General features: G+C 46.0%; 1 protein-coding gene across 1 annotated transcript; it reads left to right on the top strand.

Moving 5' to 3' along the window:
- The first annotated feature begins 29,022 nt into the window (after positions 1-29,022).
- KCTD1 (potassium channel tetramerization domain containing 1) lies at positions 29,023-131,191 on the top strand. The gene is made up of 5 exons (XM_038766615.1): positions 29,023-29,101; positions 84,578-84,756; positions 122,778-122,922; positions 126,741-127,046; positions 130,260-131,191. The coding sequence occupies exons 2-5, from the start codon at positions 84,593-84,595 to the stop codon at positions 130,416-130,418; spliced, it is 774 nt and encodes a 257-aa protein (XP_038622543.1). The 5' UTR covers positions 29,023-29,101; positions 84,578-84,592; the 3' UTR covers positions 130,419-131,191.
- Positions 131,192-144,179: the final 12,988 nt, after the last annotated feature.

Raw genomic sequence — 144,179 nt, 5'->3', positions numbered from 1 at the left:
CTGTTGGGTAGGGACTGTCTCTATATGTTGCCAACTTGTACTTCCCAAGTGCTTAGCAGAGTGCTCTGCACACAATAAGTGCTCAATAAATACGATTGATTGATTGATTGACAGGGCAGGGGCCTGGGAGTCAGAAGGTTTGCTGCCATTTGTCTGCTGCATGGGGTTAGGGCACGGGCCTGGGAGTCACAAGGTTTGCTGCCATTTGTCTGCTGCATAGGGACAGCTGTATATATATATATATATATATGTTTGTACATATTTATTACTCTATTTTACTTGTACATATCTATTCTATTTATTTCATTTTGTTAGTATGTTTGGTTTTGTTCTCTGACTTACCCCTTTTAGACTGTGAGCCCACTGTTGGGTAGTGACTGTCTCTATATGTTGCCAACTTGTACTTCCCAAGCGCTTAGCACAGTGCTCTGCACACACTAAGCACTCAATAAATACGATTGATTGATTGATTGATTCACAGGGCATGGGCCTGGGAGTCACAAGGTTTACTGCCATTTGTCTGCTGCATGGGATTAGGGCACGGGCCTGGGAGTCACAGGGTTTGCTGCCATTTGTCTGCTTCATAGGGACAGCTGTGTATATATATATATATATATATATATATATATATATATATATATATATATATATATACATATATATATATGTTTGTACATATTTATTACTCTATTTTACTTGTACATATCTATTCTATTTATTTCATTTTGTTAGTATGTTTGGTTTTGTTCTCTGACTTACCCCTTTTAGACTGTGAGCCCACTGTTGGGTAGGGACTGTCTCTATATGTTGCCAACTTGTACTTCCCAAGCGCTTAGCACTGTGCTCTGCACACACTAAGCACTCAATAAATACGATTGATTGATTGATTGATTCACAGGGCATGGGCCTGGGAGTCACAAGGTTTGCTGCCATTTGTCTGCTGCATGGGGTTAGGGCACGGGCCTGGGAGTCACCAGGTTTGCTGCCATTTGTCTGCTTCATAGGGTTAGGGCACGGGCTTGGGAATCACAAGGTTTGCTGCCATTTGTCTGCTGCATCGGGACAGCTGTATATATGTATATATGTTTGTACATATTCATTACTCTATTTATTTTACTTGTACCTATCTATTCTATTTATTTTATTATTATGTTTGGTTTCGTTCTCTGTCTCCCCCTTTTAGACTGTGAGCCCACTGTTGGGTAGGGACTGTCTCTATATGTTGCCAACTTGTACTTCTCAAGCGCTTAGTACAGTGTTCTGCACACAGTAAGCACTCAATAAATTCGATTGATTGATTGATTTTTTCTTAAAAAGTTCAGGCCTTGTTTCCCCACTCCTTGAGAACCTTCAGTGGTTGCTCATCCAACTCTGCATGAAACAGAATCTCCTTACCATCGGCTTTAAAGCACTCCATCACCTTTTCTCCTCCTACCTCATCTTGCTGATTTTTTTTCCTACTACAGCCCAGCCCACACACTTTGTTCCTCTAAAGCCTTCCTACTCATTATACCTCCAACTCATCTGTCCCCCCGCTGACCCCTGGCCCATGTCCATCCTCTGGCCTGGAGCTCCCTCCCGCTTCACATACAAAAGATGGGGAGATAACTGGAGGTTGCTGTGGATTGAAGGGAGGGTGTTTTTAGGATAGGGGACACATGGACACATTTGAAAAGAGTGGGGTAGAAGCCATTGGAAAGTGAACAGTTGAAGATGGCAGTTAAGGTGGGAGGAAGCAAGTGTTTTGATAAGGTGTGAAGGAATGGGATCAGAGGGTCAGGTGGAGGGGGTGGATGTTGAGAGGAAGCAGGAGATCTCCTCTAGAGATACTGCTGGGAAAGGGGAGAGAGTTGAAGGAGGAGCAGGGAAAATTTTAGGGAGATCATGCCCGATAATGTCAATCTTCTTAATAAAGTAGGTGGCCAGGTTGTTAGGGGCAAGGGATGGGGGAAGTGGGGAGGACAGGGAGTTTGAGGAACAAAGTTAAATATCTGGAACAAAAGCACATCTCCTCCAAGATGCCTTCTCCAAATAAGCCCTCATTTCCTTTTCAACCATTCCCATTTGCGTCACTTTAGCACTTGGATTTGCACCCTTTATTCACCTCTCCCTCAGCCCCATAGCACTTATGTCCCTATCCATCATTTATTTCTTTATATTAATGTTTGTGTCCCAGTCTAGACCATAAGATCGATGTGGGCAGGAAAAGTGTTTACCAACTCTGTTCTAGTGTACTCTCCCAAACACTTAGTGCAGTGCTCTGCATACTGTAGGTGCTCAATAAATATGATAGATGGATTAAAAAAAGTTGGCACCAGTGGAATTTATTGAGCACTGTACTCAATGTTTGGGAGAGTGTAGTACAGTTGGTAAAAATGATCCATGTCCTGTACAGAAGTACTGTTCAGGGCTTGTAGTTGTTTGTTTCAGATTCCTTAAAATTATTTTTGTTTAAACCCTATTAGAAGTGAGGTTGCTTCCTGCTTATGTTCCCAGGATATTTATAGGTACTGTAAGTTGAAACAAACAACATGTTTCTTGTTTCTGCTGTACATTCCTAAGTTCTTATTATCCAGTGGGTTCCCAATAAATACCATTTCTACTACTTGGATCTTTCCCCTCTTCACCCAGGAAGCAAGTATTACATTTGGGGGGGGGGGGGGGGGATTAAATGTAGAGCCCCTATTTTGCAATCTAGTCATTTTATTCAATTGTATTTATTGAGCGCTTACTGTGCCCAGAGCACTGTATTAAGTGCTTGGGAGAGCTTGAGTCAACAATAAACAGTCACATTCCCTGGCCACAACGAGTTTACAATCTAGAGGGGGGAGATAGACATCAATACAAATAAGGGTTAGGAGGAAAGAGTTTATAGAATATAGGAAGCAGTTAATAAATGCCATTATTTTTAGTAATTAATAATGAGATGCAGTTCCTGCTCTCCTCTCCCTGGATTCTAATCTCGGCTCTGTCACTTATCTGCTCTGCGACCTTGAGCAAATCACTTCGTTTCTCTGTACCCTCAGTTCCCTCATCTGCAAAATAGGGATTTAATACCTTTTCATCCTCCTTCTTAGACTATGAACCCATGTGGAACCTTGTTTTTACTTTGGACTGCTTGTTATGGACAGGGAACCCATCTCGTAATTCTATTGAATTGTACTCTCCCAAGAACTTACTACAGTGCTGTGCATATAAATACTCAAAAAATGCCACTGATTTATTGATATACTCCAGTGCTTGGTCATAGTAAGTGCTTATCAAACACCACCATTATCACTAGTATTATCGTGTGCCTCCAATCTGTGTTTTGGAAGTAAATATTTATGTCCATTCATTCATTCATTCTTTCATTCAATTGTATTTATTGAGCGCTTACTGTGTGCAGAGCACTGTACTAAGCACTTGGGAAGTACAAGTTGGCAACATATAGAGACGGTCCCTACCCAACAGCGGACTCACAGTCTAGAAGGGGGAGACAGACAACAAAACAAAACATATTAACAAAATAAAGTAAATAGAATAGTACATATGTACACATAAAATAGAGACTTCCAGGAAGCAGTCTTTTGAGTGAAGAAAATGGTCCCATTTTCAAAACTTTTCCAATAAATACGTAACGAATAGTTCCTTTAGTGGATAGCCTGATTTATTTTCAGAGGTCCACAGAGCACTTTAAGGGGTTGCCTTTCAATTACAGGGTATACTAATACCATCAAAGTAAATGACAGTATATTGGTGATACTTTGTAACATGTGGACAAACTGGCCACAGAAAAATGAATACTGCCAATTATATTTTGGAATTAGCCACAACCTAAACTAGATTATAAAATCCTTAAGGGCACAGACTGAACCCAACAACCGTGTTGTACTCTTGCAAATGCATAGTACATTGCTCTAAACAGAGTAAGCACTCAATAAATCTCCCTGTATGGATATAAGCTTTCTGTAAGCAGGAAATTCTAGTGTATTTTCTCAAGTGCTTTATATATTGCATTGCATTCAGTGCAATACCATTACCACTATTTTAATTCCTACAACTATTCCTAGTAGTACTCTTACTCCTACTCCTCCTCCCACCCCAACTACTCCCCCCACAGCTCATACAACTATTACTGTTACTCCCACTACTATTACTGCTACTACTCTACTACTTCTCCAACCATTGCTGCTATTACAACTCCCACTCCTCCTCCTACTGCTCATAAAACTACTACTTTTACTCCCACTACTATTACTCCTCCTGTTACTCCTATTATTACTCCTACCGTTGCTCCTATTACTACTCCCACTCCTACTCCCAGTATTAGTCCTCCTACTATTCCTACAACTAATCATAATTGTGATATTTAAGTGCTTACGATGTGCCAGGCAGCACTGTACTAAGCCCTGGAGTAGATACAAAATAATTAGGTCCCACATGGTGCTCACAGTTTAAAAAATGGGAGCAAGTAGGATTTAATCTCCATTACGAAGAAACTGAGGTACAGAGGAGTAAAGTGCCTTGTCCAAGGTCCCATGGCAAGCAAGTGGTAATACGTTCCTCTGACACTCCTAGGCTCGTGCTCTAGGCACTAGGTTATGTTGCTTCTCAATACAACCACGCCTATTCCTACTCTTGCAATTACTCCTACTTGTAATAATAATAATAATGGCATTTGTTAAGTGCTTATTATGTGCCAAGCACTGTTCTAAGCACTGGGGAGGATACAAGGTGATCAGATTGTCCCACGTGGGGCTCACAGTCTTCATCTCCATTTTACAGATGAGGTAACTGAGGCACAGAGAAGTTAAGTGACTTGCCCCAAGTCACACAGCTGACAATTGGCAGAGCTGGGATTTGAACCCATGACCTCTGACTCTGAAGCCCATGCTCTTCCCATTGAGCTACGCTGCTTCTCACTTGTACTACTACTACTATTCCTGCAACTACTACAACTATTCTTACTACAAATTCTACAAGTGGAAAGAGCTTGGGAGTCAGAGGTCATGAGTTCTAATCCCACCTCCACCACTTGTCAGCTGCGTGACTTTGGGCAAGTCACTTCACTTCCCTGTGCCTCAATTGCCTCATCTGGAAAGTGGGGATTAAGACTGTGAGCCCCATGTGGGACAATCTGATTACCTTGTACCCCCCGGATGCTTAGAACAGTGCTTGGCACAAAGTAAGTGCTTAACAAATGCCATTATTATTATTGTTACTGTAACTTTGCCTAGTACTATTACAACTACTAATCCTCTTACTACTACTACTCCACTACTCTTAATCCTACTTCTCCCACTCCTGCTCCTCCTCCTCCTGCTCTTATTCCTCCTAATAGTACTCCTCTCACTAGCACTATGACTCCTTCTTAGTACATTCCATTACACCCAGTGTGCCCTCAGTGGTTTCCTACTACTACTTTTCCAGTTCCAACTGCTACTATGGCACCTCCTCTTCCTCCTCCAACTATAGCTTTAGAAAGATGATATGTATTGCTGAATGTAGAATGCTTCCATAAAGCAAACAATGATTTTATTCCTCCCAGTTTGTTCTGGTGGCAGATACTCAAGCTTAAAAAAAAAAAAGACTTCCCTAGTGATTCTTGAATCAAGGAATGATTCATTCAGGCGGGATAGGTCTGTGACATCAATTTCAAAAGCAAAGCCTGATTCAACAGAATCAACTGAACTACTCAAACCGTACATAAATAAGAATGTAAGGTTTCTGTAAGCAGGAATTTCTGGTGTATTTCCCCAAGTGCTTTATACATTTCATTGCATTCAGTGTAATACCATTACCACCATTACTACTTCTGCAACTACTCCTACTATGAGCAGTGTGGCTTAATGGAAAGAGCCCGGACTTGGGAGTCAGAGGTCATGGGTTCTAATCCCGGCTCTGCCACTTGTCAGCTGTGTGACCTTTGACAAGTCACTTCACTTCTCTGGGCCTCAGTTACCTCATCTGGAAAATGGGGATGAAGACTGTGAGCCCCCCGTGGGACAACCTGATCACCTTGTACCTACCCCAGTGCTTAGAACAGTGCTTGGCATGTAGTAAATGCTTAACAAATACCAATATTATTTATTAGTACTACTCCTCTTCCTCCTCCTACAACTACTACACCTTCTCTTCCTACTATTCTCACTACTACTACCTCTATAACTTGGAGGTAAGGGAAGGGGGAAAGAATCAGCTAATGGGTATTTCAGGCAGCAAATTTTGACACCCAAATTTTGAAGGGCAAAGGAATTTCCAGCAAAGGCAAATCTTAAAAGAACCTTTTGCCCCCTATTGCTTCTAGAAGTGGTGGTGCATCAGGTAACACCATTAACCTCCTGAGGGATGAGGTTTGAGCAGAATGGGCAAAAGCAGACGGCCTCACATGCCATATGTTTAATTTGCTGAGCCTGGAGATGAACCACCACGTAGAATTGAACAGTTCATGTTCTTTTTACCTCCCTGTACGTTGGAGACTGTCAGATCAGGGTTTGGCGTGGTCTGTCCCATTAACAGTGGCATAGTTTTCATTGGGTGGATTTGGCTCCATCTTCAATTCATCCCAAATCAGAAGCGGGGGAGACTCTTTACTGAGAAGCAGTGTTGCCTAGTGGAAAGATTGTGGACCTGTGGGATGGGAACTGTATATTTTCTATGGTATTTAAGCACTCAGTTCCACCCACTGTACTAAGTGCTGGGGTAGATACACGGTAATCAGGGTGGACACTGTTCATGTATGCCCCACATTATCTTAATCCCCACTTTACAGATGAGTTAACTGAGGCACAGAAAAGTTAAGTGACTGATCCAAGGTCATGCAGCAGAAATGTGGCGGAAGTGGGATTAGAATACGGGTCCTCTGACTCTTGAGCCTGTGCTCTTCCCAAAAGTCCACACTGCTTCCTGGCCCGATTATTCTGTAGTACAGTGCTTGGCATATAGTAAGGTTTGAATATTTACCACTGATTGAGTCTCTGGAGGAGACGAGTCAGAGCTGAGAATCCAGAGAGATCTCTAGGCTTGGGCACAGGCCGAGGAAAGGACTGTCCAGATTAGACACAGTCTCGTCATTGGATACTCAGGCCTGGGATCAAATCCCTAAACTCTTCCCTTTCCCTCCCAATAAACCAGGGGACATCCATTCCCCATCCTCATTCCTCAGAGCTGTGGGTAACTAATTAATGTGCGCAGCCTGGTTTGAGCTCAGTCCACATTCAGTAATGTTGTCGCAATTGTTATGCAAATGATTAACTTTGCCCTCTAAAACAGTAGCTCGAGGCTGCCCCAAATCAGTGATGAGATCAAATCTTTTTTCCCACCTTGTGCTCACCTAATTTCCTTTCTGAAAGACAAAAGACTCACTGGGTTCCAGTCAAAACAGTGTGGGGTGGAACAGGGCTCTTGGGTGCATCTGAGACAATGTATGAGAGAAATATAAAAGTGTGAGCGAGGCCTAGTCGATAGAAAACCCAAACCTAGTCTAATCCCAGCTCTGCCACTGGCCTGCTGTGACCTTTCTCTCCCCCCTGTCATTGGCATTTAAGTGCTTACTCTGTGAGAGGCATTGTTCTAAGCACTGGGGTAGATACAAGCTCATCAGAATGGACACAGTCCATGGGGCTCACATGGGACTCACTGTCCTAATCCCCATTTCACCGATGAGGAAACCAAGGCACAGATAAATTAAGTGACTTGCCCAAGGTCCCACAGTAGACAAGTGGTGGAGTTGGGTTAGACTCCCAGGTTAGGCGAGTCTCCTAGCTTCTCTGTGTGAGAAGCAGCATGGCTCAGTGGAAAGAGCACAGGCTTTGGAGTCAGAGGTCATGGGTTCAAATCCTGGCTCCACCAATTGTCAGCTATGTGACTTTGGGCAAGTCACTTCACTTCTCTGCGCCTCAGTTACCTCATCTGTAAAATGAGGAGTAAGACTGTGAGCCCCCGGTAGGACAACCTGATCACCTTGTAACCTCCCAGTGCTTAGAACAGTGCTTTACACATAGTAAGTGCTTAACAAATACTATTATTATTGTTATTATCTGTAAAATGGGGATTACTATGTGCCAAGCACCATTCTAAGTGCTAGGGTAGATACAAGTTAATTTGGTTGGACACAGTCCCTGTCCCACATGGGACTCTCACTCTTATCCCTATTTTACAAATGAGGTAATTGAGGCACTGGAAAGTGCCCTGAAAAGTGCAGTGACTTGCCCAAGGTGACACAGCAGAGAAGCAGTGTGGCTCAGTGGAAAGAGCACGGGCTTGGGAGTCAGAGGTCACGGGTTCAAATCCCAGCCCTGCCACTTGTCAGCTGTGTGACCTTGGGCAAGCCACTTAACTTCTCTGTGCCTCAGTTACCTCATCTGTAAAATGGGGATTGACTGTGAGCCTCACGAGGGACAAACCTGATCACCTTCTATCCCCCCAGCACTTAGAACAGTGTTTCACACATAGTAAGCGCTTAGCAAATACCATCATTATTGTTATTATTATTATTATGTAGTAAAGTTGGGATTAGAACCCAGGTCCTTCCAACTCCCAGGACCTTGCTGTACCCATTAGGCCACACTGCTTTCAACAGTAAGCCCTCAATGAACAGTAAGCACTCAAATACAATCGATTGATTTAAAGAATAAGCGGTTGCAGAATCCTCACCTGTAAAATGGAGATAAGATACACTCTTGCCTTTCCTCTTAGGGTGTATCTTGTATCTCCCACAGGGCATCTGCACACAGAAGAAGTGTGGCTTAGTGGAAAGAGTCTGAGCCCGGGGATCAGAGGACCTGGGTTCTAATCCTGCCTCCACCACCTTAGGACAGGTCACTTTAACTTCTTTCTGCCTTAGTTCCCTCAATTGTAAGATGGGGATCCAATCCTCCCTCTCAGGCTGTGAGCCCCATGTCTGACAGGGACTGATTGCTTTGCATTTTCCCTAGCCTTTAGTACAGTGCTTGGCATAAGTTCATTCATTCTTATTTGAGTACTTACTGTGTACAGAGCACTGTGCTAAAGCACTTGGGAGAGTACAATATAAAAATAAACAGAACATTCCCCGCCCACAATGAACTTAGTCTAGAGCGAGAGCTTCACAAATAGCACAGGTATTTGTCATTTGCTATTAAAAATGTGAAATAAAAAAATCTCCCAGAAAAAGAGAAGAAAATCCTTTCTATTCAGAAATGGGAGGAAAAAGCCAGCTGAAGATAACTGACCAAAATGAACATGTAAATTAAGTCCGGAAATGCAGGAAGAAAAGAATGATATTTGCATATTTTAAGACGCTTTAAAATATTTTTTGCACTTATTTTCTGCTTAAGAAGAAAGATCACTAAAAGTCTGGGAGCCAAAATAAGCTAATATATGCAAATTTGCTTTGAGCTCTTTGAGAGAGAACTACATAAATGCATCATTGGCATTGTCTTTTGAACAACTCTCCGAAACAGTGAACACCTCACCCACTGGGAAGCCAGTGCACACGAAGCCAAAAACATCCAAATAGGAAAACGAGTGTTTGATCTTAAGCTATGTAGAGGAAGAATCCGACTGCAAATATAGTGTACATATAGGCCCCGACTATGTTAAGCAATGCATATCTCATTCCTTCAGTACCAAATGTTATTTTAATGTCTATATGTCTTGTAGGCATACAGAGAGTTGGCAAATATGTTTGTGGGATGGAACATATTTTGAATCAACTTGAAAAGCCACCTTAAAGTCTTTCGAAATAGATGCAGCCATGCCTGCAGCCAAGGTATTTAGAGGACATTATTATTGGCAGATCTTTGGGAAACAGAAACCCTAAATAGCTTTCATGTCCAACTTATTTTCTACTGTGTGACTCTCTCCTCCATGGTCACCAACCTTCCCCAGAACTGGGGACAGCCAACCCCCCACGAATATCTGAATCACCCTGAGATAACCTCCTAGGGCTTCACACAGTTTCTCCCTCACATACCAGAGCCCCAAGCTGTCCTTTCTGGGTCCTGGACTCCAAGAGGATGAGGCCCTTGAGTGCAGACAGAAATGCAGGAAGAGACTTCACCCAGGTCCATTAATCTCTCTGAATCGCACAACAATGCGACAGATCTTGGAATCCATCTCCCTGGACAGGGTTGGGTGATGTTTCCCTGATTTAGCAGCCAATGAGGTGCTGAGAAACAGCGTGACTTTAATGGGTAGGGCACAGGCCCGGGAGTCCAGAGACTCAGGTTCTAATCCCAGCTCCACCACTTGGCTTGGGACAAGTCACAGCTTCTGTGTGCCTTGGTTTCTTCATTTGTGAAATGAGGATTCATACCTGTCTTCCCTCCGGCTTAGACCGTGAGGCCCCTTGTGGGATAGAGGCTGAAACTGAGTCTTCTGAGGCCGAGGCCCGGGCTCTACCCACTAGACCACCCTGCTTCTGTGGTCAAGCTGTTCTGTGGCCAGGTGTGACAGGGCTGAAAAATATCTCCTCCCCAGGCTCAGGGCGGAGACCCCGTTTTCCAAGAGAAAGGCAGGTAATCATCTGGCTGGATGCCTTACTTGGCCAATAAATTTTATGACTTTTATTCTCCGGCTTATCTAAGAGCGTATCTGGGAAGCAGCGTGGCTCAGTGGAAAGAGCCCGGGCTTGGGAGTCAGAGGTCATGGGTTCGAATCCCGGCTCTGCCATTTGTCAGCTGTGTGACCTTGGGCAAGCCACTTAACTTCTCCGTGCCTCAGTTACCTCATCTGTAAAATGGGGATAAAGACTGTGAGCCCCAAGTGGAACAACCTGATCACCTTGTATCCCCCCCAGCGCTTAGAACAGTGCTTTGCTCATAGTAAGTGCTTAACAAATACCACCATTATTATTAGTGCACCTCGGCTCCTCAAACATTCAGTGATCCTTACTCAGGGGGTATTTGTCCCCATCCTACCTCTTGGGAGGATGCATGCGTGTGTGGGTATATGTATTTATGCATATTGCTCTTCCCCTGTTAGTACTTTCAATTGACTCCCTGAAAATAGTGTGATGCAAAAGAGAGTTAAATGAAATATAGTTTTTCCCCAGTAATGTCAAGGACATTATTGGGAAGCAGCATGGCCTTGTGGGAAGAGCCTGAGCCTGGGAGTCAAAGGACCTGGGTTCTAATCCGGCTCTGCCACTTATCTGCTGTGAGACCCTGGGCAAGTCACTTCTCTGAGCCTCATCTGGAAAATGGGGATTAAATCCTACTCCCCTCTACTTATACTGTGAGCTTCTTGCAGGACTGGGACTGTGTCCAACCTGATAAACTTGTATTCACCCTCACATTTAGAACAGTGCTTGGCGTGTAGTAAGTGCTTAACAAGTACCATTATTATTAATGTATCCATAAGATCCAAAAAATGGATCAAAACATATTTAAACTCAGGGATTTAAAAGCTTAATATAGCTGCATGATCATATGGCAATGTAAATACCTACCAGTAACGAAAAGCTTTGAATTCAATTTGTAAATACAGTACTGGACCACCCCACAGTAGAGTGGGGTTCTGTTGCTTGAAAATGTGGCTGTCTCATGAATGGCTGAATCGTGGGGTGTTTTTTTCCGGTAGAACTACGTTAGAAATTGAGATCCATTCCAGATCTTCTGGAAAAAGTAATACAAGTGACTAGCTGGAAAGAGCACAGACCTGGAAGTTAGAGGACCTCGGTTCTAATCCAAACTCTGCCGTTTGCCTGCATGTGACTTAGGGCAAGTCTCTTCACTTTTCCAGGCCTCAGTTTTTTCATATGTAAAATGGGGATTCCATTCCTTTTCTCCTTCCTACTTGGACTGACGAGAGACAGGGACTGTGTCTGACCTGATGATCTTCGATCTACCCGATGCTTAGTACGGTGCTTGGCACAGAGTAAGCGGCCTAACAAATTGCACCACACTTTTTGCTACTATTATTATTGTTTTGGGTGCAGAACACTGCTATATTAAACATTAGCATCGCTTAATCTTTGTTAAAGTAATTCAAAGCAAACCGTCACAACGTTAACGAAGTGAGGAGTTAGCATTGGATTGAAAGACTTTGATGGAAGAGATTGAATAGCCTTCTTCTTGTTTGCTTTATGGTATATGTTAGGTGCTTACTATGTGCCAGGCACTGTTCTAAGCACTGGAGTAGATACAAGCTAATCAGGTTGGACACAGCCCATATCCCACATGGGGCTCAGTCTTAACCCCCATTTTACAGATGAGAGAACTGAGGCACAGAGAAATGAAGTGATTTGCCCAAGGTCACACAGCAGATAAGTGGCAGAGCTGAGATTAGAACTCATGACCTTCTGACCCCCATGCCTGTGTTCTATCCACTATGCCACACTGCTTCTCGCTGTGAGAAATGTGAGAATGTGACGCAGAGTTCAGATTTTCTGATCCACGGCCTACTAGGCCCTAAGGTCCTTCTGAAGCCAGCTAGGGTGGGGAGGGCTCTGGAAAATATCTTCCCTGCTCGGAATGTGACATCCGGCATTAACAAGCTGTGTTTTCCTGCTCTCTGTGTTCTCACCCCGTGTCCTCCAGCTCGTCAGTTAAAAGATTCCGTGTGTAGTTTCTGAGGAACATACCCTTTGGCACGAGGAACCTTTTCAAGTCTGCACGTGTGTCCGAGTTGCCCGACTCGGTGATTTTTTTTTTTTTCTGGCAGAGTGCTTCTGCCCTGCGAAACGTTTTGATCGGTTTGGACAGTCTTTTATAGCCGTAACAAAAGTGACAGACCCTTGATTTCAGACATTGGCAAGGCTCTAGTGTGATGCCCCGGTTTGGCACCCACACTCCTGCTTCTCTCTTTCAATTGGAGGATCACCCTATGGCCAGATGAAGTCAGATAGCACAAAGGCAGAGGAAATTGTGGGTTTGTGTCTCCAGGTGGGCTAATTTCCAAATTACGCTACAGAAAATTACTTTGAGTAATTTTGCAGATTTCCTCCAAGGTTTGTGGTGGCAGGATTGTTGCACCTGCAAAATTTAATTACATGTTCATTTTTTTTTCCAAAGCAGAGATATCAGTATAATTGGTAGTTGCTTGTCTTAGCAAAGCTTGTTAGTCGTAAGAACCTTTGGAGTTTGCCATCTTGTAATTCTATAACAATTTTAGCTTGGGAATGTGAAGTGATGACATGAGGCTGACATAATTATTCTGCACGTCTTGGATTGCTTTACCTTAGCTACAGATGAACCTGGGCAGGAATAACCTATATTAGGAATTTTAATCTTCATGAGGTGTCATTTCTTGATTACAAACTTGTAAGAGCATGACGTTTCTGAAAATGAAATACCAACAGAGTATTTTCAGATCACATATCTATTCCATCTAATGTGCAAATTAACTGAGGTACAGAAAAGAAAACCTTTTTAGCTGTGTACCTACTAAAGTGCTTAAGAAAAAGTAAGATTACATGCTTTCCCCAATTTTCCTTGTTTATCTCATTTTCTGTGGTATTGTTTTTAGAGACAGTGGACCTAACTGTTCAATCTATACATGCCAGAGAATTTCTACATTCTGTGGGTCAATTCATTTGCATGGTTCCAGAGAAACCCAGGAAACTGATCTGGAAGATGGTGGTTTTAGCAAACCTGAAAAATAGGTTTATCTGCATCACCAATTTCCTTATATACTCAGAAAGACACGTCTTCCATTCTTCGGTTGAGTGTTGGTCTATCAATCACTCAATCAATGGTATTTACTGTGTGCAGAGTACAGTACTAAGTGCCTGGGAGAGTACAATACAACAGAATTGGTAGACACATTCCTTGCTTCATTGCCACGATGTGAAACTGTGATTCCATGATCTCTCCTGGTGACAATATCCATTTACTCAATAGCGTTTACTGAGTGCCTGCTGTGTGCAGAGGACTGTACTGAGTGCTGTGGAAAAGTTCAAGGATGGTGTTTGAGGCATGGTCCCAAGGAAGCACACAATCTAAGAAAAAGGCAGAGTGTAGGAACTGGAGATGGACATGCCAGGAGTGACTGAAATGATTAAAGCAGCAAGATGAGAAACAAAGGACAACAGTGATTAGTACAATTTTTAAGCATCTACTGTGCATACAGCACTGTACTAAGCACTGGGAAAGAAATACCAAGATGAGGTATTTGAAAGAGAATGAGTGGCAGAACATTGTGGCTTAAAAGAGTAGATTTTTGAGCTTAATGCTACCCAGAGACTGACAGTCACTAAACCTGTACATATCTGTAATTTATCACTTAACTCACTTAAGCCACAGGTAAGTCACTTAACTTCTCAGTGCCTCAGTTCTCCTGTTTCCCTACTTAGATTGTAAGCCCCATGTGGGACATCGACTGTGTCCAACCTGATTAGCTTCCATCTCCCCAGTGCTTAGTACAGTGCCTGATACATAGTAAGAGATTAACAAATACCATGGAAAAAAAAGGACTGGGGATTTACTTATTCAGTCATATTAAGTGCTTACTGTGTGCTAAGCACTGGATTAAGCGATTGGGAGAGTACAATACAACTGGGTAGGGACTGTCTCTATATGTTGCCAACTTGTACTTCCCAAGCACTTAGTACAGTGCTCTGCACACAGTAAGCGCTCAATAAATACGATTGATGATGATGATAATAAAAAGACACACTCCCTGCCCACAAAGAGCTTAGAGTCTAGAGAGGGAGACAGACCGTAAAATAAATAAATAACTTACAGATATGTATGTAAATGCTGTGGGGCTGAGGGCGGACTAAAGAGTGCAAATCCAAGATGCAGAAGGGAGTGGGAGAAGGGAGGAAATGAGGGCTTAGTCAGGTAAGGCTTCTTGGAGGAGGTGTGCTGTGAGTAGGGGGAAGGAATGCTGCCCTTATTTAATCACTTCCAAAACGCTTGACGAAAGGCCGGCTGAAGAATGTTTTAAAAAAAAAAAAAACCCAACATCAACAACCAACAAAAACCATCCATTTCCATGCCACAAATAACCTCCTTATCCTACCCACCAGCAGTGGTGAATGAGTGGCAGATCTCAAATTTCCAAGAGCAGGGTGTTTGTGCTGGGGACAGGGGCAGGAAGTTCTGCCTCTTTGAGAAGGGACATGTGATCTCCAAACCTGTAAATAATCCTTGAGGTTAATCCTCCTTTCTCTTTTTTTATGGTATTAACACTTACTATGTGCTAGGCACTGTACTATGCGCTGGGGTATGTACAAACGAAACAGGTTGGACACAATACCTGTCTGACATTGCGCTCACAGTCTTAATCCCCAGTTTACAGATGAGGTAATTGAGGTACAGAGAAGTGTAGTGATTTTCCCAAGGTTACCCAGCAGGCAATTGGCAGATTTGAAATTAGAACTCAGGTCCTTTGACTCCCAGACAGGTATTTTTCCACAGGGCCATGCTGCTTCCTAAATAATAAATCTCTCTCACCTATTCCATTGGAGGCAACTTGAGACACTAAGGTAATTAATAAAGTACTGTAGAGAAGCAGCGTGGTTCAGTGGAAAGAGCATGGGCTTTGGAGTCAGAAGTCATGGGTTCAAATTCCGACTCCACCAATTGTCAGCTGTGTGACTTTTGGCAAGTCACTTCACTTCTCTGGGCCTCAGTTACCTCTTCTGTAAAATGGGGATTAAGACTGTGAGCCCCACATGGGACAACCTGATCACCTTGTAACCTCCCCAGTGCATAGAACAATGCTTGGCGCATAGTAAGTGCTTAATAAATGCTATCATTATTATTATTATTACTGATTATGTGATTAGGATGGGGGTGTATATAAGACAGAAGAGGCAGAATCTTGGACCCAGGCCAGGCTCACAGGAGGGTGAATGGATGTCTCATCCACCTCTAGACTGTAAGCTTGTTGTGGACAGGGAACATGTCTCCCAACTCTGTTATATTGTACTCTTTCATTCATTCAATCAATTGTATTTACTGAGTGCTTACTGTGTGCAGAGCACCGTACTAAGTGCTTGGAAAGTACAATTCGGCAACAGATAGAGACAATCCCTACCCAACAGTGGGAAGTGCTTAGTGCGGTGCTGTGCACACAGTAAGCACTTAATAAATATGATTTTTTTTATGGCTGTGGTTCAGATGCACAGACAGGTTAAATGACTTGCCCAAGGTCACTCATTAGGCCAGTGGCAGAACTGGGGCTAGAATATGGGTGGGTTTTTTTTCCACCAGACCATGCTGCTTGTCTTGCATGAAAATTCCAGAAAGATGTGGGTGTCTGCTACAGAGCAATGCCACACGTGATTAGAACAAGAAATATCAAAACCCACATGAGTAAATAAAAGAAATTTGCTCCTTGAGGTAAAAAGTTGGGAATCTGGATAATCAAATTATTATTCTTATTATGGTATGTAAGTGCTTACTATGTATCAAGCACTGCTGTAAGCACTGGGGTAGATACACATTTATCAGAATGGACAAAGTCCCTGTCCCACATGGGGCTCACAGTGTAAGGAGGAGGGAGAACAGCTTTTTAATCCCCATTTTACAGCTGAGGAAACTGAGTGACAGAGTAGTCAGATGAATTGCCCAAGGTCACAGGCAACTGGCAGAGCCAGTATTAGACCCAAAATCAAATCTGGATTTACGCCACCAGAAGTGACTCTGTTCTCCAGTCTGAGATTGACCTCAATGCAGTAGACTATGAAAAATACAATATCTTAGAGTACAAAGAACCAATATGACCTAGTGGAGGAAGAATGGGCCTGAGAGTCAGAGGATCTGGCTTCTAATCCCAGCTCTGACACAAGTCTGTGTGTGACTTTGGGGAAATTGCATCCCTTCTTTGTGCCTCAGTTTCCTCATCTGTAAAATAGGGATAAAGAAGGTGAGCCCCACGTGGGACATTGAGTGTGTCAAACTTGATTATCTTGTATCTACCCTAGTGCTTAGTATGGTGCCTGGCACATAGCACTTGACAAATAACTCTTTTTTTATTGTCATTATTTTTTAAAAAGGATCATTAAGGAATTAGAGACGCAGGTTGGAGCTTTGAGAGTCTCTTAAGAAGAATCTAAACTGCACTTTCTCCAAGTCTCTCCCCATGTAGATTTTAAATTCATCATGAACAGGGCACCACCCTTGTTGTACTATCCTCTTCCAAGCGCTTAGTAGAGTGTTCTGCTTACAGTAACCGCTCAATAAATGCCACTGATTGATTGTTTTCCTTGGCCAAATCAGCTGGGTATTCTTCCCAAACAGTGTTGAAAATACATCATGAATGACAGTGTTTCTTACTAGGTCAGAAGGTATGAGTCTGATGAGGGAAGACACAAAGGCAGCCAAAGGAGAATCCTGGTCTGTTGCCATGAAGTGGGTAATTTCAGTCTTAGGAAGAGAAAAGTTGAAAAGGCAAGCATTCATTTCATCTGACAGAATAAAATGGGTCTGGGCCAGAGATGGAAACGATCTGGACGTGAAAAGCTCAGGAATTCTATCACCAGCATCAGAATGCTGAGTGGGAAGGGACCTACCGCTTCTATCTTCAAAGGGCTTTGCAAATATTAACAATTTCTTTCTCCAAAACCTGCCTTCCCAGCTGCCTTCCCCTTTAAGAAAGGTAAGGATCTGTAGCTCCTCTAAAGAAAGCATTTTTCTTCTCTTAAAGAGATATCTTTTTTAAGGGAGTGGTTTTGCTAGGATCGTGGTGATGGGCACCCGGAGAAGCAATGTTAATGTACACTCAGAGCCTCCTGTGCGCTAAGTACTGTACTAAGCACGAGGGAACAAATACCTGAATGAGGATTAGACATGGGCCCTGGCCTCTCCAAGGGGCTCATAATCAAAGAATAAGAAGGGAAGATGAATCAATTAATCAGTCACATTTGTTGAGTGCTTACTGTGTGCTGTGCTGTACTAAATGCTTGGGAGAGTACAATATATAACAGAGTTGGAAGGTATGTTCCCTGACCACAAGGAACTTGAGTCTAGAAGTAAAAGGCCAAGAAACAATAAAAAAAAACAAAGAATACTATAAAAGACAAGAACAGGTACAGTAGGAACAATGGAGTATTGAGTCTACAGGAGGAATATGTTAATCAGTGAATTCATCAGTGGTATAATACAAATTTTTTTATGGTATTTGCCAAGTGTTTACTATGAGTCAGGCACTATACTAAACACTGGGGTAGGTACAGTTTAATCAGGTTGGACACAGCCCATGTCCCACATGGTGTTCACAGTCTTAATCCCCATTTTATAGATGAGGGAACTGAGGCCCAGAGAAGTGAGATGACTTGCCCAAGGTCACACAGCAGACAAGTGGCAGAGCTGGGATTAGAACCTAGGTCTTTCTAACTCGCAGGTCTGTGCTCTATTCACTAGGCCACACTGCTTCAATAAGGTTGGTAGACATGAGGTCTGCCCATAATCGCTCAGATTCAACAACCGTCCCAGTCCCAACCCTAACAGTTGTGAACTCTGAGGGACAGAGACTGTGTCCACTTTAATCTGTATCTACCCCAGTGCTTAGAACAGTGTTTGACACATACTGAGTGCTTAACAAGTACCCAGAAAACCCCAAAACACTAAAAGTTGGGAAGACCTGTGCTTAGTATGGTGCTCTGCACACAGTAAGTGCTCAATAAATATGATTGATGGGTTGCCATTGCTTGCAGGGCTAGCAACCAAGTTCGGGGAAGCAGACAGGGCTTCTACAAAAATTACCCAACTGTCATTCCCTTTTAAGTAACACTCCTTGGGGTAGTGTTGACTAAAAATTAAGTTCTCGATAGTAGTAATAATAAACATGATATTTGTTACCCTTTAAGAGCTTGATATTCCCCCTACCTTCAGCTCCACAGCACCTATGGTCATATCCATAATTTATCCATATTAATGTCTACCTCTCCCTCTAGACTGTAAACTCTGTGGGCAGGGAATATGCTTACCAACTGGGGGGGTGGGGGTGTTGTTTTTTTAATGGCTTACTATGTGCCAGGCACTGTGCTAAGCACTGGGGAGGATGTAAGCTAATCAGGTTGGACATAATCCCTGCCCCACAGAGGGCCCACAGTCTTAATCCCCGTTTTACAGATGAGATAACTGAGACATAGGGAAGTAAAGTGACTTGCCCAAGGTCACACAGCAAGTAGTGGAGCTGGGGATAGGAATCAATCAACATTATTGAGCACTTACTATGTGCTGAGCACTGTAGCTGTTAGTGCTTTGCACATAGTAAGTGCTTAACAAATACCATCATTATTATTAAGTGCTTAGTAGAGTACAACAGAATTAGCAGACATAATCCCTGCCCATAATGAGCTTTATCTTAGAGAGGAGACAGACATGAATAGAAAAAAACACAATATAAATAATGTATTAGAACACCGGCCCTTCCGACTCAGGCCTGTGCTCTATCCACTAGGTCACGCTGCTGTTCTTTGCCTTAGCATCAAGTTCATCAAATTAAAGGTTTACAAGACAGTAGTATTTGTGAGAGACAAGAATTTGCCGTGGTCATTACATCCACATTCTTCAACTGGAATCATTCTTAAAATCCAGCAATCAGGAGTACTGCAAGCAGAGCATGGTAATAAGTGCTTCAGAGAGTCCAGCAGAATTAATAGGCAGCAGGTGAAGCAGCATGGCCTTGTGGAAAGAGCACAGGATTGGAAGTTCAGGAGACCTGGGTTGTAATCCCAGCTCCACCACTTGCCTGCTGTGTGACTTGGAGCTAGTTACTTAACTCGTCTGTGTCTGTTTTCTTATCTGTAAAATGGGCAATTAATGCCTGTTCTCCTTCCTACTCAGACTGTGAGGCCCATGTGGGACAGGGACTGTGTCTTATTTGACCTAGCACATAGTAAGTTCTAGAATGGTGACAGCGCTCAGAACAGTGATTGGCACATAGTAGGTGCTTAACAAATATCATTATTATTAATATTATTAATAAATTCCACAATTAGCAGTAGTAGACATGATCCCTGCCTCCTAGGAACTTACAATCTAGCAAGGAGCTTGTTGGGAGGGAATGTGTCTGTTTTACTGTTGTACTCTCGTAAGTGCTTAGTTTAGTGCTCTGCACACAGTAAGTGCTCAAATACAATTGACTGTCTGACAACAATGACGTTGTAACCAATAGCCAATGTATCAGTGTGGGAGCTAATCGGGTTGGACACGGTCCGTGTCTCACATAGAGCTTACAGCTTTACTCCCCATTTTACAGATGAGGTAACTGAGGTCCAGAGAAGTGAGGTGATTTGCCCAAGATCCTACAGCAGACAAATGGCGGAGGCAGGATTAGAACCCAGGTCCTTCTGAATCCCAGGCCCATGGACCTTTCCACTGGGCCATGCTGCCTCTTCAGCTCAAATCCTCTTTCTGGGATGATAAAATGAGGCAGCTGCAAGGAGGAGGCATAAAATACAATTTGAAAGGTGTGTTGAAGGACAGTGTTAGATTGATTAACTGCCAACTCCGGGTGTGGGGGTGGTAGCGGCAGATAGAGCATCCTGGCGTGTGGTCATCAGTGCTGCCCAAGAGAGCAGAATCGGAAGTGCTAAAAAAAAAAAAAAAAAAAAAAAAGATGGGGGAGAGGGAAAAGGGAAGAGAGAGGGAAGAGGAGGAGGATGGAGAAGATGAAGCAGGGGATAAGACGGGGGTGAGTAGGAAGGAGTGGCACAGAGAATGATGAAAAGGAAAAAGGAGAACAGAAAGAAAAAGGAAGGTGAGGAGACAGGTGGCAAGAACTAAAGAAGAAAGAGGGGGGGCAGAGAGAATACAGGAAAAGCGGGGCTGGTATTGAGAAGGGGGTTGGCAGGTAGGACAGTAGCCCAAGACCCCAAACACTACACTGATCTCCATTTCACCTGTCCAGAATGCCACCTGAGAAAAGTCATGTGCCAGTCTCCCATTAATATGAGGCTTGGCTGTGCCATTTAATTCTCTAGACTGTAAACTCTTTTTATATATATATAGTATTTGTTAAGCACTGACTATGTGCCAGACACTGTACTGAATGCTGGGGTAGATACAAGCTAAAAATAATAACAATAATTGTGGTATTTGTTAAGCACTTACTGTGTACCAAGTACTGAGGTAGATAACGGGTAATCAGGTGGGACCCTGTCCTACATGGAGGACCCAGTCTTAATCCCCATTTTAAAGATGAGGTAACTGAGGCGCAGATAAGTGAAATGACTTGCCCAAAGTCACCCAGCAGACAAATTGGCAGAGCCAGAATTAGAACCCAGGTTGTTTTGATTCCCAGGCCCATGCTCTATCCACATGCTGCTTCCCCTTGAGGGCTGAGAATATGCCTACCAACTCTGCTGTATTGTATCATCATCATCATCAATCGTATTTATTGAGCGCTTACTATGTGCAGAGCACTGTACTAAGCGCTTGGGAAGTACAAATTGGCAACATATGGAGACAGTCCCTACCCAACAGTGGGCTCACAGTCTAAAAGGGGGAGACAGAACAAAACCAAACATACTAACAAAATAAAATAAATAGAATAGATATGTACAAATAAATTAGAGTTAAAAAAATATGTACAAACATATATACATATATACAGGTGCTGTGGGGAAGGGAGGGAGGTAAGATGGGGGGATGGAGAGGGGGACGAGGGGGAGAGGAAGGAAGGGGCTCAGTCTGGGAAGGCCTCCTGGAGGAGGTGAGCTCTCAGCAGGGCCTTGAAGGGAGGAAGAGAGCTAGCTTGGCGGATGGGCAGAGGGAGGGCATTCCAGGCCCGGGGGATGACGTGGGCCGGGGTCGATGGCGGGACAGGAGAGAGCGAGGTACGGTGAGGAGATCAGCGGTGGAGGAGCGGAGGCTGCGGACTGGGCTGTAGAAGGACAGAAAGGAGGTGAGGTAGGAGGGGGCGAGGTGATGGAGAGCCTTGAAGCCGAGGGTGAGGAGTTTCTGCCTGATGCGCAGATTGATTGGTAGCCACTGAAGATTTTATTCTTTATTGTATTCTTTCAAGCACTCAGTACAGACCTCTGCATATAGTAAGTACTCAATAAATACCATTGATTGATTGAATAATGGTGCTATTTTTAAAAACTTACCTATGTTAAGCCCCAGTGTAGTTACAGGATAAGTAGGTCAGACAATTCCTGTGCCACATAGGACATTTAATGATCAAAACTGCTGTCCTGGCAACTTATCTAGACTGTAAGCACATTGTATATATGTATATATGTTTTTACGTATTTATTAGTCTGTTTTACTTGTACATATTCTATTTATTTTATTTTGTTTATATGTTTTGTTTTGTTCTCTGTCTCCCCCTTCTAGATTGTGAGCCCACTGTTGGGTAGGGACCGTCTCTCTATGTTGCCAACTTGTACTTCCCAAGCGCTTAGTACAGTGTTCTGCACACAGTAAGTGCTCAATAAATACGATTGAATGAATGAATGAATTGTGGACAAGGAATGTGTCCATCGCCTCTCTTATTTTGTACTCTCCCAAGCCCTTAGGACAGTGCTCTGCATATAATAAGTGCTCAGTAAATACCATTGATTAATTCAGTTCCTCCGACCACCCCCAATCAGGATCTATCCTGGGAGCCCCTTGACTTCTGCTGGTCCAGAGGGAGGAGAAAAGAAGTAGCATGGCCTAGTGGATAGAGTGAGCCTGGGAGACAGAAGGGCCTGGATTCTAATCCTGACTCCACTGCTTAGCTGCTGTGTGACCTTGGGCAAGTCATTTCACTGCTCTGTGCCTCGGTTACCGCACGTGTAAAATGGGGATGAAGACCGTGAGTCCTATAAGGGGCAGGGACTGTGTCCAATCCAATTAGCTTGTATCCACCCCAGCGGATACAAGTGCCTGGAATATAATATGGTGCCTGGTACATAGTGAATGCTTAACAAATGCTGTTATTATTAGTCAAGGGAGGAGAAACACACTGCAACGCTTTACCTCACGCTGACCACAAATTCCATGGAATCAGACGTTGCTATTTGCTTTTAAAAAACAGTTCAGAGACGCCATTGGGCAGCTATATGGTAAAATCGCCTTCAAAGTTAAAATAGTTTTCTTAACAAAAAGTAAGTCAATTAGTTCAAAATGTGGGTTAGTGCTTCTGGGTATTTGAAAGGGGGATATTTTTTTCTTTAGTTCATTTAGAAATACAGCCGCAGGGCAAGAAAATATCTAATTTTCAGCAAATCTGCAGAACTGGTGCAATATTGTGTGATGAGTTGGTGTGCTGTGCCACCTATATCTTCAGACCGGTTGAGAAATTTCCCCAAGCTTGCCAGAAGTTTCCACTTTAACTTCTAGCTCTCTTTCTTTTCTTTTCTTCTTTCTTTCTTATCTTCTTTCTTTCTTTTTCTTCCTTTTTTCTTCCTTTCTTTTCTTCCTTTCCTTCCTTTCTTCCTTCTTGTCCTCTTTCTTTCTGTCTTTCTGTCTTTCTTGTCTTCTGTCTTTATTGTGGTCTTTCTTTCTGTCTTTCTCTCTCTCTCGGGTTGATACAAGCAGATCGGGTTGGACAGAGTCCCTGTCCCACCTGGGCCTCACAGTCTCAATCCCCATACAGGTGGGGTAACCGAGGCTCAGGGAAGTGAAGTGACTTGCCCAAGGTCACACTGCAGACAAGTAACTGGATATCAATCAATCCATCAGTGGTCTTTATTGGGCGCTTAGCGTGGGCCGAGCACTGTACTTAGCTCTTGGGAGAGGACAATGCAACAGAATTAGCAGATCCGTTTCCTTCCCATAACAATATACAGTGGAAACATGCGTAAGTGCTGAGGATGGGAATAAAGCGTCTAAGTGCTAGAGGTGATTGATGGGTTTAGATGACTTGGGATGCTGGGAATTAATTGGGGAAAGCACTTTGGAAGAGCGGGCCTTTCAGGAGGAATGTGAATCTGACGAGAACTATGCCCTACTGGGTTGAGGGAGGGAGGAGGGGAAATAACGCGAATCTGAGGGCGGGAGGGTCGAGAGCAACCTAGAGTCAGAAAGTTCACTTGGGAGGAATGAAGAGAGGGGGTTGGGAAATAGCGGATGAGAAGAGCAGATATGTAAAGTATATGAGTGGCCTTGAGGCCAACTGGGAGGCGTTTTCTGCTTGATAAAGAGGGAAACTGGGCCTTAGCGGAGGGATTTGAGGACCAGAAAGTTTGGCCAAGCAGTAAAATGATCCCTGCGGCAAGCGATGGGCAGCATTAGAGGGGAGAGGCTGGAGGCAGGGAGAGATAGTGCCAAGGGGATATTAGGGTTAATTTAAATGCTTCGACGACAAAATCCCCTACTTACGAAAACCTATCACCAGGCTCATTCATTCAATTGTATTTATTGGGCTCTTACTGTGTGCAGAGCACTGCACTAAGTGCTTGGGAAAGTACAATCCAGCAATAGACAATCCCGGCCCAAAACGAGCTCACAGTCTGGAGGTGGGGGGAGAGATAGGCATCAATACAAGTAAATAGGCATCGATATAAATAAAATGACAGATGATATATACAAAAATGCTATGGGGTGGGGAGGGGGGGAAAGCACAGGGAGCGAGTTAGTGATGTGGCAGGGAGTGGGAGGTGAGGAAAAGGGGTTTTAGTCTGGGAAGGCCTCTTGGAGGAGATGTGCCTTCAGAAAGGGTTTCAGGGAGGGTGGGGGGCAATTGGGGAGAGGCTCCTGTAGAGTGCAGAATTCAAAAGTATAAAGATAAACAGGTCTTTGAAAACTGTTTAATAATAATAATGTTAGTATTTAAGTGCTTACTATGTGCCAAGCACTGTTCTAAGCGCTGGGGGGGGGGGGATACAAGGTCATCAGGGTTGTCCCACGTGGGGCTCACAGTCTTCATCCCCATTTTCCAGATGAGGTAACTGAGACACAGAGAAGTGAAATGACTTGCACAAAATCACCCAGCTGACAAGCGGCGGAGCCTGGATGGATCCAGAGAAGCAGCGTGCCTCAGTGGAAAGAGCACGGGCTTTGGAGTCAGTGGTCATGGGTTCAAATCCCGGCTCTGCCAATTGTCAGCTATGTGATTTTGGGCAAGTCACTTCACTTCTCTGCGCCTCAGTTACCTCATCTGTAAAATGGGGATTGACTGTGAGCCCCCTGTGGGACAAGCTGATCACCTTGTAACCTCCCCAGCGCTTAGAACAGTGCCGTGCACATAGTAAGAGCTTAATAAATGCCATTATTATTATTATTATCATTTGGTCCTAAAGAAGCAGTCCAATCCACCTCGAAAATAAAGCCCAGAGCCACAAGAACTGACTTGAATCGCTGCCGCGGCATGCATGGCCTAATGGGCAGAGCCCGGGTTTGGGAGTCAGAGGTCGTGGGTTCAAATGCCGACTCCGTCACATGTCTGTGTGTGTGTGTGTGTGTGTGTGTGTGTGTGTGTGTGTGTGAGAGAGAGAGAGAGAGAGAGACAGACAGACAGACAGACCTTGGGCAAGTCAAAACGAGGAGGGCAAAAAATGACATAACTCTGGGCCTCGGTTACCTCATCTGTAAAATGGGGATTGAGACTGTGGGCCCCACGTTGGACAACCTGATTACCTTGTGTCTGCCCCAGCGCTTAGAACAGTGCATGAGAGCCGTGGGTGAGAGTGACACTGCGCGATGAATATATTTTTTCTTTTTAAATTGTGCATCGGGATGGTATTTTTGCCTTGCGGTTAGTAAACTATCTTCCAGTACAGTACCTTTCCAATAAAGATCATTTGGCAGAGTTCTGGGAGGGCGGTGTTTACATCTTGGAAGCCTCTGAAGGAAGAGATTCCTACAGGTGTCCGTTGTCCTCCCCCCGCCAGTCATAAAATAGCATCTTTTTCTAGACGTTCAAGGACGGCATAAGTACCCTTGGAAGCCCCCCTTTTCCTCTGCTCCTCCTCCCCTCCCCATCGCCTCTACTCCCTCACTCTCCTCTACCCCCTTCCCCGCCCCACAGCACTTGTGTATATTTGTACGTATTTATTATTCTGTTTTGTTAATGATGTGTATATATCTATAATTATATTTATCTATTTTGATGCTATTGATGCCTGTCTACTGGTTTTGTTTTGTGGTCTGTCTCCCCCTTCTAGATTGTGGGCCTGTTGTTGGGTAGGGATTGTCTCTGTTGCCGAATTGTACTTTCCAAGCGCGTAGTACAGTGCTCTGCACATAGTAAGCGCTCAATAAATACGATTGAATGAATGAATGAATGTTTGGCACGTAGTAAGCGCTTAACAAATACCATCATCATCATCAGTCGCTGCCGCAGCTTACTAGGAGCAGAGCGCTTGGGAGAGTAAAACAGCGCTTAGTACAGTCCTGAGTACGTTTTCTGTTTACAACCAGCCGGCAGGCGTCGTATACAGCACCGACACGAATAACGTAGGCCAACTTCAGCACGTAGTCACAGTGAAAGCCGAGAACGAGACAATAAACTAGCACAAAGCCAGCTCAATTGACATTCCTCATTCGGGATTAAAGAGGGGCCGTCCTATAGGATGCCTTTGAGAGATGATTGCTTTGGAAATGTGCGAACTTAAAAAGAACTTAGATGTGGTAGTAAAAAAAAAATCACATTTTTCTGATGTCAGCAAAAAAAAAGTCATCGCTGCTTGGCTTCTCTGAGCGTCCAAACAGGTGCATTCCCTCGGGCGAAAGGTGCGGCAAGGTGATGTCGTTCTGTCCACGGTGCAAACAGTTTTTAAAGGATTCTTGCTTCTTCGTGGTAGCATTTTAGGAAATGTTGGGGAAAAGGCGACCTCGAGCAGCCTCTTGGGCACGGGGAGGGCATTTCTCACTTGCCATTTAAGGGGAGCCCTGGTGGGTGGATCCGAGCACCCGCTTTTCCCGATGAAGAGCCCGGAGAGGTTTTCCTAATCCTAATTAGAGCCCCCGAGGCTTTTTAAAAAAAAAAAAATTTGCCTGCGTAGACTCGCCTCGGGGGTGTTTGCGTCCGGGAAAGCACATAAAAAAAAATACTTTGAGCTCGTGGGCGGAGGCTTGTCTCTCTTGTTGCTGAACTGTACTTTCCAAGCGCTTAGTACAGTGCTCCGCACCCAGTAAACGCTCAATAAATACGATTGAATGAATGTGTGTGTGTGTGTGTGTATTTGACGTCAGCAGGGAGCTGTTTTGGATTAGGCTGGTTCCCTGGGCGCCCCCTCGGGTGGAGGAATTCTTGGGCTGTTTGCCAAGTGGGGGAGACGCCTCTTGGGGGGCGGGGCTGTTCCAACCTGTCCTCGGTGCTGCCCGTGGGTGGGTGGAAGAGAGTGTGAGAGAGAGAGAGAGAGAGATATCATTCTGCAGTGCTCTTGGGGAGCTAAAATGTTTCTCCTAGTTTGGGGTCCTGGAGGCTGGGATGGGGAATAATAAAAATAATAATGATAATAATGGTATTTGTTAAGCGCTTACCATGCAGCGTGGCTCAGTGGAAAGAGCCCGGGCTTGGGAGTCAGAGGTCATGGGTTGTAATCCCGGCCCCGCCAATTGTCAGCTGTGTGACTTTGGGCAAGTCACTTAATTTATCTGGGCCTCAGTTACCTCATTTGTAAAATGGGGATTGAGTTTGAGTCCCACGTGGGACAACCTGATCACCATGTATTCCCCCCCCCAGCGCTTAGAACAGTGCTTCTCACATAGAAAGCGCTTAACAAATGTTATCATTATTATTATGTGGTCACTATGCAGCGTGGCTCAGTGGAAAGAGCCCGGGTTTGGGAGTCAGAGGTCATGGGTTCTAATCCCGGCTCCGCCATTTGTCGGCTGTGTGACTTTGGGCAAGTCACTTCACTTCTCTGGGCCTCAATTACCTCATTTGTAAAATGGGGATTAAGACTGTAAACCCCACGTGGGACAAGCTGATCACTATGTATCCCCCAGCGCTTAGCACATAGTAAGTGCTTAACAAATGCCATCATTATTATTATGTTCTAAACTCTGGGGTAGATACAAGATAATCAGGTTGTCCCCCGTGGGGCTCGCAGTCTTAATCCCCATTTGACAGACGAGGTAACTGAGGCCCAGAGAAGTGAAGCGATTTGCCCAGAGTCCCACAGTTGACAAGGGGTGGTGGCGGGATTAGAACCCACGACCTCTGACTCCCAAACCCGGGTTCTTTCCACTAAACCACGCTGTTTCTCTTCCAGAAGCAGGAAGGGGCAGGTCCTGGCTTTCGGCCCGGACACCTGGTTTCCCCCGCTGCCCCGGGGGGGTGGCGGAGGCCCGGGCGGGGATCCAACCCTGCCTGTTGAGAGAAGCACTGTGGCGCAGTGGGAAGAGCCCGGGTTTGGGAGTGAGTCAGGGGTCGTGGGTTCTAATCCCGATACCGCCACTTGTCAGGTGTGTGACTCTGGGCAAGTCACTTGTTTCTCTGTGCCTCAGTTCCCTCTTCGGTCAAATGGGGATGAAGAGTGTGAGCCCCACGGGGAACAACCTGATTTCCTTGTATCCCCCCCGCACCCGCAATGCTTTGCACATAGTAAACGCTGACCGTCCCTATAGCTGCCGACTTGTACTTCCCAAGCGCTTAGTACAGCGTGGCTCAGTGGAAAGAGCCCAGGCTTTGGAGACAGAGGTCATGCGTTCAAACACCGGCTCCGCCAATTGTCAGCAGTGTGACCTTGGGCAAGTCACTTAATTTCTCTGGGCCCCAGTTCCCTCATCTGTCAAATGGGGATGACGACCGTGAGCCCCACGTGGGACAACCCGATCACCTTGTATCCTCCCCCGGCGCTTAGAACAGTGCTTTGCACATAGTAAGCTCTTCACAAATGTCATTATTATTCCTATTCATTCAATCGTATTTATTGAGCGCTTACCGTGTGCAGAGCACTCTATTAAGCGCTTGGGAAGTACAAGTTGGTAACATAACCATTAGTCCAGTGCTCTGCACACAGGAAGCGCTCAATAAATACGATGGAGTGAATGAACTCCCACCTCTCCCCCATTATTGTTAGTATTATTATGATGATTATGAATGATTGCCCGGCTCTCTCGGCTCCCGGGGCGGCGCCCTGGCCCGGGGCGTCCCGGGGTTGTCCGTCCCGCCCCCGCCCTGCTCAGTTCCCCTCCGTCCCTCCGCGCTCCGGCCGGGGACGCTCCCGGGAGCCAGGACCCCCGGCCCCCTCCCGGCCCCCCCGGACCCCCGGCCTCCCGGGGGGCGATGACGGGGCGGGGCGAGGGCAGCCGCGCCTCGGGCATCACCTAGCCCGCCCAGGACCCCGCCCCACCAACGCCGGGTAAGTCAGGTGGGCTTCCCTGCCCGCCTCGGGCATCACTTAAACCGCCCAGGACCCTCCTCTCGCCCACCCACCAACGCCGAGTAAATTGGGTGGGCTTCCGTGCCTCCTCCAACCCCCGGGCATCACTTAGGCTGCCCAGGATCCTCCCTCGCCGCCCCCCCCTCCAACGCCGGGGAAGTTGGGTGGGCTTCCTTGCCGCCCCAACCCCCCTCTGGCATTACTTAAACCGCCCAGGACCCTCCCCCTCCCTCCCCCACCAACACCTAGGATGAAGTCGGGTGGGCTTCCCTGCCCCCCCAACCCCCCTGGCATTACTTAAACCGCCCAGAACCCTCCCCCTCCCCCTCCACCAACGCCTGGGAAGAAGTCGGGTGGGCTTACCCGGCCCCCCCCCCCCCACCTCCGCCTCGGGCGTCACTTAGACCGCCCCAGGACCCTTCCCCTCGCCCACGCACCAACGCCGGCTAAATTGGGTGGGCTTCCCTGCCCCTCCCGCGTCCCCCCCCCCCCCCGGGCATCACTTAGGCCGCCCAGGACCCTCTTTCGCCCCCCGTCCCCCACCAACGCCGGGTAAGTTGGGTGGGCTTCCCTGCCCCCTCCCTGGCACCACTTGGGTGGCCCAGGACCCTTCCCCTCTCCCACCCACCAACGCCGAGTGAATTGGGTGGGTTTCCCTGCCCCTTCCCTGGCACCACTTGGGTCGCCCAGGACCCTTCCCCTCGCCCACCCACCCAGGCCGGGTGAATTGGGTGGGCTTCCCTGCCCCCTCCCTGGCACCACTTGGGTGACCCAGGACCCTTCCCCTCGCCCACCCACCAAAGCCGGGCGAATTGCCCTCTCCCCCCCGCCCACCCAAGTTTTAGGGTGGCCGAAACTTTGGTAAGTGGGGGGTTGGAGGGGGATGAGGGGGTCGCGGGTCGGGGCGCGTCCCCTTTAAGAGCCCCCTCCCTCCCTCCCTGGGTCCTTCGGTCCCTCCCTCCCTCCCGGTAGCTGAAGGTCATTAAGCACAAAAGCGCTGCGGTCCAATATAGCGCATGCGCCCGGGACTGGCAGAGAGAGAGAGACGGCAATATGGCGAGAAGGCCCGGCAGCGGGGACTGCCCGCCCAACGGGACCCCCGAGGGCAGGGGGCACGGGCGGCATCGCCATGGCGACGGCGCCCAGGAGGAGGAGATGGAGGAGGAGGCGGCGCGGGGCGGCGGCGATGGGGGGGGCGCCCGCGGAGGAGGACAGCGAGGAGGAGGAGGAGGAGGAGGAGGAGGAGGAGGGGGGGCCGGTGCCCGGCATCCGCATGGACCCGGGGTCGGAGCCGGAGCTGCCCCCGTCCTCCTCCTCCTCCTCCACCACCACCACCACCACCTCGTCGTCGTCGTCGTCCTCCTCCGGGCAGCCCTCCTCGCTGCCCCGGGAGCCGGTCCGCGCGGAGCGGGGCCGGCTGAGCGAGAACACGCGGCTGGCGACGCGGTACGCGGTGCGCATCTTCCGCGAGTACCTGAGCGAGAAGGCGCACAGCCCGGACTTCGAGGCCATGGACAAGGGCGCGCTGTGCCTGGCGCTGCGCTCCTTCTACGCGGAGGCGCGCTCCAAGAGCGGCCAGCTGTACAGCAAGTCGTCGCTCATCAGCATCCGCAGCTCCCTGAACCGCTACCTCAACGAGCCGCCCTTCTGCCGCACGCTGGACCTCACCAAGGACCCCGAGCTGCGCGGGGCCAACCTGGCGCTGGCCGCCGTGCTGCGGCGGCTGGAGGAGCAGGGGGCCGGGCCCGTGGTGCAGAAGCAGGCCATCACCCGCGCCGACCTGCGCCGCCTCTACGCGTCCAGCGCCCTGGGCACCGCCACCCCCTTCGGCCTGCTCAACAAGGTCTGGTTCGAGACCTGCATGTACTTCTGCACCCGGGGCCGGGAGAACCAGCGGGAGCTGCAGGAGGGCTCCTTCGGGCTGGCCGTCGACGAGGACGGCCGCCGCTTCGTCTACTTCAAGGCCCCGGGCCCCGCCCGCCAGGCCCGCGCCCGGCGGGACGAGGACGGCCTGCCCCGCATGTACGAGACGGGCACCGACCTGTGCCCCTACGCCAGCTTCGTCAAGTACCTGGCCAAGCGCAACCCGCTGTGCCGCGCCTTCTTCCAGCGCCCGAGGGACCACTGCGCCCGGGCCGACGGCACGTGGTACGAGAACAAAGCCATCGGCAAGAACCTGCTGGGCACCAGGATGCAGATGCTGTCCAAGGCCGCCAAGCTGTCCAAGACCTACACCAACCACTGCATCGGCGCCGTCTCCGTCGCCGCCCTCCACGGGGTCGCCGGCTTCGGCGGACCCCGCCCCGCGGCCCCGGCCCCCGCCCCCGCCCCCGACGGGACCCCGGCACCCAAGCGACCCCGCTGCCACCCGGACGCGGCCCCTCCATCCTCCTCCTCCTCCTCCTCCCCTCCCTCCTGCTGCTCCTCCTCCTCCTCGCCCCCCGAAGAGCGGGACCCCCAGCCCCCTCTCCGGCCGGACCCCGGCGGGCTCCGTCCGGACGGCTCCCCCGCCTCCGCCCCCCAGGTAATAATAATAATAATGATGGCATTTACTAAGCGCTCACTATGTGCAAAGCACTGTTCTGAGTGCTGAGGAGGTTACATTGTGATCAGGTTGTCCCACGGGGGGCTCACAGTTTTAATCCCCATTTTGCAGATGAGGTTGCCACAGACAAGTTAAGTGACTTGCCCAAAGTCACACAGCTGACAACTGGCGGAGCCGGGATTTGAACCCACGACCTCTGACTCCGGGCTCTTTCCACCGAATCAATCAATCGGGTTTACTGAGCGCTGACTGTGTGCGGAGCACTGGACTGAGCGCTTGGGATGTACAAGTTGGCAACATAGAGAGACGGTCCCTACCCACCAGTGGGCTCGCAGTCGGGAACCACTAGGGTCTAGGTAAGCCCACCCACCGACCCCGGAATCGGACGCCCCGGGGTCCCCTTACGGTGGGGAGGGGGCTGCCCACCGAGCCCGACCCGTGAGACCGGACCCGGCCCGGCATAATGACATTAGTTGGGGTGGGGTGGATGGGGAACCGGGACGTAGTCGTAGACGCGGGTCACGGCCCCGAGAGAAGAACCTCTTGGGCCGTGGGAAAGTAGCCCCATTTGCCCACCAGCCCCTCGGTGAAATGCCCTTGATGGATGATCACAGTCTTCTAGACTGTGAGCCCACTGTTGGGTAGGGACCGTCTCTATATGTTGCCAACTTGTACTTCCCAAGCGCTTAGTACGGTGCTCTGCACACAGTAAGCGCACAATAAATATGATTGAATGGATGATATGATGATGATGGCATTTGTTAAGCGCTTACCATATGCGAAGCACCGTTCTAAGCTCTGAGGGGATACACGGTGATCAGGTTGTCCCACGGGGGGCTCACAGTCTTCATCCCCATTTTACAGGTGAGCGAACAGGCACAGAGAAGTGAAGTGACTCGCCCAAGGTCACACAGCAGACACGTGGCAGAGCCTGGGATTAGAACCCACGACCTCCGACTCCCAAACCCGAGCTCTTCCCTCTGAGCCACGCTGCTTCTCGCCTTCCGCTGGAAGTTAGCCCCACAGCTCGGTTCCCAGCGGACTTTCCCATGGATTTGAAACCACCCCGGGTTCCCCCGCCCTTCCCCTCCTTCCTAGAAGGCTTTGGGTTTGCCCAAAGCGTTTGGCTCCAGCAACTGAGTTGCCTGCGTTGCCAAGGTGATACAAGAGATACAATCAGGTCGATTCCGCAGGGTCCTCCCCCAGTCCCCGCGCCCACCAGGTAAAGGATGAATTTGGGGATTGGCGTTCCCACGAATGGAAACGGTTCGGTTCAAAAGTCGTTCAAAAACTAGGACTGTGAGCCTGGCTCCGGAAGGGAAGGGAATTCAAGAGGAGGTTGTGAGGTTTTGTGAATCGTTTTCACTTTCTGGACCATCGCGGGTAGAGAGTTGAATGGTATTAATGGACTTGCAAGGATTCTCCCAGACGCCCTCGCACACGCGTTAACGGGCTTTCCGAAAAGGGCTCCGGGCAGGCCCAGCCGTCACTGTCTCGCAGGACATTTCGGAGAACCTCGGTCAGTAGCAGGAATCTGAAAAGCCGCAGGGCCGGAGGGGCCTCCTCCACTCGCAGGTGGGAGGTGGGGTCTGCGCCCGCTTCCAAAGTGGCAATTCCGGTTCTGGACAGACTGACCCTTTCAAACAGTTTCCCGGCTAATCAAGGGGCCTCAAGGCCAAATGAGCTGCAGGGCCGTGAAGGGCACTGCCAGCCGTCCGGGTTTGTCTAAAATGCACAGGCTCTGTGGATCTTTGCCCTGATAGGATGGATCCGGGCATTGGGGGTGGGGGATTTACGTGGCTCAGAGGAAAGAGCACGGGTTTAGGAGTCAGAGGTCATGGGTTCTAATCCCACTCCGCCGCTTGTCAGCTGTGTGACTTTGGACGAGTCACTTCTCTGTGTCTCAGTTCCCTCATCTGGAAGATAGCGATTAAGACTGTGAGCCCCTTGTGGGACAACCTGATTACCTTGTTCCCCCCCTCCCCCAGCGCTTAGAACAGTGCTTGGCACATAGTCACAATAATAACGGCATTTGTTAAGCGTTTACTATGTGCGAATCACTGTTCTAAGAGCTGGGGGGATACAAGGTGATCGGGTTGTCCCACAAGGGGCTCACAGTCTTAATCGCTATTTTCCAGATGAGGGAACTGAGACACAGAGAAGTGAAATGATTCGCCCAGGGTCAGACATCAGACATGTGGCGGAGCCTGGATTAGAATCCTTGACCTCTGACTCCCAAGCCCGGGCTCTTTCCATTGAGCCACAGTGCTTCTAGTAAGCGCTTAACAAATGTCATCATTATTGTTATTCATAACATAACGTCATGATTGTTATTGTTTACTAGGGGGTGAGGGGGATTTGAGAGGGACCGGACCTTGCGGTATTGTTTTTTGGAGCGCCGAGTCGGTAGGCCCGTCTTTCTTTTTCATAACTTAATAGATGATCCACCCGCAGGTGGGCATTCATTTGGAGAGGCGACCCCAGCGAGTTGACCTTTGGGTGGAAAGGTGTGTTTAGGGGCGTTTAAAATCCGGCTCTGCTTCAGAACCGCCTCGTGCTTTGAGCCACGTTGTTGCCGCTTCTTCTAAAGTGGTGGGTCGGGGTGAGGGGCCGCCGAGGGTGGCGGCTTAGAGGTCAAAGTCAGGGGAGGAGGCAAGCAGAGTCGGCTCCCTTTGGGAGTGGGTGCATTTTTCCCTTCCTCGGCATCTTCTCTCGTCCCGCAGAATATGTTCCCATTCTCCCTTTTTGCTTCGACGTGCCTATGGGGAAACCTAGAATTAGCTTTAAAACCAGGGAGGAGTTTTAATTTCCACTCTGAGGCTTCTAGCCCTCAGAACCGGTAGTATCGGGGAAAGTCGGGGTATAACTGTGTCCCATGTTTAAACAGGTCTAAATCAAATGTTCGACGGTGTTTTCATCGGTAACGGGCTGAAGACTCGAAGGCCAGGGGAGGCTTTAAAAATGAACAATTTTTTTTTCAAGTCGGTATCAAGTCCGGACGGCATAAACATTAATGTGGTGGGTGGGGGTTTTTTGCGTCGTTTGGCTTTTTTTTTTTTTTAAATAGAATGTTGGTAGTGAACTTTCCCCTCCTGTATTTGTTGTAATAGCTCTAACGTTTCCTGGGAATTAATGACCGGCTGGGTTAGTGGTTGGAATCAGGCCAGAAACTCCTCCACCCGGTCGCTAATCCCCAGGAAATGCGCTTGGACCTTAGTCGTTTGTTGTTGTTTTTTTCTTAATTATAAACATAGACTTTTCCAGCCTTATTACAGGGTGGACCTCATCCAACCCGGTGACACCAAATTCCACAGTTGACAAAACAGTACAGATTTCTTGGTAACTCGGAGGTCACTGTCTGATGCTTTGAATGACCCCTAGCGTTTCAAGGTTTTCAGCAAGCGCACGGGTGGCCGCTTGAAATTTAAGCCCAATTTGGCTTCCGGCCTTTTGTACGCAATAAGAAGAGTAATCATAATAAGTATGGGACGTGGTAAGCGCTTATAATGTGCCAAGCACTCTTCTAAGTGCTGGGGTGGGTACAGGCTAATCAGCTTGGGCCCAGTCCCCGGCCCCACATGGGGCTCCCACTCATTATCCCCATTTTACAGCTGAGGTAACTGAGGCCCAGGAAGTGAAGCAGTGACTTGCCCAAGGCCACACGACAGACGTGTGGCAGAGCCGGGGTGAGAACCCAGGTCCTTCTGACTCCCTGCCCCGTGCTCTGTCTACAGAGCCACACTGCCTTCTTACCTGTGCCACCCCCTTCGGGGGGGAGAGGTGTCTAATCTTTGTGATGTTTTACAACACTAATTGGAGAAATTAAACACGTCAAGCATGTGATGAGCCAAATAATTTCATTTGCACTTTAATTTTAAAGCATTGATTGGGAAGGACCTTGGATTTTTTTTTAAATATGTACGTATGTATTTAGTTCATTCATTCAGTCGTATTTATTGAGAGCTTACTGTGTGCAGAGCACTGTACTAAGCGCTTGGGAAGTACAAGTCGCAGACATATAGAGACGGTCCCTACCCAACAACAGGCTCACAGTCTAGAAGGGGGAGACAGAAAACAAAACAAAACAGGTAGACAGGTGTCAAAATCGTCAGGACAGATAGAATTATAGCTAAATGCACCTCATTAACAAAATAAATAGAATAATAAGTATGTACAGGTAAAATAAATAGAGTAATAAATCTGTACAAATATATACAAGGGCGGTGGGGAGGGAAAGGAGGTAGGGCGGGGGGTGAATGGGGAGGAGGAGAGGAAAAAGGGGGCTCAGCCTGGGAAGGCCTCCTGGAGGAGGTGAGCTCTCAGTAGGGCTTTAAAGGGAGCAAGAGAGCGGATGTGCGGAGGGAGGGCATTCCAGGTCAGGGGAAGGACGCGGGCCGGGGATCAACGGCGGGACAGGCGAGAACGAGGCACGGTGAGGAGGTTAGCGGCAGAGGAGCGGAGGGTGCGGGCTGGGCTGTTAGCTTTTCCTGGCTCTTTCCACCCTGAGGAGTCCTAGTATTGTAAATGGCCAAATTTCAGCCATGGACCGGGAAAAGGTGGCTGTCATGTTCATTTTCAAGTAGCGATTGTGATCTGGCATCATCCAGTTATTTTTTTGCAGCCCTATAGCCTCTGGAAGAGAATTCTGCAGTAGGCTCTAAAAGTTGTAGCCCCATCCAGCCACACCACTGCTCCTTTAGTTCCCAGTTATACCGACCTATAGAGCTGCAACTGCAATTTTCCTGCCACTGGCAACAGTATTTCAATTCAGGTCAGAGAGGAGGGTGGTGTTTATATGTAATTTTACTGTGATTTGCTTTTCACCAATATTGGGAGATGGAGAGTCTTTGGTGTTCCCGCTACGTAGCTGTTGCAGGTTTCTATACCTTTTTTAAAAAATGGAATTTGTTAAGTGCTAACCATGTGACAGGCACTGTATTCAGTATGGGGGAAGATACAAGCTAATCGAGTTGGACACAGTCCGGGTCCCACGTGGGGCTCACAGTCTTAATCCCCATTTTTTCCAGATGAAGTTACTGAGGCACAGCAAAGTGGAGTGACTTGCCCAGGGTCACGCGGTAGACAAGTGGTGGGCTCGGGATTAGGACCCAGGTCCTTCCAACTCCCAGCCCGGGCTCTATCCACTTGGGCCAGACCCAACACAAAACAAAGACCCAAAATGGAGATCCTGGAAATAGATATACATCTATTATTATTAGTATTATTATTATTTCAGGAGAAGCATTTGGCTGATGCAATTGTTCAGGCCTTAGGTCTGGTGCCGAAATATTTTTAAAGGGCTTTTTAAAAATTCCACAAGCATGAAAAAAATACTGCAAAATTAAGGGTCCATTGAAGTTCAGCCCAGTGTTTTATCATCAGCGATCCACAAAGAGAAGGCAGGTTTGGGGCCAGGACTAGGGGCCCAAATTATGTTGTCTCGGCCCTAGCATTAGCATGGTGCTCGGCACATATAGTAAGCGCTCACTAAACACCATCATGATTATAGATTTGTACCTGAAAACTGGGCCAGCTAACCGATTTAGAGCACGTGGCTTTTTTGTAGCCTTAAAGCTTTCGGAGAGAAGCCATATGGTGGTAGAATTAGGAACCTGGTTCTGATTTCAGATTTGTAATGGGATGTGGAGGACTTCTTGATCTACTTACAGAAATAGAATACACAGTGGATGAATAATTGAAGTAATTTTTAAAAAAATCTGTTTCCGATTCGAGGAGAACAAAATTTCCCCTTTCTCAGGAGCATAGTCGACGTGGAAAATGCTAGCTTTGAGCGCTAATACTAACTCCTTTCTACTCTAGTTATTTGGATGAATGAACCCTGATTGCGTGTGTTTTTGAAACCAAGTATTGTTGGGTGTTTTTTGTTTATGCTTAGATATAGCCTGCGAAGTCTGAGGAAGGATACAGCTCGATTTTGCCCTTGAGAACTGTATGTTTTCTTGAGGGTTAAACAATTACATCCCAGAAACATTCATGAACAGTTGAGTTAGCCAAACAATGTTTAAAAGCTATTAGTCTCACCTGGAAGTTTGGCTTTAGAATAAGCACTTAAGGTAACCTAGAAGATGTCAATAGGCTGTGCACGGTGCCTTAAATATTGCACTTTGTGAGTGGAAAATCCATAGTTGAGGTGTGTCCCGAAATCATTTTTGGTATTCAAAATTCATGTGTGTTTGCACCAGATTTTTTAATGCCCATGTAAGCCTCGGAACTGTCAAGTCGGACTTACTGGATTTTTAGATTGCCCCCTTCCTTCACTCCCCCCCCCCCCCCTTTTTTTTTAAAGGAAAAGGGAGTGGAAATAACCCATTAATCCTAAAGCTTCTCTTCAGTTATAAAATCCCAGTTTATTAAAATGTATATCCATTCATTCAATCGTATATATTGAGTGTTTATTACAAAGCACTGTACTAAGCACTTGGGAGAGGTCAATACAACAATAAACAACAATAAACAGACACAGACATCAATACAAATGAATACATTACAGAAAATGTTTGGGGTCGTAAGTATTATTTCTAGAGTAAAACGAGTCTTCCCAACTTGTTGCAGAAATACTGCTGCAAACCAGACATGCCAATCTGTGGCCTCTGTTTTACAGCTAGTTCTGTTGTATTTTGTGTCCTCTGTGATTTTCTCCCTCCTACCCATCCCCTGACTGACTGACTGACTCTCTCTCTCTCTCTCTCTCTCTCTCTCTCTCTCTCTCTCTCTCTCTCACACACACACACACACACACACACACACACACACACACACACACTCACTCACTCTTACTTACCTACATTAGGTCAGGTGCTCCAGGCTTTTAGTGTTTCTTGGGAAACTTGTAATAAAGGATGAGAAAAGGAATGAATTAATCCCAAACAGAAAGTTAATCTTTAAATACTGATCAGAAAAGAAAGTGGGCTCCAGGCCTTTGAGAATTGCAGGGGCAAGCTCAAAAGAAAGAGAAGTGGTAGTGGCCCTCCAAAGCTGAAAAATGTAAGTGATTTAATACTTTAGCCACTTATCCATTTGAAGTTACGGGCTTCCCTTTCTTTAAACTTTGAATGGTTAATGTTGCCTCCATGGCCACTTCGTGGCGGGGGTGGGGTGGGGGGGGGGGGAGAGAGAGAGAGAGATCAGAAACTGTTCAGTGTAACTGGTGAGTCTCCATCAGTGAGCGTCCTTATTTTATGTGTGGTCTAGAAATAAATGAATGGTTAAAGTCTTTGAAACACAGCACTATAGCAAGGGCCAAGGGCTGTAATTAAATTGAATGTGGGGTTGTATTGTCTGGTGCCTGTGGCTATAAACTTGATAACAGACCATGGTACACAGACTATTATGTTCGAAGGCAAAGCCTAATTAGATGTGTTGTAGATTTTCAGTCATTTTGGAAGACTTTCTATTCATCACCTCCTTCCAGTCAGTCTTCCCTTCCTGCCCGTACCTTCTGAAGAAGTGTGGCCTAGTGGAAATAGCACGGTCTGGGAGCCAGAGGACCTGAGTTCTAATCCCAACTCCGTTACTTGTCTACAGTGTGACCTTGAGGAAGTCGCTTCACTTCTCTGTATCTCAGTTCCCTCATCTGTAAAATGAGGATTAAGACTGTGAGCCCCCAGTGAGATATGGACTGTGCCCAACCTGATTAGCTTATATCTACCCCAGTACACTGCCTGACACATAGTAAGTGTTTAACAAATACCATAAAAAACAGATATAGGCTCTTCCTTCCTAAAAAGCAAAAAAAAAAAAAAGACGAAAAAACCCCACCCTGACTCTGTATTAGGTGGTAAACCTTAATATGCCAGTTCATTTTTATTTCTATCCTGAGACTCAGGGAAAGGCTTCAAAAACATCTTTTGATAAAGTATATTTTGTAATATTGGCTGGTAGCAATGCCAGTAAGGTTTTCATCGTAAAAGAATTTCATGCATCTGTCTGTTTATGAAATGGGTTATTTAGCGGTGATTTCTCAAGTTTTCAGGCCCAAGGTGAATTTCTAGAAAAAGTAAGCTCGTGTCTCATTTTGTTTTCGTGTTTCGAGAGGTAGGGCTTTTTGTAGTCTAGAGCTTGTAATTTAAAGATTGGTTGTATTCTCTATCTCCCCTAAGGGGTTCGTCCCTGTTTAATCTCCCCTCTCCCCACCTCTTTTCCCTCTTCTTCTTCCAATTCAGCATTTCCATGACACCTAAATATTGGGACACTCCTGACCATCCCTGTTGTTCATGTGTACATCCTTTTACACTCCCATGCTTCTCCCAAACCCCTCGTTCAGTTCTCTGCAGAGTAAGCACTCAATAAAGACTATTGATGGCTTCTCCCAAGGAGTTACAGCACACCTACCCTCTAAAGAATTTAGGAGCTCTCCAATTCTAGCTTGAAGAAATTTGGATGAGAAAAAAAATTACGTTTCTAACCATACCTGCAGTTCTGTAAATTATTGAGGTAGGTCATGAAAGTGTCTACATAAGATACCAAGTATATGACATTCATAAGATTCTCGAAGAATCTTGGATTTTTAGTATATCAATAGTATTTGCTGAGTGTGCAGAGCACTTGTACGAAATTTTTGGGAGAGTACAATAGAGTTGGTAGACACCACCCCTGACTTCAGGGAGCTTACATTCTAGCTATGGAGACAGATATGGAAATAATTTGCAATCTGTGGTATTTGCTGAGTGCCTGCTGTGTGCAGAGCACTATTTTAAGTGCTTGGGCAGTACTATAGAGTTGGTATATACATTCCCTGCTCACAAGGAGCTTTTCAGTCTAGAACTCACAGCCTACAGGTAGGAGGGATGAGGAAAGGGAAGATATGGACGTGAGTTAATGCTTGAATAACAGGACCTGCCCCGTGTGCAAATTAGGATACAAGGACTCAGGTGTCACAGGAGTGTTGAGATGGCAGTTGGTGGATAAAACCCGAGGAGAGTCAAAATCAATCAGGAAAAATCACTTGGAGATGGGATTTTAGGAGGGCTCTGAAGTTGGGATGAGAGGAAGTTTGGGAAAGGAGGAAGGGGTAGATCTTAGAGATGTTGTGAAGGAAAAACCCTCTGGATTTGGGGCTAGACTAAATAAAAGTCAATACAGTATAGAGAAGCAGCGTGCTTAGTGGAAAGAGCATGGGCTTGGGAGTCAGAAGATTTGGGCTCTAATTCCAGCTCCACCACTCGTCTGCTGTGTGACCTTGAGCAAGTCACATAATAATAATAATGGTATTTGTTAAGCGCTCAAGTCACTTAATAATAATGACAATGGTATTTAAGTGCTTACTATGTGCAAAGCACTGTTCTAAGCACTTAACTTCACTGATGTTACCTCATCTGTAAAATGGGGATTAAAAGTGTTGGCCTCAAGTGGGACAACCTGATTATCCCGTATCTACCCCAGCACTTAGAACAGTGCTTGACACATAATAAGCACTTAAGTGCCCCGGCGCTTAGAACGGTGCTCGGCACATAGTAAGCGCTTAACAAATACTAACATTATTATTATTGCAAGGGTTAAGAGGAAGGGAGGAGTCGAGGATGACGCCAAGGTTACAAATTTGAGAGGCAGGGAGGATGCTGGCATTATCCACAGTGATGGGGAAGTTAAAGGAGAGGATTTGGGAGGAACGGTGAGGCGTTCAGTGTTGGACGTGTTAAGATTGAGGTGCCCGTGGGAGGCAGGAGGAAAGGTGAGATCGCAGAGGAGAGGGCAGAGGTTGCTTGTGGGGGAGTCCGCTGCTTAGAGGTAGGTGGTAGTGGAAGCTGTTAAAGAGGGTGAGCTCCCCAAGAGAGTGGGGGGAAAACTGAGGCGGAACACCCACAGTTAGGAGGTGAAAAGCTGTGAAAGAGCCAGTGAAAGATTGAGACAGAGAGGTGAGAGAACTCTAGACTGTAAACTCATTGTGGGCAGGGAATGTCTCCGTTTATTGTTGTGTTGTAATTTCCCAAGCGCTTAGTACAGTGCTCTGCACACAGTAAGCTCTCAATAAATACAATTGAATGAAAGAATGAATGAATGAACGTAGAGAGAACTGTAAAGCCCCCATGGGGACTGTGACCAACCTGATTAGCTTGCATGTACCCCAACTCTCAGTACAGTGCCAGGCACATAGTATGTGCTGCGTAAACACCTAGTAAGCACGTACCCCAAACAAACTGCTACCAAACCCAAAGATTAGTAGTGGATCTGGGAGAAGGGAGTGGGGCGGTGAGGGGGATCAGGACAGAAGAGAGTCCGATCTGTTTGGCAAGTAGGAGGTCGTTGATGAACCTGGAGAAAGCAGGCTCCATGGATTGAAGAGGGAGTGAGGAGAGGCAGATGGGGATCTATCCTTGTTTGGACAAGGATGCGGGCTGCGGGGGAGATGGAGCAGTAGCTGGAGGGTGGAATCAGTGGAAAGAGCACGGGCTTTGGAGTCAGAGGTTATGGGTTCAAATCCCGGCTCCACACATTGTCAGCTGTGTGACGTTGAGCAAGTCACTTAACTTCTCTGTGCCTGTTACCTCATCTGTAAAATGAGGATTAAGACTGTGAGCCCCCAGTGGTGTCCCTGATCACCTTGTAACCTCCCAGTGGTTAGAACAGTGCTTTGCCATAGTTAGCGCTTAATCAATGCCATTATCGTTATTACTATTATTATACAGGAAAGGGGTCAGGCAGAAGGGAAGATGTGGGCACATTGGAAGGCGTTAGAAATTGAAAGGTTGCAGGTGGTAGTCAGAGAAGGAAGAAGAGGGGGTGCAAGTGTTTTAATAAGGTGAGAAAGAATGGGGTCAGCGGTGCAGGTAGAGAGAGGATAATAATAATGATGGTATTTGTTAAGCGCTTATTATGGGCCAGGAAATGCCAACTGCTGGGGTAGATGTAAGCAAATCGGGTTGGACAGTCCTTGTCTCACATGGGGCTCACAGCCTCAATCCCCATTTTACAGATGAGGTAACTGAGGCACAGAGAAATCAAGTGACTTGCCCAAGGTCCCACAGCAGACAGGTGGCAGAGCCAGGATTAGAACCCATGACCTTCTGGCTCCCAGGCCCATGCTCTATCCATTATGCCATGCTTCTTCTCTAAATGGTACTGAGTTTTTTTTATTGTTCATACTATTTTCACAATAGTGTCAGTTTTCTGAAATAATTTTGATTTTGATACCCCAATCCCACGTACAGAGCCTCCTACTCTGTTGCTTTCCTTACCTGAAATTTATTTTAATATTGGTAAGCACCTTTGAGGGCAGGGATGGTGATGATGATGACATTTATTAAGCACTTACTATGTGCGAAGCACTGTTCTCAGCGCTGGGGAGGTTACAAGGTGATCAGGTTATCTCACGAGGGGCTCACAGTCTTAATCCCCATTTTCCACATGAGGTAACTGAGGCCCAGAGAAGTGAAGTGACTTGCCCCAAGTCACACAGCTGACAATTGGCGGAGCCGGGATTTGAACCCATGAATTCTGACTCCAAAGCCCGTGCTCTTTCCACTGAGCCACGGCCATAACTACCAACTCTCTCAAGCGCTTAGTTCAGCACTCTGCCCCCCATAAGTGCTCAATAAATACCACTAATTGGACTTCCCCCACCCCTAGCCTACTTTAATCTCTCTCTCCTTGTGAAAACTTGTAGGCAGGGATCACGTCTGCCAATTTTCTACCTACTTTCCCAAGCATTTAGTATAGAACTCCACACACAGTTGCCTTTCAATTAAATACTCTTGGTAGCGTTTTTGAGAGCAGGTGGGAGATCTCTAGAGAGATGGCAGAGAGAGCGAGAGAGCAGAAGCCGAAGGGAGAGGGAGCCACAGAGGTGAGGAGTTGTAGAGCCAAAGCCTGATGTTGTCCATTTTTGTCCCAAAGCAGTCGGCAGGGGCATTGGCGGGGCAAGGGCAGGGGAGAAGGGGAACCCTGGCAGTTCAGGCCTTGAAGAGTGGGTGAGAACATAGGGCACTGGAGTCGATGAGGATGGAGAATTAGTGTCACCAAGCGGAAGACAGGGTAGAATTAAAGCAAGCCAAGGTGAATCTGAAAAGACCAAAGTAGCCAAGGTTTGGCCAAAGAGCCCCGCAAATCCCTTGTGGAAGTGCGTTGAGGTTGAGTCGGGACTGGGGATATTTGTTCCCTACGGTCTGTCAGGCAGGCAGGCAGGCAGTTGTATTTAGTGAGCACTTACTGTGTACAGACCACTGTACTAAGTGCTTGGGAGAGTGCAGTACAACAATAAACAGACAGATTCCCTGCTCACAACGAGCGTAGAGTCATTACAGAGCTTACAGAGATGGACATAAATGCTGTGGGGCTGGAAGGGGGAAGTAAATAAAGGGAATAAGTCAGGGTGATGCAGAAGGGAGTGGGAGAAGAGGAATGGAGGGCTTTGTCAGGGAAGGCCTTTTGGAGAAGATGTGCCTTCAGTGAAGCTCTGAAGGTGGGGAGAGTCATTGTCTGTCAGATTTGAGGAGGGAGGGCATTCCAGGTCAGAGGCAGGATACAGGCAAGGGGTCAGTGGTGAGATAGATGAGAATAATAATGATAATAATAATGGTGGTATTTGTTAAGCACTTACTATGTGCCAGGAACTGTACTAAGTACTGGGGCATATACAAAGTAATCAGCTTAGACACAGTCCCTGTCTCACATGGGGCTCACAGTCTTAATCTCCATTTTATGGAGAATAATAATAATAATAATAATAATGGCATTTAAGTGCTCACTATGTGCAAAGCACTGTTCTAAGCGCTGGGGGGAATACAAGATGATCAGGTTGTCCCACGTGGGGCTCACAGCCTTAATACCCATTTTACAGATGAGGTAACTGAGGCTCAGAGAAGTCAAGTGACTTGACTTGCCCTAGGTCACATGGCAGACAAATGGTGGAGCCAGGATTAGAACCCAGGTCCTTCTGGCCCGGGCCTGGGCTCTATCCAGTGCTAAGAACAGTGCTTGGTACATAGTAAGTGCTTAATAAATACCGTTATTATAATTATAATTATTATTATTATTATTATTGTTATCCACTAGGCCAGTGAGAAAGTTGTCATTAAAGTCTGTGTAAGTGACATCCTGGCTAGGTGGGCAACCGAATCCTGGTGCCTCCATTAACTTGCGCGATCTCAGGTTAGACTAGAGGCGTCTGTGTCCTGGGTGGTTCAGTTTCCCGTCTGCCCAGATGTGGATGCTGAGAGAAGGCTCCAGCTAGCTCCCAGCTTCCCTCTCCCATAAATCACTCAACCGCCGCAAAGCGGCTTTTCTGTCTGGGAGGCAGAGAAGTGTTTAAAGGATGAAATGAGTTAAGGCTTTCAAGGTATTCTAGCTTTTTAGATGAAAGGTTTTGTATAAATCAACATACTAAAACCCACTCAAGGCGTGGGTACAGATGAAACCAGAGGCCATGCTCCCTAGAAATTATATTTTAAACCGAAGACAGAAATCCAGTTAGACAAATAATAAGGTGCAGGTTAAATGTGTTAGAAATGAGATCCTAAGTAGTGCTATTACTGGGAAACCAGACTGGTAGAAATCCTGTTTTCAGCAGTGGTGATAGGAAGCCACAAAAAAATGTGTGTATATAAATATATATATAATACTACAAATATAGTATAAATTTGATATATTTATATACACACTTATTTTCCAATATACATATTGGAATTTGTTAAGCACTTACTATGTGCCAGGCCCTGTATTAAGTTCTGGGTTAGATACAAGCTAATCAGGGTGGACACAGTCTGTGTCATACATGGGGTTCACAGTCTTAATCCCCATTTTACAGATGAGGTAACTGAAGCCTAGGGAAGTGAAGTGACTTGCCCAGGGTCACAAAACAGACAAGTGGCGGTGCCAGGATTAGAAGCCAGGTCCTTTTGAATCACAGGCCTGGGCTGTATCCACTAGGCCGTGCTGCTTCTGATCTGTTTTTGTGGGCAAGTTTGGTACCAACTTACCTATATTGTAATAATAATAATGGCATTTATTAAGCACTTACTATGTGCAAAGCACTGTTCTAAGCGCTGGGGAGGTACAAGGTGATCAGGTTGCCCCACATGGGGCTCACAGTCTTAACCCCCATTTTACAGCTGAGGGAACTGAGGCCCAGAGAAGTGAAGTGACTTGCCCAAAGTCACACAGCTGACAAGTGGCGGAGCCGGGATTTGAACACATGATCTCTGACTCCAAAGCCCGTGCTCTTTCCACTGAGCCATGCTGCTTCTCCGTACTTTTCCAGGTACTCAGTACAGTGCTCTGCACACAGTTAGAGCTCAATAAATACCACCGATTGATTGATTGATGGGATGGGGTCTCTGCATAAGGGGCGTCATCTTTAAAGGTAGCCCACGTCTCTAGTGAGGTACAGTCAATTTTGCCATCAGTGTGTCTGTGGAGTTGGTTATACAAGTACATTAACACTAATTTGTATAATTTACATTTACTTACATAATTTACAAAAGTAGTCTTGATGTCCCCAACAACCGCAGAATCTGAGTCATTGAGGTGGGCATCCTGGCTTGGTACTCAAGACCAGTTACAATAGGTCTGCTTCATTAAAGGATTTTGCTCAAGTCTTCAACCAGCTCCACTCTTGGGATCTGTCTGTGATTTATGTGCTAAAGGGCAAGATTGATTGAAGATAGTTGAGTGGTCAGATGTCTAAAATAACAATCCAATCTAAATGCTTTTATTTCATTCTACTGCCCCACTCTGAGGAGACTCTTTGGGAGACTTCTAATCTTTTTTTTTTTTTTGCCCTATTCCACGTGTTTGTGACCTGAGGTCTTTTTTAGTCTCTGCGTGTCAAACAAATATCTTACTGGGATTTTTCCCTCAATCAGAACTAGATATTGATCAATCAGTGGTATTTACTGAGTGGTGTTTACTGCATGCAAAGCATTTGGGAGGGAAATGATTAGACTAAGTAGACACGATCCCTGCCCTTCAGAAGCTTACAATCTAGTCGGGGAGACGGGCACTAAAATAAATTACAAGTAGGGGGAAGCAACCAGGTATAACATGTACATAAATGCTGTGGAGGAGGGAAGTGAGATATGAAATATATATTTTCTCCCTCTGCTCCTTTGCCCTCCAGGTACAGGGACGAAGACTAGAACCAGTTGGTTTGGCTATCAGGTGATAATTCTCTCCTTGCTCCAGTTTTCATCTTGGCTTCTGTTTGCTGTTTTGGTGCTGTCACCTTCTTCAGAGGTGGACTGCCACCTTGGGCCATTTTGGAAACTTTAGAAAAGTCCAGTTTGTTTGCTAGGCTAAAGCACAGTGAGATCCCATGTCACCTCAGCTGTAACAACCCAAATAATGGAAAAAGAAATATTTCTTCCCCCATTGTGAGAAAACTGACGAGAAAGTGAGGGAGAATGTGAAGAAGGGAGTAGAAAGATTTTCAAGGATCTGGTCAAAGACAAGGGAGGAGAGAGGCTGCTAGAGATGAGGGTAATAATAATAATTGTGATCAATCAATCGTATTTATTGAGCGCTTACTGTGTGCAGAGCACTGTACTAAGCGCTTGGACTAAGTGCTTGTACTAAGCGTGATATGTGTTAAGGGCTTACTGTGTGTTCAGCATTGTATTAAGTGCTTTGGTACTGTGCAGATCAATCAGGTTGGACACAGTCTCCATCCCACACTGACCTCACAGTCTTAGTAGGAGGGTGAACAGGTATCGAAGCCCCACTTTACAGATGTGGACACTGAGGCCCAGAGAAGTCAAGTGACTTGAACGTGGTCACCTAGCAGGCAAATGGAGGAACCAAGATTGGAACCTTAGTCCCCTGACTCTCCCAGGCCCACGTTCTTTCCACTAGGCCATGCTGATGTGAATCACACAGTGCAGAAGCTATAATAGGGTACCTGGGCTGAGAGAAAGAAGAGTGGAGAAGAGGGGAAAGTTTTGGTTTCCTTTGGACAGGAAATGTTGACAATTACGTAGAGGGCCAATTCCGCAGAAGGTCTGAAGGTCTGAATGGGCCCTGTAAAATGACTGAAATGCCAGTAAATGCCCCAGTGAATTGTGAAACTAGAGTTGTAAAAACTCCCATTCATTAGATGTTACTAATTCCAAGTTTTTAAGCCTTTTAAAGGTCTTCTGAAATGATTTGAAAATACAAAGGAATTTCAAAAATCCTTAGAATTTCAGGATTTCAGACGCTTGACAACCTGTTCAATGTAGAATCCTAATTTCTTTTAATAGTCTTGTGGAAAGGAATGCAGGTGATTGAATAGTCTGGTGAATAGGTTAAAAAAAATCCATCAGATCAGGACATCTTCACCTGCCCTTTTCACTTCCATCCATGTCATAGAAATGCTCTGTTGTTTCAAAGGAATATTAATCATTTGGAGAGGGAGAGGACCAGCTGAGGTTGTAATAGTTGTGCTAGTCTTTATTATGCCCATACTGTGGTGTGTGAAGCACTGTACTAAACACTGAGGGAGAATACAGTGAAGGGAATTAGACACTCACGGTGGTGGAGGTGGGGAGAGGGGGTTGTGTTGAACCTTCATTTCCTCTTCAAATCCAGAAATGAGTGGTGGAACAGGACCAGCCTTAGGTGCTGAGATTTTGAGCCTTCTGGGAAGACAGAGACCATGACAAACTCCCACCTGGGCATTCTCTCCCACTGCTTAATACAGTGCTTTGCACACAGAAAGGGCATAATAATAGTAATAATAATGGTAAGTGCTTACTGTGTGCTAAACACTGTCCTAAACGCTGGGGTAGATAGAAGGTAGTCAGGTTGGAGACAGTCCCTGCCCCACATAGGGCTCACAATCTTAGTCCCCATTTTACAGATGAGGTAACTGAGGCCCAGACTTGCCCAAGGTCACACCGCAGATGTGTGACCCATGATCGTCTATCCCCCAGGCCCGTGCTTTACCCACTAAGCCACGCTGCATCCCTGAGTAATAAATACTATTACTTCTAAAGCTCCTCTCTCAGTACATCTCAGCTCTCACACTTCACTCCTGTAATACCAGCCCAATCACTGTCAGTCAGTCAGTCTTATTTATTGAGCTCTTAATGTGCGCAGCACTTGGGAGAGTACAATATAGCAATATAACAGACACATTCCTGCTCATAACAAGCTTACAGTATATAGTCACTGAGCTTCACTCTCACTTCTCTCACCGTTGACCCTTTGCTCACATCCTCCTTCCTACCTGAAACTCCTTTCTTGTACATATTCGACAGATCAGCACCCTCTTCATCCTCAAAGCCTTACTCAAATCATCTCCAGGCAGCCTTCCCTGACCAAACTCTCATCCTCCCCCCGCCCCCCAACACCCCAATTTCCTTCCCCACAGCCTCACTTATGCCCCTTTAATTCTGCAGTCTTGCCCTCTTCTTCCTAAGCCGTCGAGTCAGGTCGATGCCTAAGCCAGGTCCCTTTGAATTCCAGGTCTGTGCTCTATGAAGAAGTATTGTGGCTTAGTGGAAAGAGCGTGGTCTTGGGAGTCATAGGTTGTGGGTTCTAATTCCAGCTCAGCTGTGTGACTTTGGACAAGACACTTAACTTCTCTGTGCCTCAGTTACCTCATCTGTAAAATGGGGATTAAGACTGTGAGCCCCATGTCGGCTCACAACCTGATTACTTTGTATCTACCCCAGCACTTAGAACGGTGCCTGGCACATAGTAAGTGCTTTACAACTAACATCATTAGTATTATTATTATCCACTAGGGTATGCTGCTTCTGGGTTTTAATCCCTGCCCTACATAGACCCTTTAGGTAACACAAGCACTTAGCTTCCCACCCCACGGGTAATTAACCAGAGAAAATCCACCCGATTGAGATGCAAAATTACAACTAGTAAAGTAACTAATAAAAATGATTGTAAAGTGCTTTGCAAATAGAAAGTGCTCCATAAAGTGCTTAGCGGTAATGTATGGCTTTATAGAGCTGGGGTTTAAATCTTGGCAGGAGATGACAGGCGTCCCTTTGCACGGGACTTTTGCTTCTGTATTTGTCCTTGGCAGCCTGCGCTTGTCCTACGGAATGGCGGAGAGAAGTCCATTAGAAGCGTGCTGATTTCACGATCTCCAGATATTAAGGGAACCTTGGGGTACCAAAGCTGCCAAGGCACAGTCTGGGGTGGTGGGAGATAAGAAAACCTATAGAAGGAAGAGGTTGTGAAGGCCTAGGATGTGGGAGAAAAGAAGGAGTGGTAGTAGTATTTATTGAGTGCCCACTGGGTGCAGAGCCCTGTACTAAGTGCTCAAGAAGCCACGTAGCCAAGTGAAATGAGCAGCTGGTTTGGGAGCAGCATTGCCTAGTGGATAGAGCCTGGGACTGAGAGTCAGAAGGTCGTGGGTTCTAATTCCATCTCTACCACTTCTCTGCTGTCTTGTGCAAGTCACTTCACATCTCTGTGCCTCAGAGATGTGTGGACAACATCTGTGTGGGCAGGGACTGTGAACAACCCAATTATCTTGTATCTACCCCAGTGCTTAGTAGTAATAATAATGGTATTTGTTAAGCGCTTACTATGTGCCAAGCGCTGTTCTAAGCGCTGGGGGAGATACAAGGTAATCAGGTTGTCCCACGTGGGGCCCGCGGTCTTAATCCCCATTTTACAGATGAATTTTAGTACAGTGCCTGGCACATAGTAAGTGCTTAACAAATTACCAAAATTATTATTTGTTATTATTATTATTACCTGGGTTAATAGTAATAATAATAATGGCATTTATTAAGCGCTTACTATGTGCAAAGCACTGTTCTAAGCACTGAGGAGGTTACACGGTGATGAGGTTGTCCCACGTGGAGCTCACAGTCTTAATCCCCATTTTACAGATGAGGTAACTGAGGCCCAGAGAAGTTAAGTGACTTGCCCAAAGTCACACAGCTGACAGGTGGCAGAGCTGGGATTTGAACCCATGACCTCTGACTCCAAAGCGTGAGCTCTTTCCACTGAGCCACGCTGCTTCCCCTTGCGAGCTTTCTCCCCCCTTGCCTGCTGTTTGACCTTGGGCCAGTCATCTTAACTTCTCTGAATCTCAGTTTCCTCATTTGTAAAATAGAGACTCAGTACCTGTTCTCCCTCCAGATGGTGAGCCCTGTGTGGGACAGGGACTGCATCAGACCTGAATGGCTTGTATCTTCCCCAGGACTTAGGACAGTGCTTGGCACTTAGAAAGAGCTTAACAAATACCACTATTATTATGTATAAAACTTTGGTGAAGTAAAGGCAGTGGATATCCTAGGGGAGGAGAGACAGAGGAAGAGGGTTACCCTCTAAAGAAATGGAAAACAATCGAGGAAATGCAGGCGGACAGAGAAGAAAAGTTTAAAATCGGAAGCACATTGGAGTCTGTCAGTTAGGGACTGGTAGGGTTCACCAGTTGGAGATAAAAATAGTTTGGGAAGGCATTGAGAATTCTGCTATTCTTTTTCTCTCTCTTCTTCCCTCTCTTCTTAAACTAATAGAAACAGTTCACGTGAATGATTAGGTCTTCTTTCTACCTCTGGTGAGATATTACTAAGGAGATATTAGAAGAGTGATCATCTTTTTGAGAGGGAAAATAGGAGCTATTAAAAAGATGCATGAGTCACCAATGAGAGCTGAGAGAAAGACTAGCTCCACCACATAAATAATACTGAAAACACATTTGAATGAACCTCAGGGGCCCTCAAATTGTGTTCATTATTCTGAAATTTTGTTGTACTGAAATAGTCCCATCATAACATAATCGGACGAGAAGAAGCTTTTACTTTAAAGTGACATATTTGTTTTATGTGGTTATTCAAATGAGTTGACTGCAAAAAGCAAAAAAAAGTAGTGTGAACACTAGGAAAATTGAATGCAGTGAAATCGGGTTGTGAATTTCTTTTGGTTATATGTCTCTTTTTCAGTAGTTGAAATCCAAATACATCTTTTCTGCAGGATTTAGTACTCTCTCCTTTCTGACATCTGGGAAAATAGATAGTTTTGTGTTCAACCGTTAGTTCATTCTAACCTAACTGACTTTTTTATGGTATTTGTTAAGTGCCTCCTACATGCCAGGCACTGTATTTAGCGCTGGGGTCAATATAAGCCAATCAGGTTGGACGCAGCCTATGTCCCACATGGGCCTCACAGTCTTAATCCGCATTTTACAGATGAGGTAACAGGCCCAGAGAAGTGAAATGACTTACCCAAGGTCACAGCAGGCAGGTGGAGGAGCTGGGATTAAAACCCAGCTTCTTCTGACTCCCAGGCTCCTGCTCTAGCTACTAGGTCACGCTGCTTCAGGCTGGGATCCTTTGAAGTTTCATTTTAATATTTCATCGTGGACATGTGTAAAGGGCAAAGCACTAATATTTGTTTCCAAGGCATAAACTCCCTTCCTTTAGTGGGAAGGCCACGGTCCAAGAGGAAGGGGCCCTGGATTCTAATTCTGGCTCCAGGACTAGCCTGCAGTCGCCTTGGGCAAGTCATTTAACTTCTCTGTGCCTCAGTTTCCTCATCTATAAAACAGTGATAAAATGTCAGTTCTCCTTCGCTCTCCTACCATACACCTCCATGTCAGACGGGGACTGTGCATTAATCGATCAATCAGTGGAATTTCTTGAGCGCTTACTGTGTGCAGAGCACTGGGAGAGTTCGTAAACATGTCCCCTGCACACAACAAGCTTACGAGGGATTTAACTGTCTTGTATCTACCCCAGCGTTTAGCACTGTGCTTGGTACATAATCAATCAGTGGTATTTGAGTGCTAACTGGGTGCAGGGCACTGTATTAAGCGCTTGGGAAATACAGTACAGCACAGTAAGTAGACATGCTCCCTACCCATGAGGAGCTGACAGTCTAGAGTGGGAGACAGACATTAAAATAAATTACAGATAGGTGCAGAAGTGCGGTGGGATGAATAGCAAAATGCTTAAAGGTTCAGTGCCAAATGCAAGGGCAACACAAAAGGGAGTGGGAGAGGAGGAAGTGAGGCCTTAGTTAGGGCAGGCCTCTTGGAGGAGGTGTCATTTTTAATAAGGCTTTGAAAGTGGGGAGAGTGGTGGTCTGGCGTATATGAAGGGGGAGGGAATTCCAGACAAGAGGGAGGATGTGGACCAGAGTGAGTGTGGGTGGCGAGATAGACGAGATCAAGGTACAGCGAGTAGGTTGATGTTGGAGGAGGAAAGCTTGTGGGCGGAATTGAAGTAGGAAATCAGTGAGGAAAGGCCGGAGGGGGGTGAGCTGAGTGAGTGCTTTAAATGAAATCAATTAATCAGTGGTATTTACTGAGCACTTACTATGTGCAGAGCACTTTACTAAATGCTTGGGAGAATTAGGAGACATGTTCCCTGCCCATAATGAATTGAACAGTCTAGAGGGAGTAGGGAGTTTCTGTCTGATGCAGAGGTGGATGGGCAACCACTGGAGGTTCTTTTGGAGAGGGGAGATGTGGACTGAAGTTTTTTTTCAAAAAAAAAATAGTCCATAGTAAAGTATGGAGAAACGGGTGGCTGGGAGGTCAGCAAGGAGTCTGATGCAGTAGTCAAGGTAGGATGTAAATGCCTTAAAAAATACAGCACTGTTATTAACACGATTTGTGTACTTAACATTTAAATCCCTGTTTTCATTCAGCTTTTATTTAAATCCCACAGAGATACTTGGGATGTCCCATAAATCTTTTTTACCCCTAACGTTCCATTAATGATTACTTTGTTACGTTTGCAGTTGCAAAGAATCAGATCAAGTAGTAAGAACATTTCTAAATAAAATAATGGCGATTTTTCCAAGCATTTAAAAATCCTATATAGAATTCCTAAATATTTTGGTATGGTTCAGATTGGCTTTATTCCCTGATTAATTTTAGGATCTTTTCTGAAATGACTATTTTTAGGGACAGACCAAACCTTAAACTTAATTAAAATACTTTTGTTTTGCCAAACAGAATTCCCTATTGCTCATCATTAAATTTTGACTCACTGTCAGGCAACATTCTAGAATGTATTTTATGTCTGATTGTCAGGAAGCGATGCTGTTTTCCATCTTCAGTATACACAATATGCAACATATCCCAAAATCAATCAGTGGTATTTATTGAGCACTTGTTGTGCTGAGCACTGTACTGAGTGCTTGGGTGAGTACAATTGCAGTAAAGGTAGCAAAGTAATACATCATTTTTACAGGTTAATAAACATAAAGGAACTCTTTAAAGGGGCTTTAAAACCAATCCATAAAACAGGTAAACATATACATATGAAGTCTCTTTTCCCTTTTCCCATCCCCTGTCCCTTCCCAGCAACCTATAAATAATTTATAGTTTTAATTTATTCCTCATTTTTGCTTTAATCATTTATTGACCAAAACCTCTTGGCTATCCCATCACTAATATCTCTTGTATTATCATCTGTTTTCACTCGTACCATGGTTGAAATATTTTAGATCAAGCATATATATTTAATTAGGAAGGTTTTAAAAGGTTTTGTATTCAAGTAATAAATAGCCTGACTCTTCCAAACAGAACATTCCTGGCAAAGAGTGTTTTTGAGAGATACAAACCTGGTGGAATAACCATATTTTCTAGGAAGCATCCTCAGATGCAGTAGGTAAAGTGACAATAGACATATTTAAATTCAAGAAAATAGTAGTAAATATCAAAGTGCGTAGAATAGCTGGAGAAGTAACATCGCCTAGTGGAAAGAGCACAGGCCTGGGTGTCTGAAGGACCTGGGCTCTAATTCTGACTCTGCCACTTGTCTGCTGTGTAGCCTTGTCAGTCAGTTGTATCTATTGAGCAATAACTGTGTGCAGAACACTGTACTAAGTGCTTGGGAGAGTGCAACATAACACTATAACAGACACATTCCCTGCTCAGAAAGAGGAGACAGACATTAATATAAATAAATTAAAGATATGGACAACAATTCTGTGGCGTTGCGAGTTGGCGGATAAATAAAGGGAGCAAGTTGGCAACACAGAAGGGAGTGGGAGAAGAGGAAAGGAGGACTTAGTCAGGGAAGGCCTCTTGGAGGAGATGTGCCTTCAGTAAGGCTTTGAAGAGGGGGAGAGTATCTGTTGGATATGTGGAGGGAGGGCGTTTCAGGCCAGCGGCAGGATGTGGGAGAGGGGTCAGTTGTGAGATAGATGAGATAGAGGTACAGTGAGAAGGTTCGCATTAGAGGAGTGAAGTATGTGGGTTAGGTTGTACTATGGAGAGCGGCCAGGTAAGGTAGGAGGGGGCAAGGTGATGGACTGCTTTAAAGCCAGTGGTGAGGAGTTTCTGTTTGATGCAGAGGTGGGTGGCAACTATTTTGGCCTGAACGGTTTTGTAGAAAGATATTCTGGGCAGCTGAATGAAGTATGGACTGGAGTGGGGAGAGACCGGAGCCTGGGTGGTCAGCAAGGAGGCGGATAGAGTAATCAAGGCGAGAGAGGATAAGTGATTGTATTAACGTGGTAGTGGTTTGGATGGAGAGGGAAGGGTGGATTTTAGCGATGTTTTGAAGTGGGACCGATAGGATTTAGTGATGGATTGAAATGTGTTTTGAATGAGAGAGGAGTTGAGGATAACGCCAAGGTTATGGGCCTGCGAGACAGGAAGGATGGTGTTGCCATCAACAGTGATGAGAAAGTCAGGGGGAGGACAGGTTTTGGGTGAGAAGATAAGAAGTTCTGTTTTAGACATGTAAAGTTTGAGGCGACGGGAGGACATCCAAGTAGAGATGTCTCGAAGGCAGGAGGAAATGTGAGACTGCAGAGAGGGAGAGGGATCGGGGCCGGAGATGTAGATTTGGGTATCATCTGCATCGAGATGGTAGTTGAAGCCATGGGAGTGAATGAGTTCTTTAAGGGAGTGGGTATAGGTAATGAATAGAAGAAGACCAAGAACTGACCCTTGAGGGACCCCCAAAGTTAAGGGGTGGGAGGCAGAGGAAGGAGCTTTGGAAAGAGACTGAGAATGACCCTGGGTAAGTCATTTCACTTTGCTTCAGTTACCTCATCTGTCGAATGGGGATTAAGACTGTGAGCTCCAGGAGGGACATGTACTATGTCCAACCTGATTAGCTTGTATCTACTCCAGCGTATAGTACAGTGCCTAAAAGATACCACAAAAAAACAAAACAAAAAACCAGCTAGTGCCTCATTGCATGCACAGTAGCTATTATTGTTGTTGATGATGATGATTATAGTGAAAATCACATTTTGTACCTTGTGGCTACTGGGTAGGTCAATCACTCAATCATGGTATTTATTGAGCACTTACTGTGTGCAGAGAACTTTACTAAATGCTTGGGAGAGCACAGTGCAACAGAATTAGCTGACAAGGTCCTTCCCTACAAGGAGTTTTTACAGTCTAGGATCATCTTAAAATAAATTGTACTTATTGAGTCATTACTGTGTGCAGAGCACTGTACTTAGCTCTGGGGAGGGTACCGTACAACAGAGTTTTTCCATCAATCAATGGTATTTATTGAGTGCTTACTGTGTGCAGAGCACTGTACTAAGCGCTTGGAGAGAACAATATAATGGAGTTGGTAGACACATTCCCTGCCCACAAGGAGCTTACATGGGAAGACTCATTGCCGGTCTGCAAAGAGCTTACGATCTTGAGCTGAAAAGATGCAGTTTCTTTGAATCAGATTGTGTCCGTGTTGTCAATCGATGATATTTATTGAGCACTGACTGTGTGCAGAGCACTGTTCTAAGCGCTTGGGAGAGTGCAATATAACAGACACGTTCCCTGCCCATGAGTAATGGAAATGTAGGCTTGAGAAAGAATCGATCGATGGGATTTAATTTACTGAGCTCTTACTGTGTGCAGAGCACTGTCGTAAATGCTTGAGAGATGCAGACATATTCCCTGACCTTGAGTAATGGAAATGGAGGATTGAGAATCAATCAGTCGATGGAATTTATTGAGCGCTTACTGTGTGTCTATCGGATTTGAGGAGGGAGGGCGTTCCAGGCCGAAGGCAGGGTGTGGGCCAGGGGTCGGCGGCCAGATAGGTGAGATGGAGGCCCAGTGAGAAGGTTAGCACTAGAGGAGCCAAGTTTGCGGGCTGGGTTGTAGTAGGAGAGTAGCAAGGTGAGGTAGGAGGGGAAGACGGTGGAGTGCTTTAATTACTCTTCCTAACTCCCATTTCAATCAACCAATCAATCAGTGATGTTGACTGAATGCTTACCTCGTACAGAGCACTATCCTAAGCGTTTGGGAGAGTACAATTGCAACAGAGTTGGTAGACACGTTCCCTGCCCTCAACGAGCTTCTAGGCTGGGGGGGAGACAGACATTAAAATCCATTGTGGATTCTTTCAATCGTATTTATTGAGTGCTTACTGTGTGCAGAGCACTGTATCTGGGCTGAAGTGCTATGGGGCTGAGGGTGGGGTGAATAGCAAGTGAACCAAGAGCACTGCCCAGAGTTTTGAGGTTGTGTGGAGTTCTGTCTCTCCCTTCCTCTTCCCCTCCTCCAAATTCCTGTGCCACCTTAAACCCCTGCTCATCTCTGCTGTCCACCAGCTCCTGCTGTGTTGCCTTCTCCCTGCCTCAGAGCAGCGTGGCCTAGTAACAAGAGCACGGGCTTGGGAGTCAGGGGTTGTGGGTTCTAATTCTGGCTCTGCCACTTGTCTGCTGTGTGACCTTGGGCAAGTCACTTAACTTCTCTGTGCCTTAGTTACCTCATCTGTAAAATGGGGATTGAAACTGTGAGCCCCATGTGGGATAATCTGATTACCTTATATTTACCCTAGTGTTTAGAACAGTGCTTGGCACATAGTAGGTGCTAAACAAATACCATTGTTATTATTATTAGGGACCTTGTGTATTTGTTAAATACTTTGTGCTAAGCACTGGATGCCTTTCAATCCAATCAGAAATGGTCCCTGTCACACAATGGGGCTCACAGACTAAGCCCCCCTTTTCTTCAGCTCTCCCTCCCCTCCCCATTGCCCCGACTCACCCCCTTTGCTCTACCCCCTCCCCACCCCACAGCACTGGTGTATATATGTACATATCTATAATTCTATTTATTTATATTAATGCCTGTTTACGTGCTCTGTATATATATTTATATTGATGCTATTGATGCCTGTTTACTTGTTTTGATGTCTGTCTCCCCCCTTCTAGACTGTGAGCCCGTTGTGGGCAGGGATTATCTCTCTTTGTTGCTGAATTATACTTTCCAAGTGCTTAGTACAGAGCTCTGCACACAGTAAGCGCTCAATAAATACGAATGAATGAATGAAGGCGGGGGGAGGGAGAATAGATATCCTAACTACAGTTGAAGAAACGGGCCCAGAGAAGTCAAGGGAATTGTTCAAGATCACGCAGCAGACAATCAGTACATCAGTGGCATTAAGGGGAGGAGCGGGGATTAGAAACCCAGTTTTTCTGACTCTTGTTCTACTAGGTTGTGCTGCGTCCCTAATTTATGTGAGGTCCTTAAGGGTTAACAGTGTGCTTAACGTGTGCTTTCTAGTTTGTACTCCTGGTTGATGAGTTGATCACACCCTTTAAAGAGGTGGGGTCGGTGGAGAATTTGTTTGTTAATCGAGTTAGGGACCTGAATAAAAAGGTGGTGTCAAACTGGGTTGCGATTAGCCCGGAAGGGAATTTGCCAGAGTTCATTCATTTAGTCGGATTTATTTAGTGCTTACTGTGTACAGAGCCCTGTACTAAGCGCTTGGGAGAGTACAATATAGCAATAAACGGACACATTCCCTTCCCACAACGAGTTTACAGTCTAGAGGAGATTAGGGAACTCAGCGAGGGGGAATGTGGGGAATGTTTAAGTGTGTCTCACATGGGGCTCACAGTCTTCATCCCCATTTTACAGTTGAGGTAATGGTGGCCCAGAGAAGTGAAGTGACTTGCCCAGGGTCACACAGCAGAGAAGTGGTGGAGAGAGGATTAGAACTCAGGTCCTTCTGACTTCCAGGCCTGTGCTCTCTCCACTAGGCCACACTGCTTCTCAAATTCTGACTTTTCACCTGAGAATCTTGAAGCCGCATTGCTGTTGTTTCTCAGTCAGTCAGTGGTTTTTATGGAGTGCATACTGTGTGGAAGAGTACACTGTAACAATATAGCAGATACATTCCCTGCCCACAATGAACTTACAGTCTAGAGGGGGAGACAGACATTAATACAAATAAGTAAATTACCGATATGTACATATGTGCTTTGGGACTGAGGGAAGGGGGATTCATTCATTCAGTCGTATTTATTGAGCGCTTACAGTTGCAGAGCACTGTACTAAGCGCTTGGGAAGTACAAGTTGGCAATATATAGAGACGGTCCCTACCCAACAACGGGCTCACAGCCTAGAAGGGGGAGACAGACAACAAAACAAAACATGTGAACAGGTGTCAAGTCATCAGGATAAATAGAAGTAAAGCTAGATGCACATCATTAACCAAATAAAGAGGATAGTAAATATGTACAAGTAAAATAGAGTAATAAATCTGTACAAACGTATATACAGGTGCTGTGGGGAGGGGAAGGAGGTAGGGTGGGGGGAAGAAGGAGGGGGCTCAGTCTGGGATGAATAAAGGGAGCAAGTCAGGGTGACATAGAAGGGAGAGGGAGAAGAGGAAAGAGGGTGCTTAGTCAGGGAAGGCCTCTTGGAAGAGATGTACCTTCAGTAAGGCTTTGAAGGTGGGGGGAGAATAATTATCTGTCGGATTTGAAGAGGGAGGGTATTCCAGGCCAGAGGCAGGATGTGGGCAAGAGGTTGGCGGCAAGATGGAGGCACATAGTTCCTAAAGGAAGGATGGGCAGGCCCACACCATATCACTCCCATTTTATTACAAGACTGGGCCCAGATAAGGTCTTTTTTTAACCCCTCTTCTATAGGCCTTGTCAAATATGGAGAAGCAGCATGGCTCAGTGGGAAGAGCACGGGCTTTGGAGTCAGAGATCAGGGGTTCAAATCCCAGCTTCGCCACTTGTCAGCTGTGTGACTTTGGGCAAGTCACTTAACTTCTCTGGGCCTCAGTTACCTCATCTGAAAAATGGGGATTGACTGTGAGCCCCCCGTGGGACAACCTGATCACCTTGTAACCTCTCCAGCGCTTAGGACAGTGCTTTGCACATAGTAAGTGCTTAATAAATACCGTCATTATTATTATTATTATTATATGGGCGGAGGGGGAGGGGGCCACTGCAGTAATACTAGCCACTCCTTCTTTCCACAATGCCCCCTTCCCCGACCCGGCTAGCTGGCTCAAACCTCCCAGGGCTCCCGAGGGGGAAACAGAGGGGCCGGTGTTGGTTTTCATCAGAACCTCCCGTCGCGAGTCCTGGGGTCTCCGATAGCGACATGGCTAACCGATTTCTCTGCCACCCTCCGCGAGGAGACGAGTCAGTGACAGAGCCAAGAGGCACAGCCAGCGAAGACTCCCTTTAGTCCTTGCAGGAGAAGGCCGGGTGGGTAGAGTACATTAAAGACAACAAACTGGCTTCCTCTAGACTATGGGCTCCTTGTGGACAGGGAACGTTCCTGCCAACTCTTGTTATATGGTACTCTTTCAAGTGCTTAGGGCAGTGCTCTGCACACAGGGGACACTCAATAAATATCATTGATTGATTGGGTCTTGGCTAGAAAAAAGCTTGGCCTAGAGCCCGGAGCTGGAGTCAGAAGTACCTGGGAATCCTGGCTCCACCACTTGTCTGCTGTGTGACCTTGAGCAAGTCACTTCACTTCTCTGGGCCTAAATTTCCTCATCTGTAAAATGGGGATTAAGACCAAGAGCCCCGTGTGGGACGAGGACTGTGTCCAAACTGATTTGATTCAACCCAGTGATTAGTACAGTGCCTGGCACATAATAAGTGCTTAACAAATGCCATTATCATTATTATTATTGTTACCTTCAGTCTCTGGGAATTTAGGGACATTGGGCAAGTCACTTAACTTCTCTGTGCCTGTTACCTCATCTGTAAAATGGGGATTAAGACTGAGCCCCCCCGTGGGACAACCTGATCACCTTGTAACCTCCCCAGCGCTTAGAACAGTGCTTTGCACATAGTAAGCACTTAATAAATGCCATTGTTATTATTATTATTATCAATTGTATTTGTAGAGTGCTTACTGTGTGAAGAGCACATGGGAGAGTACAGTCTGGCAGAGTTGGCAGACACATTCCCTGCCCACAAGGAGCTGACAGTCTAAAGGAGGATTTAAATCAAATCGAGAACCGTTGAAATCACTTTAATTTATAACTGTACTTTAACTGCCACAAGGGCACATGCGAGGGGGGAGGCCTGCCTCTCTAAAGTAGTGGCCAGTTTTTAACGACTGGGAGACTGTTCGGTTTGAAAGAACGGTGGGTAAGGTAATTTAGGAAGGTAAGTGAAATACAAAAAGACACATTCCTTCTTACTGGCTATCTTTCAAAAGTAAAGATAGAGTTTGAGGGAGTTAGAGCAATAAATTTTGAGAGCAGTTTTGGGTTGGGTTTTTTTTTTTCCGTTCACCAGTAGAGATGCTGAAGACCCCTTCCTCACACAACTCTGTGTTAGTTCGGATGCTCTATCGCAACCACAAACCGGCGGGCGGATATCTAATCCACCCATTGTCACATCTCGAGGAGTCCTTTCTAACAGCATCATAGCTTGCAAACACACTGCACACCCCCAGATGCACTCACAGGTGTATCCATATTTAGAGAATCAGTGTGGCTAGTGGAAACAGCACAGGCCTGGCAATGAGAGGAACCGGGTTCCTCTCGTGACTCTGCCACTGACCTGCTGTGTGACCTTAACTTCTCCGTGCTTCAGTTCCCTCATCAGTAAAATGGGGATTCAATCCCTGTTCTCCCTTCTACTGTGGGCCCCATGTGATTGATTATCTAGTATCTATCCCAGGGTTTAGTTCAGTGCTTGGAACATAGTAAGCATTTAAATCAATACATTGTATCTCTATATCCAGTCTAACCTGTCCTTTTCCAAGAGCAAATGTGTTGCTAGTTTCCCTGCCCCACTTAAAAAGGACAATTAAATCCACATTTACAATAGAAGAATTTTTTGGCAGGCCTCTTCCTGACGCTTATAATCCCAGTTCTCTCTGGAGCCGTGCGTTTATGGGTGGGGATCCGGGTTTGATTTGCCTCGCCTCGGCTTTGTGTGGCAGAATTCAGGATGAATAGTCCCGAAGGCTCAAATTGATGAAACATGAAAGGCCTTTGGAGGAGGTGGAAATGATGGTCAGGAGACAAACAGCTGGTCAGATTTTGTGCCTCTGGGAACCTGAGAGGGGAAGATTTTTCCCTTTCTATGTAGGAAAAAGTGCACTACTGATAGACTGTTCCATCAAAGACCTCTTTTGCTTACCTGCTGGTCCATCAGGACAGATGTTCCTGTTATTTTTTTTAATGGTATTTGTTAATCGCTTACTATATGCCAGGCACTGTACTAAGCACTGGGATAGATACAAGCTAATCAGGTTGGACACAGTCCACTTCCCACGTGGGGCTCACAGTCTTAATCTTCATTTTACAGATGAGGTAACTGAGGCCCAAACAAGTAAAGTGACGTGCCCAAGGTCACACAGCAGACAAATGGCAGAGCCGGTATTAGAACTCAGGTCCTTCTGACTCCCAGGCCATGTTGTGTCTCAGCTGATTCTGTATCTATTTCTTTTTGCTTAACTAAAAACCATTACACCCTTTTGATTTACTTTTTTTCTGCTAAAGAGATTCCAGCTAGAGATGACCTCCACTTCCTCCCTACGCATCCTCTTCCCCCAACCCCTAAAGACCTTCACAGAAGTGATTAGCTTCCCACATGCAGTGTCTCCCCACTCCAGGCCACACTTCACTCTGCTGTCTGGATTATTTTTCTGCAGAAACAGTCAGGCCATGTTTTCCCCCCTCCTCAAAAACCTCCAGTGGTTGCCCATCCACTTCTGCATCAAACAGAAACTCCTTACCATCAGCTTTAATGGCCTTGCTCCCTCCTACCTCACCTTGATACTCTCTTACTACAACGCATCCCGCACACCTCACTCCTCTAATGCCAGACTACTCACCATAACTCGATCTCCTCCATTTCACCACTGCCCACACCCTGCCTCTGGCCTACAACGTCCTCCCTCTTCATATCTGACAGACAATCACTCTCCCCACCTTCAAAACCTTACTGAAAGCACATCTCCTCCAAGAGGCCTTCCCTGACCAAGCCCTCATTTCCTCTCCTCCCACTCCCTTCTGCGTCACTCTCACACTTGGATTTGCACCCTTTTTTCACCCCTCCCTCAGCCCCAAAGCACTTCTGTACATATCTGTAATTTATTTAATGTTAAAGTCTGTCTCCCCCTCTAGGCTGTGAGCTTGTTGTGGGCAAGGAACGGGTCTACCAACTCTTTAGCCGAGTATAAAATATGCTTTATGGTGGGCATTGGCAACCACCACCCCCTGTGCCAGTGTGGTGGGGGAGAAGTGGCACCTTACCATGTTGTACTCTCCCAAACGCTTAGTACAGTGTTCTGCACACAGTAAGTGCTCACTAAATAGCGTTGATTGGCCTGAAGTGGGGCTTACACTGGCCTGGCCCTGGGGCACAAAAGAGTTTCCAAGTTGGGCAAACTGTATTTGGCGGGGAGGGGGTGGGAAATCTCTGTGTTTTGGCCCAATCCGGATCTACTTTGCATCCACCTACAGCCAGGCTGGTCTTGGCTTAAGCAGTTATCATGTTGAAGTTTTTGAATTGGTCGCTTTTAAAACTGCCTCCTCACTCACTTCCTTCTCACCCACATCCTCTTAAACGGCCCCCATCCAAGGAGCAGACTGGGGTCAGGAAGTTGATCATTGAGAGAGGATCAGGAAACTGCAGACCTTGTTGAGTTCCTGATAGTCCTTAGGCCACTCTTCCATGTTCTACTAAAGAAACATCCCTCACTGTCAGCTAGGATGATCCTCAGAGAGATAGGGTGTTTGCTCTGAGCTGCAGTTTCTCCAAGGTTTCCAAGAGGGGAATGAACAACTCAGGAAAGAGCAGGATTGTGGGTGGGACTCTGGGCCGGTATTCTTGAAAGAAAAACACTGGATGTCAGATGTGCCAATTTTGGCCTCGGGCTCGTTGCCGTGCTGTTTTCTTAGAGAAGAGAAATCTTTTGAAAGTCAGGTGAAGTTTATCCACGTCCCCCAAATAAACACTGATGGTGCTTCGATTGGCATTCTTTATTCACCCCTCCCTCAGCCCCACAGCACTTACGTACGTACCTGAAAATTATTTATATTAATATCTGTGTCGCCTTCTGGGCTGCAAACTCTCTTTTGGCAGGGAATATCTCTCCTAACTCTGTTTTAGTGTGCTCTCTCAAGCACTTAGTACAGTGCTCCGCACACATATAAGCGACCAATAAATACAGTTGATTGAATTTTTGATTGCTTGAATAGTATCCTGGAAAAGAGAACTAATAGGACTTTAAAAGCAAAATGGAGTGGGCCAGAGAAGCAGAGCTTTCTTAAATACTCTAAAAAATTTTTGGGGTGGGCGGTAATTAAAAGAATAATAATTAAAAAATTCCAAACAATGGACTGTGGCTAGAAAACATAATAAAAGTAGTTGGGGAGGCACTTCCTGAATTTCTGTGAAACAGTTCAGGCTCATTTGACATTAAAATTGTAACTATGCAGATTTAAGATGCTATTAATCTGCTAGCCAGTAGCAATGGTCTTGTAAGGGTCTAATACCTTAAATTGCAGTTATCCTTGACTGCAAAGTCAAACAATAGGAAAAAAAAAACCCAACTTCTCACTTCTGGGTTTTAGATGTTTCATCAGTAGAAAAGGAATCCTGTAGGCCGATAAGCATACAATTGACCAAAATAAAAATAGAAGACTGGACGTCATTCTCACCACATTTGTGGCATAACTGTCTGTCATCTGTGACTCAATGATACACACAAGTGTGTGCAGAGCACTTCAAGGAAGTGATGAATTTGATATTACTAGAATGCTGCCTTGAAGGCCTTCCACGATTAAGTCCTCTTTTCCCCAGCTCCCTCTCCCTTCCATGTCATCTACACACTTGGATTTGTGCCTTTTGGAAATTTGATATTTGCCCCTCCCTCAGCCCCACAGCACTTATGTTCATATCTATAAAGTATTTATATTAGTACCTGTCTCCCCCTCTAGATTGTAAGTTTGTTCTGGGCAGGGAACTTTACCAACCCACTTATATCGTACTCTCCCTAGTGCTTAGTACAGTGCTCTGCACACAGTAAATGTTCAATAAATAGCATTGAGTGGAGCGGTGAAAGTATTCATAGCATTCCAGCACAGCCGCTTGTCTGCTGTGTGACCTTGGACTCCAACACAACTTCTCTGTGCCTGTTTCCCATCTGTAAAATGGGGATTAAAACTGTGAGCCCTATGTGGGAGACCGAATGTGTCCAACCTGATTATCATATTTTTTTAAGCTATTTGTTTTACTTACGCTATGCCAGGCACTGTACTAGACCCTGGGGTAGATACAGGCATATCAGTTTGAACAGTCCCTGTCCCACATGGGGCTCACAGTCTTATTCCCCATTTTATAGATAAGATATCTGAGGCACAGAGAAGTTAATTGACTTGTTAAATTCCGTGGCTGATCAGGGATTAGAATCCAGGTCCTTTCGACTCCCAGGCTCGTGCTCTAACCATTAGACCACACTGCTTCTCTTGTATCTTGTATCTACCCCAGCACTTAGCACAGCACATAGTAAGCACTTAACAAATACCCCCCCTTTTTTTAAAGAGGGTGGGGTTTTCATCATAAGCCCCAGAGAGCAGAGACAAGTGGGAGAGAATTCCTCAATCAATCAGTGGTATTTATTGAGCACTTACTGTTTGCAGAGCACTGTACTAAGTTCTTGGGAGAGTACCAAACGACAGAGTCGGTAGACAACATTCCTTGCCCACAACGAACTATCAGTCTAGAGGAGACAGACATAAATGTAAATAAGTAAAATATGGATATAAATGTTATGGGGCTGAGGGAGGGGGAAATAAAGGGAACAAAATTCTTCCCCATAAACTGAGAGCCCTAAGTAATCGTGTACCTCCCCCATGCAACCAATGGCATTTATTGAGTACTTCCTCTGTGCAGAGCAATGAACTAAGCGCTTGGGAGAGTACACTATAATAGAGTTGGTAAACCCCTTCCCTGCCCTGAAAGAGCATATAGTTTTGAGGGGATGACAGACATTCCCCAGCACTTAGTACAGTGCTTGGCGCAAAGTAAGCATTTAATAAGTGCCCCAGTTATTTCATTCATTCATTGAATTGTATTTATTGAGAGCTTAGTGTGTGCAAAGCACTGTATTAAGCACTTGGAAGACTACGATACAACAATAAACAGACACAAATTCTTAATAATAAAATATGGTATTATGGTATTTGTTAAGCACTTACTATGTGCCAGGCACTGTACTAAGCCCTGGGATAGATACAAGCAAATGGAGTTGGACACAGTCCCTGACCCATGTGGGGCTCACGGTTCTAATCTCCATTTTACAGATGAGGTAACTGAGGCACAGAGAAGTAAAGTGACTTGCCCAGGGTGACATAGCAGTCAAGTGGCGGAGCTGGGATTAGGACCCATGACCTTCAGATTCTCAGGCCTGTGCTCTATCCACCATACTATGCTACTGCTTCTTATCCTTATTAGTGGATGCAGTTGTTGCACCCCAGTAAAAAGAGCAGAGAGTGTAGTGCAGTGCACAACCCTCGACAGTGGACCTTACGATCAGGTGGAACAAGACCGTGCCCAGTGTGATGAAAGCAGTTGTCCCCGACAATCAGAAAACTCGCGATGCATGAAATAGGTAGCTGCTTCCCAATGGGCCTACTCTGCTAGATAATTAGCCGTGGTTCCCCCTGCCCTCCCGCACTCTAATTTGCTCAAGTAAGCCCCCTCCCAGGGTAGATTAACTAATGCAAATCAGAGCAGAGTCTCATTACCTTGTTGCCTAAACAAATGATTCCTTAGCAGCAGGGCCATAGGAGTTAACCCTTAATAATAATAATGACATTTATTAAGCGCTTACTATGTGGCAAAGCACTGTTCTAAGCGCTGGGGAGGTTACAAGGCAATCAGGTTGTCCCACAGGGGGCTCACAGTGTTAATCCCCATTTTACAGATGAGGTAACTGAGGCACAGAGAAGTTAAGTGACTTGACCAAAGTCACACAGCTGACAATTGGCAGAGCCGGGATTTGAACCCATGACCTCTGACTCCAAAGCCCGTGCTCTTTCCACTGAGCCACGCTGCTTCGCTCTGCAGACTCCTGCTCCAACATCACACAAAACCCCAGTGTTTCCCACCCCCATAAGGGTTTTCTCTGGAGGGGCAAAAACTTAAGACCAATCAATGCCTGCCAAATCCAACTGAGCCAGAGTCAGCTACTGGGTTGGGAGAAAGAGCACTTTAGTGAACGCTTACTATGTGCGGAGCACTGTACTAAGTGCTTGGGAGAGTATAATGCAACAGAACTGGCACACAAGTTACCTGCCCACAGTGATCTTACAGTTCAGAGGGGGAGGTAGACATTTATATAAATAATTTATAATATGTAATTTAAAGATATGTACCCAAATGCTTGGGGGGGGGGGGGGGTCGAGGGTGGGACAAATAGCAAATGAACAGAGGTCACACAAATAAATCCATGTGAGGTCATCCAGGAATTTATAACTTTTCAAAGGAACTAGATTGTTAGGTTTTTTAAATTTAATCTGAAATTTTGAGTTTTCACTATTAGTAACTTAATTGAGGAGACTGAGTGACAGGGGAGTCAGATCTGGGTTCAAATCTCAGCCCTGCCCCTGGCTTCACTTAGTCTCTCCGAGTTTCAGTGTTCTCCTCCGTTAAATTGGTGGTAAAAATAGATTGCAAGGCCCCCGGGGAGATAAGGACTGTGGTCTATGTGATAGCCTTGTATCTACACCAACCTTTAGCATATAATAAGCACTCAAGTACTGTAATTAATTGCCTATTGAGAAGCAGCATGGCCTAGGGCCCGGGACTCTAGAGGACGTAGGTTCTAATCCCTGTTCCTTCAATTGCCCTGCTAATCGCTTGCTGCATGACCTTAGTCAAGTCATTTAACTTCTGTGCCTCTCTTTCCTCTACTGTAAATTGGGATTCAACACCTTTGCTCCCTCCTACTTAAGGCTTTGAGCCCCCAAGCGGGACAGGGACTGTGTCCAACCTGATTAACTTGTACCTACCCAAGCACTTAGAACAGTGTTTGACACATAGTAAGCGCTTAACAAATACCATTAAAAAAAAAAAAACATTGCAAACTGAAGTTGTGTTTATATTCTCATTCGGCTAGGGGTGTCTAGGCAGATGGTGCTTTTTAAAGAACGCTCTCAATTCGTAGTGTTTTCTAGATTGTGAGTACTAGAATAATTCCAGATGAAGAGCCGTCTTCCTTAACTGTTACCTCTTTTAGTTAACAACCTGAGGACCTGTTAATTGAAAAGCAGCCCAGAATCTGACAGAGCTCTAGGGGTAAGAAAGTGGCAGAGGTGTCTTTTCAAGAGCCAGTAGAAGGTTTTCCTGAGAGTCTGAAAGCAGCTGCTGCCTGACTTGGGTGTCGTGTCACCTTTTGAATATTGCCTCTCGGGAGTCATTTAACTTGAAATAACCAAGTCCAGCACCTTCCTTCCCTCTGAAAAGCGTAGAAGTCTTCTCTCTCTCCTTCTTCCCTTTCTCCTCTTCCTTTCCTTTTCCTCTTCTTCCCTTTCCCTGCCTCTTTTCCTCCCTCCCTGATAGCAGCAGTTAGATTGTTATGGGCAGTTTATATGTCTGGTTACTGTTCTACTGTACTCTCCCAAGCGCTTAGTACAGTGCTCTGCACACAGTAATTGCTCAATAAATATGATTGATAGTTATTAGGAAACATCCACCCAAGACAATGACCTCATTTCACTGCAGAGTACGCAGCGATGATGTAATATGTCCCTGGGGTCTGGAGGGACATCAGTTGTGTGAATGACTTTTTCACATAACAGCTCCAAGTTTCATTTTGGCACTCTTCTGCACCAAAAGGTTGCCAATCCCTCTCTCCCTTGTAAAGAAACAGTATGGCCCAGTGGGTAGAGCATGGACCTCAGAATCAGAAGGACCTGGGTTCTAACCCTGGCTCCACCACGTCTACTGTGTGACCTTGGGCAAGTCACTTCATTTCTCTGTGCCTCAATTACCTCATCTGTAAAATGGGGGAAAAGTGGGACAGGGACTGTGTCCATCCCGATTACCTTGTATTTAGCCCAGCAGTTAAAGCGTCTGGCACAGAGTATGTGCTTAAAAAATACCATCAACAAATATAAAAGGTAAGGCAGAGAATGTCACATTGAAGTGCAATGTAGAGAGGGATGAGAATTTAGGGAATATTGTGGGGGTAGATAGTGGGATGTTTTGTGAGGGCTTAGAGTCTTTCAGCCAACTTTTCCAGTTTTATTTAAACATTGTTGAAAAGAAAAGTCATGTAAAAATTTTCCTGCATCTTGTTTCTATTGTGTTTTAAGCAATTTGTAGTACAGTGCCTGGCACATAGTAAAGTGCTTAATAAATACCGTAATAATTATTATTACTGAATAAAGTTTGTGAAGCATGCCTGAGCATGAGAGTGGGGTCAAGGGATATTTCAGGATTTACTTTGCAAGTATGAAAAGATTGCAAAACTCCAATTCCCAAGTAAATGTTTATCCAGTTTCTCCTATCAGCTCCAATCAATCAGTGGCATTTATTGACCGCTTACTGGGTGTAGAGGACTGTACTAAACATTTGGGAAGGTAAAATATAATAGAGTTGGTAAACGGAATCCAATCGATCAATGGTGTTTGAGCGCTTGTGTGCAGAGCCCTGAACTAAGCACTTGGGAGAGTACAATGCATCAGACACATTGGAGAAGCAGTGAGGCCTAGTGGAATGAGCATGGGTTTGGAGTCAGAAGGACCTGGGTTCTAATTTGGGCTCTGCCACTTGTCTGCTGTGACACCCTGGACGAGTCACTTAACTACTCCGTGCCTCAGTTACCTCATCTGTAAAATGGGGGTTAAGGCTGGGAGCCCCAAGCAGGATAGAGACTATGTCCAACCTGATTAGCTTGTATCCACCCCAGCACTTAATATAGTGCCTGTCACATAGTGAGTGCCTAGCAAAAATATCAAAACCCCCACAATCCCTACACACAGTGAACTCACAGTCTAGAGGGGGAGGCACATTAACAGAAATAATTTATAGACATGTACATAAGGGCTGGGGTGTTGAGGGTGGGATTAATGTGCTCAAAGATTACAGATCCAAGTGCATAGATGATGCAGAAGGAAGAGGGAGATGGAGAAAAGTGGGCTTAATTGGGGACGACCTCTTGGAGGAGATGCGATCTTAATAAGGCTTTGAAGTGGGGAGAATGGTGGTCTGGCATATGTGGAGAGGGAGGGAGCTCCAGGCTCCAGGGAAGATGAGGGGAAGGGGTTGGAGGTGAGAGATTTGAAATCGGGGCACAGTGAACAAACTCTGTTTAGAAGGAGCTTACAATCTATAGGGGGAGACGTATTAAAATAAATTACAGATAAGGGAAAGAGTATAAGGATATATACATAAATGAGGGGGGACTGGGCTGTGTGTCAAAGGGACTAAGGGGTACATAGCCAAGCACATAGTTGATGCAGAGAGGAGGTTGGATAAGGGAAATGAGGGCTTAGGTTGGAAAGGCCTCTTGGAAGAGATGGGATCTGAGGAGGGTTTTTGAAGGTGGGGAGAGCGGTGATCTGTCAGATATGAAGGGGGGACGGAGTTCCAGCCCAAGGAAGGACATAGGTTAGCAGTCAGTAGTGAGATAAACATGATGGAGGTGCAGAAAGTAGGTTGGCGTTAGAGGAGCGAAGTGTGCGGATTGGGTTGTAGTAGGAGATTGGTGAGGCTAGGTAGGAGGGAGAGAGCTAATTGAGTGACTGGATGCTGATAGTGAGGAGTTTCTGTTTGATGCGGAAGTGGATGGGCAACCACTGGAGGAGGTTCTTGAAGAGAGGGGAGAAGTAGCTGAATGTTTTTTTTTTCCGAATAATGATCTTGCCAGCAGAGTGACGTATGGCCTGGAGAAAGGAGAAACAGGAAGGAGGGAGCTCAGCAAAGGGGGCTGATGCAGTAGTCAAGGCAGGAAATGAGGGCTTGGATCAACGTGGTAGTATTTTGGATGGGGAGGAAAGGGTAGATTCTAGAGGTATTTTGAAGCAGGGTGGCTTAGCGGAAAGAGCAAAGGCCTGGCAGTTAGAGGACCAGAGTTCTAATCCCAGCTCCGCCACTTACCTGCTGTGTGGCCTTGGGCAAATCACTTCACTTCTCTATTCCTCAGTTCCCTTACCTGCAAAATGAGGGTTCAATATCCGTCCTCCCTCCAACTTAGATTGCGAGGCCCATATGGGACCTGATGATTTTGTATCTACACCAGCGCTTATTAGAGTGTTTGGCACATAGTAAGCGGATAACAAATACCACAATTATTATTAATTGTTAAGGTAAAATTGACAGGATTTTGTGGTGGATTAAATGTGCGGGTTAAATGACAGCGATGAGTTGAGAACAGCGCCAAGGTTATGGGCTTGTGAGACACTTTACAGATGAGGTAACTGTGGCACAGAGAAATGAATTGACTTGCCCAAGGTCACACAGCAGACAAACGGCAGAGCCAGGATTAGAATCCAGGTCCTTCTGAGTCCCAGGTCTGTGCTCTATCCCCTAGGCCACCCTGCTTTCCTGAGAAGCAGCAGCAACAGTCCCAACCTGGCCCCCCTTAGCAACCCCAGACACCTCGGTATTGTCACCAGAGAGGAGCTATTCTCCAACAGTCTGGCTTCTGTTGGTCTCTTTTGCCCCCTTGACCCCTGTCAAACCTCTCTCACCCCCCACTCTTTTCCCTCCTATGTATTGAGCATCATCGTCACCATCAATCGTATTTGCTGATCACTTACTACGTGCAGGGCACTGTACTAAGCGCTTGGGAGTGTACAACACAACAGTTGGTAGACACATTCCCATCCCACAGCGAGCTTATAGTCTAGAGGGAGAGCATCAGAGTGCTGGACTAATCAATCCATCAGTCAGTGGTATTTATTGAGGACGTACTATGTGCAGAGCACTGTAATAAGCACTTGGGAGAGGACAATACAACAGAGTTAGCAGACACATTCCCTGCTCTGGAGGAACTTACAGTCCTGGTGGGGGGAGACAGACATTAATGTAAATAAATAAGTAGATTCTGAAGGGAAAAATACTCCCTCTTCCTTCTCCTCTATTCCGGATTCTTGCCTCATCCCTGAGAAAGTCACATTTGACTTTCCTCGCCCGGCAGCCCCTCCCCCACGCATACTGACTTAGTTTTGTGCTGCCCTTTGGGATCAAAGCCATTATCTAATGTAGTTAAGCTAGGCCTGCTAAGAATGCTAAATAAATCATGTTGTGCGTTTGGGGTTCCTAGAGAGGAAGTGCTCCAGTTTTTCACATCACCTTCACCCATCTCCCATGTTGGTGCCATGGGGAAGGGATTGGATCCAGGCCCCGGTGGGGAAGCAAAGACCTTGAGCGGAGTTCCGAAGCGACTCACCCAAACCTGTGGTCTGCCTGCCCGCTAAAGAGATTTCAAGTTCAAACCACTCTGGGTTTTGATTTTGTTGGCCGCAATGTCCGTTGGAAAACCGGTTGATCTGTATCGTAGTTTGGTTAACGCGGGCTCTCGAACAAATGTGTGGTCCTTTCCCTTGCCAAGTCTGGGCCGTTAAGTCCCGAGGAAGGTGTATATTCTCTCTGTCTCTGTTGCTCCTTCCCACTTTCTTCAGAAGCATTTTGGAGGGAAGCGTTGTTGTCTAGTGGATAGAGCACAGGACTGGGAGTCAGAGGCCCTGGATTCTAATCCGGCGTCTGCTCTCTGTGACCTTGGGCAAATCACTTCACTTCTCTGTGCCTCAGCTCCCTCATCTGCAAAAGGGGATTCAAGGCCTTGTTTGTTTTTTAATTATTATCGTTATTTTTTCAGGGTATTTGTTAAGTGTTTATTATGTGCCAGGCTGGGGTAGTTATAAACTAATCAGGTTAGACACAGTCCAACTTATTCGACCTCCTCCATAGACTCTGAGCCCCACTTGGGACCTGATGATCTTGTCTTTTCCCCAGCACTTAGTTCAGTGCTTGGCACATAGTAAGCACTTAACAAATACCACAATTTAGTAAACTGGAGAAGTGTGCAAACATTGTTTTTAGGTGATTTAGTGTCTCTGCACAGAAACATTTTCAGCCTTTCAAGGAGTCCCTGAGCAGCAGCAGCCACAGGTCCCAGTTAGCGTTGGCTTGCTACAGTGCCTATCCATCCTTGCCCAGCAAAGAAATGCCAGCTTTGGTCCCTTTACCCAGATAATAATAATAATTGTGGCATTTGTTAAGCGCTTACTCTGTGCCAGGCATTGTACTAAGCGCAGGGTAGGTACAGGCAAATCGGGTTGGACAAAGTCCCTGCCCCATGTGGGGCTCACGGTCTTAATCCCCATTTTACAGATGAGGTAAATGAGTCCAGAGAAGTGAAATGACTCACCCAGTAGACCAGTAGAGGAGCCAGGATAGAACCCAGATCCTTCTGACTCGCAGGCCAGTGATCTTTCCGCTATGCAGATCGCTGGCAGACTCCTCCTGTTTATTACACCCATCAAATCAAAGCTCAGTTTCTCTCGTTGGATTTAGCTGCACATGGGAATAATGCAACCTAGCTCCAGTTTCGCCAGAAGGCAAGAGAAATATTTTCAAACTCTTAAAGCGCTGGATACCGACTTGCACCAGATTTCAGGCAGTAGGAAATTGTTTGCAGGAAGCCGCTTAGACCTTTGGCAGGCTGATCAATAAACCATATGATCCATTGATTTCAGTTTGTAAATACAGAGCTAGCCTCTGGTTTTTTTGTTCTGCCCAATATGTCTTTTTGAAGAGGCAACTCCGATTTTCCTTCTAACAGATGCTGAATTTATTTAAAGCATCCATTTTATAGCCCTTAAGTGAAACTTCTACTCCAGAGGAGAAAAAAAAAATCAAAGCAGGCTGTTTTGTACCAAGCTAATAAATCAGAGGTGAAAATAGAATGGATCGGAAGTGGATATTTGCTGTACTGGTCACTGTATTTTATCAGGCAGCTCCTTATGGCTTTGAGAGCAGATCCAACAGGAAAGTTTTTTTTAATTTTTCTAATTTGATTAAGGAGATTGCCTCACTGTTCTAGCTGCCCCCCCACACCACACACACACATGCACTCTTTGTACATCAAATTTACCTTCCATATTTGGTCCCGTTTGTCTTGCCTTGGCTTGTCTCCTTAGAAAGTTCATGTCTCCTCAGACACGAGCAGCTTGTTCTCTGTCCTGACCTTTCTTTTTTTTTTTCTGGTATTTGTTAGGCACTTACTATGTGTAAGGCACTGTATTAAGTGCAGGTGTCAATTTTGTCAGTTTGGATACAGTCCCTGACCCACATGGGGCTTACTCTCATAATCCCTATTTTACAGATGAGGGAATCGAGTCACAGGGAAGTGAAGCTACTTGCCCAAGATCACACACAGCAGACAAGTGGGAGCAGGGATTAGAACCCAGGTCCTCCGACTCCCAAGCCTGGGCTCCATCCACTAGGCCATACTGTTTCCCCACCTGACCTTGAGTTCTCCCTTTGGCTTTGTGAATACATCCATTCTGGAGTAGTCTTCTGGGGAATGTCTAAAAACCCATGCTTGTGCTTGGATGTGCAATCCACATCAGCCTTTATCAAATAGAAAGACCTTTCAATTTAAATACAGTGCCTGGCACGTAGTAAGTGCTTAAATACAATTAAAAAAGAAGACAGTGAAGAAGAGTAGACCAGGGCTGGGTGATGCCAGAGTGACAGATGGGCAAGAGGGTAGCAGGGTTGAATTTAGCAGAAAGGGCAGGGTAGAAGGTTTGGACCATATCCTCCAGGGTAGATGTTTTGGGGGGTTCAGGAGAGATGTAATAACTTGGGGCCGGGCAGGATGAGGGAGGAGTGGAGGTGGGGAAGGTCCAGGAATAGAAGTCTCACAGAAGCAAAGGCAGTGTTGGAGGGGGAAGGGATGTGGCTTCAAGTGGCAGAGAGTGGAATTCAGAGTTGGCGGTGGAGGGAGGCCGGAGTTTGGGAAACCTGAGGTGGCGAAGCTTCCAACAACCACGAGGCCCAGGAGATGGCCATTAAGGCGTGTGATCTTCTGCCGATCCAGAAATTCAGGCTCAATTGCTCCCCAAAAGTCGACCAAAAAATTTCCTAATGGTGCGTTCATTTTCTTATTGAGCATGTCATCTGATCAAAATTGTGGAATGTGTCAAGCAGCACTTTTATCTAGATTGACAGTCCTGCGCCCAAATCATTCCCTGCGCAGCAGACAAGAGCTGTTTCCAGAGCAGGGCAAACATTTGGGACCATCGAAATGTAAAGCGTTTTGAATCAATCAGTCCATCAGTGGTATTTATTGAGTGCTTGAGAGTAAGCTACAACAGAGTTAATAGGCAGGTGTCCTGCCCACAAGGAGCTCAGCAGTCTAGAACGGGAGAAAGACATCATTATAAATCAACAGGGAATCTTTGAAATCCAAAGGCTCAAGAGCCCATTTCTCCCTCCAGTCCAGTTTAGTAGGGAAACTGACCCAAGAGGGTGGGGGAGATTGCTAGCAAATAAAATCCAAGCATTCTGATTTTCAGCTCTGTCTTCAAATCATATGGTTCTGGGCAATGTTCTTGGGCTTGCCTATTTTCAGGCGCATAAAGCTCTGAGATTTAGGAACCAGAGTTTTCATTAGCTCCACTGGGAAGGGGCCTGAGGTAAAATCCTTTGAAGGGTGCTTCTGCTAAAACACAATTGGTATTGGACAGTGAGAATGAATGAGTACAATGAGACCACAGCAGATTGAAAGGGGACTAAAATGTAGATGTTGAACCAGAAGAAAATGCCTTCATCTGACTAGGAAATCTATCAAGGAGTGGAAGGATGGGAGGAATTGGGATTAAAATCTCAGAGGAGTTATTCCCTTTGGGATGTTTTAATCCTGCTCCTGAAAATGGGGATTCAGTATAGAGCTTAGTGCTTTCTGTGGTGCTTCACACAAAGTAAGCACTTAACTAATGCCATAATTATTATTAAAATCTGTTCTACCTTCTACTTTGATTGTGAGCCCCATGTGGAACGAGGGTTGCATCTGACCCGATTATCCTGTATCTAGAGCTTAACAAACACCCAATCATTATCTTTATTCCTTAAAATGGAAAGGGACAACATTAACTAAATCCCATTTTAGACCAAGCATGCTAGGAGGAGAATCAGGACCCCACACATTTAGGTATACTGTAGGTCAAATCGTGTCCCCCTCAGAAGTAGAAAATTCCCTCTTTATTTCTTCACTTTGACATTGTTGAAATAAAGTCTATTTTAAGATGTGGACTTAAGAATTGTGGTATTTAGTGTTTACCATAGAAACAGTCTCTGTCTCTCAAGGGACTCACAGGTAAGAGGGAGACTAGATATTGAATCCCCAATTTAGAGATGAGGAAATTGAGGCCCAGAGAAGTTGTGGCTTGCCCAGGGTCACACAGCCGAGACATGGCAGAGTCAGGATTAGTCCTGTGACTCCCAGACGGGTGCACTTTCCACTAGGCCACAGTCTCTCCAGGGGTATGTTTGTTTGTTTCTCGTTTTTTTTCTTTGTAATATTACTTAAGGCCTTCTTACACGCCAGGCACTGTAATTAGCACTGGGGTAGGATTCAAGCTGATCAGGTTGGACATGGACAAAATCCATGTCCTGTATTAGGGCTCACAGTCTTAATCCCCATTTTACAGATGAGCAAATTGAAGCACAGAGAAGTGAAGAGATTGGGCCAGGGTCACACAGCAGACAAGCGGTGGAGCTGGGATTAGAACCCAGGTCCTCCGACTCCCAGGCCTGGGCTCTTTCTGTGAAGCCGCTGTCTCTCCAGAGGTACGTTAGCAGCAGGTATACAGAGGAAAGGCCATTGGATCAAAAAGTTTTCCTCAGCATGTTATACAGTGGTGCAATCCCCTTGGACTAATGGGATAGCTCGTGGCTCAGTGGAAAGAGCCCGGGCTTTGGAGTCAGAGGTCATGGGTTCAAATCCCAGCTCCGCCACTTGTCAGCTGTGTGACTTTGGGTAAGGCACTTAACTTCTCTGGGCCTCAGTTACCTCATCTGTAAAATGGGGATTAAAACTGTGAGCCCCCCGTGGGACAACCTGATCACCTTGTAACCTCCCCAACGCTTAGAACCGTGCTTTGCACATAGTAAGTGCTTAATAAATGCCATTATTATTATTATTATTATTATTATTATTATAGCTATAGGCACTCCAGTGGCCTGTGAGCAGTGTATAAGAAGCCAAAGCAGAACTAAGCACTTCAGACAGTGCTCTAAAAACAGTAAGCACTCTATAAATACCATTGATTGAATGAAGATGTGCAGGCATCATGGGTCAATCTGACAATTTCCCCATTATGACTTTAAGGCTATTATACAGGAGTTTTGTAACCGGAGCTCTCTTTGTGTTACAGGCTACCAGAGCCTTATTGATAGTGATAATAATTGTGGTATTTGTTAAGTGCTTACTGTGTACCACGCACTGTTCTAAGCGCTGGGTAGATATAAGGTAATTGGGTTACATACATTCCCTGTCCCATGTGGGATTCACGGTTTTAATCTCCATTTCAAAGATGAGGGAACTGAGGCCCAGAGAAGTGAAGTGATTTGTCCAAAGTCACACAGCAGGCAAGTAGTGGATCTGGGATTATATCCCCAGGTCCTTCTGACTTCCAGGCTGGGGCTCTATCCACCAGGCCAGGCCTTGGGGTCAGGAGGCCTCCTGTGTAGGGTGCAGGTGAACCCCACAATCCAACTAGGTGGTGGTCCCCAAAATTGTGATGTGTTTTCCTTTAGACTTTTTCCCAAGCGCTTGAATTCAGTTCTGTGCACAAAGTAAGCGCTTAATAAATACCATTTATTGAGAGTGTTATAAATTAGGATCTCTTCCAGACCAGTCCCGACAAGATGGCAGAGCACTGAGTCAGGAAACGAGAGAAGCAGCATAGTTTACTGAAGAGGGCACAAGGGTGGCATCAAGAGACCTAGTTTCTAATCCTGGCTTTGCCACACAGGAGCTGTATGACCCTGGGCCAAGTTGCTTAACCTCTCTAAGCCTCTAAATCTGTAAAATGGGGATGAGACATGTTCTCTCTCCCTCTTAGGCTGTGAGCTCCATGTAGCTAAAGGACTGTTTAAAACCTCTCCCAGCATTTGGCACATAGTAAGCCCAACTACAAATACTACAATTATTGCTACTATTAATCACATTTATTGAGCACTTGCTGTGTGCCAAGCACTGTACTAAGCATTTGGGAGAGTACAGTATAACAATATAACTGACACATTCCCTGTCCATGACAAGCTTACAGTCTAGGGGACTGTAAGCTTCTTAGTGGTAGTAGTAGTGGAGTTGCTGGTGGTTATAGTAATAGTAGTAGTAGTATAGATTACACTGAATTCCCCGTATCCCACCCTCTCCCACTCTCCTGTGTTCTCTGCACCTTTTCTGCTGCCCACCCAAAGCCCCAGAAAGCAGACCAGGACCTAATTGGATTCAGGGGGTGAAGATGGAGGCCTTTGGGGAGGAGGAGAGAGGACTGGTGTCCACCATCCCACTGAAGAGCGGCCCAGAGTCAGGGGGGTGGTTGGAGGAGGGAGGCCAGCAAATGCACAGTTGGATCCTTCTCTCATCACGGTGGACGGAATTCAAACAGGGCTCACACTGTGGGAAGAACGTTCTCGGTTTCCTGAATGATGAGTTGGCCAGAAGGCCGAGATAAAACATAACGTATGACAGAGACGAGGAGACTGTAAGAGGGAATCGACAGTAATAATTGTGGTATTTGTTAAGAGCTTACTGTGTGTCAGGCACTCTACTAAGTACAGGGGTAGATACAAGCAAATCAGGTTGGATGCAGTCCCTGTCCCATGAGGGTCTCACAGTCCCAGTTCTCATTTTACAGATGAGTTAACTGAGTCCCAGAGAAGTGAAGTGCCTTACCCAAGGTCACACAGCAGACAAGTAGCAGAGCTGGGATTAGAACCAATACCTTCTGACTCTCAGGCCTGTGCTCTATCCACAAGGTCATGCTTCTTCTGTCTCCCCCCTTATATACATTCTCTCAAATACACACATTGGCACATTCACACACACATGCACCTCCTACCCATTGTGCACCCTAAAATATCTTGCATCTGTCCCATTTCCCAATGACTCCCATACAACTTTCTCTAGCCTCAGGAGGACCGGTTTCTTAGCAGGGCTTGTAGCAAGTAGGCATGGCTTAGTGGATAGAGCATGGGCCTGAGAATCAGAAGGACCTGGGTTCTAATCCTGTCTCTATCACATGCCTATTATGTGTCCTTGGGCAAGTCACTTAACTTCCCTGGGCCTCAGTTACCTCATCTGTAAAATGGGGATTGAGGCTGTGAGCCCCATGTGGGACAGGGACTTTGTCCAGCCTGATTAACTTGTATCTATTCCAGCGCTTAGAACAGTGTTTGGCAAATAGTAAGCACTTAACAAGTACTATAATTATTAATAGGCTCTTACAGACCCCAAATCAACCAGAAGCCTGTTTTGAAATGAAAATGGATATCATCATGCTTCTCAGCCCACATCTCGATGAAAACCGAGCCCGAATGCCAGTCAGTCATTCGTTCATTCAGCTGTATTTTTTGAGAGCTTACTATGTGCAGAGCACTGTGCTAAGTGCTTGAGAGAGTACAATACAACAATAGACATTCCCATTCCCTTTGACCCCATTTTTTTTTAAATGTGAAAAGCAACGTGGCCTAGTGGATAGAGCATGAGCCTGGGAGTCAGAAGCGCTTGGGTTCTAATCCCAGCTCTGCCCTTTATCTGCTATGTGACTCTGGGCAAGTCACTTCACTTCTCTGTAAAGTAAATCATTTTACTTTATCTGTAAAATGGGAATGAAGACTGGGAACTCCATGTAGGACACGGACTGTGTTCAACCTGATCTACCTCAGCACTTAAACAGGGCTTGGCACGTAATAAGTGCTTAACAAATACCATTAAAAAAAAAAGTGGGGCGCCTTTAAATGCAGCCTTTCTCCATCCTGGCCAACCCTAGAGTCATAGCAGGCTTTTACAGTGGTTTTTGGCTCCACAAAACAGAGCACAGCTCCTTATGGGCAGATAACATGTCTACCAACTTTGCTGTATTGTACTCTCCCAAATGCCTAGACCAGTGCTCTGCATGATTAAGCCCTCGGTATAATTGATTGATTAATTGATTGCTGACCTGTTCTTCCACTGTCCCAAATAGGAGTACTCTAATTGCTCCTGGGTTGTGTTCCAAGATTATTCACGTCTTCCTAATGGTTCTGATTTTTAAACCATCTCACCAAGAGGCCAGACAAATCCAAACGGAGTTATTTTCCCCCCACTCCTTTGAATTGTTGGTCTAGATAGAGCAGAGAGGGTGTTAAGGACCTGGGTTCTAGTTCCGGCTCTGCCACTTGTTTGTTCGGTGACCGCAGGCAAGTCACTTCACTTCTCTGTGCCTCCATTCCCTCATTTTTAAAATGGGGATAAGGACTGTGAGCCCCCTGTGGGACATGCATTGTGTCCAACCTGATTAGGGTGCATCTATCCCAGAGCTTAGTACAGTGCCTCACATGTAGTAAGTGCGTAACAAGTATCTCAAAAGAAAAAATGAGAGTAAGAGTGGAAATCCTTATGGGTGTGGCTTGGCCAGAGAGTAGGCTTTTATCTAGTAATCTCCTCTCAATCTGGTAGAAAAAGATTTGCAACAGGCATTTGGATGATGACTGTACATGTTCCAGTGAGAAGGTCTGTGGCTTAATGGAAAAAGCACGGAGCTGGGACTCAGAGGACCTAGGTTTTAATGCTGACTCTGTGTAGCCTTGGGCAATCACTCAACTTCTCTGGGCCTCAGTTTCCTCAGCTGTAAAATGGGGATTCAAATACCTGTTCTCCCTCCTGCTCATACCATGAGCCCCATGTGAGACAGGAACTGTGTCCAACCTAATTAACTTGTATCTACCCCAGCATTTAGAACAATGCTTGACTCAGAGTAAGCACTTAACAAATACCTCTTGAAAAAAAAAAGTATGTATTGCTTCTCCAAACTTGGGTTTGCTTAGCTTGGCCATAGCTAATCTTGTTCTCTCTTTCTGTTGTAGGGAGTGGGTTGCAATTTATCCTATTCATTCAATCATATTTATTGAGCGCTTACTGTATGCAGTGCATTGTACTATCCTAATTCTTGGGCTTTCAACTCTTCATCTCTCCACCCTCCCTCTGAGAAGAGATGACTTTCAGGGTTACAAGCCTGACTCTACATAATTGGTAAAGGATGGTGGGTTTTGCACATTTAGCTTCTGACAATGTAGATCAAGAATGGAGACTGAAATTCCAGGCTATGGAAATGATATATAGTCCCCAGATGGTCAGATTTTTTTCTTTTTTCCAGAACATAGCCAAAGATGGTTTCACATTTATTTTAAAATCCCCCGGGATTTTTCGGTCTTTATGGCATACACCTTGAATAGTCAGAAATACTTCAACTGATCTTGTGCTCTGAATTTTTTCTTCCCTCTTTAATAGATCTCACTGTGCTTTATCTCTTTTGAATGAGGTCATGGGCAAACTACAGTGTTAACCCTGCAGATCTGTTCATTATCTCCCGCACACCCTCAGGCAGAATAGAGAACCTGTGTCCAATAGAAAAAGCTAATTCAGACTCCATGGTGCTGTGAAAATGTTAAATTGTAAGAGGGATAAGATGTCTCTTCAGACACAAATAGTGCCCGACCAAATCGCAATTAATCAAAGGCATTTATTGAGTGCTTACTATGTGCAGTGTACTGTACTAAGCACTTGGGAGAGTGCAGTCCAATAGATTTAGCAGGCATGTTTCCTGCCCGTAACGGGCTTACAGTCTAGCAAGATAATACACACTTCTTTCCAAAGGCAAGGCCTTGCAAGAGGTTGTTTTGTTAGAAGCAAAACGGATTTTTCCCATCCCCTTGTGGTGCTCTGGAATAAGAACTTTCCAAATTGAACAATAATGATGGTATATGTTATGCACTTACTATGTGCCAGGCACTGTTCCAAGCGCTGGGGTAAATACACAATAATCAGGTTGGACACAGTTCCTGTCCCATATTGGACTCACAGTCTTAATCCCCATTTTACAGATGAGGGAACTGAGGCATAGAAAAGTGAAGTGACTTGCGCAAGGTCACACAGCAGACAAGTAGCAGAGCTGGGATTAGAACCCATGACCTTCTGAATCCCAGGCCTACGCTCTATGCACTAGGACCATGCTGCTGCCTCAGTGTTCCTCAAATCAGCTGGGGTAGCTGTTTAATTTGTGGCATTTTGTCTTTCTGTCCTTTGGCCAGCCTTCCTTTTGACATTGCGTGCTCTGAAATCCGGGACGGAGCCCTGGCCAACCCAGATGGTAAATATTGTGAGCAAAAGTCCAATCGCCACCCCATTCCTATTAGACACCGAGGGTTTTGAAAACCATGTGTGAGCCAATATCGTGCCTGGACGTGTATTTTAACACTAAGTATTTCAACAGTCGTGCCCCAGTTCGCTCCCAAAGTAATTCCAGAGCATAAAGCCTATGCTGTTTGGCAAATTTATAGGTTATCAAACTGGGTTTTACAAACACGAACCAGATAGCGTTCTTTCCTCTGCCCCCCACACCCCTTTCAAATTTTGTCAAAGGCATTTTCCAAACCCTTTATACAGAGTCTGTGTGTTTAACCCACATGGTTTGATTACTGGAAAGAGCCATGGCTGGCTGGCTGAAGAGTAAGTGTGTAGCTATTTTGTAGGGATACCACAATGATAAACACACTTTCGGTTTATCTTCTGATTGTCGATCTCTTCTGTGAATAAATCAAGTATCCGGGACTCAACTCTTTTCTTCTTTTTATGGTATTTGTTAAGCACTTACTATGTATCAAGCATGTTCTAAGCCCTGGGGTAGATGCGAATTAATTAGGTTGGACACAGTCCCTGTCCCACATACTGCTCACAGTCTATGTCGGAGGGAGGAAGATTTAATCCCCATTTTACAGATGAGTTAAGTGAAACACAGAGAAGCGAAGCAACTTACCCAAGGTCACACAGCAGACCAAGCCGGGGAGCTGGGATTAGAACTCGAGGCCTCTTGTCTGTCTTTTGGAATTTGAACTGTAATGAAAAATGGATGAGTGATATTTTCGACATGGGTATTGTCGCCATGGGAAGGAAATTACATCTCATTGTCTCAGGCCTATTCATCTTTGAGGGAAACAATCTCAAAATCCTTCTGGTTTCTTCAAAGGGCATCACCCAGCCCCACCTCTTTTTAGGCAGAGATTAAATATGTTCTCTTTTCTGGCATTACACCTATTCCTGTGTGACTACACATTCATTTCATCAGCATCTGCTTCTGTTCTACTTTTGAAACTTGCTTTCACCGGGAAGCAATTTAGAACAGCCGCCCGCTCATCACTTGGTTCGTCAACTTGTTTTTTTCATGGAAATTCGTTTCAAAGGTTTTTATTTATTTTTTTAATGGTATTCGTTAAGCGCTTACTATAGGCCAGGCACTGTCCTAAGCACTGGGGTAGATTCCAGCTAATCAGGTTGGACGCAGTCCACGTCCCACATGAGGCTCACGATCTGAATCCTCATTTTACAGGTGAGGTAACTGAGGCACAGAGAAGTAAAGTGACTTGCCCAGGGTCACCCGACGGGATTAGAACCCAGGTCTTTCTGATCCCCAGGTCCATGTTGTATTCACTAAGGCTTGCTGCTTCTACTGGTGTCCAAGTTTCCTACTGTCCTAGATTCCTGGCCATGGCCAGTACTACTACTACCACTGGTACTTGTAAGTGCTTACTATGTATTAAGCACTGGGGTAGATACAGGATCATCAGGGCGGACAAAGCCCCTGTCCCACATGAGGCTCACCCCATTTTATAGATGATGAAACTGAAGCCCAGAGAGGTTAAGTAACCCTCCCAAGGTCACCCAGTAGGCAAGTGACAGAGCGTAGATTAGAACCCAGCATCCCTGCCTTTCAGGCCCATGCTCTCTCCACTAAGCCATTTTCACAGTCTACGCTGGGCTTCGATTAAAAACCATTGTGCATCTATTCTTAATAATTGTGTGCTTCTCGATGGGAAAGAAACTGGCCTAAAAAAATCGCAGACTGATGGAGATGTGCTGATTTGCAGAATGGCTGTCTGGTCTCAGCTGGACACTCACACTCGTTTGCTCTGACTTTCAATGGATTTGTGCATTAGCAACTCAGAAAACAATCTGCAGAATGTGAGAGTTACAGGTTTAAATAAGTTTAGCCGTCCCGTAATGTGGAAATCTATTCAGAGAGAAAGACGGATCCTAGCCATGTTTACTTAAGTGCGTACCATAATTTTAGCATTGATTTTCCTCTCATTTAGGTGTGATCAGTAGTTTCTTCCTGCAAACTTACCAATTTGGATGGTTAAGTGTAAGACGAATTTGTGCACGTGAACATCTCTCCTCTTGCAGATGGAATTATTTAAACCGAATATTATTTCAGATTGTGTGTGTGTGTGTGTGTGTGTGTGTGTGTGTGTGTGTGTGTGTTATTGCTGTGGAGCACTGAAAGTTTCTTTTCCTTGGGTTCCAAATTAATTTTTCTGTTCCTCATTAGTCAGTCATATTTATTGAGCACTTACTGTGTGCAGAGCACTGTACTAAGTGCTTGGGAGAGGACAATACAAAGCTATTCCATGGATTATAATGCAAGGGAGGATCCAGGCAGAATTACAAATGCAAAGCGCCGGCCTGGGTTGGGCTTGGGAAACGCTTAAACCAACCGTTCGTCTCTCCTTAGGACAGTCGGCCCAATATGTCAAGACCTTTGATCACCAGATCCCCTGCATCTCCACTGAACAATCAAGGCATCCCCACTCCAGCCCAGCTCACCAAATCCAATGCTCCGGTCCACATCGACGTGGGTGGACACATGTACACCAGCAGCTTGGCCACTCTGACCAAATACCCGGAATCAAGGTAAGGCCCTGCAGTTGGGCAGCAGAGTGAGCAAGGTCAGTGAAGTTTTTCTCTTCGTCCCCACACTTTTTAGTTCCAGAAGCGTTGTCTTACAGCCAAGCGGTGACATCCCCGATGCTGGTTGGCTCGAACTCTTTCTTCTCTAGGCCATCAGCCGCTGTGGGAGAAGCAGCAGGGCCTAGTGGAAAGAGCATAGGCTCGGGAGTCAGGAAGACCTGGGATCTGATCCCGGCTCCGCCCCTTGGCTGCTGTGTGGCCCTGGGCAAGTCACTTCACTTCTCTAGGCCTGAGTTCTCTCATCTGTAAAATGGGAATTAAGACTGGGAGCCCCACATGGGACATGGATTGTATCTACTCAGCGTTTAGGACAGTGCCTGGCACATAGTAAATGCTTGACAAATACTATTTTTTAAAGTGCAACCAATTCTGTTGTACTCTCCCAAATGCTTAGTACAGAGCCTTGCACGTCATCTCTATATGTTGCCAACTTGTACTTCCCAAGTGCTTAGTACAGTGCTCTGCACACAGTAAGAGCCCAATAAACACGATTGAATGAATGAATGAATGAATTGTAAGTGCTTGATAAATGCCATTCATGGACTGATTGATTCTCAAAATTCAGCAAACCTTTAAAAAGCCTCATTCTCCCACCCGCTCCCAAAGTCCTACGAGAGAAGAGAACTTGATCCAATTAGCACCTGCAGCATGGCTCAGTGGAAAGAGCCCGGGCCTTGGAGTCAGAGATCATGGGTTCAAATCCCGGCTCTGCCACTTGTCAGCTGCGTGACTTTGGGCAAGTCACTTAACTTCTCTGTGCCTCAGTTACCTCATCTGTAAAATGGGGATTAAGACTGTGAGCCCCACGTGGGACAACCTGATCACCTCCTCAGCACTTGGAACAGTGCTTTGCACTTAGTAAGCGCTTAATAAATACAATTTTAAAAGTCCTGAGATAGAGAATGAGACTGGGCAAGAAAGCTAGCAGACTTTTAACGGCCCTTCCGCCCCTTGCCATTTCTAAAAGAGCCTCCGTTTTCACTGGCTGGTGAGGAGATGACAACGTCTCCATCCATCTGTGGGGTTTATTGAGTGCTTACAGTCAGCAGAGCACTGGACTAAATGCTTGGGAGAGAACGATATGGCAGAGTTGGTAGACACAATCCATGTCCCCAGTAGATCTGACATGGACTGTCAGACAAGGAAATGTGCATATTATGGAGAAGGAAGATTTAATATCTATAGTGCACGTGGTATTCGCCTCACTTTGGTTTATGGAATTGTGATATAAATGGTCTTGTATTTCTGTACAGTGCAAGTGAGTTATTTTTCAGCTGATCATATATCCCATCTTAGCTGGGACTCAGGGTGGATCCCACAGAGATCTCAGAATGCTGGGGGGCTGGAACTCGGGGTCCCCCTTCCCCATCCTTCTCCCCAACGCCCTCGATCACCAAAAGAGAAGGAGAAGGCCAAAAAGCTTGGAATGGTGTCTCTGTGGGATGGGTAGGTGGAAGAAGAATTTGATAGCATAAAAGGCTCTCCTCTCACAGAGGGAATTGTTTGAACCTAATATTTTGGCAGATCAGCAGTGTTGCCTAATGGAAAGAGCACGGGCCTGGGGGTCAGAGGACCTGGGATTTAATCCTAGCTCTGCCATTTGCTTGCTGTGTGTGACCTTGGGCAAATCCCTTTACTCCTGTAAAATGGGGATTAAATCCTATTTAGACCATAAACTCCATATGGGATAGGGACTGTGTCCATTCTGACTAACTTGCATCTACCCCAGCGCTTAGTATAGTGCTTGGCACATAGTAAGGGCTTAATAAGTGCCATAATAATTATTATCGTTTAACAACAATATGGTATATCTTTTATACATCAATTAAAGAAATATTCTCTCCCAATTAAATGGTATCACAGGGTGAATAGCACTCTTTCCTAGCCCCAGTTAGTTCTCTTCATAGGATCTGCCCTGGTTAAGCCCTCTCTCTTTTTGTCATTTCCCTAGTCGAATGGCGGTGGGGAAGAACTGAAGGATCTTTGGTGCTTAATTAAGATTCGTTTATCAGCTGAATCATTTGCTTTCTAAGTTATTGGGTAAAATGGCTGCTCTTTACTGTCAGGAGACTTTCAAATCAGTGAAGCAAAGCAGAGCAGGTTTTGAAATGTGAGAAGCCATTGAAATCTGCGTACACATTCTCTTTTTTTAAATCCCCACCCCTTCTGCGATGTTTAAATAAGATCCAGGATCACTGACCACAGTTAATGCTCTGTTGTGAAATTGTTATCGATCATCCAAACCAACCCATCCTAGGAATGACGTCCACATTCGCTTTAGCATGTGTCTGACCAAAAGAAATTAGAAGGCTCCCTGTGACTCACCCAACACACAGATCGCCGAAAAGCTGTATTCATTGACCTTCTTATGGTCAACAGTCCCTAATATTTGCACAATTGAATTGTGCCCAGTTGATTAAGAAGAAAGATTTGGACGTTCAACTCTGATGAACATTCAGCATTTAATTTGAATTTACGCCAAACATGGTGGGCTCCGCAGCAGGAAAAAATGCGGTTTCTTCATGCCGCTGACTTCCTCATGTGTTTTAACAGGTTATGCCTGGGGAGGCAAATGAATAACAGACCATATTATCATCCCATAGTTCCAGAATGTCCTTAGGAGAAGACATTTTAAACCCGTTTTACAATCTTCCTTTTCTAATAGACTATGTAGATGTTTACAGATTGGAATTGCACCAAGGGGGTGGGGGGTTCTATGTGTGTGTGTGTGGGTGGGGGGAGATCAGAGCATATACTGAATTGCTCCAATTGAAGGCAGTAAGAGTTCTACCTTTTGGGGGTAGGGGGGAAGGGGAGCAAGTTAGCTACTGCGAATACTGATGTTGTAAGGACCACTTACTCTGGCTGTTCCCTCGAGACTTAATGGAACTGAAATATAGAAATCAGGTAAAGTCAAAACGTAGAGATCTACCTTAATCTCCCTGTGGTCTTTATTACTCTTGTGTGTTTTGTGGTCACATACAAAACAAACATTAAAAGGGCTTTAGTGAGTTAAATACCAACCCAGGCTGTCCTCCTAGAGTGAACATTGATGCTGATTTCACTGGAGGAGCTAAAAAAAGAAAAACCCAGGCTTTATTTACATAGTGCAAGGTTTTTTCTAAAAACATGAAATGACAGTGCAACCAGCTCGCTGAGCTGCAAACATGCTATATGAATCCAGAAAGCAGAGAAGTGCCACTAAAGAATATTCTAAGCAGAAATGAAAAATCTATTATCTTTTATCTTCCCCGGTGCTGAGAGTAGTGCTTGACAAGTACCACAGTTATTATTATTGTTATCATTATTATTTGAATCTTTCTTCCTTAGTCACAGTTTCATGGGATCTTGTGGGCAGGGAATGTGTTTCCCAACTCTGTTAGATTGTTTAAGCGCTTAGTACAGTGCTGTGCACTCAATAAGTGCTCAATAAATATGGTTGGATTGATGGATGGATTGATTGAAAACCTACTGGATGTAGAGAAGCAGGTCTCTCTTTGAAGGTTTTGGCAGTACTAAAATCCCCATTCCCTTCATGAAAGTCACTTCTGCTGCCACCTGCAAACAGGGCAGTATACACGAACCTTATTATGCTGGGTTGAAGTCGACAGCAGAAATCTAGGGCTGTATTAACTTAAAGATGGCTTAATGATAATCATGGTATTCGTTAAACTCTTATTACATGCCAAGCACTGTACTAAATGTTGGGTTAGATACAGTACAGTCAGATCAGAAATAGTCTGGTTCCCACATAGGGCACACAATCTAAGCAGGAGGGACAACAGTGTATTGAACCCCCATTTTGCAGGGGAAGGAATTGGGGCCCAGAGAAGAGAAGTGACTTGCCCAAGGTCACCTGGTAGGCAAGTGGCAGAGTCAGGATTAGAACCCAGATCTCCTGGTTCCAGGCATGAGGTCTTTCCAACCTTGTGTGAACAGAAAAGGATCTGAGTGGATTGCGCCTTCTGCTGCTGTTGGGTTTCTACCCTTTTCAAGCTGACAATGGGGGTTTGAGTCACTAGTTTGGGCTGCACTTTGACACCAGTCGCAGAGAGATAGAGAGAGAGAGAGAGAGTGTGTGTGTGTTGGGGGGATGATCTTGCCTGGTCTCTTCCCCCTAGAAATTGAGACTGGGGATGAGAGGAGCTCCTATTCTTCTCCCTTCCCTCTTTCCCTTCTCCCTTCCATTCCCCTTCCTTTTCTCTTCCTCTTTCCTTCCTCCCTTTCCCCTTCCCCTCCTCCTCCTTTTCCCTCCTCCTGCTTCTCCCTTTCCCTTCCCGCTCTGCTTCTCCCCTCCCCGTCCTCCCCGCCCTGCTTCTCCCCTCACCCACCAAGCCCAATCCTGCAACCAAAAGACCCCCGACCAGGCTGGGTCTTGGTAATGCTCTCAGCCATCAGCCATCGTTCTCACATTGTGCTGCTGGGGAGAGGGTGGGAGTGGGGTGCTCCTGAGCTTGGAGGCCATCCTGAGACCAGGCCAGGTGACAGACAGTGACACCATCTGCAATAGCCCCATCAGGCCAATATGAGGAGGTCTGAATTCTATCAATCAGTCAATCAGAGAGGTATTTATTGAACACTTACCCAGTGCAGAGTACTCTGCTAAACACTCTTGGGAGCGTGTGATGCAACATATTCTGGGGAAGCAGCATGGCCTAGTGGAAAGAACCTGGGCCTTGAAATCAGAGGACTGGGGTTTTAATCCTGGTTCCTCCACACATCTGCTGTGTGACCTTGGGTGGGTCGTTTAACTTCGGTTAGCTCATCTGTAAAATGGGGATTAAGACTGTGAGCCCCATGTGGGATTTGGACTGTGTCCAACCTTGTCTCTACTCCAGCACTTAGGAGAGTGCCTGGCCTAGTCAGCGCTTAACTGATACCAGTTTTTTTAAAAAACAAACACACACACACACATAAAAAAGCCAGACTTGGTAGGTGTGTTCCCTGCCCACAAGGAGCTTACTGTCACCAGTGGGGGACAGACATAAATGTAAACTATGGATATGGGCATAAGTCAGGTGGGGCTGAGGGTGGGGTGAATAGCAGGTGCTTAAAAGGTACAGAGGGAAGAGGGAGGAGGGGAAATGAGAACTTAGTGGGGGTGGCCTCTGGGAGGAGATGGGATTTTAGTTTTCAAGGTAGGGCAAGTGGTGGTCTGTCATATGCAGGGAGGGAGTTCCAGGCCAGGACAGGGGGAATGTGGGCAAAAGGTTCATGGTGAGATAGAGGAGACGGAGGTACAACGAGTAAGTTGGCATAAGAGGAGCAGTGTGTGAGGGCTGGGTTGAAGGGATCAGGTCGTGCCTACATTGCAAAAGAACTGAATTGGGGCTTTGGCATGGGGCAGGGTGAGCAAAGAAGAAAATTTTCCTGGACAATGTGGCGTAGTCCTAATCTCAACTTCTTTGGAGCCAGAAGTTGGGGTGTCTTTCGACTTGGCATTGTCTCTCCCTCCCACCCCCCACCAAAGCACCAGAGTTGGTGATGGTTTCTGTGATGTGAACACTTTGAGACCAGAGCCCATCGAGTAGTGCCTGGGGTCAGTTTATGATCTCCAAGGGCCCGAGGCAAGCCAGGGAAATCTTCATCTCAGGTTACCGATCCCTGAGCCATCCAGTCTTAGTGTCTTGACACAAACCTTTGTCTGTTTTAACCCCAGAACATAAGTAAACTCCCACATAAGCAGATTATGCTAAACTGGTCTCTCCTAATAGCAGCAGAGTTACTGATCACACTGGAATACTAACGAGATTGCAAAACTTGAAAGACTCGGCTCCCAGCTCTGCTGTTGACACCCATGGCCACCCAAAGGGTGTGTTTGGAGCTTGAGGAAACAGGTGCCAAGGAAGGGGATGCCCTGGCCCTGCCAGCAGCTAACAGCTTCCCGGCTGGCAGCACAGCGAGAGCTGTAGGCCGCCAGCTGAGCATGGAAGGGGCGACTTGGAGGGTCCCGGTGCCTGGGTAATTCCAGGCTGCCTGGGCCACTGGGTCCCTGAAGCTAATGGTGAAGCTGTGTTTTTTTGTGATGTTTTTTAATGGTATTTGTTCATTCATTCTATTTGAATGAGGCCTTACTGTGTACAGAGCACTATACTAAGAACTTGGGGGAGAGTACAACATAACAATAAACAGTTCCCTGCCCACAACGACTGTACAGTCTGGAAATTGGAAGCTTAGGATAAAAACTCCTTTTCAGCATTATCTATCCTTGAAGTCTGCCCAGGCTATTGAGTTTACCCCATTTCTGGAGGGAATTCCCACTTGGCAGAAGGGGTGGAAAAGGCAGGGCCCCGATTCCACATTGGGAGTGAAACTGAGTTAATAATAATGATGGCATTTATTAAGCGCTTACTATGTGCAAAGCACTGTTCTAAGCACTGGGGAGGTTACAGGGTGATCAGGTTGTCCCACGGGGGGCTCACAGTCTTAATCCCCATTTTACAGATGAGGGAATGGAGGCCCAGTGAAGTTAAGTGACTTGCCCAAAGTCACAGAGCTGACAATTGGTGGAGCCGGGATTTGAACCCATGACCTCTGACTCCAAAGCCCATGCTCTTTCCACTGAGACTCGCTGCATCTCTGTTAAGTGCATACTGTGGGCTGGGCACTCTAGATACAAGCATGTCAGGTTGGATCCCTTGACGGAAGGGATCGTGTCTACCAACTCTGTTGGATAGTACTCTAAGTGCTTAGTACAGTGCTCTGCATGCAATAAGTGCTCAATAAATTAAAAAAAAATAATAGTGGCATTTGTTAAGCACTCACTATTTGCCAAGCACTGTACTAAGCGCCTGGGTAGATACAGTACATATGCATCAGAGAAGCAGTGTGGTCTAGTTGTTAGAGTAACAGGCTTGGAGTTAGAAGGACCTGGGTTCTAATCCCAGCTCTGCCATAAATCTGCTGTGTGACCTTGGGCAAATCACCCTACTGCTCTGTGCATCAGTTACCTCATCTGTAAAATGGGGATTGAATCCTTCTCCCTTCAACTTAGATTGCAAGCCCGGGACTATGTACAACCTGATAAATGTGTATCTACCCCAGTGCTTAGAACATGGCTTGACACATAGTAAAGCACTTAGCAAATGCTGCAAAAAAATTTGTCAGATATGAAGCGGAAGGGAGTTCTAGATTGCGAGGAGAGGGTGAGCAAGACATGGGCGGCAAGAGAGACAGGAACAAAGCGAAGTGAGTAAGTTTGCCTCTAAACTGTAAGCTTGTTGTGGGCAGAGAATGTCTTTATTGTTGTATTGTACTCTATCAAGCGCTTAGTACAGTTCTTTGCACACAGTAAGCACTCAATAAATACGATTGAATTGAGTAAACGTGAGAGGAATGAAGAGTACTAGGTAGTACGTAATGGGAGAAGAGAGACAGTTGAAGATGGAGAGAGCTGATTGACTGCCTCAATCAATCAACAGTGTGTAATGAGCACTTACTATATGCAGAGCACTGTATTAAGCGCTTGGGAGAGTACAATCCAGCAGAATTAGCAGACACATTCTCTGCCCACAAGGAGCTTACAGCCTAGAGGGTCGGGCGTTTCTTCTGCACAATGCAGAGTGGACTGGGTAAAAGGTTGGAGGTTTTGTAAGATTGGGGAGACGTGCTTAAAACGATGCTTGGGAGCAGTGTCCCGATCAGCCAAATGAAGAAGGAACTGGCCAGGGGAGAGGCTGGAGGCAGAGAGGTCTAAGAGGAGACTGATGCAGTAGTTGAGTTGGGATACGACATCCAGTGTTTGGGCCAGCATGGTTGCTGATTGGATTAGAGTGGAAGGGGTAGATTTTGGAAATGTTGTGAAAGAGAAACCAAGAAGATTTGCTGATGGTCTGACTATAAAGGTTAAAAGGACGGGAGGAGTCAAGGATAATGCTGAGATTATGGGTTATGGGCTTGTCGACTGGGTGGAGGAGAGGATTTTTTGGAGGGAGATGAGTTCAGGGTTTTAGGTGTATTGAGTTTGAAGGGCCAGCAAGACATCCATATAGAGAGTAGGGAGTGTTTCTGTTTGTTGTTATATTGTACTGTTCTAAGCTCTTAGCACAGTGTTTTGCACACCCTAAGCGCTCAATAAGTATGAACAATAGTAATAATGATGGTATTTATTAAGTGCTATGTGGCAGGCACTGTTCTAAGCATTGGAATGGATGAATGAATAAGTAAATGGACTGATAAATGAATTGCGAGAAATCCCAGAGAAACAGAGGGACCTGGGATGCAGAGGTCGATTTGGGAATCACTCACATAGAGGGGGTAGATGAAGCCATGGGAGCATATGAGTTCTCCAAGGACTGGAGTGTAGATGGAGTGTAGAAGAGAAGGAAACTCTAAGCTGAGAGCCCTGAGGGGGATTCTCTCTCTCCCTCTCTCTCTTTCTCTAAGAGCCAGCCAAAGAGACAGAGAAAGATCTGGCTGGGAGACAGGAGGAGAACCAGGAGGAAACTGTCAGTAAAACCAAGGCTAGAGAGCATTTCCAAGGGGCAGGGTGTTGTCTCCAGTGTCAAAGGCAGTCGAGAGGATGAGGAGCATCAGGAGAGTGGAGAGATCTTTTTTTGATCAACAGTCCTTTCAGATTTTTCCTGTGTTTGAAAATGAGTTATGTTTTATATATATATATATTTCAAGGCCTCAAAATAGTACCTGAATTCTTATCAGTTATCTATTGAGAGTTCCGTTAGCATATTTCCTGTTATCTAGCTTGTGGTAAATAGCATGTGTTTACTTTCATCTGGTTGGAAGTGCAGATACATGAGTTGAATTGTTTTTATAATACAACAGGGAGAAGGAAATTTTGCCACAGTTCCTTCCAGTTCAGGTCACTCTTTGTCATTTTATACTTATACTGATCATACATGTCCACACAGTTATAACATGCAGCCATAACATGCGTTTTTACATATACCCTGTGTGTATACAGGAGGTTCTCTTAGAACCTGGTGGGGATGACACAGAGGCTCTTTGAGGGCAGAAAATGTGTCTGTTTATTGTTATATTGTCCTCTCCCAAGTGCCTAGTACAGTGCTTTGCACACAGCAAGCACTCAATAAATATGATTGAATGAATGAATTAATAGGGGTTACTCTCTCAGCATGGCCTAGTGGATAGAACACAGCCTGGGTTCTAATCCCGGCTCTTCCACTTGTCTGTTGTGTGACCTTGGGCAAGTCACTTCTCTGAGGAACTTCTCTGTTCCTCAGTTACCTCATCTGTAAAATGGGGATTAAGAGTGTGAGCCCCACTTGCGACAGGGACCGTGTCCAGCCTGATTAGGGTGTATCTATCTCAGTACTTAGAACAGTGCTTGACACATAGTAAGCACTGAATGAATACCATCATCATTGTTATTATTATAATGAAAACATGTGTTATAGAGGAATTAGGATCCGTTCACCTAGTTTCTACCCCCAACATTTAGCTCACAGTAAGAACATGCTACAGGCCACAATTAAATTGTGATTATTATTACTGAGGATACCAAAACCAAAAGCATTTTGTGCATGTAGTGTTCAAGGCAAGTCACATTTGGGTTTGAAGCGAGCCAAGCTGTAAACAGAAAGGCCCTGTTACAAGTCTGGGCCCAGAACCCTTCTGCACTCATTGGTTACTGGAGGTGATTTTGAGCAACCACTGTGTGCAGAGCAGTGTCCTAAACCCCTTGAGAGCCAAGAGAGTAAAGTACAATACAGAACGTTTACAATTAGCAGGGATGCCTTTTGGTCTGATGGAAGGAGCCACAAGAGACCCAGACAGGTGATCGGGAAGAATAATTGTGGCATTAAGGGCATTCTATCTGCCAAACACTGTACTAAGCACTGGCTTAGATACAAGATAATCAGATGGGATATAATTCTTGTCCTTCAATGAGCTCACAGTCTAAATAGAAGGGAAGACAGGTATTGAATCCCCATTTTACAGGTGAGGAAACTAAAGCTTAAAGCAGTTAAGGTCGCACAGCAGACAAAGGGTGGAGCTGGGATTAGAACCCAGATCTTCTGGCTCTTAGTATAATAATCAATCAATCAATTGTATTTATTGAGCGCTGTGTGCAGAGCACTGTACTAAGCGCTTGGGAAGTACAAGTTGGCAACATATAGAGACGGTCCCTACCCAACAGTGGGCTCACAGTCTAGAAGTCTAGAATTATAATAATAATAATAATAATAATAATAGCATTTATTAAGCACTTACTATGTGCAAAGCACTGTTCTAAGCACTGGGGAGGTTACAAGGTGATGAAGTTGTCCCACAGGGGGCTCACAGTCTTAATCCCCATTTTACAGATGAGAGAACTGAAGCCCAGAGAAGTTAAGTGACTTGCCCAAAGTCACACAGCTAACAGTTGGCAGAGGTAGAATTCGAACCCATGACCTCTGGCTCCAAAGCCCATGCTCTTTCCACTGAGCCACGCTGCTTCTCAGTATAGTGCCAAGTATTTAGTCCAGTGCTCTGCAAATAGTAAGTGCTCAGTAAATACCACTGGTTGATTAACCCTAATGCCCATACTCTTCCAACTAGGCCATTCTGATAGTGTAAGATTCCCCTAAGACTATGTAACCTCTTTATGGGCAGGGATCGTACCTACCAACTCTGTTGTATTGTACTTTACTGTATTGTACAGTAAGCTCTCATTAAATACCATCAATTGATGGATTGAAAATACCCTAGCATTGGGGAACACTTGTAGAGAGGCTTAAATTTCCTCCATTAACAAAGCACCCAGCAGAGTCAGACTGGTGACCTGTGGCAGACAAGAACCACGAGAACCAAAAAGAAACCCACCAGAAGCAGTGTGGTCTAGTGGATAGAGCACGGGCCTGGGACTCAGGGAACCTGGGTTCTAATTCCGACTCCATCACGTGTCTCCTGTGTGATGTTGGGCAAGTCACTTTGCTTCTCTGTGCCTCAGTTACCTCAGATTATCACTTGAGGAAAGTCTGATTTTCCCAACGTTGGGCCTGGGGTAATTTGCCTATCTAGGTTTTGGTTAAGCAGCCATCAGCTCACCAATAAGACGGTGGAAATGGACAAAAAGAAAAAGTTGAAATTGCGTCGATCTATTTTAGAGCACTTTCAGGAAGCACTGAGGTTTTCGCTAGCAAGCTCTCTTCTTCCTTGGCTGCTGTGGAGTTGTTCACAACTGTTTAAAGACAATTTACTGTGTTTCTTGTGGACCAGGTAGTGTAAAGGTTGAGAGTCAATGTCCAGCCCAGGTAACAGGTCTCATAAGGAAGCGATCAAATAATGTATAAAATGTTGGAGTCTTGAATGGGCATTAAGAATCATGCACAGATACTGCATAGAAGACACTAAAGGAAAGTTGTTTTTGTGGAAGGCACAGAGAAATGTGTCTGCTTATTATTATATTCTATTCTCCCAAGCGCTTAGTACAGTGCTGTGCACACAATAAGCACTCAATAACTATGATTGAATGAATGAATGAAAAGAATGGAGCGTCAAAAACCGTGAGAGATTACCCCAACAACAAAAAAGTGTGTTTAACCTATAGGTGATAAGAGACTTTCAACTAGTCAGGACCCAATTATCCAGATTCCTCTTCCTCCTCCTTCACCTTGTTGTCTCCCTGTGGTCTAGTGTACTCTACCAAGTGCTTAGTACAGCATTCGGCACACAGTAAGCACTCAATAAATATGATGGAGGAATATGGAGGAAAGGAAGCAACAGGCCAATAGGTCCACTCTCCAACTCTTTCTTTACTCATCTATCAGTAGCGAGCACGTAAACACACTACAGGAGGCAAAAAGAGAACAGACTGACACGCTCTTAGAACTGCAAAATGTAGTTGGCCTCACGGTCACGTGAAGTAGCAGTAAAGTTTATTTTCTCTCTCAAGGTGTTAGTGCACTAGTGAAAATGTCGCCTTCACCACAGGCATGCTAGAAGACAGTTCGGTCTTCCAAAGAGTGAAGACGTGTTTGTTTTCTAAAACAGATTAACATTCTCTAGAACGTGAGTTCGTCGTGGGCAGAAAGTGCATCTGTTTATTGTTGTATTTTACTCTCCCCAAAGCTTAGTACAGTGCTCTGCACACAGTAAGTGCTCAGAGAATACGATTGACTGACTGAGTCTGGAGTTGGTACGCTATCCAAAAGCAGACCGATGTTGGAATTCATTTGCCCTCAAAGGGCATTTCAAACAAATGGCTTGGGCTCGAGGGGACTGTTCTTTCCTGAAAAGTTTGGGATTTCTGGTCACCCAGAATAAACCTGCAGCTTCTCCTCAGTGAGGAGTGACCTCCAAGCTAAGCAAGCGAGGCACAAATTTGACTGGAGACCTTGAAATCCTCCCTCTGGCTGTGTGCGGCATTCCCTCTCCCCACTCCCCCCACAATGCGCGCACGCACACACACACACACACACACACACACACACACACACTCTCACACAATCACAATTGGGCAGGGCTGTTAAGCCAAAAATGTTTTCAGCCTGACAGACTTCGAATTAATAGCTTTGGCATCCATTCACATTTATTTAAATTCAACATGGAGGCATACATTTTCTATTTTTGACTGGGGTCAGACATTTTCAGAGCCCTGTTTTGTAAGTCAAGAGTTGCATCAACAGTAATGTTCCAAATCTCTAATCAAAGAAAGTATAGAGAAATTAATACAAATGAATCAAAAAGACCTTTTTATTCATTATATGGAGGCCCGTGGGATTGAGAAGATTTACAGATGTCCTTTAGCCAACACACACTCATTTCTTCAGGTTCCTGCAGTCTTTGCCTACAGGGATGGAAGACGAATTTAACCTCATAGGAGGTACACTTTTTTTTTTTAACTACAAAAGAGAAAGCAGCATGGTGTAGTGAATAGTCCACGGGCCTGGGAGTCAGGTCATGGGTTCTAATCCCGACTCTACCACTGTGTGACCTTGGACAGGTCACTTCACTTCTCTGGGCCTCAGTTACTTCATCTGTGAAATGGGGATTGAGACTATGAGCCCCACTTGGGACAGGGACTGTGTCCAACCCAATCTGCTTGTCACCCCAGTGCTTAGTACAGAGGCTGGCACATAGTAAGCACTTAACAAATACTATTATTACTATTACAAAATACTGAAAAAGCACCTAGGCAGCAGTTAAAGCAGAAGATGAGACTCGAGAATATCGACTTCTGATTTTGGTACTTGGCATTTAGTCCAGTTCTCCGCACAGTTACGCGCTCAATACATCCCACTGATTGATTGCTTTCAGTCACAGATAGGCCAAAAAAAACTAGGGCCAAAGATCAGAAGGTCCCAAAGTCAAACCAGGTAGGAAAGAAGCCCCAATCCCAGTCTGCTGAAATAGTTTCTGTTCATTTTCTCTTTCCACTCGGCACCTACAGCACCGCAAAGGAGTTGCTGATTTCTTTGGCAACCCTTTCGAATCCAATCCTCAGGCAAGCACATATCTGTAGCCATGAAAAATGTCTTTGTTGTGAGCATACACACACCTAGGAAGGGCGTCGATCTTACATTTTTAAAAATGAAAGACTGAGCCAGTAAGCGTAATGACAGGAAGTCATGATGGTAGAATATTTTATTGCCTCATTAATAAATACATAAAAGCACTCTGCTATGCAGTCGAGGTGCAACTAGACCACTAAAATATACCTTGGCTGCCAGTTGGATACATTATCTCTTTTTAAATGACCCATTAAAATGCCATTTCTTTTAATTAAACTAGGCAATTTATAGTTGCTATCAATATATGACTTATCGATATTCTTCAGAAGGATCATTCCCTCCACAGCTGCAGAGAGGGAAGCTGGCACGGTCTTCCTTTACAGAAGCCAGCTCGAATGGATGCTTGACAATCTGCTGTTTTGGCTGCAGTGTGTACTGTCAGCTCGTTGTGATCAGGGAATTGTCTGTTTATCGTTATAGTGTACTCTCCCAAGTGATTAGTACAGTGCTTTCCACATGGCAAGCGCTCAGTAAATACAATTGAATGAATGAATCAAAGCTGCGTTCCTGGTGTGGGGGATTCAGCTAGACACGGGTGGAGCCATAGACGGTCCAGGTAAAATACATAGATGTTTCATGTGTGCCTTTTGAAAGAGCACACAAGCCATCACCCTAGAACTCAGATTTAGGGAAAACGGTTTTCAAACACCGCAATTCCATTTTCCAAAGAAAGCATTGAAATCTATCTATGTCTTTTGCCTGTGTGGGTCTCTGCCAAGCATTTAGTACAATGCTGTGCACACGGTAAGCGCTCAGTAAAGAGTACCGATTGATTGGCCTTCTGTTCGTAGTGAATGTTCGTTGGGCTGCCTGAATCTAATCCAGAGGCAGTGTCAGTGGAACAGCACGGTATCACAGAATCAGGGTTTTCTGCTCCACAATGGTGACATGAGTTAGCTGGCTTAGTTAATGGTAATGCTGTTGATCATCTTTGGTGGTAATGACCATTTTTCCTCTTGTGTGGCCTTTCTTATTGTCTTTCTCTTACACCGGGTGTAAATCAAGTCTCGGCCCTAGCAGGCAGTTAATCCTGCTTAACGAGCACTTACTGTGTGCAGTGCACTGTATAACACACTTGGGACAGTACAATATAACAGATACATTCCCTGCCCACAATGAGCTTATGGTCTAGCAGGTGAGATGGACATTAATAGATAGAAATAAATTTCAGATATGTACATAGGTGTTGTGGGGCTGGGATGGGGAGGTGAATAAAGGGAGCAAGTCAGGGAGTGTGAGAAGAGGAAGGGAAGGCCTCTTAGAGGAGATGTGCCTTCAGTAAGGTTCTGAAGAGGGAGAGAGTAATTGTCTGTCGAACATGAGGAAGGAGGGCATTCCAGGCCAGAGGCAGGACATGGGCAAGAGACCGGAGGTGAAGTAGTTGAGATTTCCTCACCTGTAAAATGGGGATTTAATACCTGTATTCCCTTCTATTTAGACTGTGAGCTCATTGAAGGACAAGAATTATATCCCATCTGATTATCTTGTATCTAAGCCAGTGCTTAGTACAGTGTTTGGCAGATAGAATGCCCGTAATGCCACAATTATTCTTCCTGATCACCTGTCTGGGTCTCTTGTGGCTCCTTCCATCAGACCAAAAGGCATCCCTGCTAATTGTACACGTTCTGTATTATACTTTACTCTCTTGGCTCTCAAGGGGTTTAGGACACTGCTCTGCACACAGTGGTTGCTCAAAATCACCTCCAGAAATCGATGAGTGCAGGAGGGTTCTGGGCCCAGACTTGTAACAGGTCCTTTCTATTCACAGCTCGGCTCGCTTCAAACCCAAATGTGACTTGCCTTGAACACTACATGCACAAAATGCTTTTGGTTTTGGTATCCTCAGTAATAGTAATCGCAGTTTAATTGTGGCCTGTAGCATGTTCTTACTATGAGCTAAATGCTGGAGGTAGAAACTAGGTGAAAGGATCCTATAATACATGTTTTCATTATAATAGTAACAATGATGATGGTATTCATTCAGTGCTTACTATGTGTCAAGCACTGTTCTAAGTACTGAGATAGATACATCCTAATCAGGCTGGACACGGTCCCTGTCTCAAGTGGGGCTCACACTCTTAATCCCCATTTTACAGATGAGGTAACTGAGGAACGGAGAAGTTCTTCAGAGAAGTGACTTGCCCAAGGTCACACAACAGACAAGTGGAAGAGCCGGGATTAGAACCCAGGCTGTGTTCTATCCACTAGGCCATGCTGAGAGAGTATCCCCCATTAATTCATTCATTCAATCATATTTATTGAGTGCTTAATGTGTGCAAAGCACTGTACTAGGCACTTGGGAGAGGACAATATAACAATAAACAGACACATTTTCTGCCCTCAAAGAGCCTCTGTGTCATCCCCACCAGGTTCTAAGAGAACCTCCTGTATACACACAGGGTATATGTAAAAACGTATGTTATGACTGCATGGTATAACTGTGTGGACATTTATGTATGTTCAGTATAAGTATAAAATGACAAAGAGTGACCGGAACTGGAAGGAACTGTGGCAAAATTTCCTTCTCCCTGTTGTACTATAAAAACAATTCAACTCATGTATTTGTACTTCCAACCAGATGAAAGTAAACACATGCTATTTACCACAAGCTAGATAACAGGAAATATGCTAACGGAACTCTCAATAGATAACTGATAGGAATTCAGGTACTATTTTGAGGCCTTGAAACTGAGTTATGTAACTGCGTTACGTTTTTTATATATATACACATATAAATGTATATGTATATATATATAAAACGTAACAGTGTTCGAAGTGTTAAACATCCTCGAGGACCAGTTTGGCTTCCTCGGGGAAGATCTGGGACTAATGTAAACTAATCATAAGACTTGACACCCTATTGCATAATGCGGATACCTACAGTAGCTGCATTATTTGGTACGAAGCAGTCAGCAGCTGCCGAACCCTGTCAACAGGCTTTGGGTTCTTTCTCAATGACACACGCCCTGGAGTGCTGTCTTCCCACTAGAAGATCTCAGAGAAGCAGCATGGCTTAGTGGAAAGAGCCCGGGCTTGGGAGTCAGAGGTCATGGGTTCTAATCCCAGCTCCGCCACTTATCAGCTGTGTGACTTTGGGCAAGTCAGTTAACTTCTCTGTGCCTGTTACCTCATCTGTAAAATGGGGATTAAGACTGTGAAGCCCATGTGGGACAACCTGATTTCCATGTGTCTACCCCCAGTGCTTAGAACAGTGCTTGGCACATAGTAAGCGCTTAACAAATACCATCACCATCATCATTTAAATTGAACGGATTTTTTTTTCTCTTATTAACATAAAGCTGTAATTTAGGGTTGGTTTAAGTCATCTTTGTGCATAAAGTAGGCCCCGATCAGCTTGGAACCTATCGCTTCGTAACATCAATCAAGGATGCTTTAGGATGGCACATTTTGGGGCCAGGGGTGAAGAGTGGTGTGGTTGGATCAATATTTTTACAGTGAAGTTTATAATAATGATAATAATTGTGGCATTTGTTAGGCGCTTACTATGTGCCAGGCACTGTCCTAAGCAATCAATCAATCAATCAATCGTATTTATTGAGCGCTTACTGTGTGCAGAGCACTGTACTAAGCGCTTGGAAAGTACAAGTTGGCAACATATAGAGACAGTCCCTACCCAACAGTGGGCTCACAGTCTAAAAGGGGGAGACAGAGAACAAAACCAAACATACTAACAAAATAAATAGAATAGATATGTACAAGTAAAGTAAATAAATAAATAAATAGATAGATATATGGTTTGGACACAGTCCCTGTCCTATATAGGGTTCACAGTCTTTATCGCCTTTCTACAGATAAGTTAACTAAGGTCCAGTGAAGTGACTTATCCAAGGTCACACTGCAGACGAGTGGCAGAGCCATGATTAGAACCTGGGTCCTTCTGACTCTCAGACCCAGGTTCTATCCTCTGTGCTACACAGAGATCTGGTCCTTGGCCCATTTGGATTTCTGCTCCTTTCAAAGAAGCGCTGTCCCCCAGGGATTGCCAAAGGAATGTGTCCTGAGGATTTGGGGGCCCAGAATCTCTGCCTCTCACGGAGTTTAACTGGAGTCAAGACTCCTACTTTCCAGGATACAAATGGGAATGAAGACTGTGAGCCCCATGTGAGAAAGGGACTATGTCCAATCTGATTAACTTGTATTATACCCTGGTGCTTAGTACAGTGCCTGGCATTTAGTAAGCACTTAACAAATATCATAAAGGAAGAAGAAGAAGCTTACGCTGGAATCAATCAGTCAATGGGATTTGAGTGCTCAATGTGTGCAGAGCACTGTCCTAAGTGCTTGGGAGAGTACAGTGCAACAGAGTTGGTAGACACGATCCCTGCCGACAACGAGAGAAGCAGTGTGGCCTAGTGGAAAGAGCAGGGATCTGAGGTCAGAGGATCTGGGTTTGAATCCCCCTACCTGTCTGCTGGGTCACCTTGAACAAGTCGCTTAACTTCTTTGGTTTCCTCATCTATAAAATGGTAATTAATTCCTAAACCCTCTTGTCTAAACTGTGAGCCTCATATGGTGCGGGACTCTGTCCAAACTGATAACCTTGTATCAACTCCAGTGTTTAGAACAGTGCTTGGCACATGGTAAGTGCTTAACAAATCCCTTTAGTATTATAATTATTCAAATGAGCTTACAGTCTAGAGAATCAGTCACATTTAATGAGCACTTACTGTACTCAGAGCTTTACATTAAGTTATTGGAAGAGCACTTAGTATAACAGAGTGCTTACAATATACCAGAGTTGGTAGACACGTTACCTGCCCACAGTGAGCTTACAGTCTAAAGGGGGAAGGAGACATTAATATAAATTAACAAATTAAATTACAGATATGTCCAGAAATGCTGTGGGGATGAGGGGTGAGTAAAGGGAGCAAATCTTAGGGGAGGAGCAACGGAGAAGGGAGTAGGAGAGGAGGAAAGGAGGGCTTAGTCTGGGAAGACCTCTGGGAGGAGGTGTGCTTTTAATAGAGAAGAGAAAGAAAGAAAGAAAGGAAAGAAACAAAGAAAAATAACATCTCCTCCTGCCTGGGAATGCGTTCCACTCCTAAAGGCCCAGAATCCATGGAGACTCATGATTGTTTGTGTTCATCCCCTGGTAACTCTGATTGGTTTTTCTTCCTCTCAGAAGAATTAGGTTCCTCAACTGCCACCCGCCCTAAGACTCTGGGACAGTCCCAAATACAAGTTCATTTTATGGGTTTTTAAAGGCGTGGACAGGAGTGGTTTCTGCCTCTGATTTTGTAGTGGTTTTTGTTGGGGGGTGGTTTGCTACCAGCGGGAGTTAGAAAGGACTTATCGAAAGCTCCAGATGAGGACAGGGAGGAAATGTTGGTTGGAAAATAGAAACAGCTGGGTGAGCTGCTGCTTTCAAGAAGGCTGTGCCCTTCAATGTGACCGTTATTTCCTAGTGAAAGATGAAATGAGAACTCGGACTCCTCCCACGGGGCACATCTTTAATGTGTGTGTTTCCCTTTTTTATTGCTTAATTGAAACGACTATTGGAAACTTGTGAAAAACTTCTGTTGCTTTTGAACGCCTAAGGATTCTTATTTCTTTTAGCAGATTTCTAACTATCCTTTTTCTCTTTCTTCTTTTTCCTTCTAAATGGCCCCTGAAAAACAACCCTTCCATAGCAGGTATGAACCATGGCAGCCCCTTGTAAATAGGAATTCCTTTGTGGTTATCTTCCCCTACCCATCCGGGGTTGTGACAACAGAGTTACTAATACCCACATCTGCCCAGTCCAGAAAAGGGACCCTGTGGTTAATTTCCTCTTAAATTATTTCTAGGTATAGAATTGAAAAGTAGTGAATTTATATCTGTATCATTTTCTTTTTATTACAATATACCCGAGTTGGTAGACAACATTCCTTGTCCACAAGGAAGTTACGGTCTAGGTAGAGACAGATATTAATATAAATAAATAATGGATATAATCTCATCTACTATTATGGACCAATGTGTGCAGAGCACTGTACAAAGCATTGGAAAACCACCAATGAGAATTCTGAGCAAGGCGCTCAATATAAGAATTGAGTTGGTGGAGGTGTTAGCACATACACAGGGAAAGATAAAACAATACAAATCACCCGACTGGGCACAGTGAATATCGTTCCTAGAGAGGAGCAGAATTTCGGAGTTCAACGGTCCCAGGTCTCAGCTATAGCCATGGCCTGGCCAATGTTCTGAAAGCTGCAAAGCCCCACAAGCCACCTGGGAGTCAGACGGGCCTGGGTTCTAATTCTGGCTCTGGCACTTGTATGCTGTGTGACCTCGAACAAGTCACTTCACTTCTCTGGGCCTCAGCTACCTCTTCAGTAATATGGGGATTTAAGACTGTGAGCCCCGTGTGGGACATGGACTGTGTCCAACCAGATTACTTTGTGTCTACTCCAGTGCTTAGAACGATGCCTGGCACATAGTAAATGCTTAACAATTACCATTAAATAAAAGTTCCAAGGGCTGGGTGAATTTGTTTCTTAGTAAAATTGGAGAAAGAACAACATGATTATCCCCTTTTAAACTCAATCAGCATGCTGCTGGATGAGCTAAGGTTTCCTCTATAGAGGGGGGCAGGTGGAGAACAGCTTTTTCTACCTACAATGCAGCGGGAATACCAGTGCCAAACACTGGTTTTCCATTTTCACTGCTTCTGATTTCTTTTATAAAGCAAAATTTCAAAGGAAATCAGTAGAAGTGTTAACAGAGTACAAGGAAAGTATACATTGATCTGTTACCTAGTGCCTTGTGAAGATTTTTCAGAACGTGATATATTTCCATCCTTCCAAAGTCTAGGTAAAAGAAGCCAAATTGTCTTTTTTCTTCCCCCCAGTCACACCAGTTTTATTCTAGACCAGCTACAGTCAATGAATGTCATTAAAGCGAGGGTCATCCCCTTCCACTGCACCCCCTAAATTTTCAAGCCGTCCCCTGGTCTGGAATAGGAGGCCACATGGTGTTTTCTGGTGGATTAGTGACTGGCTGCCAGACTTAATGGGTCAGAACTTCAGCAGAGGTCATCATTTCCCTGGAAATGCTCCATCCCTCCATTGTTGTTGCTGTAGTAATTTTTCTCTCCTTTAATTTGAAATTACATCTCTCCCTCCTTCCCTTCTGAAATACTTAATCTTCCCAGAGTCAGTGTTGCTGCCATAGAAAGACAGTTCCCCAGTGCTGCAGACACAAAACTGTATACCCGTGTAACCAATCTTTTCCAGTTGGGAAGTTCCCCCGACCCTTTCAAACTACACCCATCTCTTTTCACAACTTGGGCTCTAAGCTAGTTTTTAACTGCCATAAAAATAATGGTGAATGGTCCCAAGAATTTTTAATGGGTGTGATGTTGGGCAAGTCACTTCACTTCTCTGTACCTCAATTCCCTCATCTGTAAAACAGGGATTAAAACTGAGCTCCAGGAGGATCATGGATTGGGTCCAGTCTGATTAGCTTATATCTACCCCAGCACGTTGTAGCAATCAGTCAGTGGTATTTTATTGAGTGTTTACTGTGTGCACTATACTAAGCACTTGGGAGAGTATAATTCAGCAGAGTTGGTAGAACATGTTCCCAGACATTAACCTAACTAAATAAATTCCAGCTAAGTACATAATTGCTGTGAAGCTGAGGGAGGGGTGAATCCAAGTGCAAAGGTGAGTACAAGGGAAAGGCTTGTGCCTGCCATGATAATGATGATATTTGTTAAGCGCTTACTATGTGCCAAACACTGCTGTAAGCACTGGGGTAGAAACAAGTTATTCAGGTCAGACAGTCCTTTTCTGAATCCACACAGGATTCACAGTCTAAGGAGGAAGGAGGGCAGGTAACTGAGGCCCAGAGAAATGAAGTGACTTGCTCAAGGTACAAAGCAGGCCAGGCTATAGAGCCAGGATTAGAAACCAGGTCCTCTGACTCCTGTGCCTGTGCTCTTTCCACTAGGCCACACTGCTCCTGAGAGGCCTAGTATACTTTCTAAAATTAAAAAAAAATCCTTTTCAAACAAGCAGCAGTCTGGCCTAGTGGATATATCATGGCCCAGGGAGTCAGGATTTAGGTTCTAATCCCGGTGTCTGCTGTGTGTGACCTTGGGAAAGTCACTTCACTTCTCTGTCCCTCAGGGGTTAAGACTGTGGACCCCATATGGGACATGGACTGTGTCCAATCTGATTAGCTTGTCTCTTCCCTGGTGCTTAATATGGGGTCTTCAGGCACATAGAAAGTGTTTAACAAATACCATAAAGAAAAAAAAAAGATTCCCCCCAGGTACATCTTATTCTGTGGCTAGAAGCACCTCAGCAGATTCCTAGGGGAAAATGAAGTCCTGGTCGAGTGTTGGGGAGGGGACCATTTAAGCCAGAGGAAGAGAGGATGGTTTAAAAAGTTTTGAATCTGCAGGAAATGGGGTAAATGTGTCAGTCGTTTGAAATATCTGGAGTAGGCTTTTGTCTGTCCTCTGTTGTTGTCTGTGGTATTTAAGTGCTTAGTATATGCCAGGCACTGTACTAAGCACTGGGATAGATACAAGCTAATCAGGTTGAACATAGTCCCTGTCCCACATGGAGCTCACAGTCTTAGTTCCCATTTTACAGATATAATAATAATAATAATTTGGTATTTGTTAAGCACTTACTATGTGCCAAGCACTGTTCTAAGTGCTGGGGGATATACAAGGGAATCAGGTTGTTCCACATGGGGCTCACAGTCTTAATCCTCATTTTCCAGATGAGGTAACTGAGGCACAGAGCACTTAAGTGACTTGCCCAAAGTCACACAGCTAAGTGGCAGAGCTGGGATTAGAACCCATGACCTCTGGCTCCCAAACCCATCCTCTTTCCACTGAGCCACGCTGCTTCTCAGATGAGGTAACTGTGGTACAGAGAAATTAAGTGACTTGCCCAAGGCTACACAATGCTGATCAATCAATCAATCATATTTCACTATATGTTGCCGACTTGTACTTCCCAAGCACTTAGTACAGTGCTCTGCACACAGTAAGCACTCAATAAATACTATTGAATGAATAAATGAATAATATGAACTATGAGTATTTATGTAAGTGCTGTGGGGCTGAAGGTGGGATGAATAAAAGGTGGAAATCCAAGTGCAAGAGCGAGGCAGAAAGGAGAAGCATAGTGCCCAAGTGGAAAGAGCATAGGCCTGGGAATCAGAGGATCTGGGTTTCATCCTGGCTCTGCCACTTGTCACTTTTAGATTTTTAGGCTGTGAGCCCACTGTTGGGTAGGGACTGTCTCTATATGTTGCCAACTTGTACTTCCCAAGCGCTTAGTACAGTGCTCTGCACACAGTAAGCGCTCAATAAATACGATTGATTGATTGATTCACTTCTCTATGCCTCAGTTACTTCATCTGCAACATAGACTGTGAGCCAAATGTGGGACAGGGACTGTGTCCAAACTGATTATCTTGTATCTACCCCCGTCATCAGTACAGTGGCTGGCACATGTTAAGCACTTAACAAATACCATTTAAAAAGAAGGGGGTGGGAGAAAAGGAAATGAGGGCTTAGTTGGAAAGGTGTCTTGGAGGAGATGTGCTTTTAATAAAGGCTCTGGAGGTGGGGAGTGTGATCGTCTGTTGGATACGAAGGGGGAGGAAGTTCCAGGTAGGACATGGGTGAGGGGTCGGCAGTGAGATAAGAGATTGAAGTGCAGTGAATAGGTTGGTGTCAGAGGAGGGAAGTGTGCAGGCTGGGTTGTAGTAGGAGAGCAGTGAGGTAAGGTAGGAGGAGGCAAGGTGATGAGCGCTTTAAAGGTGAGGTAAGGATTTACTGTTTGATGTGGAGGTGGATGGGCAATCACTGGAAGTTCTTGAGGAGTGGGGAAACATGGACTGAACTTTTTTTAGAAAAATGATCGGGGCAACAGCACGTAGTCTGGTCTGAATGTAAACTCGTTGCAAGCCGGGAACGTGTCTATCATGTCTGTTACGTTGTACTCTCCCAAACGCTTAGTACAGGGTTCTGCACGTAGTAAGCACCTGATAAATATGACTGACTGAAGTGGGAAGAGACAGGAGGCAGGGAGGTCAGCAAGGAGACTGATGCAGTAATCGAGGAGGGATAGGATAAGTGCTTGAATTAATTTGGTAGCCATTTGTTTGGAGAGGAAAGGATGGAATTTAAGAGTGTTGTGAAGGTAGAACTGACAAAATTTGGTGACAGGTTGAATATGTGGGTTTAATGAGAGAGATGAGACAATGCTGAGGTTATGGCCTCTTGAGACAGGAAGGATAATGGTGCCGTCTGAAGTGATGGGGGAGGACAGGGTTTGGGTAGAAAGATAAGGAGTTTTGGTTTGGACATTGGTGGGACATCCAGGTAGAGATATCTGAAGGCCGGAGGAAATAGGAGCCTTCAGAGAAGGAGAGAGATCAGGGCTGGAGGTGTAGATTGGGGAATCATCCACATGGTTATGGTAGCTGGAGCCATGGGAGTGAGGAAGTGGTCCTTTCTCAGTCAAATGACTGCGAGTTAAACCCTGCCCCCAAGAATCCCACCATCCAGGCTAGAGCCAGAACCGGAGGCTGAACCATCCGATTTCCCATTGTGATTTTTTTTTCTTAAATGGCACAACTTCTCTGTGCTTTAGTTGCCTCATCTGTGGAATGGGGATAAAGACCGTGAGCCCTGTGTGGGACAGGGACTGGGTCCAACCCCATTACCTTATATCTACTCCAGGGCTTAGTACAGTGCCTGGCACATGGTAAGTGTTTAACAAATATCACAATTATTATTATTTTAGTTATGCCAAATCTTCATCATAGGCAATCTGTCTCAACTCACTTTAAGATGATAAACTATCAGCTAAAATTAGGAAGTTAGAAACCATCTTATCCATTTGTTCAGTTGTCCTATAGCTGAAAGGCAGCAGCCATGGTTTATTTTGTTTTGGAGCTTTTTTGTATGGAATTTAAGGGCTTACTGTGTGCCAGGCACTGAACGAAGCACTGGGGTAGACATAACCTAATCAGGTTGGACACAGTCCATGTCCCACAGTCTTAATCCCCATTTTCCGGATGAGGTAATTGAGGCACAGAGAAGTGAAGTCACTTACCCAAGGTCCACACAGCAGACAGCAGACAGTAGCAGAGTCAGGATTAGAACCCAGGTCCTCTGATGCCTGGCCTCATACTCTTTTCACTAGGCCACCCTGCTTCTCTTGGTCAGCTCTAGTACAATGTATTTCTGAGAACAAAATGGCAAAGCAGTGCATTCCCAAGATCCCCCAAACTGACTAAAATAGAAATATATTACAAATCAGTAGTCAAAACGTGGTAAATGGTTGTGTGATCTTTAGCACTGTAAATAGCAGGTTTTAGTCTCTAGGTCAATACAGTACTTATCTTTTGCTTCCTATTCAGCAGAGGGCACCCTGAGGCAAACAGTTCTGTAGTGCCTTATCTATGTTAAATAGATATCATTATCTAATGCTAAATTGAAATGGGCTTTTAATTACTCTATAAAGTCAGTTAAAAAAACTTCAAAGGAGTGCTTAAGCCAAGGTAAACTTGGCAGGATTATCTCAAGTAATAGAAAGAAAATGGTTAGAAACCAGGGATGGCTCTCCAGCGCTTGTTTCCTTCCCTTCAACTACTGGGTTTGTACTATTATTATTATCAGTTAAACACTATGTCTGTGCCCTCATCACTTCTCTCTTCAATTACTGCAACTTCCTCCTCTCTGGTCCCTTTTCTTGTCCCTCCAGACAATGTTGCTGCCCAAAAAATGACTTTCCCTTCAAATCACATTTCCACTTTCTCCCTAAATCCTCTTGCTGATTCATCCTCACCCGCTGTCTACTGCAGCGTATCTGTTTTTTTCTAATCTCTGCCAGTATTCCTGAAACCCCTTCTCCTTCTTCTGATCCATCGTATTTCCCAAATTCTGTACAAAACAATGGAGTAGATACAAGATAATCAGGTCGGGCACAGTCCCTGTCCCACATGGGCCTCAATCTAGGAGGAAGAGAGAACGTGTTAAATCCCCATTTTGAAGAGGAGAAAACTGAGGCACAGAGAAGTTAAGCGACTTGCTCAGGGTCACAAGGAGCAGACAGGTGGTGGAGCCTGGATTAGAACCCAGGCCCTCTGTGTCCCAGGCCCATGCTCTTTCCACTAGGCCACACTGCTTCACAGTCCTAAAAGTTGCAGTACTCCTCTGCCAGAGGAGAAAATTCTCTTCCACCAAAATTGTCACTGTCGCTTCTAGGATGTAAGCATCTTGTCAGCAAGGGAATTTTTATGTTTAATTTATCCAAGTAAAGGGCCTGGGGCGGTCAAGGTCCTTGTGGTCTTTGCTGTCGTTTAAAGTTCTGATTACGCTGCTGGGTTTCAACAAATTATGTTTAAAATAATCTCCTTGGTGTTTCCGATCCGACAAGTGAAAGAGAAGCTGAGAGGCAGCATAGCTTAATGGATATAGCACGGACCTGGGATCTAATCCCAGCTCTGCCACTTAGCTGCTGCATGGGCTTGGGCAAGTCACTTCACTTCTCTGGGCCTCGATTACCTCATCCATAAAATGGGGATTGAGACTGTGAGCCCCACAGGGACAGGGACTATGTCCAACCCATTTTGCTTGTAGCCACCCCAGCACTTAGGACAGTGCCTGGCATTCATTCATTCAGTCAGTCGTATTTATTGAGCACTTAGTGTGTGCAGAGCACTGTACTAAGCGCTTGGGAAGTACAGGTTGGCAACACATAGAGACGGTCCCTACCCAACAATGGGCTCAAGTAAGGGCTTAACAAATACCACAGTTATGATTAATCTACCCCACAGTGCCTGGCATACAGCCAGCACTTAACAAATACCACAGTCACCATCATCAAGTAACCCTTCTGATCAGCGGGCTATCTTTTATTTGTGTTCAATAGTCTTTAAAGTTCTACTTCGTATCGATGACACTCATTAAGCGTTTATGTGCTAAGCACTGACTGTGTGTTAATTGCAGGGTGGGCAGGTGCAAAGATCATCAGGACAGTCGCATTCCCACACAGGGCACCAAGCCTAAAAAGTCTATTTGACAGGGATGCTTTCCGTCTCACCTGTTACTTTCAAATTTTCCTTTAGACAAGCTGTTCCTCCCATCCAGTTGGGTCTTCTCAATGGGTCCCATTCTGTCCCACTCCCAGCCCACTCTTAAACCGGCGCCTCATTTTCTTTCTCTGTGGTTCAGATCAGTTTGCTATGAAGAGGTTTACAAGTGCAGCTTTTCCGAGAACCCATCAGTTGGAAGTTGTAACTGTGAGGTTTTGTTTTAAAACCATTCAAATATCACAGTACCCAAGATCCATAACCCCCTCCCCACCCCGATTTCTTCCCAATTTCCTCTGCCTACTCCATAATAATAATTTGGTATTTGTTAAGCACTTATTATGTGCCAAGAACTGTTCTAAGCGCTGGGGAAGATACAAGGTAATCAGGTTGTCCCACATGGGGCTCACAGTCTTAATCCCCATTTGCCAGATGAGGTAACTGAGGCACAGAGAAGTTAAGTGACTTGCCCAAAGTCACACAGCTGATAAGTGGTGGAGCCAGGATTAGAACCCATGACCTCTGACTCCCAAGCCTGGGCTCTTTCCACTGAGCCATGCTACTACATCACCTGGGCACTTGAGTCTATATCCTCTAAGCACTTATATACTCATTACCCCAACAACTACAGGATTTGCATACATATCCCTTTTACTCCCCTACCTGTACCCTACCTGGGCAAGTTGTATTTTATTGTCTGTCTCTGACTTAATTGCAAGCTCCTTGAGGGCAGGAATTGCATCTTTGAGCTCTTTTGAATGCTCCCAAGAGCTTAGTTCAGTACTCAATACACAAAGCAGATGCTGTGACTCACAGACTGTTCCTTAAAATGTGTTTGCCCTTGAACTTGGATTTGCACCCTTTATTCACCCCACTCTCAGCACTTATGTCCATATCTGTAATTTATTTTAATGTCGGTCTCTCCCGTCTAGACTGAGAAAACTTGTGGACCAACCATGTTATATTGTAATAATAATGATGATAACTGTGGCATTTGTTAAGCATTTACTATGTATCCAACACCATTAATAATAATAATCATAGTACTTGTTAAGCGCATACTATGTGTCAGTTAATCAGGTTGGACACAGTCCCTGTCCCACATGGGGCTCATACTCTTAATTTCTATTTTACAGATGAGGTAACTGAGGCCCAGAGAAGTTGTGGCTTACCCAAGGTCCCATAGCAGACAAGTGGCAGAGCTGGGATTAGAACTCAGGTCCTTCTGATTCCTGGGCCTATGCTCTATCCACTAGGCCACCACTCTAACTGCTGGGATAGATTCAAGTTAAGATAGGCTGGTCACAGTCCCTGTCCTACACAGAGCTCAGTCTGAGAAGGAGGGAGAATAGGAATTTCACCCCATTTTACAGATGAGATGACTAAGGCCCAGAGGCCCTTGCTCTTTCTACAAAGCCACTCTGCCTGAAAGTGCTTAGCAAATATCACGCATTGCAATCCTTTAAAAACTCAGATTGTTTGAGGAAAATATTCCAGTGGCTTCATGTAAAAGATACATTGCACCTGGATCCTTTTAAACACTGATCCTTTTGCAATTCCTTTCTTGTGGTCTTACCAAATGTCTGCGATGGTTTGGATTGTCAGCAAAATTGTTCTCGTAGAGCCAGGAACCCCCGGCATGTATTCTTGGCTCTGCTCAGCTTGCTCGTCTTGCTCAAAAAGCAGTCCCCTGGCTAGATTATACAATGGAAGATATTTTGAGATTGTCAATCGCGCATATGAGGGAGTTTACCATCTCCCTAATGTCAGTGCCCCAGTTTGATCCTCATTCATTCAATAAATTGTATTTTTTGAGCGCTTACTGTGTGCACAGCACTGTACTAAGTGCTTGGGAAGTACAAGTTGGCAACATATAGAGACGGTCCCTACCCAACAACGGGCTCACAGTCTAGAAGGGGGAGACAGACAGTACAACAAAACATGTGGACTGGTGTCAAGTCATCAGAATAAGTAAAGATAAAGCTGGATGCAAAGTATTAACAAAATAAATAGAATAGTAAATATGTACAAGCAAAATAAATAGAGTAATAAATCTCTACAAACATATATACAGGTGCTGTGGGGAGAGGAAGGAGGTGGGGGGGGGGATGGGGAGGGGGAGAGGAAGGAGAGGGCTCAGTGTGGGAAGGCCTCCTGGAGGAGGTGAGCTCTCAGTAGGGCTTTGAAGGGAGGAAGAGAGCTAGCTTGGCAGATGCGCGGAGGGAGGGCATTCCAGGCCAGGGGGAGGACGTGGGCCGGGGGTCGATGGTGGGACGGGAAAACAAGGTACTGTGAGGAGGTTAGCGGCAGAGGAGCGGAGGGTATGGGCTGGGCTGTAGAAGGAGAGAAAGGAGGTGAGGTAGAAGCGGGCAAGGTGATGGAGAGCCTTGAAGCCGAGAGTGAGGAGTTTTTGCCTGATGCGTAGGTTGACTGGCAGCCACTGGAGATTTTTGAGGAGGGGAGTAACATGCCCAGAACGTTTCTGTACAAAGATGATCCGGGCAGCAGCATGAAGTATAGACTGAAGCAGGGAGAGACAGGAGGATGGGAGATCTCTCCATTCTCAATCCTTCATAGAAAGCAGATTGTACACACCGTTAGCTCAGGAATAAAGATGTGAAAACATTGGGGGTGTGGTGCTGTAGCCTAGTGGAAAGAGCTTGAGCCTGGGAGTCAGAGAACTTGGGTTTTAGTGCTGGCTCTGCCCATTGCTTACGGTGTGACCTTGGGCAAGTCACTTCTTTGTACCTCAGTTACCTCATCTATGTAATGAGGATTCAATCCTCCTCCCCTCCAACTTAAATTGGGATTCACCATGTGGGATAGGGACTGTCTCCAACCTGATAAACTTTTATCTACCTCTGCGCTTAGAATAGTGCTTGACGCATAGTAAGAACTTAAAAATAATAAAAAACCAACTCAGATCTGTCAGCTCGTATGGGACAGAGGGTTTGTAAACCCACAGAAATGGATACTTGGTTCCAACTTGTTGCCCATCTCCCCACAACTCATTGTTGAGTTTGCTCTTTAGAGGGAGAAAATAGAGCTCCAAATTGGTGGTGTTTTCATTCCATTCAGAAGATGAGACTTATAAAAATGACTCCACCTGTGGCTGCAGCCAGAAATCCATCCCCGACAAAGGAGGAGAGTCCATTCCCATTTCTCCTCCTCAACTCTTCCTTCAGATTGGAATGGTGGTTGGGGGTTAGGATTTTGGAGGAGGAGGAGAAGCGACAAGAGCCCTCAAATCTGTGACAAAAAGGCCACAAAGTTTGCAGCTTTCTCAGGGGCTGATGGACGCAGAGTCCTCTAGACTGTCAGTTCGTTGTGGGCAGGGAATATGTCTATTATTGTATTGTACTATCCCAAGTGCTCAGTACAATGCTCTGCACACAGTAAGCGCTCAAAAAATACATTCGAATGAATGAATGAATGAAGCAGCATGGCTGGGATTCTAATCCAATCTCACCTGCTGTGTAAACTTGGGTAACTCACTTTTTTTTTTAAAATGGTATTTGTTAAGCACTTACAGGCACTAAGCGCTGGGATAGATACAAGAGAATCAGGTTGGACACAGTCTGTGTCCCACAGGGGGATCACAGACTTAATCTCCATTTTACAGATGAGGTAATTTAGGCACAGAGAAGTAAAGTGACTTGCCCAAAGTCATACACAGCAGACAGGTGGTGGAGCCAGCATTACAACCCTGGTGGTTCTGACACTGAGGCTTGTGTTCTATCCACTAGGCCATGCTGTTTCTGCCTCTGCTTCCATATGTTCATTCCAAATCACTAAAGACATCCCAATCCCCATGCACACTGCTAACCAAAGACTCTCATCCAGGACAGAGGAGATGGTCCATGCTAACATTGCGTCTTCGGTTATTCCCATGGTTAAAAGGATTAGGATATCCTGTTGGGTCTAGTAAGAAGTGGAAAATAATAGAGCTTTATCTGTGCACCGTGAAGTGAAATTCACAGTTAATCCTACCCTCTCCCCGACCAAATCTTTCACTGGGATTTCCTAACAAAGCAGCGAAGCTGATATGTTTAAATTTCACTTCCTCGGGCCTCTGTGCCCCCCCACTCTGGTGGCAAAAGTAATGTCTGGGGAGATAACACTGATGTTGATATAAGTATTTGGGTTGGGTATCTTCACTCTCCTAAGAAAGACTCTGCTCGAATCCTGACAAAGAATCATTTGGGTGTGATAAAGGACCAGGCTTGGCAAGCCTCCTGCTTACTATTTAGTCACCTAGGCAGCAGAACAAGTGAAGTAACTTCAGAAGCATCAAGATGAATGACAGCAGAGGGCCAGCTATCCAAACAACTTGCACAGTGGAGAGATCTAGATAGTCGAAAAGCCAAAAGGAAGGGAAGACAAAAAGAACAGGGAGGAAGAGAAACAAGCAGTGATGCCATCACCCCGCCCCCCAGGGGATTGGCACAAGGAGCTATTGGCTTTTGGGATGGGGTGGGAAAATTGATCAATCAATAGATAGTATTTATTGAGCACTTGCTGTGTGCAGAGCACTGTAGTAAGCTCTTGGGAATGGACAATACAACAGACATTCCTTGTCTATAATGAGTGTATAGTCTAGGGGGGAGACAGACATTAATATAAAGAAATAAAATAAAATTGTATGTCATGGGACCTTGGGCAAATCATTTCATTTCTCTGTGCCTTAATTTCCTCATGTGTAAAATGGAGTTTAAATCCCTGTTGTCCCTCCCCATTATGACCCATCTGATTTCCTCATCTGTGCCCCAGCATTTAGTACAGTAACAATGCTCGGCACAGTGTAATCACTTTAATACCACACTTATTATTACTAGATCATCAGCCCCCAGTAACTGAGGATGGGTGGGTGTGGTGTGCCAAGAATCCCGTCACAGACTTTTAATTTACTTTTCAATGTAGTCCTCCATCTCTGAGAGATATCTGTAATGGGTGCCGTTTTACAGAAGAAGCCAAGGCGAAAAGCTTTGGGGATGAACAATACTAATAATGATAATGATGGTATTTGTTAAGCACTAACTATGTGTCAAGCACTGTTCTAAGTGCTGGGGTAGACACAGGTTGGACACAGTCCCTGTTCCACTGGCGGCTTCCCAGGCTAAGTGGGAGGGAAAATAGGTATTGAATCCTCATTTTATAGATGAGGAAGCAGAAGCCCAGAGATGTCAAGTGACTTGTCCAAGGTCAACCAGCAGACAAGTGGCAGAGCTGGGATTAGAATCCAGGTCCTGATTCCCAGGCCTGTGCTCTTTGCACTGCCATGCTGCTTATCTAGACTGTAAACTCGTTATGGGCAGGGTATGTCTGCTAATTCTATTGTATTATACTCTCCCAAGCGCTTAGTACAATGCCCTGTATGTAGTAAGTGCTCAGTAAATACCACTGATTGATTGATTCTCTGTTTCCTGTCAATAGCAAAACAGGAAATGGCTTCCACTCTGCCTCAAAGAGAAAGAACCCACTTTGATTAGTAAAGCACAAACCAACGAAATCTTGCCGTTGTTTGGGGGGTCAGGGTGACTCGGCCTAAAAGAAAATGCTATCAGATGTTTGATGACGTGGTCGTCACCTGGTTCTCCACCCATCTCACGCACTCACTGTTCCACCTCAATTGCACCCACAGGCTCCTCTTTCACCTGTTTCTCTGTCCACTATTGCCAAGATAGTGGGCTTGTGAGACAGGAAGAGATGGTTGGTGCTGGTGATGTGAAATGGTGGGGGAAGAAGGGGAAGAGTTTGGGAGGGAAGATTCATTCATTCATTCAATCTTATTTATTGAGTGCTTACTCTGTGCAGAGCACTGTACTAAGCGCTTGGGAAGTACAAGTTGGCAACGTATAGAGGCGGTCCCTACCCAACAATGGGCTCACAGTGGGTTGTTTGAATGAAGCAAATTTTACCTTGCTTCATGAGAAGCAAGAGATGAGAAGATGAGATGAGATGATGAGAAGTTCATGCGATGAGAAGTTCCGTTTGAACACGTTAAGTCCTCTTTCATTGCCTTTCCCCCCCACCCTCTCCCTTTTACTGGTTGCCTATAGAAGCCTTTAAGCCAGGGCAGCAACAGAGAAAAATCACGACTTTCACTCTTATGTGATGCCAACGTGAGATGACTGCTGCTCATCTCTGTAGAAAGTGTGAGAACCCAAGTCAAAAATAAGCTAATTACCAAAACAAGCACTTTTAAGAGGGGCAACCATTGTAGACTGTGTCCACTACTGTCAGAGGTGGAGGTTGTAAGGGTGGGGGCGAGGCGGGGAGGAGAGTACACCGATGTATCTAAATACACACACATGCACACACACATTATTCCAACTTCTCAGCCATTCATAGTAGTTATGCATAGACAACCATCCTTAGCACTTACGACTGCATCCATTTGCATGCTCTTACCATTCATCTAGTCATTCCATGCTCTCGCATTCATGAATGAAATCATATCTCTTCCTTATGCTCCCACTCTTTGCAAATATTTGTGTCTGGCTGGCATCCCATTCGACTGGAAGTTCCTCGAGGGCAGCGACCTTGGCTTTTCCCTCCACTGTACACTCCCAGATGTCTGTACTGCGATCTGCCCCCAGGACAGGCTCCATTAGTAGATTGATGATGCCGATGTTAGAAACTGGATTGACTCTTTGAGAGTCTGCAGAAGAGAAACCTGGCCTGTGGAACCTGCTCCATCCGTTAAACCGGATAGTGGGGCCAGTCAAAGCCATGGGGCGGGGTGAAGCAGTGTGGCTCAGTGGAAAGAGCACAGGCTTTGGAGTCAGAGGTCATGGGTTCAAAATCTGGCTCCACCACTTGTCAGCTGTGTGACACTGGGCAAGTCACTTAACTTCTCTGTGCCTCAGTTACCTCATCTGTAAAATGGAGATTAAGACTGTGAGCCCTCTGTGGGACAACCTGATCACCGTCTAACCTCCCCAGCGCTTGGAACAGTGCTTCGCACATAGTTAGTGCTTAACAAACACCAACATTATTATTATTACTATTATTATTATAGGGCTTTGTCATCAACAGCCTTGAGTGCCTAAGGTGTGCTGAATGGCAAACCTGAGAAGCAAATGACAGAAATAAACCAGCCATCCTTACCCTTGAGGAGGTTACAGGCTCATGGGAGACAGGAGGACCCAAATTTTTGGTAGGGAAGAGAGAAAGATGAAATAAGGGATAAAAAGCCGTTAAACTAAATAAGCAACTATACAAACTAGTGGCTTGAGGGAACAGCAGGTCCAGAAAGGTGGGGTGATTAGTCAGGGAAGACCTCCTGGAGGAGGTGTCTACAGTGGGAGGGCTCTGAAGGTGGGGAAAGATGAGGTTTGGCAGAGTTAATGGGGGAAAGCAGAGCAAGCAGGCAAAAGGGTCGGGAGGTGGGAAACAGCTAAGTTAGCTGGGGAGGAAGAGGGAGGAGGAGGATTTCATTCTAGGCCAAGAATTCATCGGTTGAGATCAGTTGGAGTGCCAATGCTTGGCTCTACTGAGAGCCACCGGCACGCCGCTGCCTGGTCGTCTCTGTCAGCAGCCTCCGAGGACCTAGGAGCCTCACTGGGAGAGGAGTGGGCCAGCCTCCTGGCTGACCTTCCAGCCTCCTGTCACTCCCCACTCCAGTCCTTACTTCACTCTGTTGCCCAGATAACTTTCCTACAAAAACGTTCAGGCCACATCTCCCCACTCCTCAAAAAAAAAGACAACCCCAGAGGTTTCCCATCCACCTCTTCCTCAAACCTCTAACGGTCATGGTCTTTAAAGCAATTCATTCATTCATTCAATCGTATTTATTGAGCGCTTACTGTGTGCAGAGCACTGTACTAAGCGCTTGGGGAGTACAAGAGAGAAGCAGCGTGGCTCAGTGGAAAGAGCCCGGGCTTTGGAGTCAGAGGTCAGGGGTTCAAATCCCGGCTACGCCAATTGTCAGCTGTGTGACCTTGGGCAAGTCACTTAGCTTCACTGTGCCTCAGTTCCCTCATCTGTAAAATGGGGATTAAGACTGTGAGCACCACGTGGGACAACCTGGTCACCTTGTATCCCCCCAGTGCTTAGAACAGTGCTTTGCACATAGTAAGCGCTTAACAAATACCATCATTACTATTCCAAGCAATCAGCTTACCCCCTTCTATCTTACCTTGCTGACTTCTTATTACAACCCAGCCCATATGCATCCCTTCTCCATCTCCTCAGTGTTACCTCGATCTTGTCTATCTTGCTGCCGACCCCTTGCCCTCATTCTCCCTCTGGCCTGGAACTCCTTTCCCCATCGTATATGACAGACCAACCATTTTCACCTTCAAGCCTTATTAAAATCCCATCTCCTCCAAGAGGGGCCTTCCCCGACTAAGCCCTCTAGTCCCTTACGCCCTCTGCCCTGCTCTTGCATTTGGATTCATACCTTTATCCGCCCCACTCTCAGCACTTCTGTACATACATGTAATTTATTTATATTAATGTCTGTCTCCCGTTCTAGATGCTAAAATCCTGATGGGCTGGTAACATGTCAACCATGTTCCCTGCATTTTACTTGTACAACATTCCTCTGAGTCAACTGGCGGAGCCGGGCTGCAGTGTGGCCTAGTGAAAAGAGCCCCAGCCCGGGAGTCAGAAGGATCTGAGTTCTAATCCCTGCTCTGCCCCTTGTCTGCTATGTAACCCTGGCCAACTCACTTCACATCTCTGGGCCTCAGTGCCCTCATCTGTAAAATGGGGGTTAAGACTGTGAGCCCTGTGTGGGACAATCTGATTAGCTTGCATCTACCCCCACACTTAGTACAGTGCCTGGCACACAGTAAGCACTTAGCAAATATCATTTAAAAAAAAGTAGGACACCCTTAAATTGGCTGTCACTCCTCTAGCTGGTTGGACTGTCTATTTTTACCCAAATCTGACCATGTCCCCTTCTTCTTCCTGCCTTGGCTCAGATACCCTGCAGGGGCTTGTCAGTTTTTCTCGTAGAACAGATAATCTTCTTTGTGAGGTAATCTACTCCCCATCCATTGCTTCCCCCCACTTCCCCATCCCACTCCCTTTTTCTGGTTGTCTAAAGAAATGTTTAAGCCAAGGCAGTGAGGGAGAAAAATCACGACTTCCACTCCTACTTCATGCCAAAGTGAGAGGACTGCGCTCATCTCTGTAGCAACACTGTGCATTCCCAAGTCAAAAATAAGCTAATTATCAAAACAAGCACTTGTAAGAGGGGCATCATTGTAAACTGTGTTAATGGGAGACAATAGCTGAGCAACAAAATTACTCCTTGGATAGGTTTTTTATTTTCAAATTTTTCCCAGGATTTCTTTGGGGGTCGGTTTTACATCATTGGCATCTAATTAGCATATTCTCCTCTACAGTGCAGACATAATCCTCGTCCATTAGCTGCCTTGGCTCCTGTGGCTTCATCTCCCATCTCTATGCGGCTGATTCCCAAATCTACCTTTCCCCTTCTCTGCAGCTTCCCATTTCCTCCTGCTTTCTGGACAGCTCTACCTGGATGTCCCGCCGACACCTAAAGCTTAACATGTCTGAAACTGAACTCCTCATCGTCCCTCCCAAACTCTTCCTCTCCCTTCCCCCCCATACCACCCCCCAGCCCACTCCCAACCCTGCCACAATTTTACATCACCGAAGACACCACCACCAACTTTCCTGTCTCACAATCTTGCGGTCTTGGCATTGTCCTCGACTCCCTTCTCTCCTTCAACGTGCATGTTCAGTCACTTCACTGAATCTTGTTGATTCTGTCGCCACATCCTCTCCAGAATTTACTCCTTCCACTCTATCCAAACCATGAACACACTGGTTCAAGCACTTGTCTTATCCCATTTCTGCGTCAATCTCCTCTCTGACTTCCCTCCCTCACTCCCTCCAATTGCTGTCCATCCATTCCCGCATCTAGCGGAAACTCTTCACCAGAGTCAAGGCAGTCAACTCTCTACCCCTTGGCCCTCCTCCTCCGCCTTATGTATCTTCGCTTCTCTCCCATTATAACCCAGTCCACACACTTCATTCCTCCAGTACCAACCTACTAGCTGTCCTCAGTTCTCGCCTTACTCACCATCGACCCCTTGCTCACTCCCTCCCTCCTGCTTGGAACTCCCCCCACCATATGCACACACGATCATTCATTCAATCATATTTATTGAGCACTTACTGTGTGCAGAGCACTGTACTAAGCGCTTGGGAAATACAAGTTGGCAACATATAGACAGTCCCTACCCAACAACGGGCTCACACTCTCCCCATCTTCAAAGCCCTATTGAAATCATGTCTCTTCCAGGAAGCCTTTCTTATTTTCCCCTTTCTATTCCCTCTCCCATGCACATAATCCCATCCCCTAAGCACCTAGCACTCTCTCCCTCATCCCCACAGCAATTATATACAGATCCTTGGACTCAGTTCCTTCCATTACCTATCATTTTGGTGCTTGTTAGTATGTTACTATGTTACTGCTTGATAAATACCATTGATTGACTGATTGATGGGCACATCTTCAGTGTGCAGAAAGGAATAATAATACCCCAAATTCCTATCATGCTTTATATTTTTCCTAAGCCCTGCCCTGTGTCAGTAATTGCATTTTACTCGTACAACATTCCTCTGAGTTAAGAGGACGTAGGGAGTCTGACAGATGAAGAAATTGAGGCCCCGAGAGATTTAATGACTTGCCTAAAGGCATACAGCAAGCCAAGGGCAGAAGTGGGGACTCCTACCCAGGCCTCGTGATGTCCTGACCTGTGGGTTTCTCCTAGACTACCCAGCCTCAGAGAGAAACATGAGACCCACCCTGTTAAAAGCCACACTGTAGGAGGCCACAGGCCTTTCAGAGTAGTCCTTTCTGTTTCCCTGATATAAAGGTGGCCTCGCTCCTGAGCATTGCCCATGGAATTTTTAATGACTGGATTAGTGAATCTCTGCTTTGCCATGAGTCATGAACTTTGGCAGCTCATATTCAAAGGAGAGATACTCACTGAGGCCCTTTGAAAGCTGTATCATTTCCTAGCAAAATATCTTCATTCCACCCCGGGGCAAGTGATGTTTCTTTTACTCTGTTTCTCTCCCACCACCAAAAATGAAAAGCACACTGGCCTTGCTTTCTTGTCTGAAAGGGACCCGGGGCAGACAGGGTAGCCTTATTCAGCAAAAGGGCTTTTCTGTAATTCGGGAACATCATTTGGAGGTTCAACTCTGTTGCGGGTGACGGGGCTCAACACAGTGGCCAGAGAGAGCTTGGTTCCAAGACACCCTGAAACATCATCTCCGATAGTCGATCATTCCCAGTGAAACAACCGTAACTGCCTAGTGTGGCTACTTAGGCATCGCTCCCTCCCCAGTGCCGAACAGAAGCCTGCAGCTTTCAGCCCTGAAGGCAAGCACCTTGATTGGAATTCTGACTCGACTGTTCACTCTTTTCCACCACAGAATTGGAAGACTTTTTGATGGCACAGAGCCTATTGTTTTGGACAGTCTCAAACAACATTATTTCATTGACAGAGATGGGCAGATGTTCAGATACATCTTGAATTTCCTCCGAACATCAAAACTCCTCATTCCCGACGATTTCAAGGTGAGCCTTTAACATTATGCTCTAAACGAGGTAGAAAGGAATGGCGAAACGTGGAGTGCTGACAAAGAATACTTGTAGACTTTCAGCATGACCCCTCGAGCTGGTTTCCGAAACCCCTTCGGAAACTAAAGTCAACTCGGATGACGATTATAGGGAGGGGGTGGGTTTTTTGGTCAGCCCCAGCTTAGAGCGGGGTAGAGAATTCAAATGGAGAATTATACTGAAGTGGGAGACCTGGGCATATAGGCAGCAGAGTAAAGTTAAATAGGGACAGTGGGACTTGGTGAAAGACCCCCATTGCAGGTTGGGAAAGCTGGCAGACTGGAGCTAGCGGAAAAGGCCAGACACGCAAAATCTCAGCCACACACACCCAGAGCTATAGAGAGGACAAGCCATACAATATACAGAACAAAAAACATAAATGTAGACTTTGTGAACCGAAACACACCAAGGAGCCCTGGGCGGCTGCCTTGTCTTTAGACACAGTCCTCCCAGCATCCTCTGCCAAGAATTTCTTTTGGCATCTGTCCAAACTTCCCAGCTTCCCTTCCTCAAGCCCTCACCCCCCAGTTCTGATAAAGCCCAATGCTGATGTTTGCTTTGTCTTGCGGGCTCCCCTCTTCATCCTCTACCCACTTTGCCAGCCCCACAAGCCCTTGTGGGGGAAACAGAACATGAGACAACAGAGATTCTAGTGAACCCTGGCCTCCTCGTTGACTTTCCCATCCCTCCTTGCCTCACAATCCCCCAACCTTGGCGTGGTCATCAGCACCCTTCTCTCCTCCGACCCACACGTTCAGTCTGTCAGCAAATCCCGTCGGTTACTCCTTCAAACAGCTCTAAAATCCGCTTCGTCCTATCCACCCAAACTGACACCACACTGTCTCGACTACTGCATCGGCCTCCTCTCTACCCTGCCCTGCCTCCTGTCTCTCCACTCTTGAGTCCTAAGTTCACTCTGCTGCCTGGAGCATTTTTGTAAAATGCTGCTCTGCACACATCTCCCCACTCCTCAGAAACCTCCATCCGTCCCTCTCCGCATCAAACAGAAACTCCTGGCTAGTGGCTCTAAGTGATGATTAGTCCATGCAGTGGCTACACATTTGTTTGGAACCAACTCACTGACCCTTCCACTGAAAAAGGACTCAGGACATTTTCTGATGGAGTAGCTTCCAAGCAGCCTGAGACCAGAGCATGGTACGCCACAAGGTGTACTTTGAAGTGCAGTTTCCGGAAACTATAATCCGTTTCCCTTCCTGGGCTTAATCTCGGTGGTCGCCATGATCTTGTCCCTTTATGTACAAAGCTTGGGCCGGCCGTGTCGGTTAAACTTTCCAAGCCTGAATAGCAGCCTGGGGCCGTGTGATTTCCACTCCTGCATTATCGAAAAAATAGGCCTGCAATGAGCTAGGAGATGGGGTGGGTGAAAGGCCTGCGGGGAGGGCACCCTTGTCTTCCCCACCCTCAGTCAGTCAATTGTATTTATTAAGCGCTTACTGTGTGCGGAGCACTGTACTAAGCACTTGGGAGAGTAGAACATAACAGACGCATTCCATGCCCACAACGAACTTACAGTCTCGACTCATCCTTCCGAAGGACACGGGCCAGTCTTGTGTGATTGCCTTAGTTTCTCCGGCAGCCTCCTCTCCTGCCTCCCCATGCTAGATCACCAGAAAGGGCACCAGAAGGCAGCTCACCTCCTCACGTGTCCACGATGGTCCAGAGAATCAGGGTCGGTTGGCTCTACTGAAGTTGATAATAATAATAATTGTGGTATTTGGTAAGCACTGACTAGTTATAATGAGACTGATGATTGTAATTTTCGGTAAGTGCTTACTATGCGCCAAGCACTGTACTCTAAGCACCGAGGTAGTTATAAGATAGTCCGATCAGATGCAGTCCCTGTCCCACAGCCCGTAGGGGAGGGAGTACAGGGATTGAATCCCCATTTTCAGATTGAGGACACAGGCACAGAGGAGTTGAGTGACTTGCTTGAGGTAACGCAGCAAAACCAGCATTAGAACCTGAGTCTCCTGACTCCCATTCCTGGGCTCTTTCCATTAATCATAATAGACAGTGTGCCCATGTAGGACAGGGCCTGTGTCCTGCCTATCACTCAATCAACAGTATTTACTGAGCGCTTACTGTGTGCAGAGCACTTTACTAAGCACTTGAGAGAGTATAATATCACGTAACAGTAGAACCCGATTAAAGTGTACCCACCCCAGTGCTTAGAACAGTGCTTACTATCTAGTAGTGCTAACAACTATCCTAATAAAACACATCCATCCATTCTCTTTGGAAGCAGCAGGGTTTGGTGGATAGAGCACGGGCCTGTGAGTCAGAAAGTAACGGGTTCTAATCCCGGCTCTGCCACTTGTCTGCTGTGTTACCTTGAGCAAATCCCTTCACTTCTCTGGGCCTCAGTTACTTATCTGTAAAACGGGGGTTGAGACCGTGAGCCTCATGTGGGAGGGGGACTGCGTCCAACCCTATTTGCTTGTATCCACCCCCTTGCTTAGTACAGTTCCTGGCACATAGTAAGCGCTTAACAAATGCCGCAAGTATTATTATTATCATTCTCTTATTATTCCCGGGGCCGCCTCTCCTTCGAGGAACCTGCAACTTTCAGAGCATGGTGGCACCCCCTGCCCACCCCAGCCCGGCCAGGAAGCTGGACCAGTTGCTCAGTCAGCCAGTCGTTTATTTAATTATTGAGCACTTATTGTGTACAGAGCACTGTACTAAGTGCTTGGGAGATTATACTATAACTATAAACAGACAAATTCCCTGCCCATGACGAGCTCATGGGCTAGAGGGGAAAATGGATATTAATATAAATACAGAAATGACAGATATGGACATAAGTGCTGTGGGGCTGGGCGTGGAGATGAATAAAGGGAACAAGTCAGGGGGATCTAGAGGGGAGTGGGAGAAGAGGAAAGGAGGGCTTAGTCAGGGAAGGCCTCTTGGAGGAGGTGGGCCTTCAGTAAAGCTTTGAAGGTGGGGAGAGTCACTGTCTGTCGGACAAGTCTGGGCGGTAAATGGTTTCCCTCATCTGGTCATCCCCCGGCAACGACTAAAGGCAGCAATGGCGGTATCGGCCTCCTCACCCACTGGCTCCCCGAGCACAATTTGGTAGAACTCCTCGTCCCCGGCCTCGAAACCACTAAGTGTCCAAGGGCAACGAGCCCTCCCAGGAAGCCACACTCTGGACTAGGTGTTTGGGAGGTTGGGTCAGAGCCTCTGTTCGGTTTCACCCAACCGTGCCCTCTCCCTGAAGCCTGGGGGACGTTCCCGTGGGAAAGGGGGTGATTGCAGTGCCTAGCGGTTTCCACCAACCGTAAGACGACTTCCTTTCCTTGGCCGGCCCTTACTCAGCACCCTCTCTTTCACCCCGGGTGGCTACGAGTCTCGAGCTCCCATAGGCCTTTTGCCTCTCTGCCCGCCAGCAGCCCAGTTACACCATTATTTTGTGACAACCCAGAAAGTCAGCCAGGCGCAGCCAACTTTCCAAATGCTCTATGGAGGCCCTCCCTCTCTTGAGCCAGGTCTCTATATTTACCCGCTTGCATTTTATGAACTGCCAAAGAGGCCATAAATCAGCACAGCTTGGCAGAAGAGACTGTCTTAATTGTGACCCAATTAAGATAACAATTCTTATCTCACCTGCCCAAACAAACAAAAAAAAAAGGGTGGAGGGGGGAATGGAGCTTCTGTGAAGGCAAGAGGGAACCAAGGCAAAGGTGGGAATCTCCCCCTGAGCTATCTTCTGGGCTCACTAGCTGGACACGATGCCCCCACCTCGTATTTTGCAGGACTATACCTTGTTGTATGAAGAGGCCAAGTACTTTCAGCTTCAGCCCATGCTGATGGAGATGGAAAGATGGCTGCAGGAGCGGGAGTCCGGCCGCTATTCTCGGCCCTGCGAGTGCCTGGTGGTCCGGGTGGCCCCTGACCTCGGCGAGAGGATCACGCTGAGCGGCGACAAGTCCTTGATAGAGGAGGTTTTCCCGGAGATTGGTGACGTCATGTGCAACTCGGTCAACGCGGGCTGGAATCACGACTCGACGCACGTCATCCGCTTTCCCCTCAACGGATATTGTCACCTCAACTCAGTTCAGGTATGGAGACTCCCCGGCCGGCCCTTCCCCTGGGCTTTGATGTCCCACGGGACCCCGGGGTCTCAGGAGCGGGGACTCCTGAAAGGAGCCATCAATCAATCGACCTATATTTATTGAGAGCCAACTGTGCACAAAGCACTGTACCAAGTGCTTGGGAGAGTTCAATTTAGCAGAGTTGGTAGACACTTCTCCCGCCCACAACAAACTGGTGGGCCCATTTTACAGATGGAGACCAAGGCCCAGGGCGGGGAAGTGACCTGGCCAAGCTTGGGATAGAGTCTCCTGGAACCAACCTCCCCGTTGGCTTTGGGGGACAGCTTTTAGAGTTGACTTTCTGAAGAGGAGTCATGGGGTACCAGGGGCCTAATGCAGCCTAATCGATGGTATTTATCGAGTGCTTACCGTGGGCAGAGGACTGTACTGAGCACTTGGGAAAGGACTGTGCAACAGAGTCGGCAGACATGTTCCCCGCCCACAAGGAGCTTACAGCAAGCATCCTTCAGATGAGTTTCCCACTGTGAGACTGCGAGCTCCAGGTTGGACAACCTGATTACCTTGTATCTATCCCAGCACTTAGAACAGCACTTGGCATATAGTAAGCGCTTAACAAATACCATCATTATTATAATTAACTGACACCTTCCCTGCCCTTAAAGAGTTTACAGTCTAGAGGGAGGAGCCGAAAAACAGTTCCCACATGGGGCTCATGGTCCAAGAGGAAGGAATAATAAGCACGGCAACCTCATGTTACAGTTGAAGACACCGAGGCACAGAGAGGTTACATGACTTGCCCACGGTCACACATGACAAATGGTAAATGACAGAGCCGGGACCATTCCCCGGGCCTCCTGACAACCAGCCCTGTGAGCTTCCAATAAGGCCCAGCTTCCTCCCAGCACACAGAGCCCCAGGGGTGAATTGGTTTTTAAGCCATGGAGACAGCCCGTACGTACGTTTCCTCAGAAGTGGAAAGTTGTATCACTTTCTATTTGTTGCTTCCAAATGGCCACTTTGGATGTGCTTTTTGCTTTCCCTCGGCCAATTAGAGTCCTCCTTTCTCTCTTACCCTCGCCGCTTCCTGTCTGTGCGCAGTTCTGTTCCTAAGAAGGCCAGAGGCCACTGGCAGAGAAGGAGGACCACCACTGGCTGACCGGATCTGGTCTTGGCCTGCAGACAGGCTGCTCCTCCGGCTGCGCAAGGTAGTCTCACTTGGTCAGAGCCAGTTTCTGGCTCCGTTCGAGCCTGGACATCATAGTTTACGCTGACCTTAAAATAGAGCCCAGGTTTTTTCCCAACTGCGGTTCTGGCTTGGCAAAGTGGGTTCACTCCAGCATCTCAAGCATACTGCTGGCCACCGAACACAGAAGCTCACTCTGTAATATGGCAGCATTTTTAAGCCATTTTTAAAAAGTCAACTCCTTCAGTTTTTGATTGGTGACACTGTCAACACATTCAGCTGTCAAGTTTCCCCACGTGAAACTCACGGCAGCCTACTGGAAAGAGCCTGGGCCTGGGCATCAGAGGACCTGGGTTCTAATCTCAGCTCCGCCTCTCGTCAGCTGTGTGACCTTGGGCAAGTCACATCACTTCTCTGGGCCTCAGTTTTCTCGACTGTAAAATGGGGATTAAGACTGTATGCCCTATGTGTCCAACCTGATTAGCTTGTGTCTACCCTAGAACTTAGTACATTGCTTGTCACCTAGTAAGGGCTTAACAAATACTGTCATCATCATCATCAATCGTATTTATTGAGCGCTTACTATGTGCAGAGCATTGTACTAAGCACTTGGGAAGTACAAATTGGCAACGTATAGAGACAGTCCCTACCCAACAGTGGGCTCAAAAACAAGGAAGTTCAGCAGGATTAATAGACACACTTCGAAGCTTCCAGTCTAGAGGGACCAGGCCATAGTCTTCAGTGCAAGTGCCAGATTAGACCTTAGAGGCAATGTCTTCACTTGTCTTTCAATAGTAAGTCAGCTGGACTGTTGAAACTCATATACTCTAAGACAGTGTTTCGGTGTGTCGGTAAGTTTGAGATTCGGCTTCTAGAATCACTCCCTTAGATCACCTGCTAAGCAGTTCTCTTGGCTGAATCCAATACCTGTAACTGCAGTAGACTAGCCGGTATGGTAGATTTTTCCTTCTCCAATTCACACATCACCAAACCAGGGTTAGATCAACGGCGAAGCAGTGCGGCCTAGTCGATACAGCTTGGGCCTGGGAGTCAGAAGGACCTGGGTTCTAATCCCGGGTCTGCTTTGAGACCTTGGGCAAGTCACTTCACCTCTCTAAGCCTAAATTACCTCATTAGGTAAAATAGGGATCAGGACTGTGAGCCCTATGTGGGACATGGACTGTGTCCAGCCTGATTATCGTGTATCTACTCCAGTGCTTAGAACAGTAAGCATTAGTTGCTAAAACGTTAAAGAAATACCATTTAAAAAAAAAGGAAATCTGGGGCCACGGCCAATTCAGGCCAGGTATTTCAGATCCTTCTTTAAGGCCAGGGAAGCATGCCTACTGACTGTACCAAATTCTCCACGATGTCTAGTACACTGCTGTATAAAGAGTAAGCACTCAGTAAATATGATTGATTTGATGTAGTCCCTTTAGTTCCAAGGGAAGTTAGATGGTGTAGCAGAATGTGTAGGCAGTTTCAAGCTATGGGGAGTTTTCCTGTAAAACACTGAGAGCAAAGAGTTTCTGGTAGCTTTTCTGAGAAGCAGGGAGAGATCACAAAGTGTTTTGGGGTGAGTCTCAGGGAGTGCAGGTCGGGCAGACCCCATGTTGATCCCAAGGGGTCGGGAGGAGAATGGTCTCTCCCTACCACGTACACAGGTGTCCAGGAGATCACATGGTACCTCAGGGCAGCCCATGGACCTCCGTTGGAGACACTGTGAGCTCATTATAGGCAGGGAACCCGTCTGCTAAGTCTGTTGGATGGGATTCTCCCAAGCGCTTAGTACAGTGCTCTAGACTGTTAGCTTGTTATGGACAGGAAACACATCTGCCAGTTCTATTGGACTGTGCTCTCCCAAGCCCTTAGGACAGTGCTCTGCACAAAGTAAGCGCTCAGTAAATACCACACCAATTGATCGACTGAATGTAAGACCCGCTGGTCCACCTGTGTGCCGCGCTAACGATGGTGCCTCACATCCCAGCTGCTTCTTCATGCTCACGGGCAGGTTGTCCCCCTTTTGTTCCGGCCAGGTCCTCGAGAGGTTGCAGCAGAGAGGATTTGAGATCGTGGGCTCCTGCGGAGGAGGTGTGGACTCTTCCCAATTCAGCGAATACGTCTTGAGGCGAGAACTCAGAAGGACATCTCGGGGACCCTCCGTCATTCGAATAAAGCAGGAGCCTCTGGACTAGACGGACTCGTTTCTTATGCAAAGACCACCGCCGCCACCACCACCACCAATCCCCTGCCCACTCTCCCCCCTCCAAAAAAACGGGATCAGTCCTGCATGGTCGGGACGCCCAACCAAGTCCGGAGACACATTGCTATCCGTTAGAGACCGCATCTGTATTCCCAGGGGAACAATTGGAGTTGTAATAACCTCAAGGTGTAAAAAAAATATATAAATATATATATAAATATATATATATGTAAAGTCAAAAGGTAGGAAATGCAAAAAAAAACCAACAAAAGAAACAAGTGGTAGCTACAGTTGGTGCTGAGGGCCAGATGTGTCCTGGGCTTCCTGAGGTCACATACCAATAAACCAAGCCATGACCAATGAGGACACAGTCTCCTTGACATTCTCCATTACCAGTCAGCCATACACTCACGTTTTTACACCTTGAATCAAGTTTCTTTGCCTAAGGAAGTTGGTGTGTCTTAAAGGAGACAGGGCAGGACTTCAGAAAAAAGAAAAGAAAAAGACAAAAAAACCCCACCACCCATCCACGAGCACATTGCATTTGGAAGCGGTCGGGCAGAAATTTTAAAACGTAGTTTGTACAGAAGTCACATTTTCGTCTGCCTCACAGATATGAACGTTACTTTGTTTTTAAATGGATCGGTTTTGCAAAGGGGCCAGAATTATTACTTGTTAGAGTTGCTCTGGTTTGAATCTGCTGCTTTCCTACAATTTTTCAAATTTTATAATGTATTAAATACAATAAACTCTGTTTAAAATAAAGAGGGTCTGCATCAAGCACACCGGGGCTGGGGGAGAGGGGAGGGGCGCAAGACCGAATCCCGGCTCCGAACCTGATGGGTTTGGCTCTGTGGGGTGGCCGATGGAAGAGTTTTTCCGCAGAGGCCACAGGTCCCGAGTTGAATGTCTATCCCAAAGCATGCGCTTTGAGTTCCTGTGGGACTGGTTCACTCCATATCACACCTCCCTTCTTTTTTCTTTTTTTTAATGGTACTTGTTAAGCACTTACTAGGTGCCAGGCACTGTTCTAAGTGCTGGGGTTAATCAGGTTGGACACAGTCCATAGCTTACTTGGGGCTCACGGTTTTAATCCCCATTTGCCGGATGAGGTAACTGAGGCATGGAGAAGTGAAATGACTTGCCCAAGGTCACACGGCAGACAAATGCTAGAGCCGGGATTAGAACCCAGGTCCTTCTGGCCCCCAGGCCCATTCTGTCTCCACTAGGCCAGGCTGCTTTTCCCTTCCCACCAGAACAAGACTCTCTATCACAGAGAGGGAGTGGGGGGCAAGGAAACACAAACCCGCCCTCCCACCTCCCCAAGAACCAGTTCTCTGATGCACTCGCTTCTCTGGGCCCATGCCAGAGTTGAGAGGGGTGAGAACTGAGGTCGTAGTGGTACCATTTTGCAGGAGCAGCATGGAGTAGCGTATAGAGCACGGGAGTCAGAAGGTCATGGGTTTTAATTCCGGCTCTGCCCCTTGTCGACTGTGCGATCTTGAGCAAGTTAGTTCACTTCTCTAGGCCTCAGTTCCCTCATCTGTAAAATGGGGATTGAGACTGTGAGCCCCACGTGGGACAGGGACTGTGTCCAACTTGATTTGCTTGTATACACCCAGCGTTTAGTAAGGTGCCTGGCATATAGTAAACGTCTAACAAATACCACAATTGTTATTATTAGTTCAATAATAACTGGGGCATTTGTCAAGCACTGGTGCGTTTAGTACAGTGCTCTGCACACAGTAAGTGCTCAATAAATATGATTGAACGAATGACTAAGTACTGGGGTAGATGCAAGATAATGTATCCAGTTCCTATATCACACATGAATCATAGTCTGAGGGAGAAAAGGTATTGAATCTCTGCTTCACAGAAGAGGAAACTGAGGCCTGGGGGAGTTAAGTGAATTGCCCAAGGTTCCACAGCAGGCCAGGATAAGAAACCCAGATTTCCTGATTCCCAGGCCTGTGCTTTTTCCACTAGGCCACAGCCCTCCCTTTACCCAACCGCACCCCTCAATCTACCTGATGCGTTGATGAGATTGGTAGGTGAACAGACCCGTTGCTTCCTCAGGGAAGTCCCTGAAGTGATGGGTTATTTCCGCCATGAACTTTCTTCATTTTTTAAGTCGCGGAGTCCACAGCCAGGGACGTGGGGTATCAAGACAACTCTGGTTTCGAAAACAACAAAACAAAACAAACTGTGGGAAAGCAGCCTGGATCTCATTTGCTTTCTACTAATGAACTTGAGTCAGAATAACCTCATTGTTTCATTCTTTTTTTTTTCTTGGGATGGGGGGGTGAGGGAAACTAATATCCAACCACTTTCAGATAAATCGCGTGAGTCTTGTGGGTTTGTCACTCGCCCCAATCTGACAAGACAGAAAAATTGCGGAGCCTTTTGCCTGAACGATCTTACTCTACAAAATCATGGAATCAGAAACAAAGAGGGACCGGCTTGATGGGATTTGGCAAATGATGAGGAGTTAATCACAGGAAACCATTGTTGTCTCTACCGTGGCAAAAGCCATTTTTCCATCACCCACAAGGCAACAGCAGAAACTTTCTCCTACCTCCAAGGCAGCAACTGAATCAGCTACACAATGCCAGGTATTTTGGGGAAAAAAAAAAAGCAGGATGGAAATTCTGATCTAAATCAGAAGGGGAAGAATGCCATTCTTTTCCGTGACATGGCTACACCGTGTCCCAAGGAGCGTTCTCGATTATGCCGATAAAATGCCAAGGCTTACCGGGTTAAAACCATGGTTCTTTCTTTTCTATTTAAAGGGAAGAACTAAAACTTTGTTTGATACAGACATTGACTGTAGCCCTAAGTACCGTAGTTGGGGTACATTGTCAATAACCACCATTGTAAACCTGTGAATAAAATGCAGTATTTCTCATGCTAAGACTTGGTTCCCCAGCCAAGACTGGAACACAGAAAATCTTGGGCCACATTCAGATTCATTTTCAGGGAATAAGTGGCTGTCTTGTTGGACCCTTGTGAGGATTCCCCAGAATCTATGTTTTTGCCACCTGCACTCCTCGAATTTTGGAGTCATTAACCATTCTGTTCAATTATGGATTGTAAATTGGACCCTAAATATTGGAGTTCTTGGAGGAAGGAAAAAACAACAAAAAAAACCCCTTTCAAAACAAGTCTGTTGTGGGGAAGCAGTGTGGCTTAGTGGAAAGAGCCTGGGCTTGGGAGTCAGAGGTTGTGGGTTCTAATCCCTGCTCCATCAATTACCAGCTGTGTGATTTTGGGCAAGTCACAACTTCTCTGTGCCTCAGTTCCCTCATCTGTAAAATGGGGACTGACTGTAAGCCCCACGTGGGACAACCTGATTACCTTGTATCTCTCCCAGCACTTAGAACAGTGCTTGGCACATAGTGAGCGCTTAACAAATATTATTTAAAAAAAAGAGAAAACCACAATTTCCACTGGCAAACTACATTACCAGACATGGCGAGATTATTGAATTAGAAAGAATGTACTTGGAAAGATTCCGTTTGGGCTCCTTTTCTAGAATGCCACAAAGGCAGGAATAATCAAGGCTCTTATTATTGGCTCAGTCCTTCTACTATACCTTTCCTGGGGGTTATGGCGGTTTCTTTTTGCAAAGGCCTAGGAATCCAAGAAGGCAGGAAACCCACAGAGGTCTGTGGCTTTGTCTGGAGATGCTGCAGTTGCTAACTCTTACCTGTTCATGCCTACTTTGTCAAGACCATTAATAATGATGATAATAATAATAAATAATGATGGTGTTTGTTAAGCACTTACTATGTGCCAGGCACTGTATTATTATTGATGATGATATTCATCATTTTTATAAACTTACTCTGTGTCAAACGCTGGCCTTAAAGACACAAGATAATCAGGTTGGACACAGACCCTGCCCGTCATTCCCATGTAGGAGGGAGAATGGCTACTGAATCCCTCATTTTATGGATGAGAAAACTGCAGAATAGAGAAATGACTTGACTGCTGTGCACACAGCAGACAAGAGGTGGAGGCAGGATTAGAACTCAGGTCCTCCAACTCCCAAACCTGTGCACTTTCCATTAGGCTGCAGTATCCCTTCCTTAGTTGGCTCTACTCAGGCCAACAGCCTTGTTCCTAGAGAGTGGAACAGCCGGGCAACCGTGCAGGTGGCCTAGTGGATAGAGAGCACGGTCCTGGGAGTCAGAAGGACCTGAGTTCTAATCCTGACTCCGCCAGTTGTCTGCTGTGGGGCCTTGGGCAAGTCACTTCACTTCTCTGGGCCTCAGTTATCGCATCTGTAAACTGGGGATTAAGACTGTGAGCCTCCAGTGAGACAGGGACTGTGTCCAACCTAATTACCTTGTATTCACCGCAGTGCTTAGAGCAGGGTATTAACAAATACCATAAAAAAAAAAGACCAGCGCATACGAAGCAGGTGGCCGCCCACCTCTGATTCTTCCAGCCCTTCAAAGTGGGGCTCCGGACAGGTGGGCAGCTCACGACGGATGGTAAGATGAATGGGGCGGGGGGCTGCTTTCAAGAAGCTTGGGGCTGTCATAGCAGGAATCACCACAGCGACAAGAAGCAGTGTCAGCACTCGTTTTTCCACTCTGGATGGGCCGCTTTTTGGGGGAACAATTCCCACCTATGCCTCCATCTGCTAACACCCTGCCTTTCTGGGTTTGAAAATCCAGCTTGACACACAACTGCCAAGTTTCATTTGTTCCCGGCTTCATAACTGCAGTGGTTAAAAAATGATTTTTTTTTTTTGCCCTAAGCCCAACCCTCCAAAATGTGAATATTGACATCCAAACATCCCCGACACTCCCTGCCTTTGATGCACATAACTTGGCCTAATTTACTTGTCATCGGGGAGCTTGCTTTCCCTCCAATTTGTCATCTTCAGTCCTAGGAGTATCACTCACCCTTGGCCTTTCAAAATTTACTTGCCAAGTACAGGAATAACCAGGAAGGGTAGGAGAAGGGACCACAAGCTCTGCTCGAGATCAGAACTCACCCTGGGTCAGGTCCAGATCCAGGGGACAAAACAATTACAACCACGAGGGAAGTGGTGAAGCTAGCAGAGAGAGTTTGAGCACACCGGTTTAGTCAGCCTCTTACCCAGAGCCCAAGATAGCTCTCTCTCCAATGCACCGTCCTTAGAAATAGGATTTTTTTTTCCAAAGGAAAAAATGTGTGTGTACTCTCACAGCACTTAATAATCAGCTCTTCTATAAAGCATAGTCTCATTCCATTTTTTTGGATAGATCTTTCTTCATTGAGGAATTAGGGAATGGTACTTCCAACGACACACATCTATCTGAATAGGCGGCGGGGCCTAAGTGAATACAGCACAGGACTGGAGTAGGAAGGAGCTGGGTTCTAATCCCGGCTCTGCCCATTGCTGGCTGTATGACCTTGTGGGGAGACACTTCCCCGTGCCCCAGTTTCCCCATCGGAAAATGGGGATCAGTCACCTCTTGGAGATCATGAGCCCCCTGTGAGACAGTGACAGTATCTGACCAGATTATCTTGTACCCATCCCAGGGTTTAGAACAGTGTTTGGCACATAGTAAACACCCCAATTACCACTATCAATTACTGAGTTTTCCTGAACACGGGGCTCTTTCAGGTCTGCACTGTAGAACTGACATCACTATTTTTTCTGAGGAGAATGTGTTCAACCCACAGGTGTCTGGTGTTTCTCTAAATCCAGACCAAACATTTGACTCCCTTCTGGGGAATTCCACAATTGCTCTCCCTGGATTTGGCCAGCTCTAGAAGTAGCGTGGCCTAGCGGAAAATGCGAGGGCCTGGGAGATGGAAGACCTGAGTTCTAATCCCAGCTCTGTCACTTGCCTGATGTGGGACTCTGGGCAACTCACCTCACTTCTCTGGGCCTCAGTTCCCTCATCTGTAAAACGGGAGTAAGGTAGCTGTTTGCTCTCCCTCCCTCTTAGACCGTGAGCCCCACGGGGGTCAGGGACTGTGTCCAATCTGCTTAGATTGTATCAACACTAGTGCTTAGTAAGTGCTTCACACCACAATTATTATCTTACTATTATTATTCAGTTTGTCTGTGACAGGTCTACGAGGGCAGAAGGTGACTATCACCACAGTCCCCGTCGGCATCACCATGGGGTCGTCTCAGCGACTTAATTTTCTCCCCCAGTTTCCTGTTTTCTCACACCAGACCAGAAATAGGCACGTAAGAGTCTTTGATTTATACTTGCACTTGAAACTGTCGAAACCCAATCACCGGCCACAGCCCATCATCAGTTGCAGGGACTGAAGCTTTGACGACAGAAACTAAACTTCTAGTCTACCCTAACGTTTAGGACAGTGCTGGACACCCAGTAAATGCTTAACAAATACCATTAGAGAAGCAGCATGGCTCAGTGGAAAGGGCACGGGCTTTGGAGTCAGAGGTCATGGGTTCAAATCCCCGCTCTGCCAATTGTCAGCTGTGTGACTTTGGGCAAGTCACTTAACTTCTCTGGGCCTCAGTTCCCTCATCTGTAAAATGGGGATTAAGACTGTGAGCCCCCCGTGGGACAACCTGATCACCTCGTAACCTCTCCAGCACTTAGAACAGTGCTTTACACATAGTAAGCGCTTAATAAATGCCATCATTCATTCTCTGCGCCTCAGTTCCCTCATCTGTAAAATGGGGATTAAAAGACTGTGAGTCCCCTGTGGGACAACCTGATCACCCTGTAACCTCCCCAGTACTTAGAACAGTGCTTTGGACATAGCAAGCTCTTAATAAATGCCATTATTATTATTATTATTATAAAGATAATTTTAAAAAACAGACTGGCCTTGTGTCGGATGGTGTTTGGCTCAGCTCCGGTTTGCCAGAAGAGTTCACTGAGGCTCGCCAGGGGAAGGAGGAGGGCACCCTGGAGTTTAAGCCACGGCTTCTAGATTTCCACCTCCAGGCTGCTCTCCAAAGAAAGGTTTTGTCCCGCATCCCCTCATCCCACGGCCTGAATCACTAAGGGGTCGACATTGCCCAGTTGGAGAGAACGCATAGCTCTCCACCAGTCCCGCAGTTCAGTGCTGGGGTGATAGCTGCCTCGATCAATCAGTGAATAACCCGTGGAGAAGCAGCGTGGCCTAGTGGAATGAGCCCGGGCTTGGGAGTCAGAGGTCCTAGGTTCTAATCCCAGCTCTGCCGACTGACCTTGGGCAAGTCGCTTCATTTCTGTGGCTTGGTTCCCTCAACTATAAAATGGGGATTAAATACCTGTTATCCTGCCTACTTGGACTATGAGCCCCATGTGGGACAGGGATTGTGTCCGACCTAATTAACTTGTCCCTACCCCAGCACAGAAAAGTTTTTCACACATAGCCAGCGCTTAACAGATACCATAATTAAAAAAAAAAATAATAATCAGTGGTATTAACTGAGTGCTTACTGGGTGCAGACGCTTCACTAAACACTTGCAAAAGTACAACAGAGTGGGGCGACACTCCAGGAGCTGACAAACTAGCTTCCACCCCTGAGGGGAAGGAGAGGTCCAAAGACTCTGGTGGACCCAAGTGTCCCCCATCCCCTCAAGCCTGAACTGCCCCTTCTGGCCCTCAGAGTGAGCCTTGGCCTGGGCAGGTTGGTGGTGGAGGAAAAGGAATCTATGGTGACCGATTTTTCTCACTCCCTCTTCCTTACTCAAGGATATATGAGTAGATCTGCCACACAAATTAGCCTTTGTTGTATCACGCAGTTCCCTGGCTCTCCAAACCCTTCGGAGGGGAAAGATGGAGCCGGGTTTGCCTGAACTTGCCCCATCACGAGGAGCTGGTAATTTACGGGTTCCCACCCCTTCGGGCCTCCTTCCTGACATCCGCCTCCCACGGGGCGGTGACCGCTTCCAGGAGCCCGGCACGCTGGGTGTGTCTGGCCCCGTTCCCAACGGCCACTCTGCCGAGCCAGGCCCCCGGGGGCAAGGGGAGAGCGGCGGGGGACGGGGCGGTGCCCCCGGGAGCCAGAACAGGATGGGTCAGGGAGAAGGGCTCCTAGGACCCGGCCCTCAACTGCAAGCAACCTTCCCCATCACTACAGAAGTGGGGCGGGGGAGTCTGTCGGTCAGTCAACTGTAGTTATTGAGCACTTACTGTGTGCAGTGTACTGTACTAAGCACTTGGGAGAGGGCAACAGAACAATAAACAGAGACATTTCCCAAGAAAGATGCCTCGTTTCCATGATGACGACCCTGAAGTGTGACTTTGGACGGGTCACTTCACTTCTCTGGGCCTCAGTTACCCCATCTGTAAAATGGGGATTAAAATTGCGTGTGAGCCCCCCCGTGGGACAACCTGATCACCTTGTAACCTCCCTGGCGCTTAGAACACACATAGTAAGCGCTTAACGAATACCAACATTATTATTATTATTACTATTGGACCAGAATGGCCCATGAGGAAATGAAGCTGTAGATTCTGCTTGAAGCTTACTACGTGTCTGCTGTGTGACCTTGACCAAGTCATTTCTCGAAACTGCAGTTTCTTCCTCTGTATAATGGGGATAATGAGCAGGCCTTCCCAGACGGAGCCCCTTCCTTCCTCTCCCTGTCGTTCCCCTCTCCATCCGCCCCATCTTACCTCCTTCCCTTCCCCACAGCACCTGTATGTATGTATATATGTTTGTACATATTTATTACTCTATTTATTTTACTTGTACATATCTATTCTATTTATTTTATTTTGTTAGTATGTTTGGTTTTGTTCTCTGTCTCCCCCTTTTAGACTGTGAGCCCACTGTTGGGTAGGGACTGTCTCTATATGTTGCCAATTTGTACTTCCCAAGCGCTTAAGTACAGTGCTCTGCACACAGTAAGTGCTCAATAAATACGACTGATGATGATGATGATGCAGTCTGGGCTAGGGGACCCGGGTGTCTGGCGACAGAATCAGGTGCAGCAGAGCCCCCTTTCTGAGGAGGCTGGAGGCCTCCCTCTCTGGAGAGGGCTCTTACTGGACACTTTGGCCATACTGGCAGACCAAATGCAGCCTGCTTGTGGCTGGGGTCAGCGGCTCAATCAATCCAGTCAGCAGCCCATTCCCTCCCTCTTCCCACTACCACACACACGCTTAGATTCTTTCTCTCTCCTCTTCCCCCCTAGATGGTAAGCTCTCTGAGGGCCAGGATCTCATTACCAACTCTTACTATATTGTTCTCCCAGCAAACACTTAGTACAGTGCTCTCAAAGTCAATTTCCAGGGGAAGGCCTTTGAGGAGAGTAACTCCAGGTGTGCCTGTCTCACATCAAAAGCTCCCTAGTTTATTCATATTTAAACACTTACTGTATGCCAAACACTGCACTAAGCAGTGGGGTGGCTACAGTGTAAGCAGACCACAAACAAACCCTATCCCACATGGAGCTCACTGTCTAAGCGGGGTGGGGGTGGGGGGGGTTCCCCGATTTTACAGATGAGGAAACTGAGACACAGAGAAGTGAAGAGACTTGCTGAAAGTCACACAGTAGACAAGTGGCAGAGCTGGCATTAGAAACCCAGGTCCTCTGACTCTAAGGCCCAGCCTCTTTCCATGAGGCCATGCTGCATCTTGAACTGTCATTGACTGAGTGTGAGGAAAGATCAAGTTCTTTCTAGAAATGGGCCCGGGAAGCTGTGGAGATAGCCTCCCTTTTCACCACCATACAGCTTGCCCAAAGAAACAGCCTGCCCAAGCCCCACTATTTAGGCAGGGGATGCTCTGCCCGCTTGCCAGCTGAATAATATTAATGGTATTTGTTATGCGTTTACTATGTGCAGAGAAGCAGCGTGGCTCGGTGCAAAGAGTCCGGGCTTTGGAGTCAGAGGTCATGGGTTCAAATCCCGGTTTTGCCAATTGTCAGCTGTGTGACTTTGGGAAAGTCACTTAACTCCCCTGGGCCTCAGTTACTTCATCTGTAAAATGGGGATTAAGACTGTGAGCCCCCCATGGGACAACCTGATCACCTTGTAACCTCCCCAGTGCTTAGAACAGTGCTTTGCACATAGTAGCGTGGCGCAGTGGAAAGAGCCCGGGCTTTGGAGTCAGAGGTCATGGGTTCAAATCCCGGCTCTGCCAATTGTCAGCTGTGTGACTTTGGGCAAGTCACATAACTTCTCTGTGCCTCAGTTACCTCATCTGCAAAATGGGGATTAAGACTGTGAGCCCCCTGTGGGACAACCTGATCACCTTGTAACTTCCCCAGTGCTTAGAACAGTGCTTTGCACATAGTAAGCGCTTAATAAATGCCATTAGTAGTAGTAGTAGTAAGTGCTTAATAAATGCCATTATTATTATTATTATTATTGTTATGTGCCAGGCACTCTTCTAAGCACCGGGGTAGATATAAGGTAATCAGTTTGGACACAGTCCCTGTCCCACATGGGGCTGTCTCAATCCCCATTTTACAGATGAGGTAACTGAGACTCAGAAGTTAAGTGACTTGCCCAAGGTCACATAGCAGACAAGTGGAGGAGCTGGGCCTAGAACCCACGGCCTTCTGTCTCCCAGGCCCGTGTTCTATCCACTATGCCATGCTGCTTCTCTAATTTCACCAGCTGTGACAGGGTTTGGAGTGGGGAGGGAAGGGGGTAAAGGTGTCATACATTTTGCTGCTGGGTGCCGAGAGAAAGCAGACAAGACAGTGTGGATGACTCACAGCATACCACCCCCATTACTGCAAACAACGTCAGCCCGTGACCTCCTGGTGGTCTGGTATCCACTAATAATTATAATAATTAATAATTATGGTATTTGTTAAGTACTTACTACATGCAAGGCACTGTACTAAGCGCTGGGGTGAATACAAGCAAATCTGGTTGGACAGATTGTGTCCCACGTGGCTCACAATCTTAATCCCCATATTACAGATGAGGTAACTGAGGCACAGAGAAGCGAAGTGACTTCCCCAAAGCCGACAAGGAACGGAGCCAGGATTAGAACCCATGACCTTCGGACTCCCAGTCCTGTGCTCTAACTACTAGGACGCTTCCCCGCAAACCTAGAATGAAGCCCTAATCTGGCTCTCTGGCAGCAGTTCCACCACCTTCAGTCCCAACGGAAGGGGCTGGAAGAGGCGCTCGGCCCTGTTGTCATAGGTGCGGGATGGGAAAGGGATAGCATGTGGGCCAGGGAAGTGGCGGGGAGAGAGTCAGTAGGTCAGTCAATTGTATTTACTGAGCGCTTAGTGTGTGCAGAACACTGTACTAAGCACTTGGGAGAGTACAATTTAACAATACAACAGACACATTCCCTGTTCAAATAAGCTTACAGTCTAGAGGAGGAGAAAGACATTAATAGAAATAAATCAATTATAGATCTGTACGTGAGTATTGTGGGGCTGGGAGCGGGGGATGAATAAAGGGAGCAAGTCAGGGTGACGCAGAAGAAAAGGAAAAGAGGGCTTAGTCAAGGAGGGCCTCTTGGAGGAGATGAACGGGTGTCGGTGAAGACACGCTCACCCCTAGCAGCAAAGCTTAGGTTGCCAGGGTCAGCTCTATAGGGAGGGAGGGAGGAAGGGTGGGGGGGAGAGAGAGAGGGAGACAGACAGAGAGACCCCCCCATGTCCCTGTCCCTATTTAGCAGACAACTCTGCGTTCTTCCAGCATATAGGGCCAGGGCCCAGGAAGAGCTGGGCTGGGAGGGTCCTGGGGACAGCATCCTTATCCTCAGCTCCAGGGACGGACACATACACCCTGTCAACGAGCAGCACTAGGGGCTTTCCGAGCTAGCTGGGTATTTTTTTTTTAATTCCTTCCAAGTATTTATAGGGAGAAAACCAGCCAGACTCATTTAAAAACTCTTCCCCGAGGAAACCTCGTGTTTGATGCCCAGGAGAAGTGCATGCAGGGAAGGCGCTCTCCTCTCCTGCTTGGGGCTCCTTCAGCCTCTCTCTTTCCCCTCTGGCTTCCAACCCTGGCTCCCCGCTCTTTCTAAATGAGCCTTAACTTCTCTGTGCCTCAGTTTCCTCACCTGTAAAATGGGGGTGCCCCCCCACCCCTTAGACTGTGAGTGCCACGTGGGACAGGGACTATGTCTAGTGTGTTTACATTGTCTCTAACTGGTGCTTAGTAAAGGCTTGGCACATAGTAAGTGCTTGCAGCATGACTGAGTGGATAGAGCATGGGCTTAGGAATCAGGTGGATCTGGGTTCTAATCCTGGCTCTGCCACTTGTTTGCTGTGTAACCTTGGTTAAGTCACTTAACTTCTCTGTATCTCAGTTCCTGCATCTGTAAAATGGGGATGAAGATTGTGAGCCCTGTATGGGACAGAGACTGTGTCCAACCTTCTATCTGCCTCAGAGCTTAATAGTGCCTGGTACATAGTAAGTGCTTAAATACCATTAAAAATACTAATAAAATTGGAGAATTTTTGATGAGACACACCTGCAGGTGCCTGCCACAGAGGTCTTCCCCCGGAAATTTACTTTCAGAGCACTGTACTAGCTGCTTGGAAGAGAAATAAATGAACCTAAAGCCCCCTCCCAGCCAGACAGCACAGGCTTGAGAATTAGAAGGACCTGGGTTCTAAGCCCGTCTCCACCACTTGTCTGCTGTGTGACCTTGGTTAACTCCCTTCACTTCCACACACACACACAAACAGTAGAGTGAAGCAGGCGGCTCATTGGGGCTGGTGGAAACCAGCCCGACCATGCTTTGGCCAAGACGGAAGTCAAGCCACACGAGCTGGGATCGGGGTAGGCGGTCCTGACGCTATTTGTTAAGCGTTTACTGTGTGTCAAGCATTGGTTCTAAATGCTGGGGTAGATACAAGGTAATCAGGTTGGGCACAGTCTCTGTCCCACACTGGGCTCACAGCCTCAAGCCCCAATTTACAGATGAGGTCGCTGAGGCAAGTCACCTAACTTCTCTGTGCCTCAGGTTCTTCATCTGTAAAAATGGAGATTAATAATAATAATAAGAATGGCATTTATTAAGCACTTACTATGTGCAAAGCACTGTTCTAAGCGCTGGGGAGGTTACAAGATGATCAGGTTGTCCCATGGGGGCTCACAGTCTTAATCCCCATTTTTACAGATGAGGTACTGAGGCCCAGAGAAGTTAAGTGACTTGCCCAAAGTCACATGGCTGACAACTGGTGGAGCCGGGATTTGAACCCCTGACCTCTGACTCCAAAGCCTGTGCTCTTTCCACTGCGCCACGCTGCTTCCCTATTACTAATCATCCAAGGTAACTGGCCTATGGCTTGGCATAATTCTTGTGGACATTTCATCCAGACAAACCTGTACTATTAAGGCAAGATTGAGAATCACGTAATCATTAGATTGTAAACTCCTTGAGGGCAGGGACTGCGCTCTTCTTCCAGTCCTCTTACACTGCTGACAGTGCTTAGTACACTGTTGTCTAAATAGTAGGCGCTCAATAAATAGTAATGAGTGACCTAATCATCCGTGGAAATGCCCACCAGCTCTCATATGTGAAAGTCATGCACCTTAATGGCAACGGGCCAGTTTGGAAGTTTAAAATCGATCAAGATTTCTACTCCTCCAGACACGGCGGGCAGGGGATGAGGTCTACCAACTCTGTGGTTTTCTACTCTTCCAAACGCTCTGCACACAGTAAGCATTCAATAAACACCACGGATTAATCAATCCACAGCTGCCAGGTTAAGACTGTGAGCCCCTCGTGGCACAGGGACTATGCCTAACCTGATTAGCTCATATCTACCCCAGTGCTTACTACAGCGCCTGGCACATAGTAAGCGCTTAACAAATATCATTTAAAAAAACACAACCCAATGGGAAAAAA

Source organism: Tachyglossus aculeatus, chromosome 25, assembly GCF_015852505.1.
Source record: "Tachyglossus aculeatus isolate mTacAcu1 chromosome 25, mTacAcu1.pri, whole genome shotgun sequence".
Lineage (NCBI taxonomy): Eukaryota > Metazoa > Chordata > Mammalia > Monotremata > Tachyglossidae > Tachyglossus > Tachyglossus aculeatus.
Note: the sequence above shows the minus strand (reverse complement) of the source record. Positions and strands in the feature narration are given on the sequence as shown.

Excerpts from the sequence above, each read along its gene's own strand:
- KCTD1 (XM_038766615.1), top strand. The coding sequence starts at position 84,593 with ATGTCAAGACCTTTGATCACCAGATCCCCTGCATCTCCACTGAACAAT. Across the intron at positions 84,757-122,777 it reads ACCAAATACCCGGAATCAAG|AATTGGAAGACTTTTTGATG; the intron begins GTAAGGCCCTGC and ends TTTCCACCACAG. Across the intron at positions 127,047-130,259 it reads GTCACCTCAACTCAGTTCAG|GTCCTCGAGAGGTTGCAGCA; the intron begins GTATGGAGACTC and ends TGTTCCGGCCAG.